General features: G+C 39.9%; 4 protein-coding genes across 5 annotated transcripts; all 4 read right to left on the bottom strand.

Annotated features, from left to right (window-relative positions):
• Nucleotides 1-5,330: 5,330 nt before the first annotated feature.
• myo15b (myosin XVB) lies at nucleotides 5,331-55,892 on the bottom strand. Its single transcript, XM_062443155.1, has 66 exons — nucleotides 53,448-55,892; nucleotides 53,051-53,227; nucleotides 51,019-51,083; nucleotides 50,869-50,932; nucleotides 49,802-49,911; nucleotides 49,611-49,685; nucleotides 48,776-48,869; nucleotides 48,274-48,377; nucleotides 48,102-48,165; nucleotides 46,608-46,721; nucleotides 46,364-46,525; nucleotides 46,173-46,286; nucleotides 46,021-46,079; nucleotides 45,330-45,453; nucleotides 45,150-45,245; nucleotides 43,819-43,950; nucleotides 43,287-43,412; nucleotides 43,122-43,199; nucleotides 41,858-42,006; nucleotides 41,216-41,261; nucleotides 41,015-41,139; nucleotides 38,906-39,020; nucleotides 38,639-38,814; nucleotides 35,382-35,475; nucleotides 30,896-30,958; nucleotides 30,698-30,755; nucleotides 30,435-30,559; nucleotides 28,721-28,816; nucleotides 28,397-28,632; nucleotides 27,682-27,851; nucleotides 27,513-27,585; nucleotides 27,220-27,402; nucleotides 27,006-27,115; nucleotides 25,435-25,502; nucleotides 25,089-25,161; nucleotides 24,698-24,721; nucleotides 24,532-24,555; nucleotides 24,327-24,421; nucleotides 23,104-23,388; nucleotides 21,208-21,286; nucleotides 20,778-20,927; nucleotides 20,444-20,600; nucleotides 19,756-19,846; nucleotides 19,363-19,624; nucleotides 18,571-18,677; nucleotides 16,964-17,023; nucleotides 16,764-16,839; nucleotides 16,486-16,607; nucleotides 15,356-15,471; nucleotides 14,206-14,347; nucleotides 13,940-14,051; nucleotides 12,495-12,891; nucleotides 12,343-12,406; nucleotides 12,174-12,246; nucleotides 12,008-12,084; nucleotides 11,851-11,927; nucleotides 11,576-11,727; nucleotides 10,976-11,070; nucleotides 10,808-10,885; nucleotides 10,621-10,717; nucleotides 9,602-9,750; nucleotides 9,369-9,493; nucleotides 6,961-7,094; nucleotides 6,738-6,871; nucleotides 6,078-6,218; nucleotides 5,331-5,437 (listed from the first exon to the last, which is right to left on the bottom strand). Exons 1-66 carry the CDS (start codon nucleotides 55,890-55,892, stop codon nucleotides 5,354-5,356), a joined length of 9,942 nt encoding a protein of 3,313 aa, XP_062299139.1. The 3' UTR covers nucleotides 5,331-5,353.
• A 5,699-nt stretch (nucleotides 55,893-61,591) lies between these two features.
• On the bottom strand, nucleotides 61,592-93,338 carry llgl2 (LLGL scribble cell polarity complex component 2). 2 transcript variants are annotated; one of them, XM_062442515.1, is made up of 27 exons: nucleotides 93,044-93,338; nucleotides 79,983-80,106; nucleotides 77,455-77,548; nucleotides 75,613-75,694; nucleotides 75,341-75,456; nucleotides 74,923-75,081; nucleotides 72,913-73,075; nucleotides 72,627-72,756; nucleotides 72,479-72,533; nucleotides 72,137-72,291; nucleotides 70,526-70,737; nucleotides 70,159-70,226; nucleotides 69,905-70,058; nucleotides 69,194-69,298; nucleotides 67,931-68,026; nucleotides 67,621-67,817; nucleotides 66,878-67,025; nucleotides 66,586-66,733; nucleotides 66,376-66,492; nucleotides 66,120-66,286; nucleotides 65,196-65,460; nucleotides 64,760-64,910; nucleotides 64,636-64,664; nucleotides 64,323-64,370; nucleotides 63,965-64,007; nucleotides 62,680-62,741; nucleotides 61,592-61,908 (listed from the first exon to the last, which is right to left on the bottom strand). In XM_062442515.1, exons 2-26 carry the CDS (start codon nucleotides 80,059-80,061, stop codon nucleotides 62,702-62,704), a joined length of 3,021 nt encoding a protein of 1,006 aa, XP_062298499.1. In that variant the 5' UTR covers nucleotides 80,062-80,106; nucleotides 93,044-93,338; the 3' UTR covers nucleotides 61,592-61,908; nucleotides 62,680-62,701. The 2 variants fall into 2 exon arrangements, with proteins under 2 accessions (XP_062298499.1, XP_062298500.1); XM_062442516.1 differs by lacking the exon at nucleotides 64,323-64,370.
• Nucleotides 93,339-95,008: 1,670 nt separating this feature from the next.
• On the bottom strand, nucleotides 95,009-105,720 carry galk1 (galactokinase 1). Its single transcript, XM_062442969.1, has 9 exons — nucleotides 105,675-105,720; nucleotides 105,406-105,574; nucleotides 104,698-104,887; nucleotides 104,424-104,543; nucleotides 104,180-104,315; nucleotides 103,907-104,088; nucleotides 103,069-103,219; nucleotides 102,800-102,962; nucleotides 95,009-95,405 (listed from the first exon to the last, which is right to left on the bottom strand). The coding sequence occupies exons 2-9, from the start codon at nucleotides 105,568-105,570 to the stop codon at nucleotides 95,331-95,333; spliced, it is 1,182 nt and encodes a 393-aa protein (XP_062298953.1). The 5' UTR covers nucleotides 105,571-105,574; nucleotides 105,675-105,720; the 3' UTR covers nucleotides 95,009-95,330.
• Nucleotides 96,997-100,633, bottom strand: LOC134003703 (BTB/POZ domain-containing protein KCTD21-like). The gene is made up of 2 exons (XM_062442970.1): nucleotides 99,430-100,633; nucleotides 96,997-97,861 (listed from the first exon to the last, which is right to left on the bottom strand). The coding sequence occupies exons 1-2, from the start codon at nucleotides 99,841-99,843 to the stop codon at nucleotides 97,397-97,399; spliced, it is 879 nt and encodes a 292-aa protein (XP_062298954.1). The 5' UTR covers nucleotides 99,844-100,633; the 3' UTR covers nucleotides 96,997-97,396.
• Nucleotides 105,721-124,509: the final 18,789 nt, after the last annotated feature.

The following is a 124,509-nucleotide window of genomic DNA, read 5'->3' as shown; positions in this document are numbered from 1 at the left end:
ACTTCTTGTATTTAACTTGAGTAAAACTCAACCAGAACTATTTTTTGCCACTTTTACTTACATAAAAGGTGTAAATACTTCTTCCACCTCTGCTTACTTGGGATAATTATAGTAAAGCTGTAGGAAGGAAAGACAAAGAACATCAGTTAATGTTCTCTAGACAGACTGACACAATTCAGTTTTTAACCAGCGTTGTGACTCAAGTTAACATGCAAGTTAAAATGTATGAGAGCAAAGCAGAAGAAAGTGAAGTATAACTTGAAATAATGTGTGTGTGCGTGTGTGCGTGTGTGCATGTGTGCGTGCGTCTGCTGCTGCAGACAGATGATAGTGACAGTGTCTGTGTGGTACAGCTCCACAGAGAGATCACTGCAGACAGAAAGCCTCAGCATGGTGTAAATAACTCTGCTGCCCTTGAGACTGACAGATGGATAACATCTGAATACCTGCACACATCTGACTCTCTGATTTAGGTTGAGCACGTCTACTTTAACCTTCGTGTCGTCCTCCCGGGTCAAATTAACCCCGTCTGTTTTGACTGTTTCTTCTTTCCTCCCCTTCCTTCCGTCTGTCCTTCCTCCCTGCCTCCTTCTCTCTTTCTTTCTTTCCTTCCTCTCTCTTTCCTCCCTTCCTTCTTTCTTCCCTCAACCCCCCTTTCTTCCTTCCTTCCTTTCCTTCCTCCCTTCCTTCTTTCCTCCCCCTACCCCCCTCCCTTCCTTCTTTCCTCTGTCCATCTTTCCTTCCTTCCTCCCTTCCTCTTTTCCTTTCTCCCTCCCTCCTACCTCCCTTCCTTCTTTCCTTTCCTCCCTTCCTTCCTCCCTCCTTTACTTCCTTCCTTCCTTCCTCCCTCCCTCCCTCCTTTCCTTCCTTCTTCCTCCTTTCCTTCCTTCTTCCTCCCTTCCTTCCTTCTTCCTCCTTTCCTTCCTTCTTCCTCCCTTCCTTCCTTGACTCGAGGACAACAGGAGGGTTAAACTAAGAACTGGGCTCATGAACATATATAAGCCTAATATTTAACATTCAGGCACTTTGAGTGAATATATAATTCCCATTTGAATGACTTTAGTTTAACCTCACAAACATTATGAGAAAACTAATGGTGAAATAGTGTTTCCACATAGTTCTGTGTACTTTTACTCTGGAGCTGATTTTCATGGTTTGGCCTCTTATTCAATATTATAGCAAACAGTGATATTTTAAACTTTGTATCAATAGTTTGTGTTTGTCTGTTTCCTGTTTCAACATGTCAACGTGTCTGTGCACAAAGCCAGCTTCATAAAGAAATGGTTTCCCAGTTTTATGTGGCAGAACGTCACTGGCCTACATAGAACAACGACCTCAACCTCATCCAACAACCCTGAACAACTGGAACACTGTCTTCAAACCAGACCTTATCAGCAAGGCTGGTTATCAACCAAAGACCTCCAGAGGACTCTACAGTGCCAGATGTACTAAGTATCAACTGGTTTATTCTTAATTTACTTAAACAGTTGGGAGTGCACACCATTAATGAACTGATATGGAAGAGGTGAGGATATGATGAGGGAGGTTTTCATTTTATATGATGTTAAAGGACCCCTGTGTCAAAATCAGGTTTTAAGATCTTCATTATTTCAGTTTTGTGCTTAAATACTGTAATAATATCATGGCCGGATCTACCATACGGGCATTCTGGGCAAGTTCCCAGGGGGCCTTGAGCAGAAAGGGGTCCTCAAGGATAGGAGAAAAAATATATAATATGGAGTTACAAGGTTTCCATTCAACAGCAGCGTTATCCAATCGGAATAAAATAAAAGCCGCCTGGGGGGGTTCAGCTTCAGGGTCCAGGGGCCCCTGGGGGTTCTAATGCAGCCTTGATTAATATCATACTTTCATAGAAGCTCTGATGTTCTGTTTTTTTGTTGAACTGATTCAACTTAATAGTGATTTTGGAGGTTTTAGTTTGTGGTGATGTTGAATTGTATCAGGTTATATACTGACAGATGTTTGACCTCTCATTGATATAAATGGGAGCTGGATGAAAGATTGAAACATCTGTCAGTATAAAGAGATAACATTTGATAGCCTCCACAATAACACACATAACAAACAATATCAACAAAAACTCAACATGATATAATAACTATAATGGTGAGATATTAGTTAATGGGAGCAAATCCTTACAGCCAGGTGCCTGAAGAATGAAGATGAATGGTTTCTGAATGAGATGAAAACAATCACCTATGTGTGCAGCGTTCATATAGTTAGATTGGGTGTCCACATACTTCTGGCCATATAGTATTTCATTTTGGCAAAAATTTCAACAAGACAAGTTGAGTATGAACAACAAATCTGAGTCAGCTAAGCATTAACCTGCACTTGATTTTGATTGTGGTGGTCGTTACCACACACACACACACACACACACACACACACAAGCCACTGCAGTCCTCTAACCTTCAGGCTGCGTCTTGTTGGTCAGTACTGAGTCAGTAAAGTGAGGTCAGGTTGCCTCCACAGTGTAATTTCACACTGTGTTTAAATCAATAGCTGTCAGCTCTGCCTTCCAACTGGAGAGAGAGAGAGAGAGAGAGAGAGAGAGAGAGAGAGAGAGAGAGAGAGAGAGAGAGAGAGAGAGAGAGAGAGAGAGAGAGAGAGAGAGAGAGAGAGAGTTCTGCTCGTGAAAAGATGTACTTGTATGTGAGTAAAACATAATATGCATTTATACCATGAATGTGACCTCAAGTTACACACATTCAACCTGTAATTGAACCAGCCTCACTAAGTTAATTGGGTAAATGTGCCTTAATGTTTTTTTGTTTTTTTTATCATTAAAAATCAGGGTTTAGAAAAAACTATTCTGGGATTTTAAATGTGATTATGAGGCACACATATGATATGCAAAGTACACAAGGTGTTTGAGTAGTAATATCCCCACTGCTGGAATTCTAGTGCACTCCGGCTTTTTAAAGCTTTTTTTTTTTCTTTAAACTGAACTACTGCAGTGACATATTCTTGCATTGTATAACCAACAATACACTTCCTTTCACTGTAACTTCTTATTCTCCTGTTTTATTTGTCTTTTTCTATTTTAGCTTCATTTCATTTCCAATTGAACACTTTTAATCATGTTTAAATGTTTTTTTTATTTTGCCACGAGTCGCTTTTATATTCTGTCCTGATGCATTTTATGTTTTATGTTTTATGTAAAGCACTTTGAATTGTCTTATTGTGCTATACAGATAAACGTGTCTTGCCTTCCTAGACGTGAACAGAAAATGATGGTGAGTTTGAACAGTATTTTGTCAAACTGAGAAATCTTCAGAATATTCTAAAGAGACAATTTTAAAGTAAACTTCAAATGTTCTTTGTCAAAAGGGAAGAATTTGTGAAGAATAAAAATCATTTATAAAGCGACTGTTAACTATAAAATTCTTTTTCAGATTCTCAATGTAATGCTTAGTCACATGTATGCTCAGAGAGGATGAAAGGATTTACCCTGCAGCTCACTGTTCAACCTACATTTACATATCACATGATTCTACAAAAGCCTTTTTAACACATCAACCAGTGGAATCCGACTACTGAGTGAGACAATAGACTGAGTGAAAGATGATTTTGACTCCATTATTCTGCAGTGAAACAATGCAGAAACACAGTAAACTGTACTGTTGATGCTGCAGTGCTGCCCCCTACTGGTGAACACCTGTGTCATCTAATATTTTCATTTTTGGACATGACACAATTTAAGGCTTCAAGAATGTAGTTAAGATTGTTTTAAATTGTATCACTATTCTATGAGACTTTGCTGGGACATGAACAGGAATCATCTAAAGACAGACCAGAGAAAGGCTGTCAAACTCATTTTAGTTCAGGGGTCACATACAGCCCAATTAGATCTCGAGTGGGCTAGACCAGTAAAACCATTGCATAAAAACCTACAAACAATATAATATATATATATTATAACTTTACTATAATAAAGCATTTATGTATTTAAGAAAAATGAGTGGAATTTCAACATTATGTCTCATTATGTATTTTGCACAGAAGCTGCTGATTGACAACATTTTGCAATATTTATTTTTATATATATATGAATGGTTTAAATATGACCACAATATGTATTCATTGTATTCTGGTCAGGGTGGAAAAACCTCTGAAGCAACAGAAAAATTGTTATCTAAAAAATTGGGGCGGCTGTGGCTCAGGAGGCAGAGTGGCCATCCACCAATTGGAAGATTGGCAGTTAGATTCCCGGCTCCTCCAGTCCACATGTCGATGTGTCCTTGGGCAAGATACTTAACCCCAAATTGCTCCCGTTGCTGTGCCAACGGTGTATGAATGTGTATGAATGGATAGTTTCACCCTGTGTGGTAGCCCCTGCCATCAGTGTATGAATATGTGTGAATGGGTGAATGAGACCCCTTGGCGGGCCGATTCTGGATGTTTGCTACCCCTGGTCTAGAGGCCTGGGCAGCACATACTGGAGAAGATACACATGAAGCAGATTGGCTTGATATGCTTTAAAAGGTACAAAATACAATCAAGACAAAAGTTAAATGAATGCAGTCCAGATGGTTGATGCAAACTTACATCACACCAGTAAAACTGAATCTTTTCCCCCTGATATTCAAGATATTTGTTGTTGTACAATTTATGAAAATATGGAAACTTTTCTTAGAACATCCTATAATGCATGTCCTCACTACTGCTGATTTTAGTTTCCTTCTTCTATACCTGTTTCATATTGATATAATGGTTTATTTAACTACCTGTGTGTATGTCAAACCTTAAGGTTTTACATGGCTTTCTTTTACATTTTTAATTCTTTTTTGTATGTGTGTAAAATCTTCATAAAATATTGTTTGAAAAAAGAAAAAAAATCATGAAAAGTAATCACTCATTAAACACGAGATTTAATTAATCAACATCTTTTTTTAATGTTTATAAATTATTCACTTATATTACAGGACGTCATTATAACAAATAATTAAAACTTTACATTTCATGTATGGTGTCTCAGAAATTTTAATGCACAAAAAGAACAGATTCAAGGTGTTGATTCATCTTATAACAACTGGTGGATTCCTGGTATTCATAATCCCTCCTGTATTCATTTATATTCTTAATGATCACTAATCTGAACATGAGATAATATCAGCATGTATTCATGTTATCTTTCAGTCCATTTCATCAATGACTCACTGTTCAAGAAGTTACAAACAAAGACATAAGATAAATTAACAAAAATGTTTAACACCAACGTCATGGTCAACAGTCATTAAAGAATAAGTACTGTGTGTGTGTGTGTGTGTGTGTGTGTGTGTGTGTGTGTGTGTGTGTGTGTGTGTGTGTGTGTGTGTGTGTGTGTGGACTAGCGATTTGAAATGGAGCTGGTGACTGATGGTCGGATTTCTTCTTCCATTATCAGAGCGAGGGTGTGGCACAGCTGCTTGGCCTGAATGGGGCAAAGATCAAACAGAAGATTAATGTCAGATACAAATGCATAAAGTCATGTAAGATTCAAGATATCACCACATAGCAGAGTCCTCAGTAGGTAATAAGTTAAGATAAGCTCATGTTTAAGTCATACTGCCTTCACTTCCTTAGTGTCTGAGGTTCCAAAGACCATATGTGGTAAACTTTTATAGATACTTGAGAGATCATCGTGGGTGACCCCTCATAAATAACAATAAAATCAAGAGTAAAAAAAACAAAAATAAAAATAAATAAATAGATAAAATAAAATACAATTACACAAAGCAATTACAAGTAGATGTTGAGATGTTTAAGATAAAACATTTGAAACGTCCAAAAGGTGCATGTGTAAGGTATATGTGTAAAAATATGATGTGGTATATATGTAAAAAAAAAAAAAAAAAAAAAAATTTAGTAAAACATGATTTGGTATATATGTTAAAAAAAAATATGAGTAAAATATGAATTGCAAAATCAATCTTTTTCTTTCAAATATTTTAATTTAAAGGAGCAGTCTGTTGGATTTAGTGACATCTAGTGGTGATATTGTAAATTGCCACCCCATCCAAACATATAGGAAAAAAGATCAAAAAGAATTCTCCTCTCAGTCGTTACTGTACCTGTTTGAGTTGAATGGTGACTTTTTTGGGACGGCTTGGATCGCCATAATTGATGTCCATTGATGGCACTTTGTTGTGTTTCTTGGGGCGGATGGTGCGCATGGACTGCACATCTGCTAGAGATATCGTAAACACTCGCTCCTGCAGCACAAAGAGACACACATCATTAAATGAATGCAGAGCTGTTTCTATCTAGCCACACACACACCAAAAAATCCTCAATTTTTGAATGATAAGAGAACGTGTATAAATGTGGCATTACATGGTTAAAGAGGACTGTTTTATGCCATTAGAAGCCTTTAAACATTTTAAAAATGTGAGACTTGTTCAAACCTTTCAAGGACTCAAACTGTGTCCTTCAAGAAAACATTTGAGCATTAACGGGTTAACTTTAGATATTGAATATGGCACAAAAAGTCAGACTTATTGACTGTCAGAACTTAAATGTATCATTCAAAGTATTTCTATTTTCCTCCTGTTAATGAAATCTAACATATGTTGCTGTTAATTCCCCTTAATACTGACTGTTATTGGAGAGAATAGACTGTAATCAGTCTACGTCTGACTATAGAGACAATATCAAGTCTCTCTAAATCAGTGGAGATCAGGAGAAGCTCTTTAAAACATGTGGAATAACAGGACAGTAAGTTGTGTCAGTACCTGTGTTTTAGGGTTAATGAACACCATCCCCTCCTGGCTGATGCTGACCATGCAGGGGGAAGGACAGCCGCGCTGGCTCACCTTCTGAGCCAAGAAAGTGTTGGAGCCAAACAGAGGCAGGCTGCTCACAAACTCTGCAGGCAACAGATCAGATAAATACAGCTAGCATCAGGGACAGTTCAGAGCAGACAGGAGAGGACAGGAAGATGGACTCTCTACTTACCTATGAATCGCATTTTAGCGTCTTGAGGATTGAGGGAATGCATGGAAGCTAACTGTGCCATACAGAAAGTGTGGATCTCCTCCACTTTACTGTGGACCCCATCCTGTGAAGGCAGGTACTCCTTTAACTCCGGCCTGATGGACAAACACACACAACACACTATCAGTCATGTTCATACATGTAGATGATGCTAGAGGTTTGACCCATTAGTCAGCTTAGAGGATTACCAAAAGTAAGAATGCACTAGTCTTCAACACACTGAAGCTGAAGTTAGGGACTGTGTGGAAATGATTAGGGTTGGGAGGAGGGCTTAATCTTATTATTGATTTTATATAAAAGTAAGGCCCTCTGCAGCCTTATTAAGATTTTCTCTGGATCCTCCTACTGACTTAAAAAAAAAGACAATATCCCCTCCTATAATATATCATCATAATATATTTATAGAATTATAACAAAGTATAAAAATTGCAAAATACATTTTGAGTATAGAGATAAAAAGATGCTAAAAGGGTAATTGAAGGATCAATGAAAAAATGATTGAGCTTTCCCTGACTCAGGATTTTCAGTCGACTTAGGGAGACTAAGGGAGGGGAGGTGTGTCCTGGTATTAGTGCGTCTCTCCTGCAGGACGCTAATAACACTGTATTTAAATAGGAGTTTAGCTGACTTTGCTGCATTTCATACTAGAGCTGAGAACTTGGAGCAGTAAAACACTCTGTGTAACGCTGTCCTCTGTCTCATAGTTATGTAATGAGGCCATTTAGAGGCAAACATCTGTATAAAGTTTACAGTCTGTAATGCTGTGTTTCTCAGTGTCATGTAAATGATGTGTCATATAAAAAGGCAGCAAATCAACTGAAAGAATGTGAGCTGACTCAGCAGCATATTGACTGACGCATCGACTTTTAGGGGCCGCCCTATGAAATAATAAATCTGGGATGAATAAAAGCTGAAACACCTTCTCCCAAAAATATAGACTAACTTCTTTTGAGCCAAAATTAAAAAATACAAAACCCTCATCCTTTTCTGACCAACTCATCCCCCACTAATACGTCTTATACAGTCCCTAAAGTCTGAACATTACAATAACCTCATTTAGATGATTTAAATGCATAAAGAAGGTTACTGGCAGAGATACATTATCTTTATTCAACACAACTACAGCTCAGACACAATGAATAAACATCTGTAATGTTTGGAACGTTCCAGGCCCCCAGAATCATTAACAGTCTCCCCTCTCTCTCTCTCTCCCAGCACACATTAGACTTCAGTATCTAGCAGTGTAAAGGAATAGTTCAACACTCATTCATCACTGTATGGTTGTCTACACTAAAACCTGTGTTCACTGACCATATCTGATAACCCAGACTGTAATAATAAATAATAATAAAATAATATAAATAAAATGACTACATTTCTGTTTGTGTATAAATTAAACAAAAAAGATATAACATGTTAATTAGATAGCTTTAGAGGTGTTTATGGGTGTCTTTTTGAACTTTGGACAGAGCCAGACTAGGCTAGGCTAACCACACCCTGACTTCATCCTGACTCCAGACTTGACAAACCTCCTCTAGAGGCACCAAAAACATTATACAGCTGTTTTCACTTGCTGAGCAGCGCCCCTTGAGAATAATGGACATGGACTGAATGAACACATATATGACATACTCAGATATATATATGAGTCAATTTTGACAATATGGCAGAGACAGGTTTGCCTCGCCATCCACCTCATCAAAACTTGATCCCCTGTATCACTCAGCCATGACATCATCACTAACTCTGCTTTCAGACCCACCACTGCTGTGGTCACCCTGGTCCTAGAATGATGTTCAATCCAAACTGAAACTAGAAACCTTCTTCCCTTTAAATGATTTTAAACGTAGAATACTAGACGCTCTCACTTGTAGTTGCAGTTGTCTTAAATGAACAATTGAGATGTGCCTATTTATGGCTGCCTTTGTTATGATTTGTATTTCTCACTTTACATTTTGTTTCACACTATATATTTTTGTTATTCTGTTGTATGTGATTCTGCTAACTGACTCAGAGGTTTTAATCTCAATGTGACTTCCTGGTTAAATAAAGGTTAAAGATGTAAGACATTAATATATTTATAAAAAGTAAGGGACAATTTCAAAATGATACCTGCTGAATGCGTGTGTGTGTGTGTGTGTGTGTGTGTGTGTGTGTGTGTGTGTGTGTGTGTGTGTGTGTGTGTGTGTGTGTGTGTGTGTGTTGGATTTGATTCTTTTCAAGCTGTCCAATAGGCCGAAAAGCATCAGAATAAGAATCTGTTTATTTTAGCCGAGTATAAAAGCATACAAAGGTGTGTCTTGGTGTTTGCATGTACGGTCCAGTTTGATGATGTTTAACTGATGAGAGTACGAGTGTGTGAGACTCACACTGTAGGCTGGTTATTCATTCCATGACCCACATGCTGCAGCGCTGCCAGCTCTGCTACCTGCTGCACTAATGAGGGTCCAGCAGTAGAAAGCATCAGCTGCCCGTTCAGGTAGTCGCCCAGGAGCTACACACACACACACACACACAAAAAGACACAGGTATTAACAGCTGGATGGAAACAGGAGCAGTAGTCAGGAATGATCTCGTGCTGCAGACTGGACTGGGAACTCACCTGCTGGTAGTGGAAATCCACATAGAGGTCGCCGTTGAAAAACAGAGGCGTTCTCCACATCACTCTCCTCAGCGACAGGAAGATGGAGGCGTCGTCCACCAGGAAGTCGAACAGGTACTCCTCAGGGTGGAGAGGGCGCACCGTCTCATCTGACAGAGGAGGAGAGGAGGAGTTAGGAGGAGGAAAATGACTTTTTTTTATATCTGCCTCTATTCACTGATCCTGATCACAGCAAAACCATCATTCAACAGTAAGATGAAGCTTTTCAGTGTATTCACTCTTCATTCACTCTAAAGTCTACCTGAAGTCGAATGAGTTAATATAATGTTGGTAGTGTAATTACATTTTTGCTGATAATACAGCAATATTTTTAAAGTAAAGTAATTTTTTTTAACTTTTAATTATGAGTAATTCGTTCTGCACTACTTCAATGGAAGTTCTCTTTTCTTCTTCTCTTTAGACAAATGAATGATATGTTAACATTAAGTCTGGTTGAGGCTTACTGTTGAACCATCCCCGAACCCCTGAACTCCTCCCACACACACTCTCACTCACACACATATCCATATTGTAGAATCTAACATGCTACTGTGGCACCTTACTATTTATGCATCCATATATTTATTTATCTGTAATACATACATACAAATACATGTATATGTACAGTGGACAGTGGATCCTTTCATGATGTAGTTCACATAATTACGTCAAACTGTGAAGGACATTTATTGTATTTAATTATTTCAAAAATAGATCATGTGAAAATCCATTTTCTCAGGCTTCAAGTGTCCAAAACAGCGGTGGTTCCGACCAATCAGCACCCTGTAAGGATTCCTGTGTGAACCCAGTTGTCTCACAAGGTAAGACAGTGATAGACAGATGGTTCATCCAATCACCTGCCAAGTATCCGAGGACGGCTTCTCAGATTGGTTCTCCGGCCCGTCAGGTTACATAATGACAGATGATTTCAACCACACATCCTACATCAGTTACAGGAACATTTAGAACGAGTGTTTTACCTTCGTGTCGGTTGACGAAGATGGAGTACTCTTTGATTTCTGAGGGATTTGTGATTCCCAATTCCCCGCAGAACTCTGTTACCACTTCAGCTACCATCTAGACAAAGATAAAACATACAAAAACAGATGTTGATAATGAAATAACAACGCTATCATGCAGAGATCAGCGGGTAGAACTAAATCTTACACTGAAGCTGCGGATCTTGATGGGGAAGTCCACCGCTCCTGGAAGCTTGATAGGAATGCGTCGTGAGGTTTTACCAGCCTGTAGAAAAAACCAACACACACTCACAGTCAGCTGTGCTTTAGATACAGAACATGATGGGACTAAGCATTAGTGAGTAGGTCAACTTGCCATTATGGCTTCCATCTCCACATGCGAGGGGATGTTACGGCGCCCGCCGAAACTGAGAGAGCGCTGAAGGTTATCCTGACACACGTTCGCCAGCTCTGTAGGCAAAGAGTGTTTTACATTGAAAAGCGTGTTTTATATAAACATTAAGCACATTAATCAATCAATCAAACTTTATTTGTGATGTTGTATGTGACAACATAAAGAAAAGGAATAAAACACAAAGAACAAATTAAAAGACAAAAATTGAGACCGATGCATGCAAGAGAAAATAAGATCGTTAAAAATGTTTAAAAAATGTAAATAAAATAAGTAAAAAAAATGAGCACATGAATAAAATAATTTAATAAATAAGTAAAATAAGAGAGCAAAGAAGGGTTAATAAAAGTAAAAACGAGGTTAAAATCGATTAAAAAAAAAAAAGTTAAGTTAAGTTTAATAAAAGCTGGACTAAAAAAAGAGATTAAGAGACAAAAGAAACAGACAAATAAAATAAGATAAGTAGATTAAAAAAAATCTAAAATGACATTAAGGAGTGTGAGTGTGTTTTTTTGCAGAGTGAGTGTGTGTGTGTGTGTGTGCATCGGCTTGTGTTTCCTCTACCTTGGTACGGGTGTTCGTAGTCCTGAGAGATGTCCTGCAGGTGACGTGAGACGTAAGGGTGCAGAGTACCAGAGCAGGGGAAGAACCCGGTCACCAGGTTAAACAGCCGCCAGCCCATAGTACAGCTGGATCTGTGGAGTATTTGTGTATTACTTTACAACTGATTGACTCATGCTAAGAGCACAGAGGTATATAGTTAATTGTTCTGGCCTCATTTCAAATCCTTTCATTTCTTTTTAAAGCACCATGAAACACACACACACACACACACTTACTTGGTTGGGTTGTTGGTGGTCTGCTTGATGATCTGGCAGTAGACTTCATCTCTCAGTAGCTCCTTTTCCTTCCCGAGCTGAACAGAAGACAGGAACTCATTGGTTAATCTCTATTTGAAGTCAAACTCACAGATACACGGTCTGAATGAGCACTGACCATTATGATGGAGCTCAAGCATTCTTCTGGGCTGTTACCCTTTTGCATGGGAATGTCACCCATGAACTGCATCAGGGCTGGAGGTGAGAGGAGAGCGTGAGAAGTGATGAAGAAATAGTGCAAAAAGTGAAAAAAGTGGTGTGAAGTTTAAAGTCGAGGCACTCACTAATAAAGCACTCCACTGATAACTCATTGAGATCAGGGTCGTTGTAGAGAATGAGGGACTCCTGTATGGCCACCTGGAAATAAATACACGATACAGATGTGTCAGTGCACTGTGTACAAAATGAAGTATAAGCAGTGACTAGACCTGGTATATGTTTGTACTGTGCTACCTGACTGTGTAGAATCGTCTCTGTAAAGTTCCTTCCATTAGCCGGCAGACCTGTCGTCCCCACTCTGTGATGAACATATAATGATAACCCAAAATGAGTCCAAACCATTTAAACTTTATTAAAAAACAATAATTATCATTCTTGTATTATACCTGAAGTATTTCATGGAAAACTCAACCATGACTGTGATGACCTCCGGCTCCAGGGCTGCGCCGTGGATGCTCTGCATCGAAGGCTTTCTGCTGGGCTGTTTTGAAACAACGCTGTTTCTGGTGGCGGGACGTGGAGACGGGCCCTTGGGTGGATTGACAGGATTGACAGGATTGACAGTACTGACAGCACTGACAGCACTGACAGTACCGACAGCACTGACAGGATTGAGAGGACTGAGAGATCTTATAGGACTGCGAGGTCTAGTGACCCTCATGCTTTTCCTCCTATCATCTCGTCGATCAAGGTGGAGGCAGTGGTAGTCTGGTGTTGCGCATGGCTGGGTGAAGTCCTCTGGGAAAAGACCAGAGCGTCCCCCCAGGGTGCCAAAACGCCAGCCTGGTGATAAGAAGCAGTTATTGATATGCATTATAAACCCAATAAGACCCAAACAACCATCATATTTATACAGTACTATAGTTTAATAATAATAATTAACTATATATATGAACAATATGGTAAATTTCATTTAGATTAGTTCACACCTATTCCTTTTATATGTATGGAAGATGTAAAATGACTAAATTAAAACAAAATTAACAAAATGAAAGTAAAACTCAATACACATTTTTAAGTATTTCCTTATTTTAGATGCATTAACTGTTCCAAAATAAATGAAAAGTCAAGTCGTAACAGGAATTGGAAGAAATGGAGATGGTATTTGGATTAATAACGGTATTACAGTATGTCTGCCCTAATTGGAAATACAAGACCCTCAATTCAATTCGCGACAAAACATATTTTTTTAAAAGTTAAAATTACATTTATATAGAATTTTTCTTTAATGATTGAATGAATTGTTTGTTTTTTTATTGTTTATTTTATTGTCCATGCTGTGTTAAAATCATCAGTGCCTAATAAATGATAGGCAGGTCCATGTAGCTCTCTGCTGGACAACAATGAAATACATTACTCACACTACATGTAATGCAGTGTGAAAAGTCATGTTATTAAAGAGAAAAAATACATATTCTTAAATGGAATGATGATACTAACTGGAGGATTTTGTCCATAGAGGGAAGGTAGAAGAAGTGTGTATTCATGTTTGTGATTGGCTACGGTGTTTAACAGATTGGCCAGCTCTATGATCATTACTGATGAATAAATATCAGCTCCTATGATGTTTATGAATTTCAGTGGGGTGATTGGCAGATGTCAGTCTTAAATCATGTTTGAAATGTAGCACAAATATAGCTTTGGATAGACAATGTAGTATTTGACAATAATGTGTAATGTATAGTTTTACCAAAAGTGTTTATCATGTGAATGTGGATAATATGGACATTGTCTTTCAAATAATGAATGAATGAATAATGACTTCTCAGCTTTCCCTCTCCTTTAGAAAAGCCTAATGCAGTTTATGTTGTCTGGTGTCTGGGCTGCTCACCTCTCTCGAGTGTATCCATTTGCAGGAGTTTGATGACATCACCTCTGCTGAAGCTGAGCAGACTGGTGTCATCTGTCACATAACTCTTCAGAGCGACCACATGGTCCGAGCCCTGGAGAGCACAGAGGCACATCAATAAAGAGTGTACACTGTCAGAGGCCGGAGGGATGAAACTAACACATCCACCAGAGCTGGATGAAAGATGTCAGTGAGGGAGATATAACAACTCAATGGTCAAAAGATGATGATGAAGATGATAAAGCTACCTTGATGAGGAGGAAGAGGAAGAGTTGGATCATGGCAGTGATCTGAGGAGCTCTGTTGGAATGCAGCACTAAGTTCTCACCCTTCAGCTCCAGTTGAACTTTGTCTGCACCTTGGAGCTTCACTGACAGCAGCTCTGCAAAACTACATTAACAAAGCATATAGCAATACTGAGATTACCAGTCCACACTGCTCCCATTGCAACCCCAATCTATATGTATTTATCATTTATTTTCCCCACACTTCCACATTCTCAGTACAGAAAAAATAAACACTTATATCTGCTCATAACTACATTACACTGAGTTATAAACCATTTATAAACTTGTTTTATGCAGCTTAGAATGAGGGTCAAAAGATATCAAGTGCTTGGCAAGATTCTTTTACACTCATTCACTGAGCAGTTTGTATGTATGTATCATATACACACTGATATTAATATGCAGGCCTACGTTTTTATTCAATCATTTTTGTTGGCCTAAAAGTGCTCAAAGTTTAAGTATACTGAGTCTAAACATACTAGAATAAGTGGGTAAAATAACCCCCATATGTTTTTACTGTACAATGTACAACTATATGCTGAAACCATAAATACATAAATACTGAAGACCTGTCTGCAGTGTCCTCAGCTATAGTATGGACATTGTTTATTATACTTGGCTAATTAACAGATTCTTATTCTGATGTTCCAAAAGTCATAGGCCAAATATGATCTTGGCGCTGAGTCTCGAGGACCTTGCACACAAGTTATGACTTGAACCACTTTATATAATAAAACACATTATTATTTTATCGTACAATAACATAATTATCCACATCATCAATATATCGTCTATATATGGACTTATCATATGATACATGGACATGAGCTTGATCATTTTTTTGACTTCAATATTGCCACACTTCACATTAGCAGCTAAGAGGCTATTCATGTCACATTGGCTAAACAAGTAATGTCCTCCATTCCTCACTGTGTACGTCCTGAGTGGAGACTGTAGAAGAATTAAAGGTAAATAACTTATAAAATTATCTTCAAATGACAATAATATGGTTTATCTCGATTATTTCTGAGACAATGAATGGTCTAATAAGAGTAGTTATGGTGACAGGTCTACTGTCTGTAGTGCTTGTGTGTGTGTGCTGCATGTTTACCTGTAGCTCCTGAGCAGGTAGAGGTGTTTGGGGTTGATGCCTGATGCTCTGACCACTTTCAGGAGACGAATGCCACGATGAGACACACCCAAAACCTGCGCGTCCCCCCTGTCCAGCTACAACACAGACATACATAAGAGGATGCCTGACATGGCTCTGATATATTTGACTCTTAGCTGTTTAATGTTTATAATTTTTCCGATTGACCCGACTTGTTAATAATGATAACTAACTTCAACTAATGAAAGTATTGTGAGAAATGAGTTATAAACACTGGCGGGGATTATGTAGGTACCCATGGAATCAGTTACATTAGAATATTGGCCACAAAAAAAAGTGACCCATACAAAGTGGGTACTGTTTCCAGTAGTGATATATTGAGAATTACAACCAATGAGGTCTATCAATCAATAGCACAACTATCTGATAATAAAGCTGTTGGTTCAGATCAGACACCGCACCTCTTCTTGGCATTTGTTTTACTGGTTTTATGACTCATGCCCCAGACTCTATGATGTCTGTTGTGCCTGTAATCAAGGACAAAGCGTGGTGTCTAAAGTCCTGGAAAGGATTGTTTTAGATTGGTTAATTTAATATGTGAGTACTACAGATAACCAGTTTGGCTTCAAGGCTAAGCATGGTAGTGATTTGAATATAAAAAAAACAACTCAACATATAGGAAAAATACTGATACAAAAAAGGTTCTGACTTTCTATAACTTGACTATGATGTGACTTTCCTAAAAATCTTTCTTAAAATCTTCTGCCACCGCTTTTTTTTGTGGTGCTGACTTTATAAGAAATTGTACCGTATCATTTCATCACACTACATTTGGGTAGTCGGCTTTCTCTGTGAAAGCCACAGCTCAGTGGAAAGTCCAACTTGATGACATGAATGTGCTGCAGTTCCTTCAGCACATTCAAAACCAAATTAAAAAGTTTATTAAAAGCTTCTCAGCACTGTAACCACTGATGTGCTATTATGTGTAACTTTGTATTTTATGTGTATCCTGTGTGTTTTTTTGCTTTGTACTGTTTGTTATTGTGCTGTTATACGTTTTAATATTGACCTACTGGAGGGACTGCAGATGTAAATTAGCTACATGGTCCCAATAAACAAATGACTACTACTACCTTTACAGGGAACATTCGAGCAAAATAGGTCTCCCAGTTGTCCCGAGCAGCGATGACGATCCTCTTCTTCATGTTGTCGTCCTGGATGTTGCTGATACTCGTTCCAATGCCGAAATTTGCTGAAGAGAGAGTAACAGTGAGGCAAAAGAATGAAAAGTAATACAGAAACTAATTTAGAAAGTATAGATTATAGAATTCCTTCCAAACTATTGCTTGTACCAAAAACATTTTTATTAACATTATTACAGCTTTCAGGGTTTCTTTTCTTTTCTTACCAAGCAGATCCTTCATCTTCCTCCTCTCTTCTCTGTTGATCCTCACACAGCTGTCAGAGTAAGTGTCCCTCATGATCTAAAAAAAACATGTTACACAATGACAATATCAAGAGTTTGATGTCTACTGTCTACTGAAAGGCGAGGGAGATAATTAGCACAGGTAGCCTATAAAACATAATGACACCTGTGAATATACTCACCTGCTCACATAATAGATTGAGGATGTAGGGCCGGTCGAACTTCTCTCTGGGGTAAAACACCTAAAGGTAAAACAAATGATGAGTGGATTTATAACAAAGAGGTTTCCACTTTAAATCCCTTCTGGAGTGAAAGGCTGATGAGTGTGAATCAGGCGGGGAGTTCCGGTCCTCTGAAATGATGCGAACGCGGAAGTAACTTAAAACTGCATTCTATCAAAAGGCCACCAGGGGGCGACCGTTTTGGTGTCAAAAGGACTTCCGTCTCTATACAAGTCAATGGAGAATTCACCAACTTCTCACTTGATTTCTAACCTCAGTAAACGTTTTCAAAATGTGTTTATGGTCTCGATCGCTAGTTTAAAGCCTTCTTCAATGCAGTATGATGTTCATTTGTGAAATGTTGGCCTCCCTGATTTTATATTTGACGATAAAGCAGGGTATGGTTGATTGGTTCACAGGTTCAGGAGGGCGCCTCATGCTCCTCCTGATGCCCATATAAGTAGAATCCGTGTTTTTTTTTTACCCGGCATGCACCGGAAATTTTCAAGATGGCGCTGCCCAGATCCGAAACTATTCGCTTCCAAGCAGCAGTCCACAAACCAATGGGTGACGTCACGGATGTTACGTCCATTTTATATACAGTCTATGGTGTGAATGCAGCTGTGGTGCAGTGGTGTGCACAGACTTACTAAGGACCAGGGGCAAAAGTAATAAATGGGCACCCGCAGGTTAAAGCAGGGACCAGTGAAGTTCCGAACTGAGTCGGTTATTATTTAAATTTTCATGGCGTTCTCATTAAGATTATTTTAAACAAGTTGATGCCACATGTGTGAAATAAATCAATAAAAACAAAACTGGCAAACGGCAGCCAGGTGTAATGTGCTGTGAGAAGTAAATATCTCAGAATCAACCATCAGGTTTTAGTTCAGAGGATGTTCTCTCTTTCTAGAATTTACAGTTTGTGTTGCACTCAGCTCTCCATCCACCATCACATCCAAACATATAGTTTTTACTCCATCTCAGTCCCTCTATCATGTGCATTTCAATATAAATGACCAAAGCAGTTCTTTACATTTCTGTTTCTGTTTTGTTACAAGAACACACAGATTAAGGCTGAACAATGAATCAAAATGTTATTTAAAAAAAATAAATCACAATTCAAAAACATCTTTGTTTGGTACAGATCCCCCAAAAAATCACACCATAATCATTTTAATATGTTTTTTTAAAGAGAATGAGAATAAGGATGTCAATTTTATCATTCCGATTAATATCATAAATCATATCAGAATTGCTATATCAGTCAAAATGATCAGAAATTAGTTTTAAAAATGTTTTCAGCCCTACACCAGATGTTTATTCTGGCAGTTGTCTTACAACACGAGTGTTAAAGCATAGGCATCACCAAATGTGTTGTCTCAGAGTTTATTAGGCCATTCAACATGTGCTTCTTTCTCCCTAGAACATCACAAAATCTGCTAATCGTGGAAACAGGCATCATGTGTTCTCTGTCTAGTCTCTGTAGGTTTCAGCCAGTCTTTGGGTCTGTCCCCCCAATTATGGTTAAGTCTAGGGTTAGAGTTCAGTTGTGTGTGTCTTTATCTCACCTCTTTGCGCAGGAAGATCTGTCCCGGCATGCCGGAGTAAGAGAAGTAGACACCGGCCGAGAAGCGGTGGAACTGGGATCGAATGTCCCCATCTTCTGACATCGTATCTGCAGATAAGAAAGAGTAAAGACCGAAATGAACATTCTCACGCTTGATCCTGTTAGGTTGAACGCTAATTAGCTGCTGAGGACTCATAACCCAAAAACTTATAAACCTCCAAGAAGGCTGAACTGTCTGAGAAACAGACTGAAAAACAAAGACAGCACTGTGTTGTCTGGTGGAATGTGATGGATAAATACATACAGGTATGCAGTATGTCAGGGACTCACTAATACAGCTTAGTGGCATCTCATAACTAAATAGCGTATACTATTAATTTAATTTTTACAAATGCATTTGATGACATGAATTGCAACATGTTACCACAGCAACAGATATATGATACGATACAATACGATACAATACAATACAATGTAATATGATATATGATACGATATAATATAATATTGCTCTTAGCACTTAATGATGTGGTCACATGGATTTTGGACTATGGATTTTAATAAAGTAGTGGATGTATAGTTTTGCACTGAAGAAGGTGAAGGAGAAATGCCTGTTCTAAGGTCAGACAGTAAGGTCACACTGTTACTGTGTGTTTATGGCTGTTAAATAAATATTGTTAAGTTTATCAGGCTCTATAATTAGTTTTAATGTGAGTTCCAGTGTGTGACTAGGTGACAGCTGATGCCTTTTATATAGAAAATGCATCTGCTCTGTGAGGCAATGGACACCCACCGAGAGATGGAGCGGCCATGGGCGGCGGATCCGGAATGTCCTGAAAGATGGGTGCCGGGTACAGAGGAGGAGGCGGGGAGTCGGGGGGTGGGGGCGGAGCGTGCTGGAAGGGCCCGGAGCCAAACAGGTCCGCCAGGTAGCTCTGCTTCTCCCTCATGCTGTTGGAGATGACACGCGGACCGGTGGAGGAAGGGGAACTCTGCGGGGAGGGGGCCTTAAAAGGAGGCTGCTTGGCTGGTGATGGAGGCGGCGCCCACACTCTCTGTAAGTAGGAAGCAGTGGAAAATGTGACGATGTGTCATGATATATTCAAAGTAGAGAACCACAGTGAATTTTGATACATTTTCTTTTTCTCTTTTGTCGTCATAGTTTGACTTTTCAGACGATCCTGACCTTCTGTTGTTGCACTGGAGCTTTGGTTCTGAGTTTGGCCAGAGCTTCTGCTTTGGGATCACCCTTCTTTACAAAGTGCTTTGCAGCAGGTCTGTGAAGAGAATGCAATCAGTTAATCACAAATATGACAGTAAGTTATTATTTCTAGTGAATGAAGCTGCTGTGGGATTAATCTACTCCATACTTAGCTGGAACCCCTGGGAGCCTATTTATAATATGAGGAGAAAATACATCAACAATTAATGAACTGAAAGGCTGGAAAGGTTCAAAGTTCAAAGTGGTTTCTGAAAAAAGTAACTTGAAAGTCTTAAAAATAAATATTTAAAGCTTTTTGTTAATACAAAAATTATTGATTGGTAAGCAAAGTTTTTTTTTAAATGATGCATTTGGAATATTTTGCGACGACAAGGGTTAAAACTTGTTTATATTTGCCAAATAATTTAATTAATGAATTGATTTAATTATTGAACAAAGTGTTTTAGTACTGTTACTAAAACCAAAATGTATAGATACTCAGCCCAACTTTCAATATCCTAACCTATTTTTTATTTTAAAAATTGTAAATGTGATGCGACCTCATCCTGGCTGCACTTGTACTTATAAACAAGGTGTAGAAGGTCCAAACAGGATTCAACCATGCATAATATTAGCTGAGACTGATTGCAAAAAGCAGCTTGTTGACACTGACCTGGCGGGCTCAAAGGCTTTGGGTTCTTGCAGGGGTCGGCTGTTGTACTGTTTGATGATTTCCCTGATGTTGGAGGTGGGTTCGAGCCGAGGCTCGGAGGGAGGAGCTGTCTTTGGGGGGTCGGCTTCCTTGGCAGGGGCGGGTGGACCACGCTTTACTGTGAGGGAGAAACAGAAACATTATCCCAAGCTCTTTATTCAATTAATTTATTAATTGAATTTAAAAAGTAATTTATTCAATTTAATTTTTCATAACAACAGAAATGTTATCCCATAAAACAACGACAGGCAGATTGATCCAATGAAAATGACCCGTGACCAAAGAGATCCTTTACCTTTTTTCTTCTCCTCACGCTCAGGTTTAGGTGCTGTAGGTGGAGGTGGAGGTGATGGTGATGGTGATGGTCGACGTGCAGGTGGGGAGCGTCGTCGCTCTTTGGGTCGTTTGAAGGAGGATTTCCGTGGTTTTGAGGGTTGGTTTTCACCTTGAAGATGAATGGACATGGTGACAAATGAGGAAAAATATGATGGAAGTGGAACATTATTTTGAACATGATGATATAAAGATCTACTTGTAACATTTTAACATCAAGGAGCCATTACAAGCATACATTGTGAGCATACATCTATCATACTTTTAAGCAAAGGGATGATGGCACAAATCACTTTCACAAAGTTAAAATCCTATTTTAAAGAAGTGAGGAAGCAGTAGGGTTGGTGCAGATGTGACAGTTTGAGAGTTTGATCATTTGGTATTCCACTTACTAATCTTCTTGAAGAATGCCCTCTTCTCTCCGAAAGACTGCAGGTCATCTGGATCTGATAAGTCCAAAGTTCTCTCAGGCTGTCAGGGTAATAAACATACAACATGTCACCACAGATAAAAACACACAGATATCTACAAATGAAGAGGAAGCAAACTCAGTGGCCATATTCTTATCAGCAACTCTGCTGAAAGAACCAAACCAGCAATTAATTCATCCCACTACAGCTCATGAGGTGCGTCACACAACTTTCTTTAATTTTAGGCTCATTTGGACTGTGGGAAACCTGTGAGTCCCACAATAATGCATGCTGCTTTTAGTTTAGAAATAGAAAATCACTTTAAAAAGTGGATCTTTAGGTTGGTAAAAAAGAAGAAGAAAAAGAACAGGTGATGAGTAGCTATGATATGCATGGAAAACACAACTTCCCCATCATTCCTGAAAAATCCCAATTCTTTTCCTCAGTTTGGTTTGTGGAATGACATTACATACTACAGTATCCATGAGCCTTTTCAGCTGTTGCCATGGAGAAGATTGAAATTCATCTCATGAAATGTTGCATCATTATTGCAGTCAGAAACCAAATGCTTCAGTTTAGTTGCTGAATAGACCCAAAATCCAAAAGGGTCCAACAGGGTCTATAAAGGTCATCCTCTAACATCAGCCAGGCATTAGATACACAACAAGAGCTCTCTGGGGGTCATAAATATCTTCTTTCTTCAAAGCATAGGTCTGTTGATGTTCTATATTCTTCTTCTCAACGAAACCCATGAAAACAAGCATTATGTGTGTATCAAGGCCTGATATATCTAATTCCTCTGTGTCATAGAGCTCCCATTGTTATCCAAAAACTATTAAAAACTCATCAGTAAGCCACACTGTTGCAGTGGGTGACATGTTCCTTTATTACCATGAACGCACACACTGTAGTTTATTTTAACTCAATCCCACACACACCATCCCTCTGCCAGAAATACTCACTAGAGCACCAAATGTGAATTCATCTGCCACTGAAAATAATCCCCAACAAATGCTGTATTTTCTCCTGTTTGCTGAGAACTACAGCTGTTTTAAGGAATTACTATTAATCAGTATATTTTTAATTAAATTGTATATTTGAAAACATTTTTAAAAACAGAGTTGGGAACTAAGAAAGAACTAAGTGATGGACTGATGTCTTGCTGCTTTTGGTCTTAAAATAGGATAGGATTTGTTGGCATTAAATCAAATATGTTCAGCCTTGAAACTTTTGCGGCGACATCGCGTGACGCTGTGAAACGACAGCCTATCAGCGTTAAGATTCTCCTGACATCACTGACGTCACTTACGTCACTGACATATAGCCCCAGTTAAAATAGCTAGCTTTCCCGGCATGAAGTTACTGGTTTACCTGATTCAACAGTTAATTTACGTGTGTTTTTGTCAGTTGATGTGTGTCGCAGGAAATGGAAGAACCTCAGGGACATATATGAGAGAAAAGAGTAAGTGATCTCAGCCATGGTTGATGATTGAAGAAGCAATGTTGTTGTTATCTAGTGAAAATGGACGGGCTTGCTACTCGCGCGATGGCGCAAATTTTACATTATGGTCACAAAATAGTGCGACAGATTCTCGTTTGTCACGCGACAAATTCGCGTTCACCGCGTTTGGTCTGAACCCCCCTTTATTCTTTAAGCAGATAACTTGAACACACAGACTGGACACAATATAAATAATCACCATGAGGACAATGTACCAGCACAGCAAAGAGGAAACAATAAGGAGCAATAGCAAGGAAATACAAGTGGATGTGCACTAAACTGAATATAAATGAAGACAATTTACAGAAATATTTAAAAAACATTTAAAAGGTGTGTTAAAAATGCAGCAATAGAGCACACTACATTAGCAGTAATACCTCAGGCTCAGGTTTCCTGTAGCTGGAGGTGCGTTTGGGTGTATGTGCTTTGTGCCGGGCGGGTGGGGGTGAGGGAGAGCGTGAGGGTGAGCGTGAAGGTGAGCGTGAGGGTGAGCGCACCCTGGTGCGCCGGTCTGACCGGCGTCTCCGCAGCTTCTCCTCATCCTTTCTCTCCTGCTCCCTCTGCCTCTGCTCCTCCTTCCTCTGCTGCTGCTCCAGCTTCCTCTTCTGCTCATCCGTCTGCTGCTTGGACAGATTCATCGCCTGCGTGGTCATCTGCTGGGCCTGAAGAAGGAAAAAAGTCAACAATAATAATAACTTTAACAATAATAATTTCATTTGTATAGCACTTTTACAAAATGCCTCACAAAGAAATGGAACATCGAAAGATTGTAATAAATAAAACATGGAATAAAAACACGGGACATGGGACAAAAAACAACTATCCTAACATACATGCACATTAAATATAAAGTAAAATAAAACACAAACAACTGAAGCTAACAGCAGGATGTGCACATAGTTAAATTCTAATAATAAAATGCTAAAATGTAAGGGTAGCCAATGAAAAGATGCCAAGATAGTGGTGTTATGCTCGTGTTTTTTGGTTAAAAACTTTGCTGCTGCATTTTGAACCAAGTCCAGAGGATAAAGAGAACTCAAGCTTAGAGCAAGTAGAATTGCAGTAGTCCAAAGACAATGAGACAAAAGCATGGAAGAGATTTTTTTTTAAAGAGAGAAGGATTAACAAATACCTAATTTTGGTTATATTTCTTAAGTGGAGAAAGCAGGACTGCATAGTTTTCTTGACTTAAGCATCAAAGTTGAAGTCAAGATCAAGTAGTACTCCCAATTTTCTGTTGACAAGTTTAACGTATACTGACAGACTGCCAAGGTGATTGTGGATCAACTGGATAGAGTCAGATGAGCCAAATAAAACAAACTCTGATTGGTTCTCATTTAGGAGTAGGATATTGTTACACATCCAACATTAAATCTCATTCAGGCAGTGTGTAAGTTTAGTTAGACTGCTTGTGTCAACCGGTGTTATCCACACATAAAGCTGGGTGTCATCTGCATAGAAACAATACTTCATTTCATGTTTACAAATTATAAGCATGTATACTGAAAATAAAATAACAATGGACCTAAAATTGAGTCCTGTGGCACACCAGTGGGCCATAATGTTATAAGGATAGCATCGTAAGTGTGCTGGGTCTCACCAAGAGAGCGGCTTGCTGGTTGATCATGGCTTGCTGTGAAACTGCCATCTGCTGCATGGGGTCAGGCATGGCTGGAACCTGAGGCATCATCATAGCTGTGTAGGAATTATGAAAACATGGGTTTAACATTAATAGCAAAGAGGGAACTCTGATTTTACTGGATGAACAAAGTGATACTACAAAATGTATGATAATGAGGAGATACCTGGCATCATGGGCATCGAAGCTCCTGAACATGGTACAAATAATGACATAAAGATTAGTAAACTGAAAGAGACGCTTTTTCTGGAACTTACTTCATATTTAAAGGACTCAAGAAAGCAGGACATAAAAAGTTTGATTCTTGATGACAAATCAATCTCCTCACTTACCCATAGGATAGGTCATAGGCATACCTGAAAAACAGAATCATCAGTTGTAATTACTGTTTAATAAATGAAGCATTTGATTTAAAATTAGACTTGTGAAGTGAAGTCACCCATTAAAAAATAAAATGTGTATGTGTAACTATTATACTTATTCATTTAATATATAGCATCTAGTTTGTGTGTCCTCACAAATGAGACTTAATCACCTCAGTATTGATACCTTTAAGGACCAAATGAGACATGTAAAAATGTATGTTAATGTAGTCTACATCTTCTGTTTGGTTGTAGAACAGATGTTTAAAAATGTTTTATAATGCAACTATACAGTACACTAATTAATCTACATGGTTTGGAATGTTTCATGGAGATGCAGAAGGAGATCCAGTTTTCCTACCAGCTCCATACATGGGTCCAATCCCTCCTCCACCTCTCATTCTGCGGTTTAGCATAGACACTCTGTCCATTTCCTACACACACAAACACACACACAGTGATACATTTCATTGTGAGTGACAGACAGGATAAGTGTATCTACTGAAATGACGACAGGAAATACAATCCAGTGACTTCACACACTCAGTAATAAGATACAACCAGAGACACACAATCCAGCAGAGACCAATGAGCTCACTCTGTTCACCCTACATATTTAACTCTTTTAGGGAACTGGCAAACATAACCTTTACATTAATCACAGGTCACAGTTTGAATAATAAAATTAATCTGATGATGTCACTGACCGGGGGTCCATGGTCCAGCACAGGATCAAACAAGTCATCAAGGTAGGCATCCATCTGTTGACCACGGCCTACAAACAGGGGAAGAGAGATGAGAGTAACACAATGGATGTAGTCTGGATTTAGCCTAACAACATATTCATATTAGCCATTTACTGGCTCTCATCTTTATATCAGGCATCTGTTTTAAACCCACTAAGATACCAGTGCACTACTTGAGCACCTAGCTAGAGAACACTGCAGCTAGTTAGTCAAACTTGGACTTATATTTGTCAGACCAGAAACACGACCTCAAATCAACACTAATGTAGCTACTGGATGTGTAAATAGGCAACTATTTGTTAGCATGTTTGCTATATCAACTTTATAAGGTGGTCTTTTGTCAGTGTTGTGTTTACAGCTTTTTATGCTGCTCCCAAGTGGCCAAAAAATGACATACTGCCGTTTTTTTCAACAATAATCAAAAAATGATGCCGTATTAAATGTAATTTTTTTAACACATAAAGCTGTGTCAATCTCATTTATGGGTATAGCAGGGTAACTAGCTATGTAGGAGGATGATGTACCCATTCTTAATCCCGTCTTCACATTGCTGATTGGTCAAATGGTTTGATTTACTCAACAAATCAGAGATGTGGTTGGCAAAGCAGGTTTAGAAGAAGGCTACCTCTACAATACAGGGCCTCAGGATCAGAAAAAAATGCCCAACCTTTGTTATTTCACTTGATATTTAATGTGGTGGTGCATAATGGCAAACACATTTGTAGTTAATCAAGTTACTACAGACCAGTAAGGGTTAGGGGCCTCTGGTAGCAGTTGTCCGATTTGGCCAGATTTAATGCAGCCTGGAGTTGGGACCATGTAGAGTCAGCTGATTACATTTGTGTCCGGTGTGTTCAGAACACCAGTCTCAGTTACTTGACCTTGTAGGTCAGCCAGTGTGAGCACAGTCACTTGGAACACAATTGAGTGAAAGTGAATCTAGAGTAATGTGACTGTGTAACAGTGTAAGAGTTTTACTGTATACCCATTAAATAAAACCTGCCTCAGTGCCTACATCAAGAGAAGAGCGGGCTGACCAAAGCCAGAAGAGGCCCACCAACTGGATGGCGACTATCACCACCAGCCTCGCAGAAGGTTGTTTTGTAGCGTGAGTGATACAGAGTTTGGTCCTGCGGCTACAAGTGATTCCAACCTGCAGAACAGGGAAATAATACACTCCCAAGGGACGAACAGGAAACTCCACACATCAAACTGGCAGCACACGGTTACTCTCAGGTTGCGTGCATGTTAGGTCAAAGGCACGACAAGGGGGTAGAAGCCTCTGGGGTTCAGTATGCTTCAAACCAGCTAGTTTGTATGCATGTCTGAAAACAACTAAAGGCAAAAGAACCGAATGGTCATACTCAAAGGTGGAGTGAAGAGCCTGTTGTCATAAAGTCAGATGGCATCCCTACGTCTGATGTCAGAAAGGTACCATATGAGGGGGTTTTCTGAAATTGTTTGACTATCTGATAAGTATTTTGTTTGAAGCATACTGATACTGCCTCAACATTTCACTACACAATACCTACCTTCCTGTGGATAATTCATTCCCATGGGGTTTCCCTCAAAAGGGGGCAGCCCTGGAGCTTGCATGGCAGGTGCTGGTGGGATGAATTCGTATGGATCTATACCCATCATTCTGGAGGAACAAAGTGAGACACGCACAGATTCTCACTATGTTAGCAAATTCTATAAAACAACTTGGAATGGCCCAGAAAACAAACCACTTGTTAACTGTGTTACCTGTCTCCTTGGTTGCTGAACACGTAGTCAGAGTTTGTAGAGGAGGGGGTACCAGGTGGTGGCTGCATTTCAGCTTCAGCTCCAGCCAGCAGATCCATGACAAAGTCTGAGCCAGCCAGGTCAGACCAACCTTCGTCATTCAGGAGAGACACTGACCAGCCTTGGGTGGCCTCCGAAACACCTCTATGACATACCAACAACATGTGTAGAGAAAATCAGATAGGAGGTACATGCAGAAACATTCATAAGTAAAGGGAAGCTAATACACTGTATGTTCCAAAGTAGATGACTACCTGAACTCCAGAAGCCATGAGGCCAGCTGCTCTCCTGTTGTCCATGACTCTACTTCAGTTGACAGCTTTTCATCTGTAATGTCATAGGATGTTATCAAAGTGTTGTCATTAATAGCTAATTTGATCTAGTTTAATTTTCCCGAAGAGTTTGACTTTTTGCTAGTCTCACCATTGAAGGTGTGTACGTCCAGCAGCATGGTGCCCTTCCTCTGGTTGGCGGTCCACTCTAGCTGGGTGGGGGGAAAGATGCGGGCAGTGGGGGCTGGAAGCTGCAGTGACGTGAGCAGTTTGTGTTGGCACAGTGAACGGTACTCCCCTGGACCGTGGTCAGAAACATTCCTGGACAGGTAACACTGAAGACTCAGTCATGTACAGACTTTGTTCAGACATGAAGGTTAATCACACTATAGGCCTGTGGCGGTACACATGTTTATACCTTTCCTACCGTCTTTTAACAATTTCTACGCAAATCCAGTGTAAAAGACAAACCATGGGAGGGATTAATAAAAGTAAATAAACACGCATCATGACTTTCATTAACAGCCATTACTGTAAACAAAACATGTATTAAAGCCACTGTGTGCTGAATTTAAAGATTTATGACTTTGGTGCATTAGAAAAGATACTGAGGCATATGGGCTAAAAGCAAAACAAATAGACTGCATAAACTTTCACCATCTGGTTTCTCAGATATAAAGAAAATATGTAAATAATAACACAGAAATTAAGACTATAAAAATAATTCTAAAGACCTTACACTTTAACATAATTGACATATGTTACAGACAGTGTGACTTTATATCATTAATCCTATCATACCACATCATATCATACCCTCCACTGAACCACTAGCAATAGAAGGCCAACCAAAGCGTAGCACCTACTTGAGCAGGGGTTTGTCTAGTGTTGGTGAAGGGGTGAAGGCACTGAGGCAGCTGGCGAGCAGCAGCCAGCCCCTCCGGCTGCCCTGTGCTTCAGTCATGTCCCACGTGTAGTAAGTCAGCTGGGCCAGGATCTCGTCCCTCAGGGCCGGTCGGCTCTGGCCCTTTTCCACTATGTAGTTACCCAATATCTGCTCATGCACGCTGCTCATGTCTGACTCACCTGTAAACCGCAAGATCTGAGGAGAAAAAGGATCGGAAATCATAAATGAAAAGAATGAGAAGACATCTAATCTAATACAATCTAATCTAATCATTCCAATATACCAGTTTGTAAATCTCCAGGGCAACTCTGGCATCTTCTGGCTCCAGAGGGGTGAGGGATTTCTGGAGGGGGTATCCCTGATTCTGGCACCATGTATCCTGAGGAGGACACAATATCAACCAGCAATTAGCAATTTCTTCATTATTGTTCTTCAGTATTGTTTTTTTATTGTATTAATCTATGTAATTCTGCTTTGACTCAAGTTATAATAAGTTTCAATTTATTCTTCAATATTCATCCAGTTAAAAGAGTTTTCCCTTTTATATAATACATCTCAACGTGTTCCCATGGGAACCTGATTCAGCAAAAGTAGCTAGTTCATTGTGGACACAGACTTTCCATTAACAGGAACACTAAAACAACATCTTCCATCTGTCCCCAGCAGAACATTGTCTCTACTGCTCGGGGGACACTTCCATAACTTTGGCTATTGAGTTCTCATCACTTATTAAGTATTATTATTCTGCTTTACTGAGCAAACTGTAGTGCAAAAAAACTATTTCATTTACAACAAATACCTGAATATAACTCTGAACTGTTCAGTGTGTGGAAACCATCTGCTTAACTGTAATTAAAGTAGATTCATTTAAGGATTTACACCTTTACTTAAATAAAAGTACCAATACAGCAACGTAAAAATACTCTTAGTCTTGCATCCAGTAAATACATAATACATAAGTATTCATAATAATTATGTACATTTAAACCTAAACTACTGCTTTTTTCTACTGCTGTTTAACTACTGCTTGATGTAGTATGCAGTATTACAGTAAAAGTACTGTAGTATTATGAGTGATATAGTATGCAGTATTACAGTAAAAGTACTGCAGTATTATGAGCGATGTAGTATGCAGTATTACAGTAAAAGTACTGCAGTATTATGAGCGATGTAGTATGCAGTATTACAGTAAAAGTACTGCAGTATTATGAGCGATGTAGTATGCAGTATTACAGTAAAAGTACTGCAGTATTATGAGCGATGTAGTATGCAGTATTACAGTAAAAGTACTGTAGTATTATGAGCGATGTAGTATGCAGTATTACAGTAAAAGTACTGCAGTATTATGAGTGATGTAGTATGCAGTATTACAGTAAAAGTACTGCAGTATTATGAGTGATGTAGTATGCAGTATTACAGTAAAAGTAGTGGTTTGGTCCCTCTGATATATTATTATATATGACATCATTAGATTATTAATAGTGAAGCATCAGTGTTAGAGCAGCATGTTACTGTTGGAGCTGCTGGAGGTGGAGCTAGTTTACACTAGTTTAGTCTAGTGGTTCCCAACCTAGGGGTGGGGCCCCTCCAAAGGGTCAGGAGATAAATGTGAGGGGTGGTGAGATGATTAATGGGAGAAGTGCACAATCTTTGAACTTTTTCTCCACTGGTTTCATCTTTAACAATGTGTTGAATTTTAAAAGCTTGTTATATTATCCATTTTGTCAAATCTGCATCTGAAAAGTAACTAAAGCTGTCAAATAAATGTAGTGGAGTAGAAAGTACAATATTTCCCTCTGAGATGTAGTAAAGTGGAAGTATAAAGTAGCATCGCATGGAAATACTCATGTACCTCATATATTATGAGTTATTACCATTATACTTAAGGACACTAATTGAAGACTATACTTAGTTACTTTCCACCACTGATTTTTGTGTGTGTGTGTGTGTGTGTGTGTGTGTGTGTGTGTGTGTGTGTGTGTGTGTGTGTTGCTCACCTTTAATACAGACTTGGCATAGCGAGAAAATGGGTATCTGTCTATATCCAGAGGCAGGGAGAGCTGGTGTCTTGCCTTCACCTGTGGAGGCGCTACCTCTGTGACTCCTAATGCATACTGCCGCCCTGCAGGCCAGAAACAAAACAACAATCACAAACTGATAAATCACAGGGTGGTGTTACAAAGTGACATCATTGTTTTTATATGTATTACAGATAGTGTTATCAAATCATCTCTCTGGTTTAGTTTCTTGTAAAGCTCACCTGATGCGCTGCGGAGTCTGGCTGCCAGCTCAGCAGGGATCTCTAACATCCCCACATCCTGACAGGAAAACAACATATTACAGAGGAAAGTGAGCAAGGTGGATACTTCTATATGAGGCAGGTTTTAAATTTTTTGATGAAGGATTTGAAGGATTTCTTTCATACAGGATTAGATCAGTCATTCTGTTGTTGCCTTACCATTCTTGGAGAGGGAGACTTTGTCTTTGTGACTTCCTTTACTTTGTTCCTCTCCTGTAATTCCTAAAAAATGAAGACATACATGACCAGTTAGTGAATGATCGATGATTTTATTTCATCATTTCAAAGTCGTATTCATCCTTGATTTAGTGTCCTTCACCTGAATCTTGTTGCTGAATCACTGGGTAACTCCTCAGGTGAGTTATCCTCTTATTACACAGGTACGCTCAACACTCCCTCATCTCTGCCTGTGTGTGTGTTCAATCAGACCTATTCTTAGACACATGTCCTCTTTTATACTCCTGCAACACCCACAGTGTTGTTGCTCCGCCTTGTACAACAAGCCACACAGTTCTAAGTCCAGAGAGTCCGCTTTTTTATAAGGAAGTTTACAGTTACCTCAACACAGAAGGACAGCATCACTCAGATATGATTATGGTTATGATCCACACCACCCCATTCATCTCTGTCCTTCATGGTATATTTAGGGCCCGAGCACTGAACAGTGCGAGGCCCTATTGTATCTGTAAAGATTATTATTATTATACTTTTTCTACGAGTTCGACGGCCTATTTGCCCCCTTAAACGTGCCCCAAAAGTCACCATATTCTGCACGCAAGCCAGGCCTGGCGAAAAATGTTATATTTCATAGCGTTCGTCAAAGGCGGTCGCAAAATGGCTCAATAGCGCCCCCTAGAAAATTTCAAAAATCGAGCCCCTCGACTCAGATTGACGTAGACAAACGAAATTCGGTAAACACATGTATTGTGTAAAGACGCACTAAAAAGTCTCATGGACACATGACGTCACTCCAACAGGAAGTCGGCCATTTTTAAAAATATTTTCCACGCCTCGTACTTTAACAAACTTGTCCTAGGGATTTATTGCTTATTCTGCTGGACACATGCCTGATGTTAAAACTGTAAACAAAAGTGAGGTATGCGGCTCAGATTAAACATGGGCGTGTGTTCACATCAATACATAACGTGTTCTTTTATCATGGCCTCACTTCAATATTCACTCAGGTTATCAAATAACTCAGAATTCTACAAACACACAGCGCTGCCCAACCCTGCTCTGCCTCTACACCAGGGGATTTACAAGAGCTGACCCTCCCAAATCAAACAAGTGTGTCACCAGTCATCATTCATTCAAACACACCCTCTGGCTCCGTATTCATTAGTGAAAACAGCAACAATGTTTTGATACAGTGCAAATCCCTGCTAATGCATTTGACTTTTGCTGTGTTATCTCAACAATTACTGGATAGGCTGCCATAAAATGAGGTACAAACATTCCTCCTGATGGTGTTAATGATCCCATGACTAACGTCACAACAGCATCAATATTATCACTTATCTAGTGGAATATCTTAGCCATCTAATATATTGATTGATATCAAATTTGGTTTTAAGCAGTCATCAGTCATCCCAGAAAATGTTTCCTAATGTATCCCCTGACTTTTCATCTAGGCCACTCACAGATTGAGTTTTCACAGTTACAGGTCATTTAGAGGTTCAAGTTCAATCTAACATAATGTTGCTGGATAAAGACAAAGAGAAAAGTTTAGCATCCAGAGGAAACCCTGTCCAGACTATAATAACTGTAACTACACAATAATTGCCATGACTGTTGTGCGCAGACATTTATGGTCCTCACAAGATGAAACCAAATGACTCAATATCTGATTAACAATTAAAATCTTTATTTAATTAGATTTAGTTAAGGTGGATTTAATATTGTACTTCAATCATTTGTCAACCCCATTAACATACATGAGGAGGGCAAAATATTAGGTACACTTTTCAAAATAGAGCACTCCAGTACATCACCAACAACCTCAATAATAAACATAAAGTAGAATTATCACCTTTCTGACAATGTCAGTGAAAACTGAAAATGTATAAACTTTCAAAAAGTATTATTGATCCCAGATCTGTTGCATTTGATAACACAGGGGTTTCCAATACATTGCTAGGTAAATGTATGTGTTGTATATGTTTATATGTGAGAATGTATGTATACTGTACATATAAATGTTTATGTGTTTAGTATGTTATTTCGTCCCTTGTTCTTACTATTTAATCTATATTTCTCACTGTTTCCATTTGAATTGTGTCACTTCCTTATGCCTGCCATGTAAAGCACTTGTAATAACATATTTTGATAAGGGCTATATCAATATACTTTATTACTGTTGTGTATTATTATATAAGAAGTTTGGGGAATCATGAGAGACAGATTTAAAAAAGAAAGGTCAAAATCAAAGCTACAGAGGCCCACAGACTCTGGATTTTAGTCTTGATTATAAATTAAGCCCCAAAAACCTTAGACTACATTTCCCACAATGCTCTCTAGCAAAACTCTCTGGCATCTTTTGTTAAACCCCCTCTGCCTGGTGAATACCAGTGTTTTTCAAATTCCACATCCACAATTTTTAACACAGGCTTTCTGATTTTCTACGAGCCCACTCTGAGATCATTTAGGGTTTTCTCAATGACACGAAAGATATGAAACAATTGTCTTTACAGGCTGAGTGGTGCTCCTCATAACATGAATGCTGACTGTAAATACTGACAGACCCATGTAAACCCAAGTAAATACAAAGGTAGTGATTGAACTGTCAAACTTAATCCAAATCTTAGTGTTTCTGAAGACTTACTAAAACTCATGAGGAGTCCAGCTAGGCTTGACAGAGCAGCTGACATAGGCAGCCTGTGAGCAGGAGCCTGTCCTGTCCACTGTTCATAGTCCAAGCCTCATAAAACGATAACACCAAAGAAACTAACACTCCTTTAGTTTGAAAGGTTTTAGAAAAAGAAGAAAATAGTGTGTTCAGCGTGTTTACAGACGAGACAAGAACAGAAAAAGATGAGATGAAACATAGGACCAACAGGACTGTTTTGATACCTGATAGTTTCCTTTACCACACTCCCTACCTTGCACTATTTTCACTGTTCCAACTATTCCTCAAGTCAAATAAAGGACTGAAAACATACTTTGCTATAACCGATCTGATGCAGGAGGTAAGAGGAAAAGAAAAGCAGCCTACCTGTTAGAGCTGAGGAGTTGGAAGTCTGAGACTGAGGTTACAGTAGGCTGCTTCAAATTACACTGAGAGGGGGTGAAGTCCAAGAGTGAAGTGTGACTGAGGTGTAAGCAGGGCGTGTGTATGTGTGTATGTGTGTATGTGTGTATGTGTGTGTGTGTTCATGCATGCACCCAAGTGGCATTATTAAAGCAAGATAAGGGAGCTAGTTAAAGGAAACAAATGGAATTCTATAATATGGCTGTGATCAAATGTCAAGGAAGTTGGTGGCAATGATGAACACACCCAGATTGTATAAGAGTGTTTAAGAGCACAACAAGTACCATCAATCGTACATTTAACTCTGTTGCTTTCATTTTTCATGTTTCATTGTATTAGCCTACAGGAGCTAAACAATGGTCTTCAGAGGAAAATGTTTTGAGCAGGATTTCATGATTTCTCTGGACACTTTTGTTGAGGATCTGTCCTTAAATGAAGGACACCCCACATTTCAACTTTTCAACACAGACTACAATTCACATAGTCTACAACAAATTTAACAAAAGCATTATATCCAAATATATATGTTAATAAAGGGAAAACTCAAAGATATGAAAGGGTTGGGTCAGCCAAATTACACGATATCTGTCTCTGAGGAATTTCACTTGGTGCTTGATGAAAAATTACATTTAAAAAATCAACACCAACATTGTCCTGGTGTCCATAGGAACTATTTCTTAGGTAGTTCCAATGATCATCCAGAGTAACGTGTACAAATTCTTTAAACACCTGTTGCTGTTTAATTTGTTAAAGCTATATCATTGATTTTTGGCCACTTGTTTTTGATGTGGTTGATGAATTCACAGGTAATAAAACCAAAACAATGAGCTAAAAGGGGCTACAACCCGTTGCTTTACAGCTATACATGTAGTCATTTGGTCTTTTTTTAAAATGTAAAATGTATTGATCTCCGCAGCTTTAAATTACAATTCTGAACTTTTCCAGAATTCCATTTACCTCATTCTTTACTCAAAGGCAGTCATTTCAGACAGGTGTCTTAGAACCTGGACAAATACATCTTAAATGAAATTGTAAATTGTTAAACTATATTGAAATCTAGATGCCACTAAAGACAAATGTTTTTATTTTACTGATGCCATTTTAAGGTAGAATTTCAGTCTGAAATTGTGTTTACAGACAACAAACACATACAGACATCTCAACTGGTACAGTGATTTGAGAGGAAATTAAAGAAGGAAGCTCTGAGTAGAAAACTACACTTTGACCCCAAACATTAATTTATGGGTGTTGAACTTTTGTCTTCCTATCACAGACCCTATGCTGTTAAACTGCTGTATCGCACCCAGAGCAACGATTTATAGCACAATAAACTCAGCAAACATGTGGTTGCCAAGAAACTCAGCAAAGAACTCCACAGTCTCTCTCTGTCATATCTACCTTCCTCCAATGGCGTCTCTTGATGGTGTTCCTGGTTATCATCATCACAGCCCAGAACTGGGTGAAAGACTGCTTCAGACGCTTGTAGTACTTCCTATGGGACAAGAGGGGGCAGTCACACATAAATATACACTGCTCCACATGTGTACATCACTCACTAACCTTATCTCTATGAAATGTCAAACGTTTAAGCCAACTAATGCACAGTACCTTCATCACAGATAGATAGATAGATAGATAGATAGATAGATAGATAGATAGATAGATAGATAGATAGATAGATAGATAGATAGATAGATAGATAGATAGATAGATAGATAGATAGATAGATAGATAGATAGATAGATAGATAGATATACTTTATTCATCCCCTTAGGGGACATTCAGATGTCCAGTAGCTCACAAAAACACATACATAGATAAATAAGAACATATACAAAACATTTTAATGTTAAAAACGAAGGAAAGAGCAGATTAAAAATTAAAAATATTATTGTGCATTCCAGTAATAACTGCAGTGCCCCATGACTATCTATTGGTGTTACCATTGTTAAGACTCAATAATAATGATGATAATAAACTTAAATAAGGGTCTTAAAGATCAAAAGTAAAATTTTAAAATCAATTTCTAAAACAAACAGGCAGCCAGCGACAGGAAGATATGATCATGCTTTCATAATTCGGTTAAAAGTCTGGCAGCTGCATTTTAGAAACCCTGAAGCAGTGAAATCATTTTTTGGCCATAGCATTAAACGCTGCATTACAATTACACAGACGAGAAGTGATAAAAGCATGAATCACTCCTTGAAGATAATTTAGAGAAATAATGTAATTCAAAAAAAGACAACTGAGCTAGCCTTTTAACATGAGACTGGAGAGTGAGGTTCTGATTTAAAATAACTAGGTTTTTAACAGTGGGTACTACATGCTGAGCGTCGAGAGAGCCAAGAGTAGGCAGAACCTGGCCATGAGTGAACTCAGGGCCTATAATAAGGATTTCCGTTTTGGAGGAGTTAAACTGAAGAACATTTGCTGCCATCCAATCCTTAACAGCAGCTAGGCAATTATAAAGGCTATATAAATTAGCCGATTCAGATGGTTTGCAGGACGAGTACGGCTGAGTATCATCAGCGTAGCAATGAAATGAAATATCATACTGTTTGATAATGCGGCCCAAGGAGGAAAAAGAAAATAGAATTGATCCTAGAACGGAGCCATGTGGCACCCCCTACTGCTTGACAAGAGGTAAAGCCATCAACAGACAGAACTAATCTCGTGTTAGAAAAGCATGAGGAGAACCACTAGAGCGTAGTACCAGAGATACCAACCCATGTTTCGAAGTGTATGTATCAGTGTACTTTGGCAAGCTGTAGCAGATAATGTCACACCAACACACTGCACCTCAGTTGAGAAAGATATGTGGGGATGTATATAGGTACATGTTGTAAGTGGAGCGCATGTTTATCCACGTAATGCCTACACACCAACTTGCTAACCTAGAACATAACCAAAAAAAAAAAAAAAAGGTCACACACTCTAATATTTTGTCGGACCGCCTTTAGCTTTGATTACGGCACGCATTCACCGTGGCATTGTTTCGATAAGCTTCTGCAATGTCACAAGATTTATTTCCGTCAATTCATTTTTCACCAAGATCTTGTATTGATGATGGAGAGTCGGACCACTGTGCACAGCCTTCTCCAGCACATCCCAAAGATTCTCAATGGGGTTAAGGTCTGGACTCTGTGGTGACCAATCCATGTGTGAAAATGATGTCTCGTTCTACCTGAACCACTCTGTCACTATCTGAGCCCGATGAATCCTGGCATTGTCATCTTGGAATATGCCCGTGCACGCCCGTATTAAAGTTCTACCGTTGTTGAACGTTTAAGTTTGGTGAAACGTTTGGTGAAATCAAATCGTAGAAAAAACAACAGTAGTGTTTATATATTGATATTGGACCCTCTAACACAATGGGCAAGGTTCTGTGTTGGTTTGTTTAAAATTTATATATATATATATATATATTTATAATATTCAGGCCAGTTGAGTCATAATTATTCTCACTAAATCTACAGTTCTTCAGGCCAGTGTGTGTGCTGATATTCCTAAAATGAAAGAAGAGGACAAAAATAATTATAACCCCTCAACCCCAACCTCCAGGGGCTTGAATTATCAACGTGTGAAGATTCCATCCAGAACATTTCATCTCTCAGTGTGAGAAAGTATCCGAAACATGCTGTTTTTTTAGAAAGCTGCTGCTCGAATCCTTATTAAGACCAGTGAAGAATGGTTGAGGGTCCAAATACATTTCTGACAGGGATGATTAAGATTAGATGAATCTATTACTAATCGGACATGTACGTGATCAATCTGTATTTCCCACGCTCAACCTTTTTCTTTTTTAGAATTGAGAGCTAGTAGATAGTGAGCATGAATGTGTATATAGTCCTGAATGCAAGACAGAAAAGAAAAGAATTAAAAGCAAGGAAAGAAAGGAGGAAAAGAAAGAAGGAAGAAAAAGGGATACAAATGTTTCAGAGACAGAAACCAACAAACAGTCAGCACCAAGCCCACTCCTTCCTACTGAAGACATAAATCTTCCTCTAAGTAGTTTCTACTTGTGTGCTCCCAATTTGTTTACACTCTCTCTAGATCCAGACGCAGATATAGTTACTCAAAAGTTTCTTCCTCCAGTTTCTTGAAATTGAGAAATGTGGGGTTAAATAATGAATTGTTCACAACATGGAAAGTTTCTCATGGAGACAATGGAGAAAGTATCATTTTCTGGGTTGCTTGTGTTGTTAGGTTTTTAGCAAGTGTATGTTTTTTTCTTTTTTCCTATTTTAATCTATTCTTTCTTCCTTGCTTTTCTTCTGTCATGTCATGCCTCCTTCTGTCTTTCTTTGTTTTTTTCTGTCTCTCATTCTTTTATTTCTGAAACATTTGTTTCCCTTGTTCTTTCTTTCCCTCCTTGATTTGAATGATTCTTTAATACAATCTTTCTTTGATTAATTTTTCTGTCATTTCTTTCTTTTTACCAATATCTTCTTCAACTAAAAATTAAAACACTTTAATTTAAGTACTAATAATAAAAAAAAATCACCTCAGACAGTCTTCATGTTTACTCTGAGGTGATAGTTTGGAAAACGATCTGTAGTTCTTGAATTATGACTACATCTTCTCCTGGATGCAGAGATTTTGCCTCAGCTTTTATCGACTCTTCTCTCTCGTCTCCCTCTGCTCTGTATCTGTACCTGGCCTGGTGTCCTCTGATGTGGCTCTGGATAACGATGGCTTTCTGTTTGAAGAACCTGAAGTTCCTCCTGCAGAGGAAGCCCCTAATGTTCCTCTGGATGGTGACAGCAGCCCAGGTCTGAGTGCTGCTCCACTTCTCCTCCAGCTGCTGGTACAGAAGTTCTTTGAGGAACACCTAAAACAAACAAATACACATAGAAAATGACAAATACATTAAAAGCTTTACTTACTTGACTAATTAGCAGCATGAATAAGCAGTTTGGCACCTTGGTGAGTCCCAGCTGGTACTGTCCCTCTTCTGCACCGACCATGTCCAACAGAGCCAAAGTATGCTCTCTGTCCGTCACCTCGCTGGAGCGTTGGGGCAGCAACACACCATACCTGTCAAACAGAAATACAGGTTGCCTCCAAGCTCTCTAAATACAGACAATGTGAATAATGTCACTGATTTGTGGTGCTGGCATAAATCCAGCTCATGGACATCATGGACATCATGGAAAAGGAGATGCCAGTGGGACAAAAGGTCCACCAAGAGAATTCTATTTGACCAACAATGCGAACAGGAGGGTCTGAACATCATGAACCTGTCCAGAAGCCCCTTTCAAATACATGCCTGCTCTCACTACCCAGTGTTATCAATTTGTCACACACATTGATAGGAAAACATATTTCTGTAGTCTTCAATTGAAAGAATTTTCTATTGGCCAAATGGGATGAAATCAAACACAAAAACCAACCAACAAGTTCATTATTAGAATCAGGTGTGTGAGGAGGTGAGGAGGTACCTAAAATATACAGGGCAGTAGCTCTCCAGGAGCAGGGTTGGTGACCACTGATGTAGAATCAGCTATCTGAATAATTTAGTCAAATGCCTTGAAAATAAAGGTTAAAATCTACAAAACTCTAGTTCAGTGTAATTTAGTCAAATATTAGCAGACTGCTAGATGTATTTCTGGGCTGAGATGTTACATGTGGCTCCAACAACAAACCGACATTTTGAGAAAACAGTGTGAGACGGTGGAAGCCAAAACTGAAAGCCACAAGCCTGTGCTCCATAGAATTCATTTTACTTCATGTCCTCAATTTGAGTGTTAAGCTAACAAACATCCGACATACCACTCAGGAATTGCTAAAGACAGCATGATTTGCCTTCACGGGGTCAATGGTGAGCCTCTACCCTCCGACCTTTGTTAGCTTGGTGCTAGCATTACGTTTCCTGGCTAGAATTCTACTTTTACAGTATAATGTGTGTCAGATTTTTCCTAAATGATGCATTACAGTGATTACAGTGACAGAAATGACAGCATTTGATTGAAATCAGTAGCTCACAAGTAATTCATACTGTGTTTAATGAGCGACTCTACACAGCACTTTCACATCCAGACAGAAACTATTTCCGTGTAATTTTTTCCCAAAGGCTGTGTCATTTTCAATTTCGTACTAATGTTTTAAAACAGAATTTCCACATTCATCTGTCCACTGTGATTAACCCAAACATCTTTGCTTTCACTATCAGTGGAAATATCTTCTCTTCGTCTCTGACACCACAGTCATTTTCCCTTTTCATTCAAATTTCACCTCTCTATGATTTTGCATATAAACACTACAGAGATTATGGATAAGAAAAGTTTCCAGAAAGCTTTATTTGTGTGATGTGTTTCCTTCTTTCTTCACCACTGGAGCTTCAGCTGAGGGTTTAGTGGCATTTGGTAAGACTGACCATCAAAGTCAACTCCTTACTTAATTGGGATGGCTTTTTAAGGAGCAATCTGGTGTCAATCTACATTTTTCTTACTGTCAACAACTGCCATGAAAAGACCAAAACCAATGATAAGTTAGTCTGTCTCTCAATACTTTATGACTTACTGTCCGTAACACTCAGCACCAAGCCCACTGGTTCCTACTGAAGACATAAATCTTCCTCTAAGTAGTTTCTACTTGTGTGCTTCCAATTTGTTTAAACTCTCTGTAGATCCAGATGCAGATATAGTTCCTCAAAAGTTTCTTCCTCCAGTGGAAACCGCTTACTGGTCTTTTCATGGAACTGTTGTTAATTTGTCAACCATATTTATTTTTTAATTTGATGAACCCTCCACAGGAATGCACAATTGCAAGCAGAGTGGACGTTGAAGGTTTAGGGTTGGATTGAGCTTGAGTTTGCTACATTGGATCAGCTCATGGATTGCTGAAGTTCAGTACTTTGAACATCCTTCAAATATGTAGCCAATGATGGAACAGATCAGCAGGTTTGAGAGACAGCAAGAAGAAAAAGGGGACAACAATGGGAAACCTCCTTCATTAGAGCATAAAAAGGGTGTTAGAACATAATAATGAAGTATTAGTATCAGTCAGGCACTGTGTATATTAGTCCACACCTCTCAACGAAGAGAGAGTACTGAATCCTGATAGGGAAACCCTCTTTCCTGATGTGAATGGTCTCCAGCATCCCAGCATGCCTCAGCTGGGCTGACACATAGTCCACGTCAAAGATCCCAGGAAGCTGACAAAGAACAGGAGTACATTATCAGCTATTATTATGTTACTAGCTATGAATCACCTTAAGGATCTGGTGTTACCTTGACATAGTTTGGCTTCAGACAACGGATGAAAGTGGTTTTGCATCTGGGTTTAAAGAAAAAACAGGGACACAGGTGACTCATCAGGAAACGGGTTTAACCTCAGACCTGCCTCCAACTCCAGGAAGGCTGAGCAGCATTCATTAGCAGTTTGAAGTGGTAGAACTGTAGAAATATCTTAAAAGAACCAACAGTTACCCAACAGAACGACTGGTATGCATGTGGTTGACATGTATCTAAGTAACTGTGTAATGTTTCATCTCGTAAAGTCTGTTATAGAACTGCTCTCAGTGATGATTCACACCAAATGATGTGTTCCATGACATTTACTAAACCCTCGTTCTCCACAAACCACAGCTGTTTGATTCTAAACACATGCAGTGAAATAACATCTTTTGCTGGTTATATTAGGCAGTATTAATAACATAGAACACATAAGATAAAGAAAATAGTAATAAGAGTTAAGAAGCCGTCCTTCCTTATACGGTTTTTCCATTGGCACTTTTGGCCACACTGAGTCTAACCATACTGCACTGATTTACATAACAAGCTTTAACATGCCAAGTTGTGCCGAGTATTAGAGATCCCTCAGCATTGGTAATGACAGCTGTGTGACAGCCAGTGTGGTCAGTGTGTTGGTACCTCTCCAGGCGGGTGGTGAGTTCAGAAAGGGACTGTAGGAAATGTGAGGCAGCAGTAGAGGGCTGCTGGCGGAGGCCTTTCCCTCTCCAGCCCAGCTCTCTCTGCTGGATGTAACCGTCCTGAACCTTCCGGAACAACTCCGACACCATCTGACAAATGGAACCATACAAAGGAAACATGTTTTTTATGTGCTTGTTTCATTGAGTTCATGTGTGTGCATGTGTTGATTCAAAAACCTTTACTGATGTGAGTTTGGAGAGACCAATAACTTATATTTATGTTTATATAAAATACCCCCAAAACGGATTATTTGTGTTCATTTTTAGAACACTACATTTAAACTTCCATAATTTTTTGTGTGAATAGTTTTTTATATATTATGGTGGGTAAGTGTACAGAAATGCATTGCATTCTCTAAAGAAACAATACATGTTTCATAATTATGAGAAAACTATTTATAATTAGGAAATCTGCATCTTGTAAACAATGAAATATTCATATATACAATTTTTTTTAATGGGGCTGTATTATACCCCTCATTGCCATTTGGCCAGGTCTCTCTTGCAAAAGAGACAATATATCTTAAGAGACATTCCTGTAAATAAAGGTTAAATTAATTAAGAATGACAAGAAAAGATGCTATAATTCTGAGGTCTGTATCTCATAATTTAATTACGATAAAAGATGAGAGAATACAATTGATGTCTCATATTTATAACTTAATACCTTATAGTTACGAGAAAGTTGTCATTATTACGAGATGTGTGTCTCTTAGATAATGAAAAAAGATGATCCTTATCCTGTTATTACAAGAAAAGATTCTACAGTTAAAAGACCTGATTCTCGTTATTACGGGAAAACATAACTACAAGATGCTTGTCACATAATTATGGGATAATATGAGAATGCTAAGTCATAATTATGACATACAGAACTCAGTTTTTGTCTGTTTGGTGAATGTAGTGTATTTCCATATGAGAGAGCCCAACACAGCACAGCATAAGAAACCCATTCTGATGGTCCAAACACAAGAGAATAAAGAGACACTAATACAACACAGTGGAACTGAGTTACACTGAATTTCCAGGGAACATTAAAAACTGATTAACATTCAACTTGCTTCTACTCTTGTCCATCATTTTGTAAAACGATCTTTTAGTTGGGTTTGTAAAAACACTCTGAATGGCATGTGTGATTATGTAATGTGGTTAATGAACATAATAACAGATATTATCAGCACCCTGTATGTGCGTAGTTGGTTCACCTTTAGGCGACTCCTGGCAAAAAGCTCTACCACTTCTGTCCTGAACTGGTCATGATTTTTATTGAGGAAATTATGGACCTGGAAAAAGACGGTAATATTCTATTTAAACATAGATACAAATATATTGTACAGATACACTATATGTCAGTGTGCTGTGCCTGATACCTGATAGGTGACAGCTCCAGCATAGTGATAGACAGTGAAGACTGGCAGTGGGTTCTTGGGCTTGGCATAGTAGGGGCTGTTCCCATGGTGGTAGTGGCACTTCTGGAGGAATGTGTGGTCAGTGGCCTGATGATCACACACAGAGGAATAGTGATGATTTCATTCATGTATTGGTCAGATGTAGAAGAACATGGAAACATTGTGTGGTAATAGAATTAATGTGAAAGCTCTGCTTGTAGCTTTGAGTGTTCACTCAAGAGTTGAGCAATTTATGAATTTTATTTCATATATAAATGTTACTTTCCAGAATAAATAACCTGGCAAAGTAACAAGGGTCATCATCTCAACCGCACACATTTGTTTTTTCCAGTGCTTCCTGTGTTCTCTGTTGGATGTTTGTGTGTGTGTGTGTGTGTGTGTGTGTGTGTGTGTGTGTGTGTGTGTGTGTGTGTGTGTGTGTGTGTGTGTGTGTGTGTGTGTGTGTGTGTGTGTGTGTGTGTGTGTGTGTGTGTGTGTGTGTGTGTGTGTGTACCTGGGGGAGGGAGGTCTGGTCGTCAAGTATACGGAGGATCCCATGTGGCCTGGAGGACATCAGCTCCAGACAGGAGTGGAAATCCTTAAGTGGCATTGGGTACCACTGGATCTGTTCCGCACTGTATTCCTCCTGCAGGGCACACACACACACACACACACACACACACACACACACACACACACACACACACACACACACACACACACACACACACACACACACACACACACACACACATATACAAACAAACACAGCTTCAGTACTCCATGCCAAGCATAACTGGGAGGAAATCCCCAAATGTCCTCCAGCTCAATATTTCTCTTTTTACCAATGCTGAGAAATAAAACATCTACGTCACGCTGTAACTATTTCTTGACAGTCAACACTTCGTCCATCCACCCAGCACACAGCCCTCGCATAGGTTTCCAAATATGGTTGATGAGAACAGGTTTTAATATGACTCTCTGCAGCAGCACCATGTTACCAAACACTGCAACCAATAAGACGATAAGATTCCAGGCAGCTGCACACTGTCACTATTATTCACCTAGAAATACAGCAGCTATTAACCATTACTTTAATAACTCTGTAATAAAATCTCCATTAGACAATCCATCAAGTCTGCAGCTGTAAATATTAATGGGCTGGTAATAATTGGATCTTGGTCTGGATGCCCTACAGTCCTTTTCCAGAAGGTGGTCAAGCAACCTATTTGTGAGGTCTTTCTGATAAAGATGCAAAATAGAGTCTTACTGGAAGAGATAAATAACAAGAGAGATGTGTCACAATTTAGCAATCTGCAGCCAATCACAGTCCATTTGGGTGATTTCAGAACTGAGGAACTGCACTTCCAAGCATTTTGGCCCCCTTATGCTACTACTCAGGGCTATCTTGTTAGGATTTAGTCCATAGCTGCTGGTGTATGTTGTTGGAAGGGGCATGTCAGAAAGGTGGTGATTTTTGCTGTTAAATCAATTCAGCATCTGAAATTCTTGTTTTATTTGTGGAGGGTTTTATATTTAAGCAGGAGGCTGTGTGGGGCTGCCAGTTGTGTTTCTCCTGAAGAAGTGGAACATTTATATTGGTAGTGCAGTATTGTGGTTTCATTTCTAGGACTAGTTGGTTTGTTATTTTGGCCAAGGCTTTGCCTGGAGTTGATTTTGAGTATCTATGACAACCTGAACAAACTGAATCCACATATTCTTCATGTAGTTTTATGTTACTCTTCTTAACCAGCTTATAAATATTCTTTAAAAGACACATTTTGGAGAGTGATCCACCTGAAGGTCAGTTGATCTTCATGTATTGATCCTACATCCTGCACTGACCTGCTCCTGAGAGATCACTGCCTTGTTGACAAAGTGCTGCAGCTGCTCATTGGCAAAGTTGATACACAGCTGCTCAAAGCTGTTCACTCCCAGGTCCTGCAGAAGAAGTCCCGTTTAACATCTGAAACACATTCTTTTCTAATTCTGGTTTTCAGATGTCGGAGCAGGTTAATTACCAACCTCGAACCCGTAGATGTCCACTATTCCCACGGTGCTGTCCATCTCTGTGGGACTCAGCCAGTCATTGATCTGCTCCAACAACCAGTCAAACAGCACTGAATACAAGGCTTTGGCAATGGCATCTCTACAAGTAGGAAGAGGGGAGGATAAGATAAAACAAAATGGTTTCTTTTATTTTATTTTTTATTTTGTTTTTAAAGAAATATACAATTTAAAAAACATAAATTAATTTATACTGATTATTTCTTTCAGGATTTACACAGCTCAGTCTGTCACACCTTTATATCTCCAATTATAATATGTAAGTCGAATACAAATGATTTAAGTCACATAACTAAAATAATTACAAACACAATGAATTAATAATTAATTTACACATACAGACATATATATATATATATAAAAATAGGGGGTGTAAAGAGTACATTTGTTGTGCTCTGTTTTCAGCAGCACATTGAGGTACTTTGGTGCTTTAGGGAATATCACCAAAAATGAATGAAAACCTTCAAATAGAGAAAATGAAATGTCGTACGGTATTTTGATTCTCTCTTCTTTGTTAATTGCCATGCTTAATTGGAGTGAAAAAAAACCCTTTGAGCTCATGAAACCTAAAACTTTATAAAAGTGATGGTTATTGTCTGTATCATTGGGAGAAATGATGATGATACTCATACTGTCCTCCTCCTCTTACCTGGATTCTATGGCACTTTCCACAGACAGGGGGCAGTAGATCCTGTCGTAGGTTGTCTCCTGCGTACAAGGAACGTTTATCAGTGTGTGCATACAGACACATGTATGGATACGAATGATCACTTATCGATGGAAGCTTGAGAGAATACTCACTGTGACTCTGTGTGTGATGACGGTCTGCAGCGCTTCAGAGGAAATCTGCAGCAATGAACCGACCCTCCTAGCCTCGGCCTCACTGAAGATACGAGCCACTTCGAACGACTCACTCTGAAACAACAACAACACTGACTGACGTTTGATACTAATGTCTGACATGTCTGACTCTCACTCTCTCTCACACACACCTCGTAGGAGCTGAAGCAGATGTTGCCGAGCTGCATGATGGAGGACAGGATGGCCCAGACGGTGGAGATCTGGTCTGCATGGAGACCGATGATCTCGAAGCACTGAACTAAAAGCTGGAAGTCCTGTTTGTCCTGCTTCCCCTTCAACTCACAGGCACCACCCTACAGGAGGAAAAAAACTGAGTGAAAAGGAAGAGAAAGCAGAGAAAGGAAATTGTTCTGATTTGAGTGATGTGTGAAGTACTTGGTTTAGGTAGTAATAGGTCTCAGCTCCCTGCAGGTAGAGCTCCTGTTTGTCCCAGTCGTTCATACCTTCAAGCAGCTCATAGAACACATGGTAATTTCTCTCTTCATTGGCCTACAGAGGAAATGAGACAAAAGCTAGACAGTGAGAACAGCTGGGTTCGTGACTTCAGATTAATTATCATCTATTTACAGCGCAGGCTATTTAACAGAGAAAAAACCTCATGAAACACACAGCCATGTTCAAATGTGTGGCACCCACATTATTCCTCTGTGTGGGTGTGTTAAAATCCATGCCAGTAGAATAAATTGAAGAAATTAAGATTAAAAGTAATCAAAGGACTAAAAGTAAGACCGTAGAAGAAGAAGTAAATATGACATTGTCACTCACAGTGGACAGTTTTGTTTTTAAAAAAGTGGGTGTCTGGTAACCTCACTTCTTTCAGATTTTTTTTTTTTTTCATTTTCAAACTTGTAGTATTCAACCAAAATCAGCGCTGACTCAAGCGACATCACTTGAGTCAATATATCAGATTTCACAAAACTCCTTCTGGAGACACAAAAGGCTTTATGCTACTTTTTCACATATGCAAAGAACTCCCCAACACCTGGAAACACACACTTCATGCACAGCAGTGCTTTAAATTAAACGCTAACATGCGTACAATGACGATGTTAATATTCTAACAGGTCGTGCTTTCCATGGTCGCCATCTTAGTTTAGCTTGTTAGCATGCTAACATTTGCCAATCATCACTAAATCCAAAGTAATGGGAGTGATGGGAATGTTATTAGTTTTAATTGGACAAATTCACATTTTGCTGATGCTAGATGAAAGTCATGGATCATAAAGTTATTACAATTTGTCATGTAACAACTTCACTAACATTTTTGATGATTAGAAACATGATTAATTTGGGGGCTACAAATCAAGTATGGACACTGTCAATTAAATTAAAGTTTAATATAGTTGTTTGGGTTTGTTTAAAGAATGTCTGCATCAACTGTCTCGGCAATCCTTTCAATAGTTGTAAAGACAAGTCACTGTAAACCAAAAAATATAATCTTACTGGTGGTGCAAAGTCATTAAGAATCATCCTTTGGAGATCATGAATGACAAAAAATGGTTTACCAATCCATCTAAAAGAGATATTTCATTGTATGATCGAAAAATTTGGACCTGCTGGTAGAGCTAGATGAAAAGTCAGGGGATCACCAACATCCATAGGATTTATTCTCTGGGGATCTTGAATATCTGTACCAACATTTAAATCTTCAAAGCCAATCAGCTTCTGGCTAAAAGAAGAGAAGCCATGTGATCAGTTTTATAGGTGGAGGTAGCTCTGTTAAGTTGAAAATCAGACATTTTATTAGACCAATAACTAATCACACAGTAATTTACACAACAAACTGATTGACTGAACCTGATAAAGTTTGAAATATGATGAAAATATTATGTCTATTTTGAGCACACAGCACACCCCACTCGTTCTCACCTGAAAGACAACCCTGGACTTCTCAAGGAGGTATTTGGACATTGAAGTCCCTACAACAACCCCACTGTCAACCAAGATGAGACACAGTCAACAAATGCAGTTTGTAACCAATCACATCTGGGGGGGAGCAACAAAACAGCAGAAGGTGAAATAACTATTTTTTTGGACTCACTGGAGCATGTGGATGTGGAGGTACTTGCCAAAGCGGCTGGAGTTGTTGTTGAGGATAGTTTTGGCATTCCCGAAGCTCTCGAGGATAGGAAAGACCTCCATGGGCTAGTGGAGGAAGAGGAAGAAGAAGTCAATCAAAGACATATAAGGGTGGAGGACTGAAAGGTTAACACCCTAATTCTTTGCAATCCATTGTCATTTAAACATCGTACATCGTACATTAAAACTGCATATTTGGCCACTTGGGGGCAACAGAACAAGCTGTAACCACAAAACTGACCTTGCTAACAGTTGCATTATTACACATCCAGCAGATACAGAAAAGGGACATAAAACCAAAATCAGTAGCTAAAGGCTCTGTACAGCTGAGTGGAACTGTGGGTAAGCCACTACAAGTGACTCCTTGACATTACACATAGTCATATCACCAATTGTTAATATAACAATACTGATTCAAGCAGCTTTAATGAAGATATTCCTTTGTGTTATTCACAGTGCATTACCTGTCGGAGATTGTCGTTTCTGCCCTGATACATGGAGCTGAGGTAATGAACAATTAGCTTTGTTGCTTCAGTCTTTCCTGAACCGCTCTGGCCACTACACAGGAAATATGAATTGTCTGAATGACACAGCTTTCTGGTGGGCTCAGTTATACACAATGAGAAAATATTAATATTAATTAAAAGTTTTAGGGGTTCTTGTTTAAATGCCATGTCCTCAGCACATATGGTACGATACAATATGGTACAATATGGCAAAGTTGTTATGAGTTGACTGACAGATCAGTCTACCCACTATCTTTGTCTTGCCTTCTAAGGGTAAGGCTAACGTATTTTTCTTACTGTCAACACATCTAATGAATAGACCCAAACCAACAATAAGATAGTCTGACCTCCCTACTCTGCCTGTGGCACTTATCATCAAGACATTAGTTCCTACTTCCTTCCTTCCTGAACAAATAAATCTTTGAAATGGCTTCATGAATACATAGTAATCTCCAAAAACAGCTGGCCATGGTAGATTTTAGAAAAATGTTACCCAAACAGGAAGTCAACAATGGAGCTCTATGGCACAGGATATCAAGCTTGGGATACATACACGTGTTAGTAGGATCAGTTCATTGTTGGTTTGGGTCTCTTCATGGTATTGGATTTTAGAAAGGAAAATATACAGTAGGATATCACCAGTATGTATCTGTCATAGATCGTAAAAGCTGGAAAAGGGGCTTTGGTGAAATCCTGAGAATCTGAGCCTCATAAATAGGAACAATTAAACTCTGAATTGGTCCAAACTCCACAGAAATTGGTAATTACATAGATGAAATTGGTGTTCCTGTACCTTATGATGATGCACTGCTCCTGAGTGGAGTCCTGAGAGTGGCTGAAGGCAGCATCGGCTAAGGCATACACATGACTGAAGCAGAATATGACAGAGAGTGAAACACTGATGTTGAAGGGTGAGACACCTTATACGACATTCAGGCTGTAATGAAAGAGTAAGCAGATTATTGAACAGCAGTGTTTGCTCACGGTGGGTTTCTATGTTGCTCTTTGCCCTGGTATTTCTGTCTGAGCTCTTCTGTGTAGATATTAAGAGGCTGGAAGGGGTTAATGGACAGTAGCATGTTTCCAATGTAAGTCTAGGAAAACAGAAAATGACACAGGTATTCAGTAAGTATGTAAACATAAAGTAATTTAACTTTAGAAATAAACAAGATAAAACATAATTTAGCAAGGACGGTAAACAACATTTGAATTCTGGAAGTGCACTATTGAATGCGTGTATGGTTATCATGCAGCATTCCAGGAGATTTTTAACAAAAAATATAAGATTCAGAGTCAACTGCATCTCCTCAGTGAGTGGAATTTGCTCTTTGGTTCAGTTTAAGCAAATTCAGTCCTCTAAGGGAGAGCTCCAGAAAACCTCTGGATAAAGATAGTGTGATGCAATTGAAAGCTCTTTAAAAGTGGTAATATTTAAGTGATAAACTTGGGTCCATTTACTGATGGACTCAAAGTCCAGCTCAGCAAACTCCATCCACTAAGGAAGACAGCAGCTGAAACCCTCTGAAATCCCGAGTTAGTTAGTTTTTTCAAATAATTTAGCATTGCACTTTCATAACATTGGGCAACTCAGAAGAGAAAGATTTAAAACTAACAAGAATGATCAGAAATGATTAAGCTGCCTGCCTAGTCAAGGCATACATCTTGCAAACTTTTTGTTAAAAAATCTTTAGTCTCAAAGCCCAATCTGAAATAACCCTGATGACATCAACATGACATCACATGTTATTTTTCCAGACTTTAGCTTCTCCAGAGCAACACAAGACAGTTTTTACAGGTTAAATAGTACTAACAATTATCTTTATGTATGAAGATACCCAACTTGTGTGCTGTTGCTGGAGTCATATTTTCAACTTTGTTCTGCCTTGTTTCAATATCCTACCAAGAAGTTCCTCAGAGAACAGAAACTTCCATTCATCACATGGTCATTTTTCACTCCTTAAAACGCTTCAGTGTATTCTATCAATTGTATTATATACAGTATATTTAAACAAATACTTGTATGAAAAGATGAGAATAGTAATGAAACTTACATAAATACAGTCCCGCTGAAACCTCTTCTTTAGATTCAAAAGCACAGAGCTCTCACACACCTCTCTAAGAACAATGGACAAACAGTTTGAAAGTGTGCATAATTATACTGAAGGTACAATATGTGTGTATTTGTGTGTGTACAAACTCACTCCAGCTGAGAAAGATCCTCCACTTCATCCACCTCTACAGGTCTTTTACTGCCATGCATCACCACCTGAAAGAGACAAAGAGAAAGACATGAGCAGATACTGTATGAGGGCACAAGCCCACATCCGAGGATCACTCCATTTAAAGGCTGAGCTCAGTGAGTACCCTGGACTTCACACAGCTCTGTCTTGGTGTCCTTGCCTTCTCTTCATAACCATCTTCTAGGCTAGCCAACACTAAATGGAATTCGCTTTCCAAAAAAGCAAATGAAGCTACATCAGAGCCCTTTATGGTTTACGATGTGTTTTGTTTCTGCACTTCCCTGCTGCCTATGGTCCACTACATCCCCCACTCCATAACCTTTCCACAGCAGGTAACTAATCCACTTGCGGCCGTGGAGCAGTGTGATAGCTGATATTCTGCAATCTCATAGAAGCGTGCTGTGGTGTGTTGTATCCTCTATTGTATCAGCACAGACTGGGAAATAAATAAACCAGCAGCAGGTCTTTTATGTCCTATTGTCTTGTGGACGCACTGGCTATAAGGGATGAAGTAGAACTGATATGTTGACTCTGCAACCCTTAGACATCAGACAACCATAGATTCCCTTTCTCTCAACTGGAGGTAACATCTTTGGGATGAATATGGTGCATAGGGAAATGCAATTTGACAGAGTAACATGAGAAATTAGTAAAGTAGTGAATGTTGGGGCTCAGCAGTACTAAAATGTTGCAGTAACATGGAGGATAGTCAAGGTGTGAGGTCTTTTCCCTGGTTGGGACAAGGCCCAATGATTGAGATGTGTCACACAGTCTGGGCATTTGTCCAACACTTTGGGCAGGGCATCAAGACAACTACACACTCATTTGAGATGACATTTGATATGAATATTTAACGGTCTTTACATGGAAAAGCCTTAACCTTTCACCTAGAACCATCATCGCTTCAATCTCCCCTTACCAAAAATGTTGGTCTACTTTTTATCCTTGAGAAGGGGGCGCAGTCTGATCTTCGTCATATCAAAATGTTTAAAAACAGTCACCTTACCCATATGCATCAATAGAATGATAGGCTCCATTGTACCAGGTGTGGGTAATCATCCTACCCACCCAGGATGATACACAAATCAAAACAATGAGCAATTCAAGAAAATATTCGATGAAAACCATGGGAACAGTAATGTCAAACGGTCATAATAATCAATCAAATAGATGTCAAGACATTTCATTTAAAACAACCTTATGTTGGCACTAGAGGAAAAGTCAGTATCATCTGGGTATCATGAAGGTCTGTACTGAACTGTTTGCCAATCAATCAAAAAACTCTTATTACTTATATTTCAGTCTGGACACAAGTGATAGACTGGAGGACTGACTGACCAACAGACCAAGATTGTGTTACTGCCATTGTCCGTCTCTCTTTCCCACTTCCAGTTTACGTCACCAGCCACTAGCCTACGTACCAAACAGCATATAGACATTACATAATTATAAAACTAAAAGGAAAAAGGAAACTGTGCACCTAAAGGATTGACTGATTAATAGAGTTATTAAATTTATGTCAAATTTCCCCTTGCACACAACAAATATATTACACTAAAAAGCAGACTGCCATTAAGTGTACTCAGCACACAACAAAATGGCAGAAAGATACATTTCCATTTTAGGCACTTTTTTCTAGTGCCACCCTGTGGCTAGATATATTGTAAAAAATATTGTAAACAAACATATCAATGAAATTTGCTATGAAAATGAATGGAACCCAGTTAAGGAATTAGGTGTTAGCTTGGCACATGAGATATTTGACAAGCCATGTTGCTAGCTATTCACAGCTAATATCTTGACAAATGGTACGTTGGCCATTTGTGGTTAATAAACATAGTCTGAATGTCAAATGTATGTAGATTACGTGAGCACAAAAAATGTGCCATGATCAATCTGACAGACCTGAGAGCAGCTGGATTGTGAGTGTTTTTCATTATGTTCATCAGGTTGTACATTATGGAGTTTAATGAACATTGCTGAGTATAACTACCTGTGTGCTGGCTAGTCGACTCTCCAGCATCTCCTGGGTGGGGTCCTCTGATTCCCAGAGACCCCTGCCATTGTGGGCTGGAACAGTCTTGGCCTGATCCTCATCATTATAGACTGTCCACTTGGTTAGCTTCTCCACCGTCTGATGAGGCAGCAGGTTCTCAGCACGCAGCCAGTCCTGAACCCCGCACAGAAAAATAGATGATTTACCATAAAGGAATCACTGAATCACTACATAACTCAATGTTTCACACAACTTGAAACATTAGAGGGACTTCATCTTTTGTTGTTCCTCTAAGAATCATGTTAGTAATTAAATGTGATTCATACTAGTATTCATACAAATATTTCTACCAGTCTATCTTAAATAACAGATTCACCAAAAATGTAACACATACTTGAGGGTTTCCACTCATCCGTGTGTTCCCAGCCCAGTGCACCTCTGGTTGGGCGATAGCATATATGGCCCCCTCACCCATCAGCTGGGCCACTTCCCTGTCGGCCTCTTCTTCATACACGGACCGTACACCTGGCAGCACAGTACTTGCCTCTCCATTTGAAAGGGGCTGAGTGCTGGACCTGGGTATTCCAGCCACAGCTTCTCCCTCTGGGTCTGGCCCCTTGGCCCGAGTGGGCGCGGCACCCATCACTCCCCCTGACAAGGACATCTTGGTCAGATTGATCTTGGATGGGCCCAGCTTCCCTTTTGCAGCCTGTAGCACACTGACTCCATTTTTATTGTTTAAGGCTGGTCTCCTGTTTGTATCCTCAGTGTTGGAGGATCCTTCCGTTGCTGCAGTACCAACACTGGGCCCAGGGCTCCTCTCTGCCACATCTCCACCTGATGTGATCCCTCCTGGCAAGGGTTTCTTGATGGACTTCAGGAGGCTGAGATCTGGTTTGACAGGAAGCACGAGTCTGGCACCTGGCTTTGGGGGTTTTGGTTCTGAGGTAGCATGCTCTCCTGGTGATTCAGTGGTGCTTGATGGTGTGGACGGTCCAGGAACAGCCTGGGGCGCCTGGGTTGTCTTAGCCTTGCCCAGTTTGTTCATCCTGGGGAGTACCACAGCATATTTAGCCTCAACCTCTTTTTCCCCAGCTGGTGCTGCATCTCCCCCTCCATCCCCAGTTTTCTCTTTAACCTCAGAAGAGGTTTTTGTTTTCCTACCACCCAGGCCAGTCTTACTGGTGACTGTCATGGCCATCCGATGTTTGAGAAAGTTGCCCTTGGATTTTCTAGGGCCTTTTTTCTGTTTTATAGCCCGAACGGAGAGCCAGCGGGAGACCCCGATAGCTTTAGTCCAAGCAGATACCTTTTTCCTCAGGTTTAACCCTCTTGGCATTTTCTTTTGAATCCAACCAGACACTCTGCAAAGAGTAGTCACACCTTTTCTTCGCGCTATCAGACGTTCTTTTGCTTTGCTGGACCCCACATCAACAGCCTCAGTTTCTGATGTTTCCTCGTCAGGCTTTACTAATGTCTTATTTGCTTTGTGCCGTAGAGAGGCCATTTTGACCTTTCCCAAGAGCAAACTCTGGGGCCGCCCCTTGATGACACTTCCAGCCTCTGGTTGGCCCTCTTTTGCTGCTTCAGGTTCCAGAATTGTTTTGAGGTCTTTACCTTTGGCTTTGAGAAGCATCACTTTGTTTTGGCCTTTGATGGCTTTGGTCAGCGTGGGTTCTTCCTCCTCTTTTTCTTCTTCATCTGGATCTTCTTCCACTGAAGCATCTGTCTCGTTGATATTTTTTGTCTTGTGGGTTGACTGAGGCCGATGGCTCTTGTCTTTTGGTGCTTGAATCTCCTCTGTTGCAGAGTTGATTTTCTCCTCTTTCTGTTGCTTCTTTTTGTTCTTTTTCTCTTCCTTGGCTTTTTGTTTGGCTTCTTTTTCTAACCTCTGTTTTTCTGCTTTGGCCCTCTGTTTCTCTGCCTTCTCAGCCTGCTTATCTGCCTTTGTCTTTTTAAACATCTTGTATTTCGGCTCTTGCGCAGGCTTTGGGGGTTGTGGTGTCTGTCTGTGTCGTCTGCAGGCTCTATTATTTTTTGGCTTTTCAGGCGTGTCCTCCTGGGTTATCTCTTTGTCTTCATCCCCATCACTGATGACTGCCTCAGATACTTCCTTCTGTTTTTCCACTTCTTCTTCACTGGATGTGATCGCTTCCACTTCTGAGTCACTACTGGATTTGGCTTCTTCTGCAAGTTCTTTGTCTGACTTCTCGTCTGCTGTCTGCTCAGTATCTCCTGGAGTATCAGATACCTCAGCCTCCTCCTTATCGCTCTCCTCACTCCCCTGCGTCTCAGTTGGCTCTTCACTACTGCCCTGCTCCTCCTCCTTCTCATCATTACTAGTTTCCTCCTCTGTCGCCTCCACTGAGCTTCCTGTATCGCTCTCTGATTCCGTCACTTTGTCACTTCTCTTGTTTTCAGGCTTGGTGGGGTACTTCTTGTGGATCCTCCCTCGTTTTGTTGTGGGTTCCTTTCGGGGTTTGGGTTTGGTGGTCTTGTTTATGCCCGCTGTACTTTTATTGTCTTTCTCAGGTTGAGGTTGCGATCTACCATTTGCTGTTTTCCCATTTCTTAATCTGATCCCTGTCTGTTTCTGTGGTGGCTTCTGTTCTGTACATCTCTTTTTTCCTTTATCTGCTTTGCTCCTTCCATCACTCTTTACATCCCCTGCATTTTCGTCTTCCAGATTATGTACATTTCCTCTACCTTTTTGTTTCCCATTAGGCACTTTAGAGGGAGGCAGGGATGCCTTGGAACCACTTCGCCTGACATTTTTCTGGTTTCCCTTTTTTACCTCCTCTTCTTTCTTTGCTTTACTTTGGGACTTGACGGGTGGCATGGCTATCGATTCTTTAGTGTTGAAATAACCTGCATAATAAAATAACCATAGATATTGCCCTTATTTTTTCACTTGATTTCATATTGATAAATACAATGGAAAGACGTCATTACAGATTACAGATTATAGTAGTCTGACAAAAGAACATTCATATTTGTCAATGACACACTTTAAAAGATAAGTTAGCCACTCAATAAAATGAACAAACATGGGAAGTAGGTTGAGTAACACGTCTGTCAAAGTCAGTGAAACCAGGTCCTTGGCTCAATCCATCAGCATTTAGACCAGGTTTCACGGTTTAAGTCCCTGATCCTTGTTCTCAGGATAAAGACACCAAGGTCAGACCTAGTTCATCTCCAACTGACCTATTTTTTGTTTAGCTAACAGTCAATGTTAGGATAGAGATGATGTAATACATCTCTATCAAGTCAAACGTGACAATAAATCAGTTTAGTGAAAGGAAACCAAAATTCATGCAAAGTGGTTGAGAATAGTTTAACAGTTCTTCACATGCTAAATGAAATGAATCCTTTGTCCTCTATAACAGCAAACTTTTTATCTACAGGTTAAATCTAAACAGCAGTGCAAGGCTATCTTTAGATCAGCCTAAATGTAGTTGTATAGCATGTGCGCCCTGGGGGGAAAGCAGTGAGAGCTCATTTCAGTGTAATATAGCTTACCAGGCTTCTCAGGTGAAACTCAGGCATGGCTGGGGGGCTGCAAAGTGCTCCAGTTTGTCCTCAAGAGCCGGTGTCACTGATACAATGATGTACTCACGCTTAGGAGAACTGAGGGGCAGTTACACACCAATATCCCACCCACTTACATTATACAGCAGGGCACACAGCCACATATGCAACACACACCCAACAAAAGTTTGCATGTGGTTTATGCATACACAATGCCCCCATCAACAAAGGTGAGCTTGCGTGCACTGACACACACACACAAACACAAAGTGGCTTTTGAATAATTGAGCTCTATCTGGCAGGTCAGCTCTGCTGCCTTTAATATGACCAGCTGGTGAATGCTTGGGAGGAAAGGTGAGAGGTGCTGCTCGGAGTGATCGACAATAGGTGCTGATGGAGGAAAGAGGGAGACGATAGAGAAAAAGGGTTCATTAGCTCGCTTTTTCCTGCGGGAGAGGGAGATTCTGTCAGTGTATGATGGAATGCTGGAGTGGCCTCATTTCTAAATTGTTAACAGGACTTAAGTACCTGGACAGTGAAACTTTTTTTTCAGTTTTTGACTCGTTGGCCAGCTCAGCACTTTGGTCTAGAGGGAAATATCTCAACATTTAGGAAGAATTGGCATGAAGTTAGGGTTAGGTTTAAGGTTATTCATTCATGATGAATTTTGTTGATTCCCTGTACTTTCCTTTAGGGACATCATGAGGTTCACATGGGTGGTTTGCGTTATATCGATATCAGTACTGTTATAGTGTTATGACTTATATCAATAGTTCAGCTTTATATACAGTATCAGCAGGAAGCAAGTACTGTTGATAATGTATATCAACAGTTTCACGGTCCTTTTCATACAGTCTTCCAGTTGGGGGCTTATCTTGGACACGTTTCACTTCACTGTAAGCACTGATTTGATGATATCCAGGTCAAAAGAAAGAAGTGACAACATTACAATCAGGCTAAATTTGTTTTTTTTTTAAGACTTCTACATTAAATATAATGATTTATCTGTTGTTGAAACAGCATATCAGTGACTATAATTCAAGTTAAGATCTGCTATTAAAATAGCCATTGAAATACTGATAAAACAAGTTATGTGCATATTTTAACAATGTTCTTTTGGCCTGGTTTGAACCCTCTCACTTGCTTTTCATCAAATCAGTACTGAGCAGTGTTTGCTGATGACGTCCTTGCTGACAGCAGCAGCACCATGAATGTCTGCTCACATCCAAGTGAATAAATCAAACCTCCAATATGACAAAAATACAGCCAAAGTAACCAAACTGCTTCTTTTATCAGGCCAAACACTTTATCTCTCTGGAGCAGAAACGAAGCTGTCTGCAGTACCTGTTGACATAAAAGTCTCGAACAAAAAAAAAAAGAAACAAGAACTCATTAAACATTAAAGTTCAGTCTTGACCTGGGAAATAGCAGTTTGACTTAATGATCCTACTGTTTCTCAGGGTCTGCAGACTGGCTTTACCAGAGCTTTTATCTCTACCACATGCTCCTCAGCAGCTGAGGGAGCATAACTTTTTATTTTAGTATTTATTATTTATTACAAAAGACACTACAGGTAGACAGGAGATGACTGGGGAGAAATGGGGATATGCAACAGACGTCCCCAGCTGAACTAACTCAGGGACATAAAGATTTCATGGTCAGCACTTTGTCATCAGGACACCCTACTTTGCTTCATTTTGACACCAACAGTGACGAGGGGTCCTGAAAGACCTCTGGATGACATCTTAAAATCTACTGAACCTACATGTTATAAGATTCCTCTCTACTAAGGAACCCCTACCTGCTTGTGAAGACTATACGATATGACTTAGCTTGGGAAAGAGCTAGTAAGTGGATCTTGAGTTGGGATTCTTTGAGCAAACTCATAGACACAGTTTCATTCATTTCCTTTAATAATCAGCTTAACTATTACTGCTCTTTTCTTTAATAATCATGACTGACTGTGCTGCAGGGATGGAATCTGCCCTTCTCAGACTTAGGTCCATTATTAAATGATTGAGCTGTGACCTAAATATGAAAATGGTAGCTAGTCTCCAGAACACATTAAGATTGATAAGAAAGGCTCAGGCATTCAGCCCCCATTTCCTGGCTCATTTAAAAGTGCAGTGCATAATATTTAGTATTATCTATCAAAACAGATTTAACAGAAATGGAATGTGCATGTTTTAATCAGTGTATAATCCCATAAAACTAAGAATCATTGTGTTTTTGTTAGCTTAGAATGAGCATAGGGAGTGGGTCCTCCTCCATAGTGCTCGCCATGTTCTATGGTAGCCCAAAACAGACAAACCAAACACTGGCTCTAGAGAGGAGCTTTCATGACTTTCGGAAGTTCCGCAGCTACTGTTGGTTTGGTGCAATCTGCAACCTCACCACTAGATGCCACTAAATATTACACACTGGTCCATCTACATATTCATGTTGCAAATGACTGCGTCTCTTCTTGCAGGGTCATCTTTTGACAGAGCTGCTGCTGTTAGGCAGGTCCTTAGAGAGCTCAGGTTGCAGCAAAGCCACTGTGGCTCGAGGCAATTAGTGAACAAAGCGCTTGCTCTATAATGGAGGATCAAAACTCTCGGCTGGGCATGTATGACAACTGATCCCTCCTTTATCCACTTCACCAGAGATGGGCCAGCCACTGAGGATCACAATGACCAAGATTATAGCTGGTGTTTCAGAGGAAACCAGAAACTGAAAGAGCGCGCTGAGTTTTGGAATATAATCACACAGGCCACAATGATAGGTTGGAAGTCTAAATGTTGTGCTTTTCCCCCCCAAGTTATCAGTGGACTAGGAAGACACTCTGCATTCATACACTGTCAGGGATTTCTGTGCAGAACAGTCGAGCTGAGGAATGATGAGATGTGGAAATCTGACCGTTACAAAATAAAAGGCATGTCAGTGTATTTGGACAATAAGAACAGACACTTCATTCATTCTTGGGAAAAAAAACATATAATAATTATCCACAAGAAAAGTGTAGTGTGAAATTACAAATCAAAAAAAAAAAAATTAGGGTTCTTAATCAGTTCACTACAAAAATATATTCTAGGCAGAGGCTAAAATAGTATTCCGGCATTCTGAGACACAGTACCAAAATATTTCCTTGTACGATCTAAATAGCAGCCAACCCCAGTTACAACAGGCCCACAGGTACAGACTGAGTCACATACATACTGTATATATTAAAAACATTTCACTACAATAGCTTACAATTACATTCCTAAATTACATTATTCATTGATGGCATTAAAAAAAATGGTTTACATAAAAATAATTAAAAAAACAAAAAACCATTGAAACTGTTCCCCCAAAAAAGTACAGCACTGTGAGCTCCGCAGTAGTGGAGGAGTACCTATGGCCGGTTACAAAGTTTTTATAAAGTGGACGGGAGGGGAGAGGGCTGTGTCAGCAGTGTACAGTAGTACAATACAGGTGCTATTACTAATCATTGCATCATTACTAAAAAAATTACAAAACCATGTGGTTCAAACAACATAAGACAACTGTTGTATCTTTTTTTTTTCTCTTCTTGGGCATCACAAAAATAGTTTCCCTTGATAGTTCATCTGAATAGTATGGAAGCCCATTAATGCCAAAAAAAACAACCAAAAAAACAAAACAAATGAAGTGTAAGAAATGACAAAAATAAAAATCATTGTGTTATTAAGTCAAACTTTAAACCAAGTAAAACTGTCTATTTTTTTTACTTTGTCACAATTTCAAGATATAAAATAAAATGATTTTTGAGTCACATTTATAACAGTTAATCAAACTTAGTCAAAAGAATGAGATTAATTGAGTCAAAACTATGAGATACTACAGGGAAATTGTGGCGATTGAGAAAAATTAAGACAGTAAGTCAAAATCACTAAAATATAAGTATGACTTAAAATTAACAAATTATTACATTTGAAAAAAATGAAGGTGGTAATTACAAACTATGAAATATAACTTGCTACATACAAATTACGACTTATTAAAATTATGACCTTAAGGCAACAACTATGACCAGTAAGTAAAAATCAAATGTACTAAACATTTTTAAATAAGATATCTAGATATTTTGACTTAAAAAGTAATATTATTGACATAGTATCTCATTATTTTGATGTACCACAAGGTTTTCTTTTTAATTTTATGATTCCTTACTTTTCCATCTATTTTTTCTCTTATGGCAGAATTGAGCTTCCATAGTTTAGACTGGAGGTTTCCTCAAATAAAAAACAGGCACAAATCACATACAATTGAAAGCTACACATTATTTTCATCAACCTAATTCAAATCCTCCCCGGCACTCCGTACAGCTGTATGTCAGTGTGGGGAGAAGCAGGCCAGTGAAGATTGTCCAGCAGAGTGTGTGTGTTTCCACTGGTCGTCCAAAAGGCTGGTGGTGATAAAGGCTTTCTCAATGACATGGGTATGCTTGCTATTTAAGTCAAACAGCCTCAACAAGTGGCATCCATGGCAGATGTGAGATGCTGGTTTGATGCTGGCGAGGATCAGAGTTTCTTTTTTGTGTGTGTGATGAATTCTGGCACTGGTCACGTGAGGAATGTGCTTCATGTAGCTTTGGGTTAAATGGTTGTGACCATGACGTGAGGATTTGTGTACAGTGTGTGGTCATTAGGCACAGGTGGTGTCTCTTCTTTCACCCTCTTGCTGCACCGTTACTGCTTGATTCCACCCAGCGTGGCTGCGTGGTGGTGTTATTTTTTTCCTACCCCATTTCATTGACATGCTCAGTTTTCATTGATTTGGTCATTTTCCCTCATTGTGTGTGCTTTTACTATGAGTAAGTAGGTTATGTAGTGAAATGGTTTCTTTGTCAGTTTTGATTCTATTTATTGTTGATGTATGATTGGGAGTTGAATCAAGGGGGGTTTTATTTTGAAAATTGACCAGATGCTGTTCATGTTTCTGACATCCTGCCCGGTTCGATCTGCTCTGTGTAGCTAGACTAAGCGTGTATGTTTAGAGGAGCAGAAAGTCACTTCTGAAACTCGTTGCAGGACATCTGGCGGGATCTTAAGCGTTAACTAAAGCGGCCGCCGTCAGCTGGAATGTGACGCAGCCGCGCCTGGTGGAATCAAGCAGTTAGTGAGTCTTCAAGCAGCCCTGTGGTGCTCATAGTGCACCCTACTGCCAAGAGCCCTTTTGGTGTCTCTACGAGGGGCCAGCGGGGAGGTCAGTCACTGAGGCAAGGGGGTCAGGGGTCAGTAGTGGTTGTTCTGGCAGTCAGGCAGGAGACGGGAGCTGCCACAGGACTGCAGTATGCTTCATGCTCATTAACATGTCAGTTCTCTCTGAGGACAGACAACAGAAAGACACCATGAAGTAAAATGTCAATCATATGTCACTTATTAGTTAAAAAGACAATTTCATAGTTCCTCCAGGAAATTCCAATTTTATAAAATCGCAGTAATTAGTGCAAATTCAAGAAATGTAAGTTTGTGGGAGCTTTCAATTTTACTAAAATCACCTCAACGTTTCTGGATGAAATGTCCAAATCAACAGATGCTTGTAATTCAGGCCAACTGTCAAAAATATATTTTTATGTCAATGGTTTTATTTTAATGACATTATTGACTGATTTTATGTGCTACTAATGTTGAAGTGAAAGTTTATTTAATAAAGACGTGGAAATGGATCAGTACAGTACAAGTACATTATTTTCTTTTATTACGAATTTTGAGTTGTTGGTTCTCATGTTCAGAAAATACATAAACATTTAGCAGTGAAATATAGTAGATGTGAGGTATGCCATCCTGGAGGGACTGATTTAAGTTTTTTTCATATCAAATAGAAACTTAATTTAAACTTATTTCACAAACATCCATTAAATCGATATGGTCTAAAATTCTTCATTACTATCTCAAATTTTGGTCAGAACTTCACAGCAGTATATAACAACAATTTCTAATAGTATAGAAGATATTGACATCATTCACACTTTCCCATTCAGTGTCCCATCAGTCTCTTATATATGCATATTATAGATGCAGATCAAACACAATCAAAAATAAGTTTACAAGATCAAATGTGACTTTTGTACAATAAGACAGTACTTCACTCACCTCCACTGTCCAGCACCGGCTCTCAAGCTACAGCACTATTCACATTATTCTCCAGGAATGACCTGTGAAAAAACAGACAATAGACAATACCATCAACATGACTACTTACAGCTGCAGGACAGACACACTGTGTCCATGTTCACCTTTACATTCAATTCTAATTTATAATGTTGTTCTAATTTCTATTAAACCAAAACAATCATGTGCTAAATTTGTTAGCCCGGTGGTATTACTTATTATAATCTTTTTAGGCTACATTCATGTATTTTTGGCTACTTGATGGCAGTGAAACGAGCTAACACAACACTGACATATTATCACCTTGCCATAGCTAACGTATAAGTATAAAAAGTTGCTATAGCTAACCTGTTAGCAAACACTTTATTTATTGATCAAGTAGACACAGAACATTATTAACATTACAATTCATTTGCAGTTGTGTTTCAGGCCAGCTGATGAATATAAGTCCAATATTGACTTTCTTTTAGATCTGTAGTGATGTGCACCTCCTCCTGAGGGAAATATCTGGCGCTTTAACTGCTAAAAGCTCCAATAGCTATTTCACCAGCTAGCCAACAGCTAACTGTGTCTGTCTGCTGTCTGGTGATGAGAGCAGAGTTCATAGGAAAGAACCATAAAATGTTATTTCTATTTGTCAGTAAGAGCAACACCTTTCACATCACAGAGTCATAGTTACTACACAATTATTAATGAATCCAGCTTTAAAAAATTCTATGTAATGTTTGTGTTTTTTATGTTTGTATTTTGATCCTGTCGACACAAATAGCTACAGCTACTATCTCACACTGATGATGTGAAGTAAACATGAATCTTTCTCATCACTACCTTCCCTCCCACATCATGTTAATGCAGAACCCACATATTTATAACTGAGCATCATAGTTCACTCTTCACCTTGAAAAAAATAATCTTAACACCAAAAAGGTCCACTTAATACTTTCTAGCCTTTTCTGGAGCTTTCTGGCTCAGTAGGTCAGGAGTGACATGTAGGTGAAAGCTCGAGAAAAAGCTAGGAAGCTGATTTTTTCCCCATATCTTAAGAATGAGATTAATTCTTAAATTTATGACAAATATTGAACATCTTTCTCACTGGTGAGATATGTTCTAATACAGTATTCATGTGGGGCATGAACACTCAGCTCATAACAGGGACTACAGGGAAGATTTTATGTATATATATACTGATATACTGAGAAGCAAACATCGGTCCAGCCATTCTTTAGATATAAAAAAGTAGCAATGTTTCTTTAGAAAAAATACTTACGTCTGGTCTCCTTCTAGTGACATCTGGATCTCCTGGAGTACTTCTGCAACAACACAGAACATGATTGTAACTGACTGCTGTTCTCAACACTTATCACAGCTGAATCCTGCAGCTGCAGTTCAGTCACTTCAGGATCCAAAGGAAGCTGTACAAATCATGCTGATAGGATGATGGATTTGATAAACACTGCTCAGGTTCCCAACCTGCTGATGAAGGTGTGTCTGCTGACGATGATGAGCAGAAAGCTGACGTACCAGTTATGAGCGGCAGCACGGGTTGCAATTCAGAATGAAGCAGCACTTAAAGGGTTTCAGATACAGTCATGATAATTATCTTTCTCTCTCTTTCCAGTACTCACTCTCGTCATTCAGCAAAGCATGCTCCATAACACGTCTAGCTGCGCTTTCTGGTACACGCAGGCAGCGAGCAGAGGACACGTCAGTACAGTCAGCCACAAACAGCAACAACAAGTTGTGTTTGTGTGTACACAGATGGGTAGACAGACAAGACAGACAGATAGCACATTAGCACAAGCACAGAGTTAAACGACATTAAACAGAACACTAAATCTGGACGTGTAGTATTCCATCAGCCAATGGCACATGCATGTTTAAGAATGATGCTGTTTGTTGCTAGTAGAGAGACTCTGAAGCCTTTGAAAGATGGTTTACCTGCATCCTCGCTGTCTTGACGTGCGTTTCTAAAAAAAAAAGGAAAGAAGCAGGACCAAAAACTCGTAAGTAACAAAATTAAAGATGCATTTCTAGAATTAAAAAAAAAGGAAAGTCTATATACTTGTGAGCAGATGAGGCTCCGTCAGGCTGCGCTCTGTGTTTGCTGGGGGCGCCTGACTGAAGAGGGACCTCCACCAGACAGCGAGGCTCCACCACAAAGCGGGCAGACAGAGAGAACCGTTCAAACTCAGACGGAGAGATCAGGTAGAAGCCTGAGGGAAGACAACAATACACAGAGGGATATTTGAGAAGAGCAGTGCAATCATTTGGCTGAGACTGACGTGGAGTCATTTGTGTTTTTTAGGATCTGTAGAGAACATGTTCTGAGAAGGACTGGCTCCAAACTAGCTGTGATGTCACAAATCAAACTCCAATGTACATTTGTTAAACTCAGATTTAATGTATTTTAGTCTCTGAGAACATTTGCTTCCTGTTTTTTGAATCAATGAGGGTCCCCATAAGTGTACAAGAGTGTGCATGTGTGTGTGTGTGTTTACCTTGGCCGTGCTTGGTGAAGACGCAGGAGGCGATGCCGCTGACGTCCTCTCGGCGTATGCATGGGTGCTGAACCTGCATCTTGACTCCCGGCAGCGACACCACGTGCAGGTCGCCCTGATTGGTCAGGACCACGAGGCCGCTCTCTCCGTAGTCCTCTGACTTGTTGCTGCCGAACCACGCCACGCCTACCCGCCGTACTCTGGAGCCGTCAACGGCCGTCAGCTTCAGCTTCATCTTAGCGCTCACCTTCGGCAGCGTGAACACCTGGACACACATCACGTACTGTGAGCTCAGTTTTATTCCATTAGAGTCATAAACAAAAATACAGCTCTTGGAATAAAAAGGAAGGTTTTTGAAATATTAACTATTGATTTCAACATTTTATTTAATCTGCAGTATTTGGAGCTGGTAGCTGGTAAACACTGGTCTGGTCTAGTAGGCGACGCTTCTCATATTTATATGCCAGATACATGTTAACATATCTGCAGGTTGTCTAAACTGTTTCTGTTTTTCAGCCAATAAAAATGTTAATTCAGTTTGACTTATTTATAATTTCAGTTACTTGCACATGTAAGCTGAGCCTGATAATAAATATAATATAATAATAACAATAATAATATATAATAATACTAGATTTTAGAGCTGCAACAATAAGTTGATTAATCAGTTAGTTCCTCCATCATATTGGAGGTGGAGTAACAATATCTGTTACCCGATCTTAACCTCATAGAATCATTTAGGCAACGTGATGTTCTGCTATGACTGTAGAAGTTCTAGCTACCATCTGTTGGGGTTACGTCAGAGGTGTGTGTGTGTGTGTGTGTGTGTGTGTGTGTGTGTGTGTGTGTGTGTGTATGTGTATGTGTTTGTGTGTGTTTGTGTGTGTTTGTGTGTATGTGTGTGTGTGTGTGTGAGATCCTGACCTTAAACTGCTCCTCAGATATAACCAGCAGGTGGTGGGAGCCATGCATATCAGGAGAGCGAGCCAGATCATGAGCCACCTCCAGTGGCTCAGGAAGAGGAGCCCCGTGACCGTCCAGCACCACGATACCGACGACAGGAGCGCGGTGCATCAGCTGGATTTCCTTGGCTGGACACGGACGGCAGAGGATGTGATAAACAAAAGGATACAGATGTGGAAACACACATGATTTTTTAAATGATTTTTAAAAAACTCACCTGGCTGTGCAGTGACCGGCTCGTCCGCTCTGTGCTCCACAGGAGGGATGCGCAGCATGTATGCAAACACACAACCGCCATTGGTCCCTGCCCATAGGGAGGGTGTGTTGTGTGAGCCTGCAAGAAAATTTAGATTTATGAATGAAAAACAGTCATCATCTGATTGTGTGACTTTCTGCTGGTGTGTACAGGTTTGACGGTAGAACTCACTGTCTGAGAGGAAGGTGTCGGCAAAGTAAAGCGTCCGTACGAGACCAGTGAAAGAGTCGTCTGAGGAACGAGCCTCGATCTTCCTCTGGACTGGAGCCAGCTCCATCTCTGCCAGCTCAGCCTCCAGACGAGCGTTCGCCTCCTGCAGCTGCAGATTTCAAAACGTTTTACAAAAGTGAGCTAATTTTAATATCACACAGAAATAAAACAGAATGTGTAAGAACCTGTACGCTCCGCTTTCTGCTTCTCTGACCCTCGATGCAGAGATAAGTGAGAGCTAGTGTAGATCTACCTTGGCAGCGTTGTTGACGTGATGTTTCCGTAGTGACACTCTGCTACGTCTGATTCTTCTGAAGGACTGGCGAAGGGATTTCTTAATACTCTTCACTCTGGACAGAGGACCCTCCATGGCCAGCTGGTCACTGGGGTTTAGGGTGCACCTACAGAGCAGAAGAAAGATGAACACACACAGAAATGAATGCACAAATACTCAACCTGCAGTGGGGAAAAGGTGGCTGAGACATTGAGCATAAAGAAGCAAAGACGAAGGATTTGAAGCCACTGTGTTGCATGGGTGCACTTCATATGGTAGCAAGTAAAGTGTGGAAAGTGCACACAGCACAAATAAAATGAGAGGGATGTCTCCTTTGTCCCAGTGCATGCTGGAATGGTTTCTTTCACACTTGCTTCTCGGATGCTACAGTATCTTATCATATTTGACATCATTGTGTGTGATGTTTCTGTCTTTTTATAGTCTTCTATTTTCATCCACAGTGAGTAACTACATTCCTGGGGACATCAAGGGGATGTGTTGACCCTATTTGGCATTCTGGGGGCATGTCTGTATGTAAATAAGCCTGTGAGTGCACAAGCAGGGTTAGGATTTATCACTGGTCACTGTGTGAAGTGTGTGCATGTCTAATACCAATTTTTTTGTAAGAATAGACAGTCCCTGCACACACACAAACTTTTTTTATGCATGCATGCTGATAAACTATATATTATCTCTCTCCCTATCTCTCTGTGTGTCCTTACTTGACAAAGACGTTGTTCTTCTGTTGGTAGTCATACAGACCGAAGCCGTGACTGGTGCCAAAACCGATCAGCTTCCACTCTGAGTGCAGGTTGAGGGCAGTGATCACAGCTGGAGGCTGACACTGCACCAGAGCAAAGGGCTGGAAGCCTGGAGGAAACATCACTGGTTCCTCTCGCACATCCAGACGAGTGTGACCCTGATCAACATGAAAACCATCAATACACTGATCATCACTGGTGCTGACGTGGTTCACTGTTGGATGGTACAGTCTGTAACAAAAGATGAAAACATTCCAACAGTGGTCATTACCTTCCAGCGGAATCCCTCTTGACCCTGCAGCAAGTCCACAACTTTAGCCTCCACTGTCTGCTCTGCTGCCTCATCGTTCAGCTCCAGAACCAGGATCTAGAAACAGGAAAACACTGATATCAAACCAGACTGCTGCTATAACCTATCATCTATATCACAGTATATTTTGAATACTGAACAGAAACAACAAATATCAAACAGTAATGTCGCATATGTGTGCACGATAAGAAGAGGAGGCTGTCCATCCCTTTCAGCTCTGCCTGCGTGCGTGCGTGCGTGTGTGTGTGTGTGTGTGTGTGTGACGCTTTTAATAGTTTGGGGATATGAGCATATCAACAATAACATCCAACAATAGTAGTTGTCTGCATCAGGCAGACTTCTCATACTTTAACACCCTGAAGTGGAAGAGGAAACATCACAGACAACTTCCCTCTTCATACTTCATTATATTATATTATTCTGGTAGCGCATAAACGCTACATGCTACATTTCCCTTTCACTGTATTTTAACGTTGGTTTGAGTCACAGTTGTAGAATATGTAGTCAAGTTAAAAGAAAAAACGGATTTATTCCTTTATTTACTTGGAGCATATGAATTTTGAGTTCTCTTATTTACTTCAATTGCAGTGAGAAGCAGGCATGCTGTTTATTACATTTTCTACAATAATAGAAAGTACATTTTATTTGATTACAGTTAGAAGCTTTCCTGTTTTCTCATTTGTTGTTTTAATTTGCTCAACACTTGTGACCGTGACTAATTCAGCATTATGAATGTTTCCACAGCACTAATTCCACCAGTGTGACAGAGTGATGTCATCCTCACCACTGAGCTGCTCTCATTTTCTCTAACAGAAATTACGTTTTTTTAACACTAATTCATTCCATTTGCTTCTACTAAAAAACACTTCCTGCAATGTGCTAATGTTTCACATTAAAAACCTTCCATTGTAATCGGGCTCATCCCTTGTTTTCCTGATTTCACATAAAGATTAAAATCTGAATAGTGGCTTTTAGTTGAGCATTTATGTGTGTGTGCAAAACTTCTTTCCTATATTCTACCTTCCTGCTTAATGTGGAGGCTCCACAGCTGTGAATATGGCTTAATGCAGAGAGACTAAAGTCAATTCAAAGTGCTTTACAAACAGTGAAGAAATCTATTAGTGGAACACTGAAAAACACAATTAGAGGAAAAAATGACACACAGCATGAAACACAGGCCTATCATATATATGTTACCCATGTTATTTTAAACAGTCATTTCACCTGTCCAGCTGTGCCAGCAACGATCAGATAACCGCTGTATTTACAGAGGTGGATCTTCTGAATGCCGAGCCTCGGGTCGTCACTGTACGGGTCAAAACAGCCAACCTGCACAACACATAGTAAAAAAACAAAAAACAATGTCCGTAATTCAATGTGTACTTCCATAAAAGTGGTAAACTAAAGACAGATGAAAGGTCAAAATCAAAGCTGCAGAGACTAAGTCTGGGTCAGGTTCCAAAAATACTGGATCCTCCACTTCCCATAATGCATCTCAATAGCAACCACCCAAGCTTGGTAAACACCCACGTCTTTCACAGGCTGAGCAGCATTCAACATGAGTAAGCTGGTCTTTATTTGTAAAACTGCTTGAGTCCCTCTTAAAAACTAAAAATAGTGACAGAATCTGAACTTTTTCAGTGTGTGTGAACTTCAGCCAAGGGTTAGTTTGTTTGCATCTTTTAAGTTATTCTGCTTTTGTGTAGACTGTAATACAAACACACACCTTTCTTGTCTTCTATTTAACATTATTTAAGTTTGTTTTTTTTGCCTTTTATAGGAGAGTTGGTGGCATGTATGCTGACAGGAAACAAGGTGACAGAGAGACAGGGGTATGACATGCAACAAAGGACCCTGGCCAGTCTCGAACCAGGAACGTTGTGGGTACGTGGAATGTGCTGTAACCACTCAGCTACGAGAGCGCGCCAAACACACCTTTCTAAACGGCGGCCACTCTCCCTCTGTGCCTTGGTTCATGTTGTCGTTGGGGTCGGCGTCTGTGTGGAACACTGCGGCTGTGCTCAGTTTGTACATGGGATACAGACAGACTCCTGATGCATCCCAGAAACGCACCGTTCCATCCTCATGCCTACACACACACACACACATATATATATATATAAAAATAATACTGTTAAAAATAACCAACAGCCAGTCAGAGAAATATGTTTTAGTGGAGGCAAACTGACCCTGTGAGCAGCAGGTCTCTCTGTGGAGGGTCTGGGGCCAGGTTCTCGCCGCCTGTTATTGGCCAGGCCTGCAGGGAGAGAGCGAGAGAGAGAGAGGGGAAATTAAAGTTTAACAATAATACCAACTTAATGCCATCTGTTCTACCAGAAATGAAGGAATGTGTCCATATTCAGGACACAGAAAACAATATATATATCATGAACTGCTCTGGAGGAAATTCTATGAGTCAAATGCAGTTACAGTAGCAGGTAAAATGTTACGTGCAGATTTGACTTCAGACTGTTAGGAGCACCGACGTGTTTAAAGCTTCTGTTTGAGGTTAATGGTTCACAACGTTAAAAAAGTTTTTAAAAAACCAAGTTGTACTTTTTTGGAGTAGTGTGTGCTCTGCAGCCCCCCGGCAGTGATGATCCTCTCCCACAGTTTGAGGGGGATGGCGGAGACGTGGTGGGAGCAGGTGATGGCTGAGCTGTGGAGGGGAACCAGGTAAGGCGTCTGAATGACCGGCCAGCCCTCCGTCTGCAGGTCGATCACTACCAGCTCCTCCTCTACCAGCACCACCAACGCACTGGGATCTTCTGCAGGTGGACGGAACACAAAGCAGTTACATAAATATACAGATTAGTGTCATTGCATGGTGTATGTGTATCAAAGAGGACAAGACCTAATGCTGATTACATCCTGACAGGAAAACAGTGGGAGTCCGCAGTGAGTATGTTTACATGCACTCAAAAAGGAAGGATACTACAGGAAACAGCAGTAATGGGTGTATGTAGTGCCTGTGAGTTTAAGGCGACCGTTAAAACTACTGTCAAAAAATTTAAAACTGACTTTTAAAAGCTTACTTTTCAAATCTAAAATAATCTTGTTAGTTTAAAAAAATGTGTGTAAAATATATTTTTTGCTTCTTGTTCTTTCACTTTGAAAATTTTCTTGTCACATTCATCTACTGAAGGAGGATCTCACTATGTACTCACTTTAAATCTCAGTTTAAGACTGACATCACTGATGGAGCCAATCGTGGTCCAGTATACAACTTACACAAGTGTGATGTGGAAACTTGTAGCCTCTATTGTACAAACACTGAGAATAGACTTTACAAGTGGAGTAGAAGACAAAATATTTACATGACCATAAATACATATCCAGAGATAACTTTAAACGCTTTAAAGAATGTGTTTTTGGTATTAGGTGACACATTTTAGTCTGGACCAACAAAGTACTGATCTCCAGCCCTGTGCACAATTATGTAAATTCCATGTTTATATGCTGCAGGGCAGTAATCAGATTTCCAGAGATCTGGTTACAGAATGAATCTACATGGAAAAGAAGAAATCCTGCAGCAAATACAGAAAACTAATAACTCAGAGTATCATTAGTTACAGAATAACTAATGATACTACTACTGATGCTACCGATTAAAACTACTGTATCACCATCTTTAACCCTTACATATTGTCTAATTTGACCCATTTTTACAGTTCAGAGAGGAAACAAAATACCTCAAAAACGTTTCTTTTAGCCAGAAATGTGATGACTTATCCTCATGAGAACCAGATTATGCAAAAATGGGAATATTTTGACTTTCTAAAAATGTTTTTGTTTAGCTGATACACATTTTTGTTGAGTGTTTGACTCACATCTATTCAAAAATTCAAAAACCCACCATTCAAAAATACTGTTTATTAACATTTAATATAATTCATTGAGAACGTTTCCTCCATCAACAAGAAGTGTAAAAACTAAAAAGTTAACCCTCTCTCTGCTCTCTGAAAGTTTCGTTATGAGGTGTTCAACTTAATATTCTATTTCTCTGGCTTGCTGATTTTATGATGTTTGGTGCATTTTGATGTGTGTTTTGGAAGGTGTCATTGAGTGCTGTGAAAGATGCCTATAAATAAAGTGCATTATCATTATTATTATTATTAAATGCTACCATCAGAATTGTGTTGTGTGTGTGTTGTGTGTGCTTCCTGCCTGTTTGCTGTGCTGCGTCTCTGATGACGAAGAAGTCAATGATCCTGGAGGTGAAGTCCAGAGCTACGTGTGTTTTACTGTGGATCACGGTGATGCAGTGTCTGTCGCCGTAGCTGGCCCGGGGCATACCGCCGCTGAACACCAGGAATGGAGGCCTACACACACACACACACACAAAAAACAGGTTCAAGTTCAGTTCAATTTGCTCAGAGATTAATGTGTAACGGGACGTCATTAAACACATCTGGGTAATAAAGTTAAACATTAGAACGGTGAGGAGCATATTTGAGGAAGTCAAACAGGTGTGTGTGTGACAGAAATGAATGAACAAGCAGAACATACCCATCTTCTGTAGGTAGCTGAACTATTTTAGAAATGGCCTTGCAGGGGAAATGTCCTGTGAAGAGAAAAGACATGTCATCACTCAGCCACTGGAGTAACTTTTTTTCTCCTCAAGAAAAATGCGCAGCGGACACTTTTTCATCCTCACCGTAAGGAATGTCTGATTTCTCCTCCTCCTCCACGTCCTCTCCGCCCACCATCCACCGACAGTAACTTCCATCGCTGTGCGAGCTGAGAATGTAGGCTCCGTCCTCTGTCCACCACACGCTCTCCAGTTGCTATGGTTACGTTAAAAGTTACATGGAAAATACACAAAGCGCATAATGAGATTAAGCATTCTGCTTCCGACCACAGTCTATATACACCACTGCTGCTTTTCTACTCGGGTTAAAACCCTTCTACTGAAAGCACTGCAGCTGACTTTCACAAGTCACCTGTGTGGCGGGGATGTGCTGGATGGCACGCTGGTTCTCTAGGTCCCAGATGACCATGAGGCCTCGTCCGTAACCGATGATGACTTGGTTTGGGTTGACGGGGTTCTCCTGTAAGGCCTCAACATGTTCTAGATTCCTGCGGCCGATGTAGTCGTCTGGTACGCTGGAGGAGGAGGCGGGAGAGGAAAGATAAACACAGGAGAGAGGAAAGAATGAGTGGAAGACACACAAAGGAAAGACTGGAGACAAAATATTAATCTTCGCATTGATCTGTAGAGGCTGAGAGGCAGCGTGCAGAGGTGATATGCTGATGACACGCAGATGGATTGTACTGTATTGTGTGTGTGTGGGACAGCGGTTTAATCAACACACATGTACGTTGCTTAGGTTAAATCCATTTGGAATCCAGCTAACTGTAACACTGTGTGAGCACAGAGAGAAGATAAAACAGCAGAAAATAAGATGTAAATCGAAAGCAAAACTGCCAAGTGTCAATATGAGCCTGTACTGTTTATTCAAGCCCTGCATTTGTCTCTGTCTTGTAAAGGAAACAATCTAAAGTCACAGAGACAGGATGGAGCTGAACAATCTGTAAATGCCAGTTTATGGTGTGATGTTTAGGCTTTTACACAGTTTGAGCTGGTACAGCAGATGTATTTAGAGATCTCACACTCCAGTCTTTCTCTCAGCAGCGTTCAATTAACAAAGCTGTACCAGACCCTCACTAGGCTGTGACACCAAAAAAACACAAGTTCATCGTTGCCAGAAGCCAGGACATTATTTCCAATGGACAGAGAGCTGCTGTGCCAGGTCTTGTAGGCAAAGTTCAACTTCATTAAACTTTCACCCAAAATGTGCTTTTATGGGTCACTGAATTCCAGCAGTTATGTAGCTCTACTAGGGATGGGTTATCAAATGTGAATCCAGTATTTAATTAAAATCCTTTCAAATCCATTATTGAACTCTTGTGTTATTGCATGGCGTCAGAGGTGCCAGACTGTCTGTGTGACAATGACTTTGCAGGAATCTGATTCATTGCAAATGTGTTTGTTGTGAATGTTTTTTTTTTTTTTTACATTATCTTATGAGCCTGTCTTGTTGAAGAGGGTCAAACTCTAATTGAAATACAGTCCATAACACACATAAAATATACAAGTCACATGATGTTTGAAAAACATCTAACAGAGACAGACTGCTGTTATTCATTACTACTAAAAAAACAAACATAACTTGTTTACTGTGTTTATTCTTCTACAACTTTGAATCACAGTGGATGAATCAATCTTTTTGACAGTCATCATTCTTCAACTCAGTGTTTAGTAGAAGCATGTTTAGCAGCATTTACAGTCACACTTCAACCAAAACTCTGTCCAACTTTGAAAGTGTGTTGATAATGCAACATCAAGGCCATGACTGGTATGCAGTGTGTTGACATGTTGTTGTCCAGCTCCTAGTTTATGCTGCTATAGGCTTAGACTGCCGGGGGACTCCTACCTCCATGATGCACTGAGCCCCTCTCTCCGCTCTCTCTCTCTGTTCATCTATCTATATCCATTAACATTCATGTACTATTAATGCATTCAATAACCTAAACTTCTTCCCCCGGAGTTGTCTGTGCTTTCTCGTCTCACAGGTAATCTGGGCCTGTAGACGTCCGGATGACAGATTCCAGTCCCGGACCTTCTAGCTTCAATGTTTATTGTCTATGTGCTTCTCTCTCTCTCCTATTCTTGCTCTCTCTCCTCTCTCCTCTCTCCTCCAACCGGTCGAGGCAGATGTTCTCCCACTTTGAGCCTGGTCCTACCTGAGGTTTCTTCCAGTTTAAGTTTTTTCTCTCCACTGTCACCAAGTGCTGCTCATGTGTGAATGTTGGGTCTCTTTAAAATTAAACCTGAAGAGTACGGTTTAGAACCTGCTCTATGTGTAAAGTGCCTTGAGATAACTTGGTTGTGATTTGGCGCTATACAAATAAAGATTGATTGATTGATTGATTGATTGATTGTTGCCCACCTGTTGGCAACTTGATCGAGGCTGATATTTCTCTCTTCCAGCTCTCTGAAGCCCGGCACTTCAACTATAAAGACGTGTCCTCCTTCTGTCCCCAGCAGCAGCAGGTCTCCTGAGGAGTGGGCCAACACTGCTGTCACTCTGGTCACACTTGGAGGGGCACTGAGGGGGTGGGAGAAGAGATCACTTAGCAGGATGATTGACAGCTAGGAGTAATTATGCATTGTCTTAACAGATGGTCCTTTAAGCCAAAGCTGGAGCCCAGAGAGCAAAACTGGAACTAGATTTCAGTGGTAGAAATGCATTTAAATCCCCAAGCTCCTCAGAACATTGCTGGGAAAGTTACAGCTCTCTGTGTGTGTGTGTGTGTGTGTGTGTGTGTGTGTGTGTGTGTGTGTGTGTGTGTGTTTTTTTTTTTTACCCAGGCGGTCCAGTGAGCATGAAGCGTCCTATCTCCAGAAGCTCAGAAAGTCCCTTGTGGGCTCTCAAAGTCCACATGTGCAGACTATTGTCATCCAGCAGAGTCACCAGTTCAACCTGAACACGAGCCATCATCAATGAATACATACATGCATACTGTGGAATGTGGATATATTTCCATACAAAACACTGTCTGCTCTGTGGTTTTGAGAAACTTTTTTTTTTTTTTTTAAATGCTGTTGAGTGTGTTGAGTGTTTATTCTCTTACTGTACCTGGTGGGGGAGGAAGTGCACCTGTGTGACGGCAGCATTCTCATCATGTAAACCCATGAACTCCACACCTGGAGCTCCATATCTGAACACTGGGTCAAGGACAAACTGCTTTTCGTGATAAACACATTCCTACTGTAGTAGTAATAACGAAACCAGCAGCATGTACATTATAGTTTAGTGTGTAAGCACCATGCCCCCAGTAGCTGTGCTGGGCTGTGAAACCAGTCTGACATAGTGGTCGACCTGTTCTGGCTCTGTCATGTGATGTACACTTAAAAAAACTTTTGTCCCACACACAAACACTGGAACAGGAGTGGCTGTTAAACAGTGAATACATTTTGTGTCACATTCACAGTGAAGAAACTCATTTTATTATCAGAGTTGGATGCATTCAGTCTGATAACATTTGGAAAGTCTAGAAGAGCTGTATGATTAAATTAACCAACCGGGAGTCAACCAGTAAAAGTCTCTAGGGAGCATGCTCTATGGATCCAATGATCAGGATGTGTGAGCAACATCCAGGTAAGCAGGAAGTCCAATGTGCCGCTGAGCAACTTTCCTAGAAATGAACAGGGAGTCATCTTTGAGTCTGGCATCCAGTTTTTCGCATTTGCTAATGAGCACTAAACAAAGTGCAGCTGAGGCTGATGGGAATGTTTGTGCTTCGTGCTACGAAAAAACAAACTGTTATTCTAATTCCTGCATTCCTTCTGCTATAAAGCTACTGAATGCTGACAGTAGTGATTGGTCACTTCTTTTAGACCTGTGTGGACTGCAGGTGTTTTTTTCTCTAAATTTGTGTTGTTGTGGCTCCTCACATAAACCTAAATATACTTGAGTAACCTGAGGGTGCTACAGTGTGTCTGCTGCTTGTGCTTTTGTACCCATATGTGGATGTGTTGTCACTGGCATGTTGATGCTTGGTTGAGTTTTTATTTATATGGACTGAGTAGGCTGTGGAGCCGAATCGCCCTTCTGGGAAAAATAAAGTTATGTGAATAATTTTTGTGAGGCATTTGGTCACAAACTAAGTATTGGACAAATAAACATTCTGAGTTGTGTAGCCGTGCAGCATTTGTTACCATGGTTATCCATGCTGGATAAACAAGAGGCGGCTTTATGAAAGTGGGCATCCTGAATGAATGGAAGCTGCTTTGTGATACAGGCTGTGATGGTGTCTTTACATTAATGTGAGGAATGGAGTTTGTGTCAGCTCAACTGATGAGTGAGCTCAGGCTGCTGCTTTGTATGTGACCCTGACCTCATTGTGGACAAACACTGTCCTCATGAGGACTGATTAGAACCTGACATTATCAAATGATTTGTGTGCTGCATAAAAAGAACAGAAGCTGCTCTGTTGCTGGACTTGGCCTGAAGCGTCCTGCACTTTGACTCATAACATTCATTCATTCATTCTTTCTTTGCCCTCTCGCTTGTTTTATCCAAGAACAATCTGCTGCATTGTATGAATGGATTATCCTTATGAGAGAAGCTCCAGCACTTATCAAAACCAGTGTGTGTGTGTGTGTGTGTGTGTGTGTCAGTGGGGAGAGCGTACCGCCTGGCTGTGCTGCACTGTCAGCGAGCAGCATTGTGAGAAAACGCCACAGCGACACAGACTGCGCTGTCTGAGAATGGCAGGCGCTGTTGAGCAACAGCGTGGGAAAAAAAGAAATACCTGAAGCAGGTGCCCATGTGAAAGGCAGACGAGGACTTAGCCGCGTCACGGTGGCTCATTAGCGTTGCTTCCCTCAAGTTCAAACATGAGGCTGGGATTCCTGTTGAGCTACTGTACTAATAAACCATTTAAAGCCGGCGCGGCACACGCAGGGTGAAGGATACAGTTTGATGGCGCCGGAGCGAGTGCCGATGGCCAGCAGCTGCAGAGAGGGACTGTAACCCAGAGCACTGGGCTGGTGGGGGAATCCATGCTCCACTGTCTGAAGAGGAAACAGAGAGAGATAGAGGAGGGAAGGTGAGACTGAGATATGACAGCAGAGACAATGACAGGATAGACTGCAGCTAGACAGAAGAAGAATTACACATAACTCTGTTGGAAGCCACATATAGAATATATCAAATGCTATTCTTTCCAAAACTAGGGATCTAATGAATAAGAAATGTCTGCATAATATGTAATATGACTTATGATGCTGTCAAACTGTGTTGAAGCCTATAATTAAACTCCATAAAGAGATTTTAGAATAATAAATAAAACTGGTTACTATGAATCTACTAATTCTTTATTCATAGGGTCATGTACATTAATATTTCTAGATATTGTGTATTTAAAAACATTAGTAGCTGAGAGGTTACAGCATCCCTGGTTCCATTCCAGCAAGGGACCTTTGCTGTGTCACCCCTCCCTCTCTCTCTGCCTGTTTCCTGTCAACCTCTATGCCATGTGCACATATTACTTTTGTTTTTTGAAATAAACTATTCATTCAAATTCATTATTCATTCTGTCACTGCTGACTAACTTTAAGCACTTATGAGGTAAATGAGTTAAATGTAAAGAAGTCATGTGATGCTGTCAGTATGTGTGCTTATATGAGAAGTGTTGAGAATAACCACACTTCAGTCAGAATTCAACAGCTCATTTCCATTTCTAAGAGCTGCTTCATGGTTGAGATGATACTCACAACAAAGCACAAGGACAGACAAATGCACAATCCCTTCGCCTCAGCTTTATAACAATCTGTGTGTGCATGTGCTTCTCTTTTAGAAATGTCAATAAGTGTGACGCTGGTTGCACGTGCACGAGCCTCATTTCCTCACACGCCCTTCATCACCCGCTCAACGGCCTGATCTGCTGATCTAAAGACATGTCACTCATCATGTTTACAAGCCCTTAAAGAGAAGAGCGATTTCACTGATTGTTACGGCGGTGCCGCCCTCAGACAGGAGCCAGAGCAGTACCACACAGCTCTCACTATTTATAGCATCAGTATTATCATTAATTCATTACACGTACCTTGAAACCTTCAACAGGGGTAATTTTTCAGTCAGCACTGAAGTCAGGAATCTATTATTTATTTTTAGCAGTGATGTCAAAAATAATGCTTCACAATAATGGATTAAATACAAAAGAATATAAAGCATGTAATAAGCATTAACTGTATAAATGCACTATTAATTGAGAAGCTGCAGATTACTGTGCAGCCTGCAGAAATCTCATCCAATCAGCTGACTGACTAAACTAACATTTCACCCTCAGCTTGCTGTAGTAAACTGTGGCTTTACCTGTACACATGTTTATAACTGTCAATGTAAAGTTCACCAGTGTTATAGTCAACAGTATGATTGTGTTTCTGCAGTGAACCATTTACAGTTCCAGTAGCTCAGACAGGAACTCCATCTTTGTTAAGTTTGCTCATGGTGCAGTGCTGGATTTGATGTCGCACATTACAGAAGCCCTTTATGACTACTGGGCTGGCTATCAAATATGTAAACAGGATGTGTGTGTAGGATTTAATGACATCATTTCATCCAAGTTTGCAGATTGTAACCAACCAACTAAATACCCCTCCACTTCAACTCCCCTTCCAAGCAGCTAGGAGAAGCTACGATAGCTGCAAAACCCTCTAGAGTCACTTTTGTTTGTCCATTCTGGGCCACTGTAGAAACATGTCAGGGCAACATGGCGGCTCTGTGGAAGAGGACCTGTTCCCTATGTAGATATAAATTCTCATTCTAAACTAATGAAAACATGATTCTTATTGTCATGGGATTAAACACTAATTAAAACATACGTATAAACATTATATTCCATTCCACCAGATGCCACAAAATTCTGCACACTGTACCGTTAAAAATGGTCATTCTATTCACCTCTTATCCCTTACATACTGTTCAGGGTCAAATTTGACCAGCGTTTACATTTGAGAGCTGTAAAAACACCTTTTACAGATTTATTTTAGCTGGACTTTTCCTAATGTGACCCACAGTATACAAAAATGGAAATAAAATGCATTTTTTTTTTATGCAGTTGATACAAATGTGTATATATGCAATTGTTCAAGTTTGACCTGTGCTTATTTATAAGAAAGAAAAAAAAAATCAAATATCAGCTTCAAACGTGTTTTTTGTATTAATTATATTCTATAAAATGTTCACCTGGACCATAAAATAGTGATTGTGAATGTCTTTTTTCCATAAGATAATTCAAACATTTATTAATGACTGATGGGGAATTTATGATTGTGAATTGATGTAGAGATTAATTATGAGTCAGAATATGAACAGTATGTAAGGGTTAAATAGATACAGTGTGTTACTGGTTTAGGATGAGTGCACTTTGATAATATGATTCTCCATCTTGAAGTCATATCTTTTGCCTTGTTTAGTGTATTTTCATCAGTCAGTGTTACTTGCCTTGTTGAACTGGAAGAGTTCCTGTTTTAGTCGATCTCTCTGGGACTCCTGGCCATGTCGCCTGAACCTCTTCATCCTGTCTCAGCACCGGCGTGGAGCCTGCAGGCCCACTGACGCACGCTGCATGAAGGAAAGATGGAGAGAGAGACACAGGAAGATGAAGAGTCGCAGCGTTAGAACAGAAACCCTCCACTTCATTACTTTATTCTTTCATGGTATGAACCGACTGCTGCCATGTATTTGCACTGCACCTTCCATGTGTTTCTGGTGATGTGAAAATCTGTAAGTGCAAAAGAAAGAAAGCAAAACTACACTCACTGAAACTCATTGAGTACTTACTTTACTGGGGTTACTTGCTTAATTAAAATAGCAGATACAACTACAGCAAACATACTTATGACAGAGCAATAAATAAAACATCTGAGAAATCATGTGTGGTAGCATTTCCTATTCTACATCACTGACAAAACCATGGATGAAGTTCAGCTTGTTTGCTGACTGAAATTGGACCTGTAACATTTCTTTATCACTTCCTCCATATTACATCATTTGTCATTTAAGGCTGGGCAATATGGATAAAATCAAATATCACGATATTTTTGATCCAATACCTCCATATCGATATTTTGACAATATTGTAAATCTTTACACAATGAGATTTATGATAAATAATCATCAGAAATGTGGATAAAGGCAGATAATAGAAGAGTCTGTTAAGCTCAGAAAATGACATTTTTACTGTAGTGCAGCCTTTAAAAGCAGGAATATACACTTATTCCATATCACCATAACTATAAAATATCACAATATCAATAGAATATCATATTATTTATTGCCCAGCCCTACTGTCATTTTATTTGAATGTATTTAAATTGAATGCATTCATGTTAATCCAAAGGCTGCAACACACAGTTAAATACATATATTAAATGCAACTGAATGATGTCTTATGTAAAAAGGAAAAAAAAGTTACTTTGCATGTTTAATCAGTCTATTTCTATTATGATTTTGTTTTTCTCTTGATTAGCAAAAGAAAAGCAAAAAGCAAAGTATCAAAATCATCATCAGATCATCATCCTCTTCCTATATTTAAATGTTTCATTCATGCTGGCTGCATGTATAAAACTATCACAGTAAAATGTTAATAGCATATATATATGAGTAAATTGAAATGAAATGAGTGTCTAGTTAAAAGGTGTTATGTGGAGTTTCTGACCAGCAGCAGTACTTCTTACATGTGTGTCAGTGAATGTAAACACAACATTCATTTGAACATGTGGTCATTCTATATTTGGGCTCTGTCCCACATTAAAATATGAATCTGATGAAACAGTGTCTTACAATGGTCAGTTAAAGCCATAAAGTCAAAATAAGTTGTAAAATGTATGAGTGGAGCAGCGTGTGAGAGAACAGAAACACTCTTTACTCCTTTAAATCATTACTTTTTAATCCCACTGCTCCCTCTCATACAACAAGAGCTAAATACAAGTCTTTCCTGAATGATCCTGTCATGTCTGAATGACGTCTCACCTAACAGCTAACCTTCAGTGTTACATGTCCCACGTCTGAAAGGAGCTTTTCAGTTACATTACAAGGACTGACCAACCAGAGGAGTGGATACATGAGACAACAGAGGCCCCATGAATAAACACACATGTTGCCTTTATATAATTCCAATGAAATGTATTGATTTATTATTATGAAAATGCAGCTTTGCAAACATGTTCTATTTGACTTGAGAATGTCAGTCCTGTCCGTAGATATCTGCCCTCCTCATACACTAAACACCACGATTCTAGGATACACACATTTAAAAGAGGAATTTCAGCAGAAAGCAATAAAACTGTAAAGCGCTCTATAAACACACAACAGAAGAAACCCACTATATATATATATATATATATGATACTGAGTTACAAGCTAGAACTGAACATTAAACTGTTAAAGAGTGACTGTCATTCTATGTGGAGAAAGCAACAAACCTCCACTAGTCCTAAAAGATAGAGAGAGGGAGTTCAGAAAGTCTGCCTCTTTATCACAGCCCATATTAAAAATTAACTATTAGGTAAACGACAGCAATCACTCACATGTTTTCTGACAAACATGATTCTTGATTTTTGAGGAGATTTTACGCTAAAAAGTAGAGCCAGACTGATATATATCGGTCAGCAGATACTGACCTATCACAGATATACCCGTATTGGCATATATGTTGTCTGATATGTGCAGCATTTAATGTGTATTTGATCCTTATTTCTTAATTCAATTTAAACATATATGTACATGTGTTTTTGATAGTGTATTTAGTTGTGTGCAGTGCACTGATGTCATTATACACACAACAATGTAATGTTGATAACTACATTTAAGGGATCATTGCAAAAAAATGTATCTATGTATATATTCTTTATATGTAAAATGATCGGCTGACATATGGATATCGGAAGTTTTTTTATCCATCTTTTTTATTTTTATTTTGATCGGAAAATGAACTCATTTTATTTTTCCTCATAGCTTTTGATATTAATTCTGTAGTGCTGTTGTGGAAAAAACTCAGAGGAAGGTGGAAGTACAGTCTGGAATGTATGGAAGCTCAGGTAGTTTCAACTAGACTGATGATGAAAGAAAGGAAATGGCACTGAACACAAAACAAACACAAATTAGTGGGTGTGTTAGCGCTGCCCCATCAAAGAAAAGATAAGGGTCAGAGGTCAGTCAGGGCGCAACTAAGAAACCATTGTTTGGGCCACCACACACACACGCACACGCACACACAGACTCCTTTGCAGCACACGCTAGCTGATGAAAACACCTGTCACACATAAAGGCGGTTTCCATAGAAGCCACTTCAGAGACAGAAGGAAAAAGGAAAGGAAGGAGGAGGGGATGGAAGGAGGGAGACAATGAAAGGAAAAATATCATTCTTGCATTCTTTCTTGTAGCAGCTCTGTGACAACAGTGCAGCTGCATTGTTAGACAGCATTACTGAGTGGTGGTGAACTAGAGGCTGAAGAGAAAGCGACGCTAAGCTTCATCACGTGGAGGAAAAAAGGTTCAACCACAGAGCGACCTCCCTCCACTCAACTGACACTCAGCCATGTGAACAGACTGGGAGCTGCAGGCAGACATATGATCCACACTGTCACAAGTCCATGACAAAGCCCCGCGCCCTGACTCACACTTTTCCATCTAAAAGCGGCTCGCTTTGCCTCCGATCCAAATCCAGACATAGTTGTGTTATTACCGTCGTATCAGCGGTGCTGCCCTGACTCACTGCTGGGCTGTGTCACACTTTTCCAACTCCAGCTTCGTCTGACTGATGTTTAATGATGTTTACTTAACAATTGCACATACACATATGATGTTACATCTGTGATAAGTCAGTTTATTGATCAGAGTCTAGCTGTTTGTGTGAAAGTGTAAAGCACTACTACAGCAGAATAATATTGTCCAAAAAAATTTGATTATGTTTTAGATTCTTGGCTGATTAACTTATTTTTTATGTTTGCAGTAACAGTAAATAAATAAGAATTTTAAAACATTATTCTGAATTATTATAATTGTAGTTGTAGCATTGTCTTATTAGAAATTAAGCCAAGTGTCCACAGATTACAGCTGCAAATTTCCTCGATTCTTCAAGTGATCTTCTAGTCTACAAAACGCTGTAACAGTTTCCCAAAAGCTAAATCTATAAATCTTAAAGTCTTGTTTTATTTGACCAAAAGTCCAGAAACCAGCTGATTTTGATAAATGACAAACAAAAGCATCAAAGAGTCACATTGACAGTGAAAATGTGGCACTTTTTGCTGGAAAAATGACTGAAACGTATATCTGATGATCAAAATAGTTGATTCATTTTCTGATCATCCACTAATCGATTCATTGTTTCAGTTCTAGCATACTCAATAATCTACTAGTGTTATTATGTGCATCCATAATGACACGCTGTCCTTTGAACATCTTATATAATTAAGTATGTACAGTATGTGAGGCGTTTCTCCTACTTGTCAAACAGTGTTATGATCGTCTATGATGTGCTGATGTGTCCGTTTTAACTGCATCTTTTTACTGCTTATTGATATTCTGCATGTGTGGAGGAACAGCTGTAGTCAGTGTTGCTTGCTTGCTATGTACTGAACAGTATTGAACTCTGTTTCTGTATTACTGTACTGTAGCTGAGTGTGGCTGTGCTCTGTCCTGTGAGTGTTTATTTAGGGCATCTCGTTGTCTTCCGTCTGTCATTTGTAACCATATATCACATCATTGGTTTCACATCGTCTTGACAAAGACTTGGCTGCAGTTGAACAGCTGGCACATTTCCAGAAATATTGACTAATGTGTGCTGTTCTAATGAAACTAAACTATGATATAGCTTAAATTAAGTGTAGGACAAGCAAATATACAATGTGATAGAGTGGAACCCTTTTTAACCAATTGAGAGATATACTTAAAGAGAGAACATCTGGGTTATTACTGCCATCAGTGTCACAATTCTGCTACTCAACATTACAGCCTGGCTGATACTGATAAAAGGGAGTAAAGCAATTCAGATATTGATGTATTGGCTGATAATATTATAGAATATATACATACACACATTTTTCTGCAATGATCCCACAAATGTAACACTTGTGACAAAGATATGTAATGGGGGTATTATATTTTACAGTTTAACCATAAACTTTATAAAACTTTATCAAACAGTAAACTAAGTGTATAAAATGACATCAGTGCATTAAGTCAGTAAACTAAAAAGACATCGGCACATATCGGACAAAATAATAACCGATCCCGATTTATCTGTGATAGGTCAATATCGACCCTTAAACTTTATTGTATAAAATGACATCAGTGCATGGAAACAGTAAACTTCACAGGGAATTTCACCAATAATGATATATCTGTGATAGGTCAATATCGGCCAATAATATCAGCTGACTGATATATCGGTCAGGCTCTAGTCAACATTGAGTCACCTAAAATATTGAGTTTAGACAGTTGAGACTGCAAACACTGCAGCCACTGAGCCTCCACAACAACTTTCACTGGAGGTTAACCATCCAGTAAGGTGCAGGTTAGGAGCTGGTAGACTCCCTGTGAGTGTGAGAGTGTCCCAGGAGAAGCAGTGGAGCAGAAAGAGAGCTCAGAGCAGTAAGCTTTGCTAACAAAGGCAGAGTGGGAGGTCTGCTTCACAAACACTACGCCTTCTAAAAGAGCTACCAGAGAAATGTGCTGATAGGAATACAACCCTCACATTGGGTTCATCCTTTTTAAATACAAGCAGTGACACATTGGACATGTCAGGTGTGAGTTCAGACACACTAAGCTTACTGTTGTTTCTCTCCTGATGATTAATTGTGGCCTTTCAACTAACCTGACAGACATTAGAGCACAAATTACCCGTTCATTAAACACCCTCCAGTGTTATTTCTAGACCAGCTGCTTATCAAGAGCCGAGGCTGCGGATGAACGTCGCAATTATGTGAGCTTGCAGTGATGTTTAACAAGAGCGGTTCAGACAGTTAGATGAACCTCCTCTTCCTCCTCCTCCTCCTCCGTGCCGGGAGCATAGCTGCAGCCAAGAGGAACAAACAGTGGAATATTCAACTAACTGAGCCAAGCAGGAAACTACTGAGCTTTTTAAATCATTTAGACTAGAGCACACCATCACCACACAGCGCTCTGTAGAAATACATCGTTATATACTTCTACAAGAAACGTGTACGCCTCTCATCAGAGGGAAAGTCACAAAGCATTAGTAGCCAGCAGAGGTATGTGTGCGTTTGGCTCGAGGACACACACACACACACACACACACATAGAGGAACAGGGCGGAACTATGTTGTGACCTCGCCTTAAGAAACAGTCTGCTTAACACCTGATCAGGCATGAGTATTCCTCTCTATACTTTATTCCAAACAACATATATGTGACTGTAACACTGAAATCTGTCAGGTAGTCAAGATGGAATGTCATTTTTAAAAAACAAACTAATAATAATAATAATAATACTTTTTTCTTTTTAAATAAAGGTTTCATTCAATAATGTTCTATTAAAAAAATATTTATAACAAAAAACAAGGATATTACATCTATAGTTTGAGTAAATGAAATATAATTTAAATTTTAAAATAAATGCTATATCTCAATTGTCTCTGTTCAATATAGCCATAAAATGCCAAAAAATATATTTAAAAAAAACAAACTACTATAAATATAATAAAACAAGCTTTTTCCAGAGCTTTCACACACCTCTTGTTGGATGATCAAGGCTCTGGGATGTAGGTGAAAGCTCCAGAAAGAGCAAGTGAACATTGAGTTAAGATTTTTGTTGTTGTTTATCGTTGTGTTTACATGGTCAAGAATAAACTCAAAATGACACAGCATGTTAAAGAGTAAGAGCTGGACCAATAAATGACCTTCTGACTGAATGTACGGACCACGATCACAGATATGCTGACTCTGCATATATTTATATTGACTTGACAATCAGCTGCAGTAGATAAACATGTTTAAAGTCATATACAAACTAATTGTGTTTATTTTCCAGATGGAAATATGTTTCAAATGCTTCATATGTTTGTCACAAGTATTAATAACTAAATATAAAAACACATTATTAAAGATGTTGGTGTTTGTGTCATCATCTGATTTAAAAAAAAAAAAACACTCTAAAATATTGATATTAGCCTTTAAAAAGTACAGCATTGCTCTGACAATTACATCCAAATCTAAACTACACCTAAGCTTTTAAACTAACACTCATTCAGTGTGATTTATTACTGTGTGGAATTTCAAAAATGTCCCATAATGTGGGGAAAAAACAGCCCAGTTTAAAAACAATTAATATATTTACAGGGAAACAGTTTGTGTAACAATATGAATCATAACATATACAAAGCTTCATTTACTTAGCCGTGTGTGTGTGGGGTCAGGGTTGTTACTGCCAGAGGGAAGTTAGTTTCAGGTTAATCTGAAGAACAATGGCCAGTTAGTGAGTCACGCACACACGCGCGCACACACGCGCGCACACACGCGCGCACACACGCGCGCACACACGCGCGCACACACGCGCGCACACACACACACACACACACACACACACACACACACACACACACACACACACACACACACACACACACACACACACACACACACACACACACACACACACACACACACACACACACACACACACACACACACACACACACACACACACACACACACACACACACAGTGACGTGTCCCAGATCCACTCTGAACTATAGATTTTTCACAGGAATTTCACTTGGCAGCAGAGAGCAATGAACTTGTGTTGTAAATGAAAGCTAACACTGGAACACTAGTGTGTGTGTGTGTGTGTGTGTTTGTTTCGTCACACTGGTGACATTGTGTTTGATCTACAGTGAGCTCATTTCTCAGTGAGATAAGGCTCCATACAGTATTTACCTTTGATAGGAAATTCAACTGGAGAATAACTATTCTCTCACGCTGTCCTCAAACATCCTCTGTGTGTTATATTTTAGTCTGTCTCACTACTTGTTCTACCATTTTTATTCTACTTTTATATCTGCTTTTACTTCCTCACATTTCCTCTTTGTTGTTTTATCATCTAATTTTCTTCTTTTTTTTCTTTTAATACCCCACCTCACATTTCTAGTTTTACCAACTATTTTATTATATTATATTAATCTTTTAATTTTGGTATTCTGAATTCTGACATTTGCATCTACCTCTGGTGTTTCCTCATTGCAGATTCATGAGTTATAATGTTTCCTCACTGTTTCCTACTTCTATTGAGTCACTTGTTGTTTTTTACTACGTAAAGCATTGCCAAGTATGAAAAGTTCCAAACAAATAAAGCCTGACTCATTGATTGATTTCTCCACTCGAGTTAGCGAGATGCCATTTGTTATTTCCCCACCCTTGCCTTTCAGTGATGTCATCAAATTCCCAGCATATCAACCGACCCATCTCGGCCGAGAAGGGAGTGAATGGGAGAGAGAGGGAGAGGAAGAGAGAGAGAGAGAGAAAAAAAAAGTGCGTAAACATGCCTGAACAGGAGGATGATAACAACCTAGAGGAGGAGGCTGCTCGACTTGCAGGGCTGCTCCGTGGCTGCCGTCTCTCAGCGACATAGCACAAATACTGCTGCACAGGAAGAATGAGTGGCCAGGAAATGCCTGGCATCCAAAACATTCTACTTATGGACTTATGCAATCGACAGCTATGCCAGCACTTGCTGCAAAGACGAGGGGAGAGAGAGAGGTGCAAAGATAAGCAGTCCCCCCCCCACGCTGATACTAAGCATTAACACTTACTCATATATTCAAAGGGGTCTGCAAAGCTGTTATATTAAATCATATTCACACAGGTGGAGAGAAACCTGTTAGACTGCTACTGTGAAGCCTGAGAGGACACACAGGCATTAAAGTGAATACTGTGTGTGCTCTGACACCTTTCTGTGATGAGCTGGACAACGCTGAGCTATTCTGGGTGGTGGTGATGGAAGCGAGTCCTCTCAGGTCAGCACGTATTGATGCAGCGAGGGTTAGGGGGGAGGGGGGAATGGTGTCGTATCAGCGCACACGAGGAGGAGTGAGGAGGGATATCATCAGGTGTGTTTTAAAAAAGGTAAAAGAATGCAGCTAATAAGACGAGAAGAGTGGGAGGAGACGCTCCAACTGTCCCTAACAAAGACAGAAAAATGGGATCTTGTCAGTGTTTGGGCGGGGCCGACAGGATATCATATCTCCCACCGACTCGCTCCCTCTTTCCTGTAATCAGAACCAGGGGGACATCAGAGTGGAAGAAGAGAGGGGGAGTGACTGGGAGCACACACACACACGCACACACACGTACACAAGCTGAGCTGAGATGGTCACTGACAGGGTGAAACCAGGCTGTTTCAGAGCTCAGTCATTAACATAATCCTCATGTTTAGTGTTTAGAAAGGTGAGCCGCTCTCTGTTTCATCATGATGGGATGTTGGTTGTTCGTTAGAGCTGGATCATAAAAAGTGTCATTTATAGTGCATTTATGAGCTCTGACACTGTTTAATACTGCTGGCACTGATGTTACAGTTATTGTCTCAGTGTGACTATGTCAGCTTGTAGTGGTAACACCACTGAAAACATGATGGTAATGTTGAGCTCTTCCTGTCAATATTGTTTTATCTCACATTTTTAACATAGAAAAATTCATTCAAACCAGAGTCCACCACTTCAAACCACACACTGCACAAACCTTACCACCAGTAAAGCTACTAATTCTATTCTTACCAAACCACTTCTTCATTTACAACTTCTGCAGCCTCTTTTCTTGTACAAACAATACAGTCGAATCAGTCTGAGGAGCATCTATTCCTGCACTTACTGCTCATCATTCTGAGCTGCTGACCACCATCTCAAATCTGTTCATCATCTTCAAAAATGTGTTCACCAAAAGCTGACGATACACTGGCTACACCTTCCACAATGATGGCAATTCAATGCACAAGCCTCCAAAATGAGCACAGAGCTGAATTCACACCCTTTCTTATTTGCAGGGCTGATAAATGTTAAACAAAAACTTTTTTAATATTAATATGTTTGGCATCTTTTGAATGAATGAATATACCATTTCTTACATCAATTCATTATTTATTCGGGCTATTAAATAAAGATATGTTAAAAATAGATCATTTTGTCCAATCAGCAGTTTAAACCCAAAACATATTTACTGGTAAGTCATTATCATAGAAAACTGCAGATATCAGCAAAAATTCACATATCACATATAAGCAGTAGTTTTTTCCCCCACTTTCATGCTTGAAAATGTTTTTTTTTTGTTTCAGTTAAGTTTTTTTTTTCTTTCTTTTTTTTTTAAATTACATGAATGCAACTCAAATACACATGGAAATAAAGCAAATAAAAGTATGTTCTTGTTTTTTTCATCTCTTTTAGAAACAGTGACAAATAATAATATATCAATAATAATAATAATAATGCACATATATAATACTACACATATATATCCCCAAAAGTACCTAGGTTAAAAAAACAAAACATATATAATAATATGCCTCACTTTTATTTTTATCAATCAGCTTGTTTTTTTAAATATATTTAGTGTGCTACAAATGTTCAATTATTTTCCAAGTATATTTTACACATTTTTTCCTTAGTATTAAGCGACTGCTTGATTATCTACATTGCTGCCATTACTTTTCCTCTCATTAATTAATGAAATAACTGCTCCAGTTCTAACAGCATGATTACTGTGACATTTGATAAATAATAGAGAAATATGTTCCAGCTCTGCTGCCAACTCATTCACAGTCCAGATAAAAGCTGGAACCAGACAGAATACTGGCAGCACGCATGTTGACTTTATCACAGCTGACTTTATCTTCCTCTTCGGCAAAGACATCACTGCATGTTTTCTGTCTGACCTTTTCTAACATAACAGCTCATCCATTACTTGTCCTTGTAACACGAGGGCAGGAGACTTCCTACGCTGTCTCATTAGAAAACCGCAGAAGAAAAAAAAAAGCTTCTTTTCCTGCTTGGTAATGTGTTGCACATTGGGAGAGGTAAAAGATTGTTGGAGTTAACAGTTAACAGCGCTAAACACAGCGTGACAGTCTGAGCCCAGCGCTCTGTTTGAAGTTTACAAGCAGGGAACATCTCCTCACCATGACGGAGCAGGGTTTAATAAATCAACTCTCCTGTTTGAAAAAGGACAATACTGTGACAGCAACTTCTATTTGTATAACTAAGACAGCTCAGACAATCATAAAGTATATGATATAAAGTCAACTGAACAGGTGAGAGCTGCTATCTAGTCTGCCCTACATTTTGGGAGGGGCGTTTATTTTGCCTCCATACTAGTTTCAGGTGAACTTTTGCAGGTGGAAAAGCACCATGTATGCTGAGAACAAAGGCTTTTTTGTTTGGCTGGCCTTGCACCGGTGCAGGTGGAGTTGGAAGGACACTGCATGTCTGTCCTTCAGAGGTATTCTGTCCAGGTTGTGGGACCGGTTTGCTGCACATTTTCTTTTATCTCACATAGTTAAAATCATTCTCCAAAAAAAGTCAGCTACATATGACAACCTGTCAAAAATCACTTTGACAGACAGATGAAGTCACAAAAGTTTATAGTCTATGTCTAAAGGGTTACATTCAAAGTTACATATACCATATAATATGTGCACAGTGAGGGGTCAGTCAAATATTCTCTTATTTTGGTGATTTACACAGGCAGAGGATTCAAATCATAGTTGCAGTTCACTGACTCACTTCAGCTCAGGACTGCAGTGAGATATAACCCAGCTTTGATTCTATGGACAACACATGTCACTATTTTGGTAAACGTGTTGTCATTTTGTTGTGAATTTTACTTAAACTTGACAAACCGGTATAATTGTGTTTTTGTTGCTTGTTTGGCATCTTTTGAATGAATCCGGCAGTTTAAACCCAAAAACATATTTACCGGTAAGTCATTTTCATAGAAAACTGCCGAAATCAGCAAAAATTCTCATATATCCAAATTTGAGAAGCAGTAGATTTTCTTCCACTTTTGCTTGAAAAATGTTGTTATTGTTTTTTTAGTTTCAGTTTAGTTTTTTTTACATGTATGCAACTCAAATACACATGAAAATAAATAAAGTAAATAATAGTATGTTCTTGTTTTTTTTCATCTTTTTTAGAAACAGTGACAATAATAATATATCAATAATAATAATAATATGCATATATAATACTACACATATGTATACACATTTTCTTATATATGCATGGTAATATATTCCCAAAAGTACTTTTTCCCACTTTTGCTTGAAAATGTTGTTGTTGTTGTAGTTTAGTTTTTTACATGTATGCAACTCAAATACACATGGAAATAAATAAAGTTCACTGACTCACTTCAGCTCAGGACTGCAGTGAGATATAACCCAGCTATGGACAACACATGTCACTATTTTGGTAAACGTGTTGTCATTTTGTTGTGAATTTTACTTAAACTTGACAAACCGGTGAAACGCTCTCTCTCTCACACACACACATACACACCCCCTCCCCAAACAGCAATTACTCACGCTTGAAACCAGAGCGTTGACTCAGGGCTCACTCTACCTGCTGGGAGACACACCTAACTTCAGCTTCGACGTTTCCGTCATTATGCAACACTAGCTGCCGACGCTTAGCACTACTATCACTCACCTGGGCTGGCTACGAGGTTGTGGTAGGGTGTTAACAAGTAGAAACATCGCGGTTTTTCTTCGACACTACAAGTTCAACCACTCATCTCTTTCATACTAATTTCCCCTTCTGAACTCTTGTGTAAAAAATGACTGGTTTGAAAGCTGCTATCACTGCGCCCAGGTGCCTGTTAACGCCTACTTCAACTGCTTCTTTTTTGCACGGTTTCGGCTGGAAGCATTGTTTACTGTTTGGTTAACGACATGCTACCTATCTCTGTGCAAAAGCAATGTCGATTTAATGACACGGTTGTAGGCACTTCTACCACTAAACATGACTGGCGACATTTTTAATAGCCATTCAGGTAATATACTTTCGCAATGAAAGCTTTATACCAAGCGAACTAATTCATACCCTTAAACATACATTGGTCGTGTTAGTGACCGTCCATTAATGTGTTTAAGTTGAGCGACAGCAGGTGAAATACTTGCAGAAAAGTCCAAACATGTAGCTAAACAGTGTAATGGTAGCTACTGTGAATACCGAATGAAAGAGTTTCTATAGAGAAAAATAACTTTCATTCCAATAAAAGCGCAAACTAGCTGGTGTACAATGAAACAACACTAGGCAGCCTGATTTCTGGCTGGTATATCCAGAGTTCAGATTAGCCAGTTAGCCAATTGTGAGGAATGATGTCCGGCTACAACTTTAGCTAGCTTGAGTTGGAGCCTTTCAGGTGTTGGAACAGAAAACAGGTGGCAGTGATGAACAGGGTGGTTGAGTTTTTTTTAAAGCCAACTGGCACACAAGCCGACACCTGTGAGCACCAGCTCTCTGTGAACGTAAAGTGCGGGCCCACCTCCCCAACCCACCTGATTCAAAACGGCCGTTGCTCAGCCCGACGTCCACCGTTTACAGCCGCTGGATAGGTTTCCACCTCCGGCCAGCGTCCGGTGTATGAGCTGGCTAGGAGCTCTCTCCAACCATAAAGTAAAACAAAACGTAACCAGGCAAACAAAAAAAAGCTGCAGGTCCAAGGTGCCGAGCGACAGAGAATTAACCGAGGAAATATCTAGTGTGAAGACTGGGAAAAGAACGAAACTGTGTCCGCTGCTGTTTCTTTTTCCACCGCTGCGGTGGTAGCCTTGGTGTTTCCTGCTAGGCTAAACTTCACTGCTGTGCTAACTCCGCCCTTGTGCTGCATTCAAGTGCACCTCGTAAACTACTATACAGAGACTAAACCCCGCCCCACTTCCGCACCAGGGTCTAAAAACCTTTTTACTTTTTATCTGTTAAGTCTTTCAACCAGGGGACCTCTAACATCTTTATTTCTGAAAACATGAGAATTCACATATTTCTGGCAAAATGGGTACCTAGTGCTCTACTGGTTTGTAAAATGTGAACATGACGTTTGTTTAACAAGGATAAAAGATCAAATATTTGGATAACAATTCAATAACCACAGCTCTCATGAGGCTTGGGTGCAGATCCTGGAATATGCGTATGTGGTTTTGTGTTTGTTAACATGGTGAGGTGGTTCCAGTTTTGTGGCCATCAAAATGAAGACTCTCATTGATTTTAGCAAATAGAAAATGTCTGTGTCATGTTACATCTATTCATAAAGACCAATTAATAATACCCCTATAAATCAAATGGAAAAAAACACAATATAAATGCACCTAAATGAAGAAAGAAGACCTAGAAAAAAGAACAGATTGGTGGGCTGCTTTTATTTAGAATCATTAGCTCTGATGTAGGAAGAAGTGGGTGTATTGGTTTGTTGGCTTTGGAGCGGAAACTACCAGGTTGATGCTTTCAAAAAAGCACCAACAGTGCCCGGTAACAGGTGCATACTGAAACATTCACTACATTTACGTCCACCCATTTTCTGCCACTTATCCGGGGCCAGGTTGCGGTGGCATAAGGCTCAGCAATTAACCCCAGACTCCCTTCTCCCCAGCAACGCTCATCAGCTCCTCCTGGGGCATCCCAAGGTGTTCCAAGGCCAGGAGAGATATGTAATCCCTCCAGTGTGTTCTGGGTGTGCTATGGGGTCTCCTCCAAGTTGGACGTGCCAGGAACACCTCTACAGGGAGGCGTTGTACATTTACATCCATAAAAGAATTGTATGCTCAAACAAAACAGTATGCAGAATAAATATAGTGTGCTCTCATGGAAACACTATTCTCTCACAATTCAATGTACAAAGCTCACAGCTGGAAACAAATCTAAATATGTTGCTGCCAGTGGTGAAACACTGACAAAACATTACTAGTTATTAGTATTACATCCTAAGAGACATTCTTTTTGTGATGTCTAACTGGCAGGAGAACTCCAAAGTTGCAGTTTGACTGATGTCTGACACTGCCTTTATTGTAATTTCCTGTTAGTTTATAACCGTTAGCAATGTTAACTTTTAGTATGTGATATAAAGTTGTGACACTGTCACATTCTTGACCACAGATGTTACTGCTCACAAGTTCACAATTATACAACCAGCAGACACACTGACACAGGGCAACATTCTCATCCAATTGCAGGCCTGTTTGTTGACCTGTTGAATATTCACACAAATATGTGTGAACTCTACTTTGGTCTCTTAATAGTTGCCTGTTGCTGCAGTTGATGAGAACAGTGAGAATTAAGTAAATGCACTGTAAAAACTAAATAATGAGCTCAAAACAGGCTAAAATAACTGTGTAGAGCTGCAGTGTTGTATGACAATTATCTGTGTTCATCACTACAAAGGACATCTTTCACATTACAAACATACTGGATGTTAATGGATATTAAAACATGTGAATTTATGCAGACTCAAAGAAAATAATGACTTTCTTCTAAACAACACTTTATTCAATAAAAAATCAGAGGCAATATGATTCTAACTTGTATATTTACAGTTGTGTAAGTCATAATTATATAAAACAATTGATACATGTAATCCATATCATGAAGCAAATCAAATAATAAAAATGTTAACAGAAAGCAATGTTTTATTGAAGGCACTTTTCCAACAGTAACAATGATTTTCAGCCAGGTCCAGTTTGCATCACAGCATATCATTTGAATTTTAAATACAAGAATTGAAATGAGTAAAGCCTATGTAAAGGAATGCATGTGTTTGTGTTCATACTGCGGCAATGTGTTGACAGACACAGCTTAGGACAGACCGAGAGCCCGAGCTCCCTCTGAAGGAGTCGTGACATAGAAAGTTGGGGTTCCGCTGTATCGCTCCTATTGAGGAAGAAAAAACAAACACACACACAGCCAGACAATGAGTGCATCAAACAGCGGTAACTTTCAGTCAATAATGAATTTGAAACTAAAACACTAAACGTGACTGTTACAAAAGCAAACCGCCCTCCCCAGAAGCCGTTCATGCTCTTCATATCTCTCGCAACTTGAGGAAGGAAGTTCAAAGAGGGAGCGAGAGGAAAAGAACCCGCTGGCTTTGTTTTCGCAATCAGACACTTATCCTGATCGGCCATGGTACATCTTTTCCTCCTCCAAACTTCCTTTACTACTACTTCCCCCAAGCTAAAATTAAACACTCAGTCCATTAGCTCACCTCTGTGTCACTGAAAGGGCGAACGGATGAAACCCTCCCACAAGGAAATACAGTCAGTTTAATTAATGAGGAAACTCTGTGATGTTAACTGTTTGAATGTGTAGGTATGTGTGTTTTTTCCACGTTTGACAAAAGAGAACCAACATTAGTCATTAGCCAAGTATAGCCAAGCTGGATTTAAAGTTGCAAGATAAGTATCTACAGAATAGCTACAGAAAAACCACATATAGACCACAAGAACTGTGATGGAAGGTTTCTGCCTTTGTCTTTCTCAGGTCACAAAGACAGATGGAGAGTGAAACTGAAGCCAACACAATCTTTCAATTCTGTCCTAAATCAACAGTCAGGAGCCAAAATGAACTCTGAAACCTATATTTCTTGCTGTAATCATTCCTCCTGTTCATACTGACCATTAGAAGACCCCTTCATAATGCTCTTACAATGGAAGTGATGGAGGACTAAATCCACAGTCCTCCTTCTGTGGAAACATGGATTTAAAAGTTGATCTGAAGCTAATATGAAGCTTCGTCCAAATGAGTCAAATCAATTCTTCTATGTTTCAATGTTACTGTTTTTAGTTCCAAAGTCTTTTTGTTACTATTCTTCCACCACAGCTCAACAGGGAAACACTAAGAGGGAATTTGATGCTAAAAAGACTGTAAATGTGTCAGATATCACTGGATATGACAAAAGCTGATTAGAAGCTTCACATCTACTTTGAAATGACTGTGTGGACACACTGTGGATTTTGTCCTCCATCACTTCCATTGAAAGCACATTTGAAGAAGATCTTTTAACAGTCAGTATGAACAGGAGGAATTAATGTTTTAAGACACATTTGAAACATTGTGAACCTGCCCTTTAATCAAGCTAAAGAAAGGCTCAGTCATTTTTGGCCCCAGTAAAACAAATCTAGTAAATGACTTGCAGTTCAAAACCCTTTACAATATCTGATAATAATAATAATTCTGGTTTATTTCAGCCTGCCTTATTTCCTATGAATGTGACTTATGTGTCATGCTAACTTTGCACTCTGGGAAATGACGGCTCACTCAAAATGACATATACTGTATGGAGGCAAGCTGCATGAGCTTCAGAGAACATTCCTATACCGTGAAGAAATCATTTAAAAGTCACAGTTGTTCTCCAGTAGTTCTGCTAAAGCATTACACCTTATATGTAATGTAATGATATGTTTGAACAGGGTTAGGGTTAGGGTTAGTTGAGTCAATATGGACCATTTCCATAAGAGTCACCTATGCTTGATTACCAAAAAGCTTCACCTATCTGTCTAAATCACTTTGATAGATCAACAAAGCCAGCAGTGTTTTAGATTTAATGTCTAAAGGTTACATTCAATGTTACATATACCATATAATATGTTCACAGCGTGAAGGGTCAGTCAAAATCATCTATAATCTAACACAATTTATTATTTTTACTAAAAAAACACACAGGGGTCCCAAGAAAAAGCCTTTTAATGACCTCTCAGTCATAATCTGTATCCCTGTGATGTCCATATTACAAAGTTAACCCTAACTTTAACTCATACAAGATTTGTTTTAACAATTTAAATCTTAGGGGTAATGGGTTACAGTTGTGGCTAGAGACAAACATCGATAGTTTTCCTCGGCGTGTTCTGGTGCTTTCAGTAAGTTCAGCACTTGACGAGCCGAAGTGAGGTGCAGTTCAGGATTTCCGCTGGGTCCGGAGTCACTAGATCAACCTTGAACCCTTCAGCCAGAGACACCTTCAGCAATTCTTCCACAAAACCCTGCATGTCGGTGATTTCACATTGGCTTTGGTGCACATTCATGATGTCATCTGACTGCGTGACGTCAGTGTTAAAGACAGTCAGTCCTCTGTAGTGCTGCTTGTCGTATTGGTCCTGCGGGAGTTCGTCAGGTCTTGGCACCCATTCCAACTTCAGCCTGTTCTGCCTGGAGTTGCATGGATGAGGGCTACTGTGACCCTGGGATGATCTGTAGGAGAAGCGCTCACAGAGCAGAGCCAGGAAGGCTCTCCAAGTACAAAAGAGGTCGACCGTGAAGGCTTGTACGGAGCATGTACGGAGCTCGTAGTTTTCTGGCCCATGCCGCAAGTTAAAGTGGAGGACGCGGACCTAGAATGAGAGGATAGAATATGCTGACTACACATTGTGGACACAAACAAAGAACCGGTCTTTCCATGTTTCTGAAAGTGTAAACAGATGCACACTTACAACCTCTGCACAAATTCTGTTTATACATAAAACATTAGCTCAAAAAGGTTTGTTAAGGCCAGTATTTTTAGAATTTCTGAATCTACCAACAGGACAATCTCTCCAGTGAAACCAGGCTGATAAGACATTATCGAAAGTCTTTTTGTGTTGAATATGATTGAAATTTCATTTCATGTTGAGTTCTTGTTAGTCCCATGAGGTTAGCCAGATCAACCTGCCCCTTCACTAAAAAATGTTGGTTCCAACCACTTTATTTAGGAATATGCACCATATGTACCTCTCTACAGGACAGTGCTACAAAATGCCTAATACTGCGAAGCCCACCTTAGCTGCTATTGTAAGTGGTTCAAATTTAAGGGTCTTTCAGGTTCTGGAGACCCTGGGTCTGCTTTCCCATTTGGTAATCCAGTCTTATTCACAAGTCCAAACACCTGAAATCAAGTAAACTGTCCATTTAGCTTAGTTCAGAGCCTACAGATCTCTCCTTGGCAATCCTTTAAAAAAAAATTCAAACTACTGTTGAAATGTGATGAATCCAAATCCAACCAAGTTCCTTCAGTCAAAAATAATGTGAGTGATTATTTTTACTATAAAATGTATCTTAAAAAGTCTTTTTTGGGGGGGGGGGACAATGTTTCTTTTGTCTCTCAGCCTCTGGTGGGGTGTGTCAGTGTAACTGACAGCTGCTGGCAAGTTGATCTTCAGCATTGCAATGGAGAGACAGTCTAAAAATCTGCAGTTTACAAGACATGACACATAACATACATACTGTACATACATGTGTTGTTAGCAGTGGTATTGAAGAGTAAAACCACAGCAGCATCTAAACTGAACCAAGGTGACATTTGCACATGCATTTTTAAGCTGTGAATGTGCTGCAGCTGACTAGTTAATCAACTATGCAAACTGACATTAGCAGTACACTTTTGCCCAGTTAATGAATGTTTGGTCATTGGACAATTTAACTAACTGTATGTAAAGTTCTTCATCACACAATTGATGGAGAACTGTAATGTAAATACTGATCGAAACAGAAGCAAATGAAAAACGGAACACCTTAATTTGACAACATGTTTTACAATTAAGAATTCATTTGAATGAATGACTTGTTAGTAAGCAGTTCCTAGTTAAAAATGACACTGACAAAATGACAATGACAACAACTTTTGATGGGTGATATGGATACATTATTTTATGTCTATTTTTGCATAATTCTGTAGCACAACATCAACATATATCTTGGACAAGTAAAATTTCTGGAAATGTAATTAATAACCCGATTATAGATTACCTAACTAGATGAGGTTTTCTGGCATCTCAAGGTATAAACATTCTTAATTCTACCTGTTTACCGGTTTTTAATCAGTTTGCCAGGAAAAGGTCTGTCTAAACTAATGATCTGAGGCTAGGATTGCCTAGCCTTTTCAGACTAACATGTTAGTATAACTTAGTAACTATAGTACACATACCTTGGAGTCAACGTTTAGGATAAGCATGGCTCCGAGTGGCCCTCCTCTACAGCTGAGTGGCACTGCCGCCTCGCAGCGATGGATTTCCTCCAGCAGGGGGTGTATCTGGAAAAAATCTGCCTCTCTCCGCAGCAGGGCGAGCTCAGAAAAGCCTTCAGGCAAGTCCAGGGAGCTGGAGCGCAGGTAGTTCAGAATGTACCTGAAAACTTTACCATCACGGTCTATGAAAACGTTTCCCTGGCCGTCCCTGAGCACAGGGATTTGTCCAGTGAACATGGCACCTAGCATCGAGTCACGGCAGCGCGTTAGAGTGTCCAAGGTTGTCGTGTAAATTTCTCCACCGACATTTAGTGACACCGGGTCCTGGAGAGAGTTCCTGTTGCTGTTATCGTCCGGCGAGTTGAGGTTCAACATCTTGAAGGCAAAGCTGTGGGTTTTATGATCCTGTAAACCCCTCTCTGATGTCGTTTGGGAGGACAAAGATCCCTTCTACACTGGTCACGAATGCTGAGGACTGAGAGATGTGGAAGTTTCAAGTGTTACTTTTGTTTCCAAGAAAGTCTTGTTTCCTTTTGACGGTCACCAAGCCACAGTAGTAGCCAGGATACGGCCTAGTTAGGAGAGATGCGAGGAAATCTGCCAAGTCTGTTCCCAAAGCTTAAGATTTATAAAAGCGCTGTTTCAAACCTATAAAAGGTCGCTGCTCTTTTCCCTCTCACTGTTGCTTCAAAGCAAACATGTCATCCTTTTAAATTGCAGGTGTTTCTCCCTCGTGATGTTCGTGGTTTAAATTTACATCTTTGTTGACGTTTCTCCTGTAGGATTGTGAGCGGTGCAGCCAGTCAACAGCAGGCCTACGGTGTTGACTGTTAAAGCAGAAAGGCAGCAGGGCCACAGTGACCAGACCGGCATGCTAATAACTGGACACTTCTGGCTCTGTCTCCACGAAGCTCGCTTTTATTCTCAGCTCAAACCCCCTGATCTCTCACTCACACACATACACACACACACACACACACACACACTGGAGCTGTCTGAGCAAGACACGGGGGACTGGGCAATTTGTCTGAAATGCCCCCCCCTTAAAGTGACAGCCAGAACACTGAAAAGTTCTTTTTATCCCCTGTGAACAAACGAACAATGTCCTCAGACACTTTTCAATTCAAATACCCTTCGGAATTCAAAGACTTTACAAACACAAAAATCCGAAAACAGAAAAACTTAAATTTGGGATGGACGGTGCTGCACCTGCTGCATTATATTACAGGATGAGAATAGTTCAACAACAACAACAAAAACAAACATAACCTCGATATTAGAAATCATTTCAGCTGCCAGCAGACACAATGAGACAGAATTTGGGTGGCAGACACCTAGTGTGTTCATGCTGCATTTACACAAAAAACTACACATGCTCAACTTAAAATTAGAAACATCTGGTGACTGTCGGGTGCAATATGTGGAGTCATGAGAGGTAAAATAAATAATGTCCAAAGAAGATGGATGATCATTGTAGGTCTAAACTTGCAGATGTGACTGTCTAACAGCACTGGAGAACATCAGTCGGAGATGTGTGTTTATCAAGCATCTAAAGATCTTAAGAGAAAGAAATGTGTCCTAACTGGCCCAAAAGTCCTCAGTGATGTATATCTGCTCTTACTTTTAGACTAATTTATTAAAACCTTTTTTTTATCAGATTTCTTTTGTGTCCTAAGCTGTTACCATGAAGACCTATGAAAGCAAACATTCATGCTTCATAGCTGAATGCCATTGACGTGGCTTTGTGGCTTTATGTGGCCCCTTCAGTTTAGACTTCCTGTCCCGCCAATTCATCACTTCTGCTTTGTCATTTTATTAGCACGTTCAAGTTTCCAGACAAATTTAAGCCTGATTTGCATAAAGTAAGCTTTTTACGAAAATATTTCAGCTATTTATGAATCACCTATACTCAAAAAAGTACTGTAGTGTTATATTCTATTACAAGGAAAATGTTCATCTTGTTGTAATAAACTGGAATGACATTTGTTTTTGAAGGTTGTCATTAATGAGTCATTGCATATCATACTGATACTACATTCATATCATATGGGATGGGGGATTCCCTTGACTTATAAGTGTTAATGTCATGAATATCAGGAAATATCAATGTTACAGTAAATCCCAGCAGTTCTTCATTTGTGTTAACATATAATTAAACACCATGCACACCAGGGCAGGGGCTTTAAAGGGACTTTCCTACTGCTATTGCTAGTACTCTTATCACATTCAACTTATAGCATAGTTTTTGGGGATTTTTAAACTTTTACCAATAAGTTACACAGCCACTTAGTTCAGCCTCTGTCTGAAACAGGCAGTTTTAGCTCCTGTGTCTTTAAAGTGTCCCTTCCTGTTCTGATTGGTTAGCAGAAATTCAGCTAACCTTCGGCCACACCGTAAACAAACTGTAGCAGTAGGATTTCACTTCTTTTACTCATTCTAACATTCTTTACTCCAAATGTCAACTCAAATGCATCCATACATGTTTGAGCTGAAATCTGATCTGAAATATAAGAGGGGACATGAAAAACATATGGAAAAACCTTAGCAACCACCTTAGTAACCAAGGCTATGGAATGGACGGCTATTTATGGGCATGTGCATCATAATGTCAGCTTGTCGGTAAGCTGGAAATAAAACACGGCATCGTTCAGAGCAGGTTGAAGCCCTGAGTTTTGACTTACGGGGAGCATTCCTACATACATTAACCTCAAGTTTTGCAACTTTGAGCATGTTTAACATACGGTGGATATCTGACATAACAGAATATAAATAACAGAACATCATAAAAGCCATAATATGTCCCCTTTAATTAATTATTATGCCTCATTAGATCTCCTCTCAGTCATTAGACTGTGCTTGATTGCATCTTCCTGACTCAAGGGCAGGACAAACTACACCTTTACTATTCTAGTTCATCTGAGTCTGGTGAACTATATTTCCAGTGAATCTCTGCAAACATTCAACCTGAACAGAGCTGCAGCCAGCCAGAACAAGTGAAAACCCCTGTGTGCATGTTTCTGGCTGTTAAGATCAAATCTGTGCTCCACTTTTTTTTTTTTTTAAATGGGGATGAGGGTGTAGGAGGGGTATACTGCAGGTACTGGAAGCTTTTCCCCCTTGTATCTAGTGTTTGTGCTAAGCTACGCTAAACTATTCCTGGACCAATTTCTCTGCTGACACAGAGGTGACCTCAAACAAGCATATAAGCATACATGAAAGTTTTAAAGCAACTTAGCTCTAATAACAACAGAATACAGGTATAGATATGTATATTGTTGATACTCCTGATAATCTACATAGAGTTCACGTTAATGTAAGTGTGTGTCTTTACCTGTATGTGTAGTGTCGTCCTGTCGATGGCGTGGGCTTGCAGCAAAGTCACGGTGCATCCGCCGAATCCTCCACCAGTCATCCTGCTGCCAAACACGCCTTCCACCTCCATGGCTGCAGACACCAGCTCATCCAGCTCCCTGCAGCTCACCTCATACAAATCTCTGACACAGGGAGGGGGAAAATGTAGCACCATCGTAAAATAACCGCACGGCACCATCACTGTAAACACTGTGTCCTGAACACATGTCATTCAGCTGCTGGAACTACCTGAGGGAGTTGTGGCTCTCCACCATTAGCTTGCCAAACTCTTTGTAGGCACCTCTCTTCAGGGCTTCAGCGGCTCGGGCGGTCCTGTCTATCTCCTCGATCACGTGGCGAGCTCTTTGATAGGTGACATCATCCAGTCGCGCCCTCGCTTCTGAAATGGTACACGAAGTAAAAATACAGTTAATCTTCTAACCCTAACCCTCATCTTCAAATGACAAAAAATATTGTTTATCGCGATTTTTTCTGAGATGATATATATCATCAAACAAAAGTAATTATCGTGACAGGCCTAATCATTATTATTATTATTTTTGTTGTAATTATACATTTTTCCACCAGGTAAATCATATTTCGGATGTGTTTTTAATTCGCCACTATGGTGACATACAGGGTGATGATATGCAACACATTCCCATCTAGATCAACATCGGATGTTCTAGTTTAAAAATAAATGCAAGTTACTTTTGTAAGCTGCATCGCTGCTTAGTTAGTCAGCTGTAGCACTTGTTGAGGTTGCTCAATTTGGATGCAGAATGATGAAATGGTATCCATATGAATGTCTTAATCTCAGAAAGGCAAATAAGTGTATTTCCTGAAATATTGAACTTTCCCATTAAGGGACACAAAGAGAGCAGCAATAGATAAGTGGAACAGAACAAGTAGTACAGGACACAAGAAGACAGTGCCGTATAAGATAAGGCAAGACAGAACTACAGCAATGGAATATAGGAGGATAGCATGGGGAATAAGGAGTAAGGGGTCAGGACAAGGTGTAATAAAATAAGAATGAGTGGGACAGAATGGATCAGAACAAGACAATACAAAATATACTTCACACCCTCCAGGTCCTTCATAGTAGCATCTCTGAGACTGGCTTTGCCCAAGATGGAGGCAGCCTCCTCACACTGTCTGCGTCTCATGGGGTACTCACTGCCGGTCAGAGAGTGTTTCACATTGGAGTTGGTGATGAGAATGACCAGGCCTGGATCTGCCAGAGGGACAGGGGTGGCCTCCAGGGACCTAATGACACACAGTTGGACATACATTTGTAGTTAAGGCAATTTGTAGAGACAGAAGCGGTCTACCTATTCTCACTGGATGTTTACACTACCTGCAGTCAATGAGCAAAGCGTGCCCTTCCCTGCCGAAAACAGACACAAACTGATCCATGATGCCGCAGGGTACACCAGCATGTGTGTGTTCTGCCTGCTGACACGCCACTGCTTTGGACACCTTGTCTCCGTCATCTGTAGGGACAAACAAGCCGTACAATGAGTCAAAAAACACATAGAATGGATACCACACATCCAGGCTCATATAACCGTAGATCAATAAATTGCATCTCAGACTCTGACCTGGCTTGAGTTGCTGCAGGAATGTGTAGAAAGCCACCTCCAGAGAGGCAGAGCTGGACAGACCTCCTCCCAGGGGGACACTGCTGGCTATCACTGCCCTGAAACCTGGGACAGGAGGAGCTGAGACAAACACAGACAGACAGATAGTAGTCCTATCCTTTGTCCACCCAAGGCAGGTGTATAAAATAACATCTGTGAGATCAATGACTAATTAAGAAAAATCCAAGGTAATGTTTGTATAGCTGTGGGCACAGTCATTGCTCATTATGTTTACCCCTGTAATGCTGTATAACGCCCTTCACATAGTTGGCCCAGCTGGGTAACCCTGGAGACAGCGGTGATCCATCACTGGGCAGGCTGAAGTCCACCCTCCGAGGCTCGTCAGCTTCCTCCGTTGCTGTTACTATGGTAACATCCTGGCCAGAGGTTTGACTCCCAACAACCACAGTCACCAGAGGCAGCGCCTGGTTCACCGAACACAGACACACACACACACAGCTGGGTGGTTAGTTTTGCCTCTTTATCAGAGAGGCCAAACTCCATTAAAAAAAAGGAGGAACTTAATGATTTTTATTTATATTACTGACATGTAGAAGAATCTTTATCCAAACTTTAGGCTTTTGTTCTTTGTTAAATTCAGCATGTATATGACACACCAAAAAGCATACTAAATAACAACGTTTTAAATGACAGCATTGCTGTTGATGCAATATTACAGAACAGGCCAGTTAGACATTAAAGTTGCATTTCTGCAATAACTTATAGTCTCTGGGCTGACTGCTTGTATGCCGAATAGATGAGGGACTTCCTAAAATATTATGAAGAGGCTCAGATTCATGCAGTGAAACACGCAAGCCTACCAACGAGCAAATACACATTAAATGAGCTCATTATTAAAGGAGATTTGACGCGGCAAACATTGAGCTTCAGCTGGCTCGCATCACAGCAGTCGACTGCCACTCAGCACACAGTCACATGTTACCATTGGCAGCACGAAACCCTGGTTGTAGTCAGTGTGCTCCCCGATCAGGTTGACTCTTCCAGGAGCACACACCGCCACCTGTGGAGCGTCTCCCCCGAACACCTGCCCGTACACACGGCGAGCCTCCGCAGCCAGCTGCTGCACACTTGGAAATGAGCTGGCCATTGAGCTGGAGACAGTATCCACACTCTGGTTCAAATACAAATGATGTCACTAACAGCTCACGCCAGAATTAACTCTGAAAAGTGAGTAACTACAAAGTAAAATACAGCTGCAGGAAAGTTGGAGACTTCCTCTGACATGTCAGGTGCTCTTTACTTCCTGGTGGTGTCGCCAGCGGTTGTTGTGACGCTCTGATTGGTGTAGAGATATCACATGACATGTCACGCTGCCAATTCAGCGACTTTTTGTGAATGAGACATGAATAGTGACAGTAACTGAGTACATTTACTCAACTACTGTAAGTACAGTTTTGAGAGGGGAAAGAATATTGTACTTTCTTTTTTCCCCACAAAGGAACCTCGAGTTTGTCTAAGGTGTCTAAGCCTAGTTGTTTTGTCATATCTCAGAACAAAAGTTGCACTGTTGGCAGAAAGACATCAGGCAGGTTAAAAGTTCGAATCATCCAATATTTCATCAAAAAGTTAAGATTAAAGGAAAAAGTCCAAAACCTATATAAAGTAGTGTAAACTAGCTCCACCTCCAGCAGCTACAACAGTAACATGCTACTAACACACTGATGCTTTAGTATTAATAATCTAATGATGTCATATATAATAATATATCAGTCAGAGGGGACATTTGTTGAGAACGTCTACTTTTCATACTTTAAATACATTAGCAGGTAATACTTGTACACTTCTATTTAAGCTTGATTTTAAATGCAGGACTTTTACTTGTAATTAAGTATTTTCTACACAGTTGCACTTTCACTTATGTAAATGATGTGTGTTCTTTGTCCATCACTGAAGAGGTGTTCCATATATCTGTCAATCCGGTCATCAGCTCTATTGATCTATTTCTCAATAATAAAACAGTTGTTGTCATGTCATGTCAATCATAAGACTTGTTCCTGTTGCTTGTGCTTTGAAGGAGGACAGTGGGCAAATCCTCTGACCTGTCCTCAGGCATGTGGTGATGCAGCAATAGCCAGTGGTTGAAAAAGCAGTGTGATGGGGACACCTGGTGGTAGCTGTCTTCAAACACCTCTGCTCAAACAGATTTGATCAGCTTTTACTTTTAAGCATTGTCTTGAAAGAAAAAGCAGTGGTACCACAGTGATATTCACAGAACTTTAAAAAAAAAGAGAAGAGATTTCACCTAGGGCTGGGCGATTATGGCAAAAATCTAACTCAAGATTAATTGAACTTTTAACCTTGATTACGATTAATGAACGATTATCTACATCCTTGATGAACAATTATGTTTTTTCACAGTTTCTTAGTTTTGTATTTTACACTGCTGCCCTCACACATGAGGATCTTTAGGGAGTGAAAATAATGATGTTTTAAGTTGTGACGCTGTGGTTAATGTCTAGTTTACTTGATAAGAACTATGCAAAGATCATGGTTTGGGTTAAAATGATCACTGGAGACAAGTTTTCAAATTCCTTAAAGATATGCAACCTTTACTGTCATGGCAACAGTGAACACCACGATTAATTGACATGAGCAAGATTAAGTCGATTAGAGTTTCTAAATGTCGGTTTCGATTATTTTTCGATTAATTGCCCAGCCCTAATTTCACCTGAAATTCACTTTTGGCTTGCATGATATTTTGTTCTGACTCACTGCTCATATCCCACATACTTCTTTTATCTGATCTTCTCTGTAAATGATGCATGGTTCAAACAGTGCATTCCTTGGAATGCAGAGGGTTTATGAAGGAATGCCAGGAGCCAAACATGAAAAAACATTTTTTTAATTAAGTGTATTCTACCTGTTGGCGCCTCTGGGAGTAAGACGCTGTCCAGAATGATTACATTAAGACGTCTCCAGCTTGAGTGTGGCAGAGGACAGTTATTGCATATCATCTCCCATCTTTCTCCCCTCATTTCCTGTCTGTGCTATCTAATGAGTGCAAAATATGGACTACATAAACAACAAATGCACTTTCACTTGTACTACATTCAGTTGAACTTTGCACAAAAAATACATGTATAAGGATGAATGTATTGTTCATTTATCTTTTCATCATACATAATGTAAAGTTTCTTTCAGATATGAAGTTCAGTTGTCACTTTATGAAGTTACAGATTTTTTGTATATATCCTACATACTAAGAAATGTACATTTTTAAGGTCAGTCAAGTGAAATATAAATTCTCTAGGCTGTGTGTCGAAATCACATTTTAGTGGTAAGTAGTAGTACTTATGCAGCGTGTTTTATTACTGCAGGATGATTCAGAGGTAAAGTCATGCTGTGACAGGCTAATCTGACATCTTCATGCCAGTTAGAAACTGAAAAGAAGAAACTATCCATCTTATGAGTTTCACTTTCAATCAACCAACTTAACTGAAGTTCCAGTAAGTAAATGAAGGGGATACTGCCCAATGGTGACTGAATGGTGATTCTGGATTAAAAAGATCTCACTGTAGAAGTTTGGGCAAAAACCTTCCCTGGACCACTGCTGACCAAACTGATGAAATGTGAGGAAGAAGAAAGGGTCCGAGAGGCTTTCTCAGATCAAAGCCACCAACCCCCACCCTTCTGCTGCCAGCCCCCACCACCCCAGTACACACATAACATACAAGCTTTCATTTGATTATTTATTAGCCTTCTTACATTGATTTCCTTATTAATAACATTTGTGTGCACGCTTGTTGTGGAGTACCAATGTCATTTTATTATTTACAGTCTATAAAGACAAGAAACCCACCACTGTATTTTCCGCAGTCAGACTCTCTTACTTTCTTTTCTATTATAGGGATGCCTGACCTCTCAGAAGTCATAGATTTCCATAGTTTTGAAATCAATATCACATCAAATACAAATGACAGTCCTCATATCATTTAAAACCAGGCCAGATACATTTCCATCCTCTCCAAGCTACTTTGGCCTCTGGGGGGTGACAGACAATATTTCAGGAGCTCTGATGTAGTCAGCAGATATCCAGGCCAAAACTTCAGTCTAATTTACAGAGTGATTAACAACTTGAGACAGTCTGGATGACATTTCAGCTAATCCCTATATAGATATGCATATGAATGCAATACATTTTATTAGCTTTTTAAAAAAAAAAGCGACAATAGTTGATAGGTTCCAGGATTGCATTTCGGCCTGTCCATTCCACCTTTTTGTTTCTCCACACAGACTGTTAACCTGCATACAACCAAAGCCTGCTCAAACATGATTGGTCAATACTAATTGGACTACAGAACTACCAGAATGCTTCCGGTACTAAAAGCTTGTCCTGTTGCCTACACATTCTGTATTCATGTGCAGATATGTGTTCATAGAGATATATCACACTGTGGGTTCCAAGCACCTGCTTTCTGAAGACCATTATGCACGGCTTGCTTGTGGCCTTTTTGGAATCTCCCCACTTGATGTGTGCATTGGCCTGCAGTGATTGTGGTGTTTCGACCAATTTTCACCTTTAGATACCAAAAATAGGCTTTAAACAGGAATAGAGGAATACGACAACCCTTTTAGAAAATATACTGATTCATTTACAGAACTTAGTCTAGTTATGCTGGAAAACGTTTCTGCAAGAAGAAGAAACAGGGACAATGTCTGGGGATTATCTAATGTTTGGAGTCTGAGTGTCTGGAGCGTCTGAAGTGTGAGCCTGACTGACTGCTATGGAAAATATGAAGTCACGGAAAGAAATATTTCTTTGGAGGTTTGCATCAGCTGTGATGACCTCTTCTGGCTGAGGAATCTAATGATGTATGGTGTGGAATGAAGTGAGTTTTAGGTGAATACTTTCAGGCCCTGGGTTATTATAATGGTTGTGGTCCACTTTGGTCACCTTGCCACCACAAACAGAATTTAATTTTTTATGTCATTTTGACTGCTATATTGTACAGCCAAGCTCCCATCAAATAAATCCTGATGCTATGGAAATCTTTATGCTTGGGGATGTGTGTCGGGTGGATCGCTGTGATTAAAAACAGATGGAACAACTTCAGGCTTTAGTCAGTTGGCGAACCACTAGCTTGGCCAACTCAAAGATCTTCCTCTATGTCATCTTCCTTAAAAAAAAATGTTCACTGCAAACCCTGAAGTCAGTGCACATTGGAGGACTCTCTCTTTATTGCCACTAGCCAGCGCAGCAGTACTGTTCTCAGCAGTTTATGACTGTTTTGTCCTCGGTTTTGACCCTATAAAACTTATTTGCAGGCCTATGTCTAAGAGCAATACAATGATCTATTTTGTCTACTTCTGTCCTGTACCTCCCCAGTCTTTAAATAATAATATTAATACTCTGACTATCTATAAGTACCTCATACAAAACCACTTCAAACAATCCAAACTATCCCTTTAATTTTGGATGAACACCCAATTAAATGCCTGTTCTCATGATAAGGGGAGTTGATGGTCAGACTTTAAAGGATCTATTATCCTCACTATCATATAAATGCAAATATCACCACATGGGTACCAACGGTTTTAATGCAATTGTTCTGTTTTTTTGAACACCTGCGTGAAAGACAAGGGAAATGTAGTATCTGTTCGGCCTTATGTCTTGTGAACTTTTTGTATTGTCTTCATCTTGTAACATCTTGTGACATGCCAACACATGTTTATCTTAGGTTAAAGGTCAGCCATAGATAAAGGGACAGAGGCTGTTTTATCCTGAGTGATAATTAATTTAGAAGGTGGAGTTTTTAGAGATAGGAAACTGTATATATAGTCTTGTGAGGTAGAGAGAGAGACTTAGATTGGGACCAAGATTCTCTCAAGATTGAACAGTGATCACTTTGTAATAAAACCTTTAAAATATACAAGTGAGAAGTGTTAGTGGTGGGTTCCTTCTTCATCAATACATCAAGAGTCAACCAATTAATATATACATCAGAAACAACCATACATCCTTGCTCTTGGCCAAACCCAGAACAAGATAGATACTTTCTACATCATCGTAAAAAGCTCATCCCGTGCCAGGCAACCAGCTCTTTTGGTGCTTTTGATGAACTGTTTAAATCCCATTATGTGTTCCGTCTGGTTTATGATGAGTCCTTGATCCAGATCTACACTTTTCTGCAGACAACAGTCTACAAAATCAATGTTACAACAACAGATGAGTCTCCATGAGTTCGGGACAAAACTCTTTCACTAGTCTTTAACAATTTCAGTGAGCATTTTCACGCCTTTCAAGTGTTTGAAAGTAGTAAATGGAAGTTGTGCATAATCTCCAGGGCTTGGACCATTTCTCTTTTCGAAAATAAAAGGGTTAAGTGATAGTTTGTTTGAGTAATATTTTACTTAATTCTTGTTTATTGTGTGTTTTTACTGGCTTTATTTTATTTCTGTGAAAGGTGCTATACCAAATAAAGTTTATAATTATGATTATTATGATCATTATTGTTATTATTATTATTATTATCATCATCATATTGTATGTAAAGGTATATAGTTAATAATAGTCTTAATGAGTCTTAAAGCATTTTCATATTTGATGAACATTCATGAGGGAGTCATTTCAAATGGTGATAAACACTTCAAATACATTTATATTGTGTTTCAAGTTCAAAACAACATTCCTAGTGGAAGACAATAGTTTGATGTACTTTTAACACTGCGAGTGTTGGGCAGTATCTCTACTGGTAAAAGTGATGAACTCAATGTGGGGTGGAAAATGTTCATTTTAATACTGTGAGTTAAATGAACACAGATGAATTTGCTGTGTATTGTTCACTGTCTCTACCGTTGTATCATCTCTGTTGAAACGAGTGAACTTTAAGCTTCCTGATAACACCAAGGATTGAAATACTGGGCAAGATACAGTATAATAAAGCTGTTACCCTTCTTTGCCAGCTCTCTACCATACTCATCAACCTACTGGACTCTTTGTATTTATCAACAGAGGTTCTCTTCTTCTCTGTTTCCTCTTTATGAGTGAAGAGGCTCTGTTGAAGAGAGATGATCAGCTTATCTCTCTTTTATCATTTCCTCTGCTGCCTTCTCACATTCTTCTTTCAGCTTCCTCCACCAGACAACCATGAATAAGTTGTACGATATTTTTCCTTCTGCGCAGAGAGGTGGAGGTGAAGAGATCAGATCCCTTATTTTGTGTCTGATCCTCTATTTTTCCTCCTGGAAGTCGCTCTTTAACTTCCTGTTTTCTTCTTGAGTGATATAGAACTTCCTCTACACTCCCTCCCTTTCAGGACGATGATCTTTGCAACAAGTCCTCAATTTTTCTTCCATTTCCTGCATCTCAGCCTCCATCCGTTTCCTCATATCTTAAATCCCCCCATTTTCATATATATTATATATCAAATTTTACAGCTTTCAAAGTTGCTTTGTTGATTGTCACTGTGCCTCTCTCTCTTTATTTCTCATTCTCCCCTCTGCTCTGTTCCTCTCTCTCTCTCTCTCTCTCTCTCTCTCAACCCTATCCAGTCAAGGCAGATGGCCACCCACCAAGGGCCTGGTTTTACTCAGAGAATTTTTTTTTTTTTTTTTTAGATCACAGACTTTTTGTTTGCTTTAAGACAGTAATTTGATTCATAATGTGTGGAGTTAGCCTAAGTTATAGTTTTTATTAAAAGGCTCATCAAGGCCCTGCAATCCTCTCTAGTGGTTTTCTATGTGTGTCCTACTCACCCATCTCTGTTGATTTTGTCAGTACAGTACAGTACAGTATATTGCAATGCAATGCAGTATATTCTTTCAATTGGGACAGACAGATCATACATTTTGTGATAAATGACTATGCATGGTATATTTACACATTTGTTAATACCTGTGTGCCACCTGTGTGGTATATTTGTAGCATAGTAAAGGTTTGGGCTGGAGACTTGATAGTATTTCACAACATTTCACTTTTTTCCATTTGGGACACCACATGAAGTGATGTAACACCCTGAGTATGCATGCTACATTCACATATTTGGTATTGCTGGATTCAGCACAACATCACATTTCTAACAAGCCATCATATGTGTTTCTATGACAATCCATGGCAAAGCAGTTACAAGGTAAATGAAAACATTCAGCATAGATATCATTTCTTTCATATCCGCCTATTTTAGGAGTGTGTTCCAAGGCCTATATCTCCCACATACTTCATGATATTCACACCCTACTTTTTTTAGTAGGCACAGCAACATCCTGACTACATACATGTCAATTCTTAAAGCTGTCAGAGCTTGTGTTATTAATCTACATCAGTTTATGTGTGTTAAACCCCATACGAACAAGCTGTATTTTAGCTCTTTTTTAGTTTTGAGGTATATAACAATATTGATCAATTTAACCATCTTTGCAGGAAAATATTTTTGTCCAAGAACCCATTTCATATATGGGAGACCGTAGAGATGAGGAAAAATAATGTTGCATTTAGTTCTAAGTGGGGTATGTCAAAACATTTTGGGGCATTGTCACTAGCCTATCAAGGTCCAGGTCCTGAATTATCTCCTGAAATGAGAAAATTGTTAAAATTTCATTAGTGTTCATAAGACAGATTTTATTATGATCAGATGCAGTTTTCACATTATATGTAGAGCCAGAGTTAATCCAGAGGTAATGCTGTTACACTGATGAAATCTGGATTTATTTCACAAGATAGGGGTATTTATGGAGGGAATGTATGTAATAATACAAGCAAGCAAAGCAACATACTTACTCAGCTGTAAGTCTGTGAGCCTGCAGCGTCTGCTCACCTGTAGGTCACCTGGTTTCAGGCTCATTGAACTGGTTGAACTCTGACCTCTGCCTCTTCCTCTACCCCAGGAACAGAGCTGCACCATGATAGTAATGACACACAAATAACATCATATTACCTGTTAACTTGGTATAAATATGTTATTTACTACAGGAGACACATATCACGTTATTTCCCTCTAAATAACGTTACTTCTCCCGTCTATCTGCTCATTTCTCTTCTTACATCATAACAGGATGAAACTAACTGATATTAATAATATAAACAATGTCCGAGTAGGCTGCTGTATGAAGCTTTCTTCCCAGATCTTTAAATATTCTTAATAAACTGCTAACGTGACATCTACTGTATCACTGATGTTAGAATAGAGGTTAGTTACTGTGAAGCTAGTAACGTTAGCAACGATGCTAAGATCATTTATACATAGACTAAATTACTCCTCTGCTTTGACTTTGGCTTTAATAAGTATTTGGTCTCAACACCTTGTTAAATACACTTGTTAATAATACACATGCTACTGTACTATCAGAGCAATAAATGCTGCTTCCCAAACTGAAGCTAACTTACCGTCCTGCAGCAGACGCTTCAGACTCCACCATGTTGGTCAGCTTGCGCAGTGGTTACGTCTGTTGCCATGACAATGCGCGTCCATGAACTTCGGGGGTACATGGACAAGGTTAGGTGTAAGATTTATGTTAGAAGTATATATGTGTATGTGAAAGGAGAATGTATGTATGTGTGTGAGAGTGAAAATATGTAAGGAGAATGTATGTGTGTGAGAGTGAAAATATAGACCTGCCAACCTTGAAAGAATTTTATGAGTACAAACCCCCCCCTCCCCCAAAACCACCAAAGACCACACCGGCCAGGCCCATCCAACAGTCCAGTCCACCGCCAATGAACACACACATTTTTGCTCATCACTATTTGACCAGGAAATAGAAAAATTGTATTTCAATTTAACATTTTGTATTTTAAAATAAAATTCAAGTAACCACTCATTTGGGTGGATTCAATTAAATCACTCTTCTTGGTTTTTTACTCTGGTAGCTTTTATTGCACTTACAGTAACGTAAGGATGTAGTTGTCTCCTCCAGTTTTCACCTGGTTCACTGTGTGAGCAGCACACACTGATGCTCAGCCCCACCAGGTGATCCATACAGCTGTTTAATACAGAGATCATCATCATAGCCATAAAGAAGATCTCTCATTAAGACTTTGCTTTCTTATATTGAACCAACCAAAACCAGCAAAAGTCGCTGCCAAGTACTTTTAAACAGCACGCAGGTGTTTGAGGTGGAGCTGCAGGGTTGAGTGGAGGTGTGTGGGGAAGCTAACAGCTAACACAACAGCGTCCTACATCCACTACCTCTGTAGCCGCTTATTGGCGGAGCAACTCTGTCCTCCATTCAGTGTCCGGACTTTTTATACAGAACAGCTAGGCAGAATAGTCTGCCGTGAACAGACACTCAGAGGAGAGGAGCGCGATGACCGCTAACAGCAGCAGAGGCTAACGTTAGCTGCTCCTCCCCTCCGTCTCGGGCGCAGCTGACTCCTCCGTGCAGCAGACACACACACAGCGGTGGAGAGCTGTGACAATTTAACTCAGTAATTTAGATTTAGGTTGGGTGAAAATTAAGCGCTCTGATTGGCCGAAAGCACTCCGCTTACGCGCAGATCTTCAGTGACAACTTGACTGAAACTGGCGAAATGCGAGATCAAACAATATGCGTACTTTAGAACATGGAATCGTACAAGCGTACTAGGAGGTCAAAATGCGTGACCACTACGCAAAATGCGTACATGTTGGCAGGTCTGAAAATATATGTACGTGAAAGGAGAATGTATGTGTGTGAGAGTGAAAATACATGTATGTGTAAGGAGAATGTATGTGTGTAAGAGGGCCAGAATGAATTATGGCTTGTACGGCCCCTCATACTCCTCTCGCACTCGTGCAGGATCCCGTCCGCGTCTATCGTTTTTCCAACCCAGTTCAGATGAAAACACACCCACTTCCGTAGTACGGAAGCCTCAATGGCTGCTTTCCCATAGAAACCGCGATCACGTTTCCCGCGAAAAACCTTGTAGAACAGCCGCAAAATAAAATTCCGCTCTTTCAAGATGACAGATCATACATACGCAGAGCTTTGGTAAGTTATCATTTTATGTGGATTAACCACAGTTTTAAGTTGATAGAATATACTTGCAAACCATATCTGATACATGAATCTAATGTTATCTCATGCACCTCATACACATTTTTTACAGTTGCCTGAAGTCCTCGGTACTATCAAGTAAGTGAGCTAACATGTTAGCTTGGTATTGTTCATAGATAATGAATGAATTATGTAGCTAAGTTAGGCATGCTGTATTGTGATGTTTTTGTAAATGTCTTTTACTTTTTCAGACTTAGTGTTTGTGTGTGCTCGGGACCTGAAGAAAAACGCAGAGGAGTATCCACAGCTGAAGGTGTCTGACAGTATCTGTCACTCAGTAACTGTTACTATGAGGAATATTACAGCATAGTTGTATTAACTTACAGTATTTAGATCATTTTGAAGGAGGGAGCACTGTATAGTAGTTGAGTAGCGTTACAGTATCACTGTCTTGAATATCAGATATTTAGGATATGGGTATTAGATATCTGTGAAGGCCAGCAAAAGTATTACCTATGTGTGTGGATTTAAATTATTAGTAGTTTGTTTCTTATTTCTAGGACTGGCTACCAAATACATTTTGGTTCCATGTCTGCCAGTATGATGAGGTGCCATCAACAGGATACTACACCAGCTTTGATGCCACATTGCGTGTGGGTGTCCGCACTGTGGATCAAGAGAAGCAGTGGATCCAGTTATTGAAGGGTCATCGGGGGTGACATGGAGGGTGGATGTCACCCGACCGAGATTGGGGCGCCGTGTGCTATTCAAGGTAAGAGTTGTGCTGTCAAAATTTCTTAAAGCAATTTATCAGTGTTCCTTTTTCCTTACTGCTGTAAATGTACTATATTTTGGTCAGGCAAGTTACAAATGCCAGCACAAGGTTAATGTCAAGGCTGCAAGCAGCAGCAGGGATTCGAAAAATACCTGGTGTCAAGCAAAAATGCTTGTAACTTTGAAGAGCCCTGGTGGTGAAACGAGCAAGTGGGTTTATTGATCCACTCTCATTGTTTTAGACATAATATTGATATTGAGATATTGATATATGTTATAGGACTAAGGACCCACATACAATATGTTCCCATTCGACGGTACGGATAGCAAACAGGCATAATCACCACCTGTTTGTTGCTGATGCTATTCGCTACTGGGATGTTGGGGAAAAGGCCAAAGAGGTTCTCATAGGTCTGTTTGAGATCGGTCACACCCCCACATCCGCTATGGCGGTGCTGAAACATGACCTCCAAGTGGAGTATGATCAGCAGTTTGTGTATGCTTCTGCCAACAGGGAGATTTGCCCTGACCTGCCCTATGTGCAAAGGTAGGAATCACACTGGACAACATGGTCAAGATAACTACTACCCACTATATCTATAGAAATGCAATCAAATAGTAACATTCAGTGAATGTACTTACAACAACTAAGTTTATGTATTTCCTAGACTATTCCATAAGGTGTGTAGGGAGGAATATGGAACGCAAAGTGGTCCAAACATGTTGGCAGCACTGCAGAATCAGGTGGAGAGTTATAACAACAAGTGTCAGGACAGATGTGCCACATCTTCCCAGGGAGCACCTCTTGTTGCTCTATGTTCTCCCTTGATGAAGAAAGTGCACCAACTGAAGCACAGTGGAGAGCTGTGCTTCATAGATTCCTCAGGGAATATGGACAGGGAGGACTGCAGGGTGTTTCTCCTCCTGACCCACAGCTGTGCTGGTGGCCTCCCACTGGGTATTCTCATCTGCCAGTCAGAGGATCAGCAAACTATTTTTGAAGGGCTGGAGCTTCTTAAAAAAATAGTTGGAGAGAAGGCCTTTGCTGGCAGGGGACAGGCAGGACCACAGATCTTCTTAACTGATGACTGTAGGGCAGAGAGGGGAGCCCTGGGTCAGGCATTTCCCGATGCCACACTTCTCCTATGCTCCTTCCATCTGCTTCAAGTAGTTTGGAGATGGCTATGGAGCAAGGAGAGTGGTGTGGACCACAGAGACAGACCGACTCTGTTTACAGTGGTGAAAGACATGCTGTACTGCAAAGAGATAGCCAAGGTGGATAGGCTTTACACTGAGGCAAGACAACATCCTGTTGCAGTCAGGTTAGTGCTCATCAGTCAGGTTTTTTGCATCCTGGGGACAGAGTGAAGGCAAACAATTATGCATCACAACTGATAGCGGGGCAAATATAGTTAAGGCCACATCACTTAACAACTGGACTCGGCTGCAGTGCTTTGGGCATTGACTTCACTCAGCTGTTGGTAAGTTGGGGAGCAGAATTACATACCAACCTTAATTGAGCTTGAAATCCTACATTACCTACAAGTTTATTATTAAAAAAGAAAAGAATGTGACACTTTAATAAAGTTAATATTCTTCATCATGCTTATAACTGAGGTGGTAGTGGGTGTTGGCATGCATCATAGGGCGCACTCACACTAGGGCCAGTTGTTCCGTACCGTGCTGAAGCACGAATGTCCCCCCTCCCCTACTGGCCCGCACTCACATTACCTCAAACCCAAGTGTACTCAAGCACGGTTGCCTCTGACACATACGTTGTGTACGTAACCGTGTCCTGATTAGGGTTTAATCCAATCAAAACCATTTCCCGAAATGTAATGACGGAAACTGGGGAAAAAAACACAGAACATTGGTGAAATATATTCACTAAAACATAGGCAGACAGTTTACTCTCATAAAACATGCACAGGTTTGTGTTTGCATGCTGTGCGCCGGTAAAACACAACACAGACGATCAATTAACACAACGCACTATGATTAAAAAGTGCAAGCATGTTCTTCTGAGTCATGCCTGTGTAGTATGCACTACTAGATACTTTTGTAAAAAAAGACTCTAGTAAAAAGAAGACGTACTGATTCAACTCTACTACGGTAAAAGTAAGAAAGTTCGATCCCTTCAGTGATCATTCACACTCGCAGGAATAGACTTAGTTTAACTGAATGACTTAGAAGTCGCCACATGACTTACTTTAACGAATTTCGTTAGTTTATATAATGCAGATTTGTAAAATATGACTTTTATGAGGGTCACAGTCACAGACAATAAACTTAGTATTTCATAATTGTGGTAGCAGCCGTGCAATAGATGTAATGAAGTCCACGCAGCACGCAAACTAATATTAAGCCTATAGCCTTTTCATTATAATGTCGATGTACATAAATTGAGTTCTTTTGCCTTAATAATGATAAAATAATACACAAAAATGGTTGGATTTGAAACCCATATATGCATAATGTATCCTCGTTGCATTTAGTGTTGCTTGTAATGACCAGGGCTCAGCTAATGTTGCCTTTTAAAAATCGTTGATTTCCCGGGATTCCTGGGAAAATTGGCTTTTTTTCCCGGGATTTAAAATGTCTAATTTTTTTTATGTTACAGCAGCAAAGTGGTAGCAAAAATATAAGGAAAAAACGAATAGTAAACAAGCAGTATAAAAAAACAAGGATATATAAAATATCAACAACTTTAAAAGGAGGAGGGATAAAAATAGGCAAGGCAATTTTATTTATATTGCCCATTTCATACACAGATGCAAAATGTGCTTAACATAAATAAAACCAGAGAACAGTAAAGGATAAGAAAATAAAAGCATAAAAGGTAAAGAACAGAAAATCAAAGCACTCACAATTAAAATATAAAAGCAAATCGGAACAATATATTTTGTAGATTATAAACAATTTTTTTGTGCCCTTTTTTTTCCTTTTATGCCTTAAGCCGTGTTCACACCAAGCGCGATGTCGCGCCAGAAGTTTACATGTTAAGTCAATGCAAACACGCGATTAGACGCGAATTCACGCCGGGCGACGCGATAAAGCAATACACGCGACGACACGAAAAATCGCTTCAACGCTCCATCGCTCGAGTTGAAAATTTTGAACTTTTGTGGCGACATCGCGTGACGCTGTGCCGCGATAGCCAATCAGCGTTGAGATTCTCCCGACGTCATGACGTCCGCGTCCTGGATGACTTCTGTGGTGTGCACAGTACTGTAGGAAAAACTGATCGTCGCTGTGACTGCGCACCCAGCGCTCTATGACACGTCCTGTCCTTTATACAGGGACAAATATAAAAAGGAACAGGTGTGGCATAGAGTGAGCGAGGTGGCTGGATTACCTGGTAAATTCTGTAAATATGTATTTGTTGCTTGTTTGCAGCTATTGGTTAGCATCTATGAACGTTAGCATTAGCGTAGCCCCAGTTAACGTAGCTGGCTTTCCCGGGATAAAGTTACTGGTTTACTAGATTCAACAGTTAATTTAAGTGTGTTTTGTCAGTTGATGTATGTCGCAGGAAGTGGAAGAGCCTCAGGGACACCTACATGAGGGAAAAGAGACAGGGGGGAGAGAGCAGGAGTGGAGCAGCAGCAGGGACAGCAAAGAAGTGGCGTTTCTTCGCGGTCCTTTCTTTCCTCGACCCCTTTGTTACCCCAAGGGAAACGAGCGGGAACATGGGGCAGGGGGTCGAGGGAGATGGGACCGCGGAGTCGGTCGAAGATGAGGGAGAGACAGCAGGCCCATCAGGGATTGCCAACGGAGGTTTGTTGACTAGTTTCCACGCACACATATACAGTATGGAAACCAGTGGAGGATATATATTGCTATGACTAGAACTGTGTCATGTATTAAATGACTGCATCTTTAAAATGCTTTATGTGCTGTAATTGATAGTTAAAGTTAGAATAACCTAGACAATTAATATACTGTATGTACCAAAAAAAAACTAAGACATGTTTGTCACTACTACAGCACAAGCAGATTCTGACAGTGAGCCAGAGTCTGCTGCTGCTCCCCCTGATGATGCTCCAGCTGTTTCTCCCTCTGCTGTCCCTGCTGCTGCACAAGGTATGTACAAGATAATAAAATTGAGTGCCTTTTTTTTATGGTATGAGTACAATTTGTATTGACTTACTTACAACTATTGCACTTTTTGGATGGTAGTAGTTTCATAAAATGTTTTTTCCATGCCATACAGGGAGGAAGAGGGCCAGGAAGAGAGCCGTGGAGGAAGACGGCAGCCGCAGCACTCAAATTGAGGCTCTCCTCCTGGAAACCCTCCGAAACCGGCCACCTCCCCCCCTCAGAGGATTTATTATTCCTCCAAAGCCTCCCTGGAGAGATTATCGCCCCAAAGAAAGGCAGATATAAAATTTCAAATGTACAAGTTAGTGTACGAAGCTGGCACTGTTGTGCTAAATTTGGAACCCGCCGAGTAGCTTATTAGCTATGGGGCAATAATCACTGCAGGGAACGTGTCAGACTTTGGAAGAATTTTGTTCATGTGTCCCTGAGGCTCTTCCATTTCTTTTTATGTTTGTATATATATATATATATTTTTTTTTTTTTTGTATTGTTCATGTTTCATATATAAGTTTATATAAAATAAAATTAATGAAAAAATCTCAGCTGTCTTTCGTCTACTCTTTCCTACAGTGACAATTCTCACCAGACTTCAGATATTTGTTGCATACCCACATTGTGTACTGTAAACCTTGATTCCAGCTGTGCAGAGGCTATTCACATAAAGTAAACAAAACTTATTTTCTAAGTTTTTTAATATTGAAGTTGTTCTAGTAAAGAAACTGTTGTCCTTTATATAAATTGAAGTTTAAATGCTATGAATTGTTGTGCCTCTAATCACAAAACAATACCAGAATAATACCAGATGGCACCATTGATATGATAGTCAGCATATTTGTCATGTCTGTATTTATTATTATGTTTTTTGTATTGTTGCAGACATGCCAAATTAAAGCTTTATTATCTCACAATATGATATGAATTTATAACCTAGCATTTATAAACACAGGCATATTTCATTTTGGTGCCTATATACATTTCATTTTTATTTCTGTGTCAATATAGTATTACTACAGGATGTTTGCTCAATTGCAATGTGTGGGTGGCTCTTAAAAGAGCCGTTGGGGGAATGCTTGTGCATTAAACGCTGGCTTGCCATGGGACCGTTCCCTCTGCGGAGAAGAAGGTGGTGAAGGTCTCCCGAACCCTGACGGCTTCTCTTGCAGAGTTGTTCGCTGCAAGTCTTCCCAGACCTGGCAGCGGCTCCACGTGACCACCTGGGATGCTGCCCCTCATCGCAGGCGGCGTCGTCTTCCTTAAGAAGTTGTGTATCACACATGTTGCCTTCACACAACTCTCTGCAACATGTGTGCGGACCTCAATGGAACGCCGGTAGATCCTCCACTGGGCTGCCAGGATCCCAAAGGCATTTTCCACCACCAGCCGTGCCCGGGACAGACGGTAGTTGAATATCCGACGGTCTCTGGGAAGGGTGCGCCCGGGGAATGGCCTCATGAGGTTTCTCCGCAGTGGAAAGGCCTCATCAGCAACGAAGACATGTGGCTGGGGTCCTCTGTGGTCAGCTCCTGGTAATGGCCGGTCAGCAGGCAGATGGAGGGTGCCAGAGCGGAGTGCTCGACCAAAGGCTGAGTTGGCCAGGATGCCACCATCGCTCGTCCTTCCGTAGCCCCCGACATCAATCACCCTAAAACAATATTGGGCATCCACAACAGCCAAGAGGACTATTGAGAAATGCCCTTTATAATTGAAAAATTGGGATCCTGACTTGCCAGGGGCTTGAATGGCGACATGTTTCCCATCCACAGCTCCACAGCAGAGAGGAAAATTCCACCGCTCCTCAAACCCCTCTGCGATGGACCTCCACTCCTCTGTGGTGGGCACAGCCATAAACTCCCCCACAAGGCAGTCCCAAATAGCGGTGACCACGTCAGCCACGATCATGCTCACAGTGGAGACCCCGACACGGTAGCTGTTGGCGATGGTCCTGTAGGAGTCACCAGTGGCCAGGTATCTGCATCATAGAAAACATTTAATTTAGCTGAGTTGTAGCGCATGCAGTGATACTTTAGGTGGCAGTTTATAGTTTATTTAGATCCCCATTGGCTATTGTACATAAGTCATTTAACAATACTTCAATACAGAAATACACAAATACATAGGCCTACGGTATGCATCAAATTCATACTCAAGACTCAAAATACAAAACAACCACAAAGACAACAAATAATCACATATGATAGCTGTACTATGTTATGGTTATGGCTGCAGATGTGAAAGTGCTCAAGCAGTGAATGCATGCAGAATATAGGTTGTGTATACAGTATGAACAGCATATGTAAATTTGGCTATTAACAATATATGTACATGGTTTCATGTACAGTGACATTATTTGAATAGTGTAGGGATTCACATTGTGCAAAATGTGAATAGTGCAAATTAAATGTTCATTAAAGTACTGTAAACAGTGCGGTAATGAGTGCAATGACGATATTAACATGGTGGTGTGGAGTCCAGCAGCGTCACAGCCTCAGGGAAGAAGCTTTTTCTTCTGAGCCTGTGTGTATCATATATACGCATAAAAGTTATATTTCCTCTCTCAGATCTCTGCTCATTGAGTGTCACATCTCTACAAAACTAGTTATAAAGAAGGAGGACCAGCCCTGCTTGCTGTGTGAAAGGATTAAACTACAATCAATGGCTTTTTTTATGAGAAAGTCACCTATTAACACGGTCACCAGTTAAACCGAAACACCGGCTGTGAAGCAACATTTCTCAGCAAAGCAGCAGCTAAATCTCCCCCGTCAGTGACATAGTGAATATCTCTTGATTTTGACACAACAATACACTGCTACTCACCGGAGACAGATGGACAGGCGCTCCGAGCTGGAATGGGGCGCCTGTAGTTGGTGTCCCACCTGGTGATCCTGGCGCCAACCCTAGCTAGCAAGTCCTCAAACTGAGCAACAGTCAGCCTGAAGTACCGCTGGAAACGGCCATCGTCCAGACGGAGCTCCTGTAGGAGACAGTGGAACTCGCCGAGCTCTGTGCGCCTCCGGAGGATATCATGCACCCAGAAACGACGGCGGCGTTTGGCCTTCAGGCGTGTCTCGGACGTCCAGAGCAGGTACAGCGCAGCGATAGTTGTGATCTCAGCCATTGTTGATGAGAGAAGAAGCAATGGCGTTCCCGCTCGAAAGTGGGCGTACACGCTACGACGCAAATTTTTACTTTATGGTCACGCGTCGAAACTCGAGCGATGGCATGCTTTCTGGACCCAACAGTTTCACCTGAAGCACTCCTTGAAAATAATGATGAGCAAATTACAGCGCTTCTGGAAAAAGCAGAAGAGTACATTGCTCATTTGGTGCCACCAGTTGTACGGGAAGAGGAGGTTGAACATGAGGAGCCAGAGGAGGAAGAAAAGGAAGAGAGACCACAAAGAAAGCGGCCCAGATTCAAATTCTTGTCAAAAGCAAGCCGGCCATCCAGGTCTAGCTGCTCAAGGAGGAAATGAAGAAATTCAAGGAGCAGCTGTCACAGCCTACAAACGAAGAGAGTGAGACTGGCCTTGAATTTTGGGCTGCACAGGGAGATTTTGTTTATCCAAGCCTAAAACCTATCGCCTTAGATCTTCTGGCCATGCCAGCATCTCAAGCATTTGCTGAGAGAGTGTTTAGCATTACAGGTGACCTCACTCGTGGCTGTCGAAACAGAGCAAGAGCCATTTTAGAGCGAAGCGCTTTTCTGAAACTAAATCGAGTTCAGTAGGCTATTTTTGTTAACAGCAAGTTGTTACTATTAGTACAGATACAGATAAGTGATTGTGATATTATGTTTGTTCTTGTGGTGAGACAGGCCCTCCTCTAATTCATATTAAAGTATTTACAGGGTGGTCTATTTTGTTCAAAAAACTTAAGAACATGTTTGTTTCATACTTTCAAGTATGTATAACTCTCTGGTATAACTTACAACCTACCTCACTGTACCTCAGGAATTAATTGATTATTTTATTACATGGTTTGCACAAGTTAAAGGTTGTATGATATCTGTTGTAATTGCACTGGCAGACAGGGCCAAGTTGAGCATATGTGTTCCTCATCTATCACTCATATTTTGGGCATGTGTATGTTCATTGTACTTTAACAAATTCTGAGAAATAAAGCCACAATTGCTGAAGTAGAATGTTTTAGTTTTTTGGAGTAATGAACATTGATTCCACTGTTACCACTTTATCTGAGTGTAATACACAATCCTTAGATCAGAAATTTTCCGTTGGGTGGAA

The sequence above is a fragment of the Scomber scombrus genome, chromosome 21, assembly GCF_963691925.1.
Source record: "Scomber scombrus chromosome 21, fScoSco1.1, whole genome shotgun sequence".
In the NCBI taxonomy this organism is placed as follows: domain Eukaryota; kingdom Metazoa; phylum Chordata; class Actinopteri; order Scombriformes; family Scombridae; genus Scomber; species Scomber scombrus.
Note: the sequence above shows the minus strand (reverse complement) of the source record. Positions and strands in the feature narration are given on the sequence as shown.

Coding starts and splice junctions, on each gene's coding strand:
- myo15b (XM_062443155.1), bottom strand. CDS start 55,892: ATGCCACCCGTCAAGTCCCAAAGTAAAGCAAAGAAAGAAGAGGAGGTA. Junction 46,722..48,101: donor AGTCCAGGGTTGTCTTTCAG/GTGAGAACGAGT, acceptor TTTCCTCTGTAG/GCCAATGAAGAGAGAAATTA. Junction 28,633..28,720: donor CCCTGGAGATTTACAAACTG/GTATATTGGAAT, acceptor TTTTCTCCTCAG/ATCTTGCGGTTTACAGGTGA.
- llgl2 (XM_062442515.1), bottom strand. CDS start 80,061: ATGAAGAGGTTCAGGCGACATGGCCAGGAGTCCCAGAGAGATCGACTA. Junction 64,665..64,759: donor GGAGCCTCATCTGCTCACAA/GTATATAGACTT, acceptor TTTTTTTTTTAG/AAACGCACGTCAAGACAGCG. Junction 64,371..64,635: donor TCAAGACAGCGAGGATGCAG/GTAAACCATCTT, acceptor TGCGTGTACCAG/AAAGCGCAGCTAGACGTGTT.
- LOC134003703 (XM_062442970.1), bottom strand. CDS start 99,843: ATGTTGAACCTCAACTCGCCGGACGATAACAGCAACAGGAACTCTCTC. Junction 97,862..99,429: donor TCCTAAACGTTGACTCCAAG/GTATGTGTACTA, acceptor CTCTCATTCTAG/GTCCGCGTCCTCCACTTTAA.
- galk1 (XM_062442969.1), bottom strand. CDS start 105,570: ATGGCCAGCTCATTTCCAAGTGTGCAGCAGCTGGCTGCGGAGGCTCGC. Junction 104,888..105,405: donor AGGGTTTCGTGCTGCCAATG/GTAACATGTGAC, acceptor TCGGTGAACCAG/GCGCTGCCTCTGGTGACTGT. Junction 104,089..104,179: donor GCTTTGCTCATTGACTGCAG/GTAGTGTAAACA, acceptor GTGTGTCATTAG/GTCCCTGGAGGCCACCCCTG.